Below are 112,875 nucleotides of genomic sequence, written 5' to 3'. Positions count from 1 at the left end.
TTTCAACTACTCCGCTTTCAATAAGCTCCTAACAAACATCACCAATCCAAATGGCTTTACCTGTAGGTCAACGCCGTCATACCTCATCGTGCAACCAACTGGTCGCACAAACTTCAATAAAATCATACACCACTTACACGCAACTAATGCTAGTTTTTATTCATACACCCCCTGCTACCTTCGCACATACAGGGTTGTTATGAGAAACCTGCACTTTTCCACCCTAAGTAATGACATTGTTAGTGCCTTGGCTGAGTTAGGACACTCAGTCAAACACATATACAACGCCAAAAATAAAAACAAATGTCCCTACCTTTATTCTTTGTGGATATCTTAACACAAGACAATAATAAAGACATCCTAGATATCAAGTCTCTACTCAATACTAAAGTATTGATTGAGAAACCACACTAAAAGAGACGTGGCCCACCATAATGTCATAATTGTCAATCCTACGGACACACGCGAAATAACTGCTGTCACGAACCTAAATGCGTTAAATGTGGTGAAAACCATCTTACAAAAGAGTGTTCTAAAGATTGACATAGTTCCGCCAAATGTGCACTTTGCACTAAGGAACATACTGCTAACTTCAAAGGATGCCCAGTCTATAAAACTGCCTACAAAAAAACCGTCCATCCAGCCAAAGGATCTGATTCCAACACCTATCAAAAAACCAAATCTTACGCTGAAGCCACCAAAAATCATCAAAATTTACACGCGGAACTCAAAATCACCGACACTCTCTCAAGTTTTATTTCAAATTTAAACTCACTAATTACTCCCTTTATCTCCCTTCTTTCATCAGTCTTAAAAGCACTCACAACTAATAGCATTCTATAATCTTATCAATCAGACAATTCATATTAAAATTAAATTTAATAATTTAAAATTATATTTATATTTATATAATATCTTATCTCCCATTATTCTTCATTCCACAACAACATCACTATTATTTTCTGTTAACCGTATCATTATTATATAAATAATACCTTGTTATAACATGTAATATGTTGACACATTGTAAGTTTAAGTAAATAAAAAAAAAAATAAAAAATAATTTTCAATTTTATATTTTAGCATAGGTTTTTTTAAATTATATCTATAATATATAAATCTAAAATAGTACTATAAATACTTAAAATATTATTTATGATACATATATTTAAATTTAAGAATTTACAGTTTCAAATGCATATTACATATTTTTCCAGGTTAATTTAATTTACCAAATAACTTATGGGTACATTACATTTTTTATTCAAACATCAAAATTTCAAGTTAAATTTAATACATAAGGTTATACAATATTTTTGTAAAAACATTTTTCAAATGTTTTAAAATTTCATATTATCGTGCTACATTTTAAATTAAACAAATAATAAAATAATTAGGACACACAGGATCTCAATAAAATATTTATTTTTACTAGGTAACATAATAAATTTGAATTTTTGCACACTATTGACGAATAACTACTGTCCTCGAAGAACATAATCGATCAAAATCTGACAGAATTAACATTCATACCGATTTTCAAGTATCTATGCCATCATCTGCCCCATCCGTTTTTATTGATCATCGATAATAATGACAATAATTGGTAAATTATAATTTTATATAATAAACGATGTCGAAGTACAGATAAACTCATTAATAAACGTTATTAATATTATAATATTACGATATTCATCAAGTGATTTTATTGTGGTAAATGGTTAATCGCGACAAAGAGTATAATAAATCATCACATGTATAATATATAACTACAAGTTGAAGTGTACCTATCTAATTTTTTTTTTTCAATTGAACTTAAGGCTAGGATCACACTATGCGTTTTGTCGGCAACCGAAAAATACTATCACGATTAACCGCAATCGGGACGATCAATCATACTGTGCGTTTTATCGGTAACCGAATACATACAAATGAGATTAAAAAGCCCGAAAATCGTTTTTAATTTAAATTTAAATTTTAAACTGATTTTTTATTTAAACAAAATGTATCTAATATTATAAGTAAAAAAATAATAAAAAAGTTTGTGTAATTAGAATTATTTGTTTTTATTTAAAACGTGTATCAACTAATTATGCTAATAAATAATTATATACAGTAGAACCTCGATTATCCGGGGTAATGATGGGGAGAGGGTCACACGGATAAATGAAAATCACGGTTAATCGAGACTTTTTATAATAATGAAATTTTAAAAATTTTGATTCAATTGTAATTAGAAATATACATAAGAAGACGTATACATACAATAATGTTATACATACGTCCTACATCCATAATATTGTATACCTACAACAAGTTATTAGGGCTTAAAATATGAAGTTATCGTCAAAAATGTCATTAATACGATTGTCGATATCGAGTATTATGTTTAAAAATGTTCGGAAGAATGGGCACGGTTAATCGCAAACACGGATAATCGAGTCACGGATAATCGAGGTTCTACTGTACATCTATAATATAAATAAAATATAATAATATATATATATATATATTACAAATATATTTTAAGTTTTTTAATTATTTAAATTTAAAAATTATTATTAATTATTCATAAAATTTTCAATTTCAGTTACCGATAATCCGCGCAAATGTGATCGGACAAACTGCATTGCATGTGTTGTGCTTTACATCCCGAAACGCAACCGGACGGTTGGGCCGCCACACGTTGCGGTCGCTTCCAGACGGTTTTTAGTCGGTTCCGCAAATCGGTCTAGTTTGGTCCTGATAACGCGTTTTATATTTAAACCTATTTTATTTTAAAGTGTTGCGGTTCGGTTCCGGTTGATCGGGAACCATTAGCTGTTATAGGGGTTATGGACTGTGGGTAGATGGAAGGTTGGTACAGGTAGGTTGTTTTTACGATTGTTATGATTGTTACGGTTGATAGCAAACACGTATATGTGTGGCAAGGTTTTTAACCACTACGAGCCCGGGTGGTCACCCATCCGGGAACTAGTAGCTGTGGCCGTTGCTTACTCCCAGTCGCATTCCGTGACTGGCAGCAGCCAACGCGTCACACCAAGCCACCTATCTACTTTTATCTATCACACAAACGACACATACTAATTTGATGATACTATAAATGAAGGGAGATGATCATAAAATGCAACCTGTGCAGTTTACTCGTATGTCTATCTTGCATAATCATTGTGCTAATATGAAACATAATGCTGTTTCAATATAAGATTATATAATTGCTCAAGGCCAAAGCACAAGTAGCCCTTAGAACGCTCTCGTCTCATTCAACTCTCAAGTCGGAGAATAAATCGCTGTTTACGATTAAAATTAATTTTATTGTTGGTGTGTAATTTGATATCGTCACCTGCAAGACAATAGTCGTTTTTGTTACACTATGTACAAAAAAAAAAAAAAAATGTACAATAAACATATTATGATAGTAATGAATAAAGACCAGATTTTGCATATTATGTATGTTCATATTTTTATAAGCAATTACATGCAATAAATGGGTTTTCATCAATCATACTTAAATAAATAATATTACAAATTTTTATTTTGCATATTTTTGCATATTTTGGGTTCAAGTGCATATTTTATATAAAAATGCATGTTTTTGCATAATACGTATACACTAAGTATAAATTTAATTTAATTTTATAATTGTATGAACAATTATTATATATAAATTTTTCCACAATACAAAAATTAAAAATATTTTGTTTCCGTATTAGTTGGTAGGTAGGGAGGTTGTCGAGTTTTAAATATGCGCCCATAACAAGCGTTGATGTGGAACGAAGTTTTTCTGCATATAAACATATTCTCACAAATCGCTGTCATAATTTAACCGAGATCAATATGGAATATATTATTGTTACTTATTGTTTTTTTAATATCGAATAAATTAAAATTTTTTTCATTTTTATCATCATTATATAATATAATAATATTGTAGTTTATTTATATTTTCATAATTTATATTTTGATTTTATAACTTTACAATGAATAAATAGCTGTATAATCAAAAATTATTTTGCATATTTTGCGTTTTTTCTTGCATATTTTGACTTTTTGTAGTGCATGTTTGCATGCATATTTTACAATTTAAAATGCATATAAATCCGGTCTCTACTAATGAATCACATCCTCAGTCCAATTGTATTGGCAATATTATTTAACTGGATATAGAATGAATAATATGGAACATAGTTTTACACATGACAAAAATCGTTAAAACCGCGCTTGCCAACAAAAAATGAAAATTATCAATAGTGTGTACGAGTAATTTATTTTTCTACAGTGCGTACGATGTCAGTGGCAAACTTAGGGAGAGAGGAAGAGAAGGACAGAGAGAGAAAAACTAAATGAGCCATTAGCATCTTTCTCTCACATAGAAAATGTGAAAAATGTATAAGTTATTCAACATTAAAAACTTATTATAAGTATAAAAATTTCAATAACTAGCACACTTTTTTTAATTGACAACTATAGAGTATAGACTACATATATTATCTCTAGTTAGAATAACATAATATCATTATCACACATTCACATGATTACGTTATGTTATAATAGCTTATCATTTGTTAAATTATTTTAATTATCGTTGGAAGAATTAAAACAATATGTTCGGGCCGTTCGGGGACAACAATTTAAAAAAAAAATAGCATAAACTTTTATCATATGTATAGAATATAGATATTAACTATTTACGTATTTTTGTAAATTTTAGCACTTGACAAACTTTGCAATGTGAAGGGCGTGTAAACTTTATAAACTATCTCGGTTTTCAAACTTTTTACTGATCAATGGTTGGTAATATTTCTATTTTTAACGTTGACACACATTTTTGCAGTTTTTAATTTAAACGTATTGTTCTTATAAATAAAAATTTTTTTAATGAGAAATTCATTATTTCAATAAATATTTTTAAAAATGATCATTACTTTATGATATTATATAAATCACCATTTTTGAAAAACATTGTATTTTTACGAGGATATTGAATTGAGTCCATGCTACTTTAATGTGTTTGAATTAAGTCCAGCTTATTATCTTAATATCTTTGAATTGAGTCCGTAAAGATGAAATGTCATAACTACCTATACATAGCCGGTGACGAATTTTAAATATTTTTTTATATTCCCAAAAATAATAAGATAAGTATGTATTTGAAATTTGTTTTCAATATCTATATTATGAAATATTTAAAGGTACGACAAATTTTCAATTTTTTTTTTAGTATTTTTCTATAACTGTCAATAAAAAATATTCTCTAGGTAAAAAGTACCTTTATTTATTATTATTTTTAATATTTTTTAATTAATTGACTCTTTATACTTATTATTAAAATTAAAAATGGGACTCAACTCGAATAACCTATGAATATTGGTCGAACTCAACTCCGATAACCCAAAAGTATATGCAGGACTCAATTCAATGTTATCCGTATTTTTTTATCATAATTGGAGTCATAGATTTTAAGTTTTTCCTTTTTACGACAACATACATTTTTTATTCAAAAGTAAATTAATTTTAAGAATAGGTATTTTGTAATTTGAATGATTAATTATAATTTGTATTTTTATAAATAGGTATTTAAAAATTAAACCACCAAAAATACAAAGTTGATAGTACCCAAAAAAATCTTAATCCAATTTTGATAATCTAAAATTAAGTACTTATAAAGCTGTAACTTTTAACTAATTACCAATTATCGTGTATGTTTTAAATTAAATTAAAATATTATATACAATTAATAAATGCATATAACATCATGTTATTCATTTTTTAAGGTATATATTAAAACATCTGGCTTTAATTTTTTTTTGTCGATTTTCACAAAACAAAACATTTTGTTTACTTTTTTTAGGAAATTAAACAATATAAATGTTTATAATTGATTCTCATATTTGACGAGTTATTCGTAAAATATAACTTTGATTAATTGTATTTAATTCAAGTATATACTTCTAAAAAACCTTTAAAAGTCTGTCATATTTATTAGCCCTATTCTTTAGTAAGTAATATTAGATAATTATGTATTTAACTTGTGTAAGAATATTTTTAATGCTTTTTAATAATTTTAAAAGCGAGTTTTTTAATAATTAAATTCACCTAGAGTAATGATGTAGCAGTTAAATTATTTATACAGAAATAATTATTTTAATTTATTATTTAGTCTTATAATCTTATGAATTAAATCAAACGTAGGAAATATTTTTTAAGAATTTTTTTAAAAATATAATTAACTAATTTAATGTTTTTGTTTTAAAGTACTATTTTAATCAGACTTGATTTAACCAAGATGACTTCCAGGGGCTTAAATCTAAGATCAACGCGATTTTCGTCATCATTCCAAACGTTTACAAGATGGTTCCTCGGATTCATTTCTTTATTCAGTACAAACATCAAAGAACCATTTGAGCTAGCTTTAATATCTGATAATAAAAATACATCCACTAGGTAAGGCAATAATAATAATAAATAACGCATTCAAAATTCACAAAAACCAAATATGTATTTTTTAATAATTATTGTTCTTTATACATTATTAAACAAAATAAAATATTATCCTAAAATAATTAACCTGGATATGTTTATTACTTAAATTTGCGAAGACATTTTTAAAGTTGATTTAAATCAAGAAATAATTGTTTTTTTTTTTATTATTATTGAATTTTATCGTGTTTTGAATATATGGTAACTAAATCGCTTCTAAAAATTTAATACATATGCACAAAAAACCCCAAGATCATTGTTTAGTTGATGCAAGGCAATGGAAACTGGTATTACTTAACCTATACAATATCTTTAGAAAATTAAACTTAATTCAAAAATTATAGTCACCCGAGTTTTAAAATTATTTTTTTCTTGGACGAGAAAATAGCAGCATCAATACACACTTAGAAAACTAAAAAGGCTTCAGGTGGTAAGTTCAACTTATTATAATTGCGTACAGTTGCGGGCGCTGCTTTTTTCGCTCTTCCATGTGTTTTATACCTATATTCGTATACAAGACACTTTTTCCGTGTAATAGTATGTAATTATATATTTATATCTGAATCACTAAACCAACCGGCAACCATGGGGATCTGTCTGTTTTTAGTGGTACACCACCGGTCGTCAGTCAAGAAGGCAAGAAATTCAGACAATATGCTGCTGCACTATCTGGTGAGTACTACATAGTACATACACTCATATTATTAAAATTATATTAAATTATAATTATAATTGTTGTTATATAAACAAATAATAGATATATAAATATTAGTTTAAAAAATTATTATTATTTGACGTGATATAACATACTTGTGTTTAATGTTATGCTATCGATGTATCATCCAGTCGTGTCTTCGTAAATTAATATCGGTTATATTGTCAAAACATATAATGCGTTAAATGCTGATAATTAATTGATAATAAATTATTATACTTATCTTGTGAGCAGCTGCGCTTAATAGAACATCGATCGCAGCATTGCGCTTGCCTTAACAAATACGCTCTTTAAATGAACTACAATTTTAGCGTCAACAGATATTTTAGGAAAAAAAAATATGGCTGACATATTGGTTATCCAGAACGCGACTATTTTCCGTAGAATACAGTTATTGAGAATTATATTATTATATATACAGCATTTTGGTGATAAATGTTACAATCCCGTCTGTAAATTCCAGGGTTTAACTCTTTATAGTATTAAAAATTGATATTTTTTCTACATCCATCGTAATGACATAACATTTTATACTAATATTATTTTTGGACAAGACTCGTAAAAAATCTTACAAACTTCCGTACTTACATTAGTATATATTGTCACACCCTGAAGTCTGACAATGAGAGTTCAACGATCTCTTCAAAACATCACACAGTTGAGCAGTAAGCACACATACAAGTATACAACACGTTTAAGTTATTTTAATATTATATAATATGATATGATTTTTCTTAGTGATATCGACAGTGATATCCAGCGCATTTCATAGATTTTTATATATTCAAAATACTTACCCAATGGCAAATCCTTCAACAACTTGACGAAAAAGAATATTTATTTTTTGCACTAAATTAATTTGTCTTAATACCTAAATTATCGTAATACTTAAATGTAAAATAATAACATAATATAAATTTGGGTGAGATGATGTTCCGGATGTGTCAGAATATATTATAAATTCGTAGGTTGATGTTAAATCGCAACGATTTAAAATTGATTAATCGCAGACTTCTAATATATCACTTTCTAATATATCACTATTATTGCTATAATATCCTGCAACTCTGTGTACAAAATTATGACTGGCCAGGTTGTTTCATTGTATATGTCGTTACAGCAACGCTCGGACCATTCGCTGTGGGCACAGTGTTGGCGTGGATGTCACCCGCGATGCCAATGCTTCTGTCCGAGAGCTCGAAGATCAAAGTAACACCAGATCAAGGATCGTGGGTAGGTTCTCTGATCGCCATAGGGGCAATTTTCGGGTCTATACCGGCCGGAAAATGCGCCGATTTATTCGGTCGGAAACCTGTCATCGCCTGCCTCACCATTCCGTTTATCACCAGTTGGACAATAATATACTTTGCGACTGACGTCTGGCAGCTATATGTGGCACGTCTGATCGCCGGCTTCTGTCTCGGCGGAATCACTGCCACCGTCCCGATGTACATCGGGGAGATAGCTGAAAGATCTATCAGAGGTAAACGATTATGTGAAAAACTTTTTTTTTTTATTTATTATTATTGTTGTTATAAGCAATATAATATAATAATATAATAATGTGACTATGTGACATCGAGATAATTTTCATAATTTTCAAATCATTCTACTGTTAACTGGCTACAAAGCTCAAATTGTAAGCCAAGTTAATTGTGCAACAATATTATAATATACATACTATCGTAATGTTTTTTTAATATAACAATAATCGTGTTTTATTTTTAACTTTAGATTCGGTATGGGCGCGTGCATAGCCATTTATAACGCATGTATCACTCTCTGTGTTTAAAAATTCATACTATTAAATATTAATACAATATTATTATAATTGATACTATATCCTATTAGTTCGATATCGTTAATCAGTATTCGTTATAACTTGTAATAATTTTTTAAATAAATTATTATGAAAAATAGTTAAATTAAAAAAAATATATATATATATATATATATATAGTATATTATTTATTCCTGAAAACATGACAAAATTTCTGGCATTTTTCATTGTTTTACATAATTTCCAAAATGTTTGATTATCATCGTTGGTATTTTTATTAAATATGTATCATATAAAATATAAAATACACAATATAATATAAGTATTGTAATGCTTTACCTTTTGTTTACTTTCATTAATCATTATATTCTGTCGTCTGTCACTAAATTTAAAAATGGTTACTCGATTATTTTCTAACCACTTATGATTTTTCCACGAATTCTAATTTCTATTTATCTCACGCTTATTATTATTATTATTATTATTGATTTACATGTTTTTGTACTTTATACATAGTTTAATTATTATATACGAACGCAATATTATTTTATAATTATTCATTGATTACACATAAAACTCTGTATTCTCTTAAAATTAATACACGTATTGTAGTTTATGAACGAATAATATGTATTAAAGCAACATACTATTATAATGCCTACCCACCCATATTTTATATTATTATTGTTTATTGGAAATGAAAAAATATAACTACCTAATTGCACATCAAAAATGTTTCTTTTTACATCCTATGCACGAAAAATATTTACCCTGCAGATTTCACTTACGCAAAACGTCACTTTACATTATACCAACCTTTAATTTTTGTTAGTTAAGTACTTAAAATTATAAATAACAGCTTTTTAAAAACCATAGTTTACCACCAAAAATCATTTTTATTTTCCATTTATGACAATATAATATTATATCAATTATAGTAAAGTTATAGGAATATCATAACTATACTAAGATATACGTACATATAAATTACATGAAACAAACTTTTGTTGCAGGTGAACTTTGCTCGTACGTCCAGGTGAACGTAACATTGGGTATATTATACGTTTACGCGATCGGGCCGTTCGTGAATTATTATTGGTTGGCCATCATGTGTGGTATACTACCGTTGATCTGGTTCATCCTAGTCCTATTTGTGATGCCGGAATCGCCTATGTACCTTTTGAAATCTGGCAGGAAAGAGGATGCGGAAAAATCGTTGATGGTGTTGCGCGGGAAAGATTACGACATTGCTAGCGAGCTGGACACGCTACAAGAACACATCAATGAAGCGAAGAAACACACTGGAAATTTCAAGGATATGATATCATCCAGGGCCACGATCCGTGCAGCAATCACTGTCTTAGGACTACTTAACTTCCTGTCGTGTTCGGGCATAAATGTGCTTATATTCTATGCACAGTCTATATTTGAGACCAGCAACTGCAGCGTATCCCCGAAAGTTTGCTCCATTATCATCGGAATTCTTCAAGTGAGTATCCAACAGAATACTATCTATACTGTATACGGAATGAAGACAAAATTTAAACTTATTAATTTTTTATTGTAATTGATCGAAAATATTTTCCACACACCTATCAAGAATATTTTATTATTAAGTTTGCCTCGTAGATATCAGCATAAGTATATTTTTTTTTTTTTTATTTGCACCATCGATCTTTACTTATAGTAAAGTCTACATCTGTGGCGAATTTGACTTCATATTCTAATAGTCTTGATAAATTTGTTATTCTATTTGAAATTTTTCAGTCATATAAATTCATTTTTTAGAAAAACAACGATTGAGATAAATACGTACATTTTTTTATTCGATAAAAATCGTCTTAATCAGACATACACGAAACTGATTATCGCGTATATTTTCAAAAGTTTTTATATAATAACGGTGATATCCGATATTTAATTTGTAAAAGTAAAAAACAGTATATTGCATTATTATTATATATTTTACGGACGATAGCTACGAACTGCCATAGGATTAATTATGTATTTACTTATTACTATTTATTTTATGTTGAGAATTGAGATATTGTATAATCATACGAATAAATAAAAAGATCACTGTAAATTAGAAACCCTACATATTACGGATGGTCTACCCTGAAAATTATATACAATGACAACGTGGTATTAACTAACATATATCATAGGTCATATTCACTTTCGCGTCCTCACAACTGGTGGACAGGGCCGGTCGGCGAGTTCTATTGCTGATATCCGACTCTGTTATGGCCGTATGTCTCGGCATCCTCGCCTACTACTTTTGGCTGAAGGAGCATGGCACTGATGTGTCATCATTCAATCTAATACCTCTGATCAGTTTGGGTGTGTACATTAGTACGTTCGCACTGGGTTTCGGGCCCATACCGGGTGTAATGCTCGGTGAATTGTTCAGCCCGGAATTTAAGGGGTTGGCGATCGGCATCGTGTGTGTGCTCGCGTCGTTGATCGAGTTTTGCGTCGTCAAGACTTATCAGACATTGTTGAACTACTGTGATCATGGCATCACATTCGCCTTATTCTCCGGGTTTTGTATTCTAGGAACCCTGTTTGTGTGGTTCCTGGTGCCGGAGACCAAGAACAAGTCTCTTCAGGAAATCCAAGAGGAGCTTGCCGGCAAGAAAAAGCCGGACGAGTCGCAAAACGCTTCAGGATCGTAGGCCGTCGGCGTGTAAGCCATAATATAGTAACCACTTGAATGCAAATTATGTAAAATTATGACGTACACGCATGTTATAACTGCACGTAATATACATATATATTATTTTTATTCCCCAGTTAAATAAATAACACTTGCTATAAATAATTATGATATTGTGTTTTCTTAACTCAATTATTTTTAAGAAAACGTGTTAAATAAAACAATGACCCCAGATAATAACTAGTAATGTTTTAGTTGAATGTAAAGTTAAAATTCAAAGCTGTGTTTAGGTTTCTAGTGATTAAATCCATAGTTATTTTGGTTATTTGTTGTTTTTTAAATTTTATATGTAAATGAGTAAGTGTATCAAAACGACATTTTCACCCTATACGCTCACTTTTATGTTATGCTATGTTTTGAATAGCATTTTATGTATTCGTCATGTTTCAAGTCACACTTTGTGGTTTCTTATCTTAATGTCAATTTTTCCTTTTAAAAAAATTTAAAATTTAAAAAACATGCAGTAGTGTATGTTATTATTAATTATTATTATAATGTTTCTAACGCGTGCTCATGTCACGAGAAAGATAAACAAATACAAATGTATTATTACAAATTAGTGCGGAGTCCTAGTTATAACCATCATCTCAGTGACAATTAAATATACATTGAATCTCATTAACATCAATTTTTTAAGATTTCTGATAATAGTTTAAAAAAAATGAAATTTTTATTTAAATATAAGAATATTTATAAATTGTTCTTGATTTTTGAAACACAGGCAACATTATTAGCCATTATTTTGTTTAAAAATAAGGATAAATTAAGAAAAATAAAAGTCATAATAGTAAATTTACTTTTAAATACAAAACAATTTTCTTTAAAGACCAGGAGTCAATAAAGCGATTAATAATATGAATATTATTTCAAATAATTAGGTAATTGATGAAAACATTTTTATTACTGAGTGATTACATAAAAGTCATTTACAGCCAAATAGCCACTTATAAGTTACATACTACAATAAATCAATTGAAAAACACTTTAGAATCAAAAGAACTAATTATTTGGAATAATAAAAAAGATCACGGTAAAAATATATATCCTCTATCGATTCTTTAAGAGAATCAACCTACCTACTGATAACCATTACTATTAAACGTAGATATACTCTATACATAATATGTATAGTGTTTGTAATAATACTATTACTTACTACAACTATACATGCACTGAAAACACTTATATTTTTTGAAACGTTATAAATCATAAGCATTCTATCTTTCTAACTTCTAATGAATCAACGTAACAACACGTATATGCATAATATTCGTCATTTATATTTGTCATTTGAGCAGATGTTGAATATTATTATAGAGTGCGGACTTTCCGTGATCCAAATACAATGTGTACTATTAGTTTATTAACTTAAGAAAAATTCCATTGGACAAAATAAAATAGTTGTTTATAATAAAATCACTAATTAAAATAGTAAAAGTGCAACACTTGTATGGTAGTGTAATATGGACTCAATGACTAAATGTTGTGCCATGGATTTCCTTATTTATTGTGTTCCGGTTTTCCTTCTGCTAGACCAAAAGTCCTACAGTTTGGTTAACGCCCTTGTTGTTATTTTTAAAAAATGAGAATAGTTAAATTATAGTTTAGACTGAGAAAATTTTAATTGTACTTACTAATACTATTTGATACATATTGAATAAATAGAAACTAGATTGTCTAAATTCATGTATTTTTAGTAAGTAATTATAGTAATTGATTCAGGTTTTTACACTAAAAAATATATTAAGTATAGTTTTTGCAGAACCTAAGAATTTAATAATTATTGGGAAACAAATATATGTTTTTTTTAATTTTCAAACAATTTGGGACCAACAGGATTATATTGTTATTGGTTAATTTGGACGATTTGAAAGTAAGTACATAGTATTATAATTGTATTTATGAAATAAATCCTGGATATTGGGTTAAAAATAAAATGTTGGGGCTTGTCAAAAAAAAAAAAAAAATGCATTACGGTTCTTATAAAAACGAATTTATTATTAATTAAAATGTATATAAAATGTAAAATAAACCTTTTTCCAAATAATCTGAACATAATTAAGAATAGGAGTATTATGACTCTCTGGTTATCAGTGCAGCGCAGTTACATTTTACGTTGTACGTTAACATATTATTAAAATTGTATGAGATGTAACATGTATGAAAGTTACTGCAATAGTCAAAAATGTAAATTTTTATATTTTAAATATTAATTGTAGTATCAGAATAAAAAATTTATTAAGGATTTTTATTAAAGTTCTCCGAATTCTCTAATAAAATAAATTATTAACGCCTTCCTCAGTCTTAATAAACTTAAAATATGAATAAAATTGTTATAACCTTTTTTTAAAATCGTTAACCTGTTATCAAATGTAATCTTATTTATAATCTCTTTTATACTAACATTATAGTAGTTATTTTTCTGAAAAAATGTAGCTCTCCCATCACATATCAGATTTATAAATCCATGCCCAACTAGGTAAGTACTAATACGAAGTATTATTATAAGTCGCTATTAACGAGGCAAAACCTATAGATTCCATATATAATATACTAAGGAGTGAAAATATGAAATTGTTATAAAATTTTAATTTACATAAATTAATAATTTTAAGCTCACTAATATGGTGCACTGTACAAATAGGTATAATATAATTATAATACCGTTTTACTATTATTGCTGTAATGTTCGGCAGAAACGTATTTTAGTTATATATTCGAAGTTGAAACAAATCACGAAGCATCTTTTGTATAATATTTTCTTCTTCAGTTAGAAAAATATTAATTAAAACCAATCCTTTTTATATTAACTATATCACATAATAGTTGAGTTTCCTTTAAAATCAAATGATCCCATTTTGATATCCATATAAGTAGATAAATACACTTTATATAGGCACCTTATTACCTTAACGATCTGCCTTTTTATACACTGTACATGGTTTGTTGTTCTAACCGGAAAATGTAGTTATTTTGACTAACATTGTAAATTACGTTTAATAACAATACATTTACACGTTGAAATGTATAATGTATAATTATTTGTAAATTGTTATGTAGTTGCATAAATATCTGAAATATTCTGAAATATCAGAATGGTATCCAAATAAAATTGAAGGAATACAATTTTTTTAATACAAAAGATTATCGGGGCAATTAAGAGTTTGACAAACGTGATGACGATATTTAGAATATTTTCTTAGCCAGTTTTATTTTTCGATAGATTTATATTAAATATTGATAATCATACTTTTAGAACAAAGTAGTTTTCAATCGTAATAAAATATAATAATTAACAATCAATAATTAAATTATTATTTTTAATTCTATAGTTTTATACACTTTATCCAATTTTTTCTAATTAAAATTCAGAATTTTTATTCTTTTTTTCTATACAACTTTGAACACACTTTTATAATGGATTTGACAATGACATGCGTGTAATCCATGCAATGTTATAAGTTATAACTTATAATAGTCGTTTAAAATAGGCAATATATTCTCGTAATATTCTTTCATTATTATTAAAAATAAAATAAAAATATATTAAATTAGAATTTATTATTTATTAACTTATATTATTAATTTGGTTTTAATTTTAATTAATTTTCCAATAAAAATTAAGAAATTTAATATATTGTTCCATGTGTTCCAATGTCATTTTAGTACGGTGATTTGTAAGAATATTTTTCTATATACTGAAAACTGTTCAATATCAACCATTGTCACTGGAGAATACCTATATCTTGTGATTAATTCTTACTAGAAACCAGAAATCATATAGTGAATATTGTATTTATCAAAATGCTGATAAACATGAAATACGTTCATCATACCGATATAACAAAAATAAAAATAATGTCAAATATTCTCTAGCCTTTAAAATATGCTTTTTTATGCAAATTAAGTTTTCTCCTATGAATTCTGTATTTTATGAATCATTATGATATCTCTTATTCCCATTTAACTGCATACAATAGAAACAAATATGTAAAACCATAAAAATCCGACCTCTAGTTATAACAATCGTTAGTCAGAAGAAGAATGAAACATATTTTAGGAATACAAGCCAATGAAAACATTGATTTTTTTTTTTATATATCAAAAAATATTTTAATGATATTATTAAAATAGAACTATATTATAATAATCTACATTGATGTCTTCTCTGGAATATGCTAATATTAATTATAATAATTGTATGTAAATAATTTGTTGTCTACTTAAAACTAATATGCTACGCGTTTCGTTATTATAATAATATACCTATATAATTCAAAGATATACCTAACTATAATAACTAATTATTTACAATTGATAAATACCTTAAAAACTAAAGACATGTTACAATACAATACATATTATTAAATACGCGTACAACTTAAAATAGGTAAATTATGATAATCAACCAATTGTCATATAATAATTATTATAATAATTACTAACAATAACAATAATAATAAATGGCCTGTTGCACGTCGGCCGCGCGTAACCGTTAAACCACGGCATAGGTGCGCGCGACTTAGCAACGCGTTGAAAACATAATTTTCTACATCGCCATCGTTTAAATGTTAAATCTTTTTGAAAAAAAAAAACGATTAACATAAACTAATATAACCGCGATATGCAATGTGAAATATGATGCGTAAATATAATGTAATTTGAAACGTACACTATAAAATACAACGATGTAATATTATTATACATTAATTAAAATCGATAATTTGAACGTAGCGCATGTCACTAAAATGGTAAGGTACTATAATAATTAAAAAATATAATATAATAATTCACAATAATCTTAGGAAGACCTCGTGAATGAACGGCGGAGTCGTCGGGGTCGTACAGTTAAGATGTATGATAAAAATGATCCTAATCTAGACGAAATTAGTAATAATAATTCATAATGAACGAGTGAATTTTAATTTTTAAATGTAGGTATATGTGATAAGGAATAAAAGTATATAAAATTGTAACGAATATTTATAATATGTGCTTTGAATTGACATTGTAATATGACATACACCTAATTACCTAATACAAAATAAAACAATTATATGTATAAAAAATAAATATTTAATATTTCAATATTTGTGTTTGAGCAAATTCTATATAACTGCATTTAAATGGTTTTTTTTAAACACTATAAAAACTACCTGCAATTAGCTGGTTTCAATATATATGTATAAATTACAAATCTGCTAAAGGTTTAACACATATATACGATATATTCTTTTAACAAAATAATGTAGCACAATGTTTGAAGGTATTCGTACTCTGAGACGTAAGAGGACGGTATATTATGCGGAATAGTTTGAAAAATAGGGCTTATATAAAACTTAATACATTAAACTCATCTATTTTATTGTCTGTGTTGAGTAAAAATTGATTTTAAATTGTTTATCAAAAAAAGAAAACCCAAGAAATCCTCTGAAATATACTTTCCATTTCAATCGTTTTTATTTTCACATGCGTGTCGAGTGAGATTCTGTACTACAACACTGAACAACTAATCTGATACAAACACTTGAGCGGAATCATTTTTACATAAATATAAATATATATAGAACTGGAAACGTATTGTGTTGTTTGGAGTAACGAGTGTTTTACACGTGCTACCTAGTATATACGATGGTCTATTTTAACGTCTGTAACTATTATAAACTACGTGGCTTAAGGCCAAGCACCGTCAACAAATCACGTTCGGTTCGGAAGAAAACAATTGGAATCAATAACGTTTGATAATAAAATGATTTTCGTGTAATGAAACATGTCAGAAATTAAACTCCCGAATATCCCCGATTGAATGAATATTATATGTTATAAATGTTATAATATATAAATATTTTATAATGTGGTATTTATGGGTCCTTTTGGAGAGAGTTGACAATAAAATGGAATGCAATATATTATATCAATATAAACGGTGTAAGTGTTACGATGAAAAAAAAATAAAATACATAACTAAGTATGTATATAATATAAATTAATATCCGAAAACATATATAATAGTAGGTATATAATATGTTCAACGTGTGAAGAACATGTCGGCAAAACGAGTTACTTGATTCAAAAACAGACAAAAAAAAAAAAAAATTTAATAAAACAAAAATGCATTTAAAAAAAAATAAAACGTTTTTTTTCAGTGTATTTGATATTAAAACAGTTTTTTTGATAAAATAAAAAAATTATTTGGGGCTAAAAAATTGTAAAAAATATTGTTTTCTTCAAAACCCCGGCCGCCCCAGCTCGTCAAACTCGATCGCACACCCGCACATGCACACACACACACACACACCCACATGCCCTTTACGACATTGTACATTTACGTTATAATATATACATATATATATAAATATATACATATAGGTGTCATTTATATTAATCGTGTGTGATAAAGTTATACTGCGTGTGCGCGTGCGCGACGATATTGTGCATTATATTTGATTTGTGTTCAGACGATCGCGGCATGGTCGCCAGTCAGCGAGTCCATCATTTGATGTTTCTTGTTGCCCTTGGGGTTGTCCTTCCGATTGTTTGCCTTCTTCTTGCCATTGAGCTCGTTCTGGATCTCCTGCAGCGTCTTGTTCTTGGTCTCCGGCACCAGGAACCACACGAACACGGTACCTAGCACGCAGAACCCGGCGAATATCCAGAACGTGATGCCGTGATCGAACCAGTCCAACAGGTTCTGGTACATCTTGACGACGACGAACTCGAGCAGGGACGCGATCACGCACACGATGCCCAGCGCCAGGCCCTTGACGTCCGGGCTGAACAGCTCGCCCATCATGACACCCGGTATGGGCCCGAAACCCAGCGAGAACGTACTGATGTACACGCCCAAACTGATCAGCGGTATCAGGCTGAACGCCGACACGTCGACGGAGTGCTCTTGGAGCCAGAAGAAGTAGCCCAGGCAACCCAAGCACACGGCCATCACAGAGTCGGAGATCAGCAACAGCACGCGCCGGCCGGCCTTGTCCACCAGCAGCGCAGACGCGAACGTGAACTTGACCTGCGGACATAACGTAACGCGGGCACGACGTTAATATTATCATTACAGCTGTTGCACGTGCGGCCCGTAGCCGCCGTATAAATATTATGACAATGTGGTTGGTATTTCGTGTAACCGACGATCGGTGTAGAAATCGACAATGCAAGTGATCCTGTACCTAGCTGATGTATTGATTTACGGGACGACCAATAAAAAAAAACTCATGCGGATTAGTGCAAACGCGTTTGTATAATGTTATTTGCTAGTCGCGAAACGTGTTAACTTTAACCTTAGAAATGGTACATCGATATCTTATTATAATACGCGGACGATATTATAATATTATTATGATGGTTGCCAAATGCTCGACGTGTACTTACACGAAACGATTTGTGTTAGAGAATTAACCGCATTGTGTTTCGTGCTTTTAGTTATTTATTATTGATATTCCCTGAATATTATTTATTTGGAAACTCGAAGGTTATCTTTAATTGGGTTTTATACAACCGATTCGATACCACTATGACAGGTGTTGTATACGTTTTTGATTTTAAAGCCTCCCTCCCCCTTCGAAACTACACGTTTCTCGGAGAATTTTAATGAACAAGCATGGAATAATACGTTAAAACTAAATTGATCTATAGAGTTTGAGGCTTAGGACAAGTGGAATGTAATACTAAAAAGGTTGTATATTGGAGACATCCCGATTATCGTAACTTTAAATGCTTGTAAACATGTATAGAATAATTCTCTTTGGCTAATGATGACACTTCAACCACGAATGTTTAGTTTATTTTTACTTTTTAGTAGTATTTTAATTTAACATTTCTCATGATGTTCTAGTGTGTTTGCACCGCCGAATACGCGAGTATAATTGTGTCTGTAAATTTTATTAAGCACGTGATAGACATAAATTATTTGAAATAATTCAGTTTATAACTGTTAAATAAGCACATTTTTTTTTGGGGGGGGGGGGTTAAAATTTCTCAACCATGCATATTCGTGTTAAATCACCACATAATAAAATTTTGGGCTAACTGCGAAGTTTTTTTTAAAACGTAACATAACTAAATATACGAGAATTTTGTTTTGTATATATTTGCATATTTTAAGAGTTATTATTATTTTTTACACCGAGCAATGCATATTTAATAATTTTTGCATATTCGTAAAGAATAAAATAGATTCAAGCGATTACAATTAAAGAGTTCATATAAAATTTAACGCAAAAAAACATTAAAATAGCAAACTTAAAGTGTTTGTTTTAAATAAAGTTATCGATATAATAAAGTAATAAACAAAATCATGCTCCATCCAATTCCTAACAACTGACGGATATCGTCCGTAGAATACAATAATAGGTAATATTATCATAACCTGTGTACTATAATTCTGGTTATAATCAATAATCTAGTATTTAATGAAAATTAGCTGTAAAAAAATTATGTGATAGTCAATTCAGGGTTTTTTTGCGATACGAATTATGGAGCATATTTTCAATACTGCAGCAGGTTAAACATTAAAAATTAAAGTTTTACTTCACCTTCACACCGTTTACAGTGTACAGATTTAGTTACTCACTTGGAGGACCCCAATGATAATTGAGCTGACTTGCGGAGATATGCTGCTGCTGCTGCTTTTGAATATAGATTCGGCGTAAAATATAAGCACGTTGATGCCCGAAAACGATAAGAAGCTAAGCAGTCCCATAACGGCGATTGACGCGCGGACCGTGGCTCTAGACGATATTAAATCCTTGAACTTGCTGCTTCGTTTCTGCTCTTCCTCGAGCTGCTGCTGCAACTCCTCTAGCTCACCAGCGATGTCGTACTCGTGTCCTCGCAACAGCTCCAGCGAACGTTCCGCTTCTTTTCTTCTGCCTGATCGTAACAGGTACGTGGGTGTCTCGGGTGCCACCAATAGGACCAGGACGAACATGATAACCGGTATGATTCCACATAGGATAGCTAGTCCTTCGTAAGATACAAATGGCCCGATGGCATACACGTACAATATACCTAGCGTCACCTTCACTTGGATGTAAGAGCCAAGTTCACCTGAAAAATAAATTTTGTATTATATACTATATAGTACTAAAATGCATTAAAATCTATAAAAAAAAAAAATTGTATATTACCCATAAATCGTATAAATAAATTATTAATTGTTTAATATATCTATACTGTTTACAAAACTAATACACACAACTTAATAATAGAATAATAAATTATCACACACGCAAATATGATGTTTTCTCTGTTTTACTAATAAATAACATCATATTTGTGTTTAGCAGTTCCAATTTCGTATTTTTAGATTTAATATGAAAGTATATTCTCTTTTAAGTTTTTACTAATATTTATTTTTACGCAAGTTTGGAAACTTTTAACTATTAACATTTCAAACACTTATAACTAGCTTAAAAATTAAGGTGGATGGTAAAATGAGTGGAAACGATCTAATATTATTAAATACTTTTATAATAGGAAATTAATAGATTTTTTTGGTTAAATTTGATCGGTATTTTTCTAATAATACGATTTAAATTATGTTCATTTAAAAAAAAAAGTGATTAAATCAAAAAATTCTAAAAATTCTACTTTTTATAATTGTTATTAAAGCAATGAGTTATGGAAAATATGAACTAGATAATATAATTTTACACTCTTAAATAAAAAATTATTAGATAGTAAAATACAAAAAAAAAAAAAATGTTGCACATGACATTATGTATATTTGTGCGGCGTTTAGAAGTCATAATAGGTGTATCGCGCACGCTTATGACTTTATGAGTTATGAATTTATGATCATTAACTTACACTACACACAGAATTATTTATCATAATATTAGTAAAAATTTTTACTAATTCAAATTCTGAGTTTTGGAATGTTTAAGTAGAACTAATGACCATATTTACAGATCATTGGATTTTATTATACCATGTAAGAAGCTATGAGCTATGTCAATTTAAAAATTATGAATAGTTATTAAAATGTGATAGTAAATGTTTCAGTATAAAAAGTAAGTATTAGACTTAATATTTTATACATTTTATTAAAACTATAATAAAAGATTATAATCAATAATACACAAGGTTTAATAAAGGTTTAATAACTAGGAAACAATTCGTCTAAATTTTTATTTATAGATACATCAAATTTTTCAAAAAAAATTGTACTTTTAATAATATACAGGTTTTGATTTGAAAATATTAGTTTGTATAGCTATAAATATGACACTTATTATTTAATAATATACAAGTCTAAGTGGTATATGAAAATTTACTCTAAATATATACTTAAAAAATGTCAAAAAAGAATTTTTATCATTGTATCATTTAAGGATAAAAAAAGGGTGAGCATACGCCACACGGCGAGTAACTGTGTATATTGAGTTTTGACTAAAGTAATGTGAAAGTGTACAGAAAATAATAAGAATTATTAAATAATATCGATTACAAAATAAAATTGCATTGGTAAATAATTTTATACCACGTGTACAAACAATACTACGATGTGTGCATTATTAATAATAGACGTGAGATAAATAAAATTCGTGGGAAAATCGTACGCCATTCAAAAACAGTCGAGTTTCAATTATTTATAAACTAGGAGACAGACGACGTAATACTTAATAACTGTGTGTGAATGAGGTAAAACATTATAATATTATGTATATTATTTTATGTACGGTATATGTTTATCGAGAATACCGGCGCCAATGAATCCTTAAAAATTTGAACGAGTTCTGAGAATTTTACTCGATAGCAATTTGTCAGTGTCAAGACGGAGAAAAAACGTCATAGATTTGTTCAAGGTTGCATTCAAAAGGGTTGTGATTAATTCCAAGAAAAATTCGAAAGATTTTTTTTAAATTTCCATCTCTACTATTCTACGCCATTTGTTCATAATATTATTTTATAAGTTACATTTATAATTATTCCCTCTCTCACCCATTATATATTATATATAAAACAGTCTAATTAACACAACAGGGCATATAATTTAGAGATACGTTGATGTGCATACAAATCTACGATATCTGACTAACAGGATATAACATTAATTAATATTGTTTTAATAATTTATACGCCCGGTGGAGGGGGAGATATATAGACATTATAAACAGTTCTGTAAAGCGTCTGTTCGACAAAAACTTTAAAAAAAAGTATACATACACAATAATTATAATTAAAAAACCGTTACAATATTATTAAATACAGTCAGCCAATTTTCTAGGTGTACGTCATACATACATTCAGCGTCGTACTATAGGTAACTACAGTATAGGAGTTGTTTAACATACACATAAGACGACCTCGACAGCATCGTCTAATCATCGTTATATCATTTGTATAAAATAACTTTGTATCATAGGAGGTTGTCGGTACACTACTAATAAAAAAAAAGTTGTGTACATTACTTACCTCTGATGGAGCTCTCGGCTATCTCGCCAATGTACATTGGAACGGTGGCGGTGACGCCGCCGATAACCGCGCCGGCAATCAGACGTGCCACGTACAACTCCCAGACAGAAGTCGCGAAGTATATCATTGCCCAGCTGATGATGAAAGGTACTGCCAAGGCAGCAATGGTGGGCTTTCGGCCGAATATGTCTGCACCTTTGCCGGCTGGTATGGATCCGATGATGGCGCCGATGGCGATCAAAGAACCGACCCACGACCCCTCGTCGGCCGATATCGGGATCCTCGAGTTCTCGGCCTGCAACATGGGCAGCACTGGCGACGTCCATGCCAGCACAGTACCTACGGCGAACGGACCGATTGTAGCTGTAATGAGAAGAAGAAGGATATGATGAACAAGTCTGGTCGGTAATATTTTAATATTTATAATATAACAATGTATAATTTTGTATACAACACAGCATTATTACTGCAAGATATAACAACAATGATCGTGATAGCCGATAGATATATAATATATATTTATAATAGAGGACTGCAAAAATCGCGCGTTAATTCATATGAACTATTTATATTGAACGTTTTATATAATATATGTATAACCAGTAGATGGACGTATTTTGTTAATATATCCATAACATCGTTTCACCAAAAAATATACTATGCAATCACGTATATTACAGACATGTATATTTGTTGCAAAAAAAAAAAAAGAATAAAAATACTTGTTGGCATCAAGTTGTTGAGATGAGCGGGGAAACTGACAGGTATTATAATAATATACAGGGAGTAATAGCGTCATCGCAATAGAAACGTTGTTAACTCGCTGTAGCGAGTTTATAAGTCAAAAATTATATTATATATTATATTAACGCAGTTCAACATTTTTTTTTAACTGTGCTCCTATATCTAAATACCAGATTAACAATATACATATATGTTATACACACTTAGTTCCTATATAATATGTTAAATAGGTTTCAGACGAGTATTTGCGTGTAATTTTTTTTCCAGACTCCGTATTTCTATAGGCACAATATAAACACATTACGATCACCGGGCAGTGGGAATAATATCTAATAATATAAAAGACACCTCGGGTGCCTAGCTCGTATCCAAGAGATCGTCGGTCGAGGTCTCTCGCCTCGGGGTTTCGGGGTGTGACGAGCCATCATAACAATATACGCTCATGGATCTAGAGTAGACGTTCGAGTACTCGTTGAATGAGTATGTAGTGGAGAGTTCTTAAATTGGAGTCTGATTGTTCCGCCCATTCAACAGAGTACCATTATATATAATATTAATAATATGATGCTGATAATATAATATTATGAGATAGAACAAAGTATCTTACTATTATTGGCGTCTATAGGTTTAAACATGTAATGAGTATATGTATATAGATACTCACAACACTTGTGAAGGGAATAGGGCCCTGGAGGAAATTAATTCCCATCCGAATGCGCGCAGGTACTTGTACTGCAGCCATAAGAGTGATGGCCACGTACCTATCTGTACCTATATTAATGTGACATGGAATGCAAGACGGTGCGTGGTGTGTGTGCTAATATGCACGTAAATATGGTAAAAAAAAAATGTTTGCAATGTAAAAAATATATAGATAAAGTAAAGTGTTTATTAAGTTAATCGATGAAATGTTTTTTTTTTTTTTTAATAGCTACCGTGAACGACGTCATAAAGTCTATAATATCAATAATAATGAATTCGCGAGAATGTTGATATTATTTTAGGTATTTGGTTTTTATGTTAAACTATACGAATGAAACACCAAATCATTTTGTAACAAAACAACCGGATATCCTGACTGAACCCGGCGAAACCTTTGCCTCGTTGAGTAAATATAACAAAATATTATATGTCTGACAATAACATTAACGCCGTGTAATCAGTCATAAAATGTATTTTATACTGTAAACCTACAGCATAAAATATAATATTGTGTAACAATAATGTTTAGCCAATGATTTTCAAGTAAATATCTTAACTATCATCATAATCAGTAGCGAAAGAGTGCAGAAATATAAAAAAGCACACGTACTGTACATTTAAGTTATTTTAAATAACTATTCGATAACGAAAAACAACTATTTAAATTGATAATGTATGTATGTCATTTATTTTGTAGTTTTTTAAGTACGTCCTTGTGAAACTGTTTGATAATGAAATTCGTTATCTCATTTAAAACAGGCGTGGTACTATAATATTTATTTAGTGTTTCACTTAATTTTTATTATTTTACTGTCTGTGGTTGAATATTGATTAAGTTTTATTTTCCTCTGAATGCTTATTGTATTGTCACATTAAAAATAATCAACAAAACAATACGTTCAACAAAGTATGCTAATATTTTCCAAAAATAACTAGTGATCAATACTATGCACAATTGTTTAGTTTAAAAACATTACAAAAGCTATTTTGTGACTATAATCGATCATACCATAATATAAAATTTGACACGAAATTATATGTAGAGGTAGTCTACATCTATTGGCACTTGTAAGTTGGAATGTTGTTTAACCCCTAAATGGATTGATTTTAAAACGTTAGACAGATTGTTTATTGGATTGTAAGTGTTAGACTTGTTAATAGCAATTTCTTGTAAGTAATAAATTATATGATCTGTTACTTCAAAAGTTCACAATAATACTGCGAGTGTGTGTGACGAACACAATGCATAATTTGACGAGAAAGCACGACATGCGAAGTTGCGTGGATTGAATATAACTATAAAATAGGAGAGGTTGTATGTATACCTCTGGTGACTGCTACAACGGTCAACGATACTTGTATAATAAATTTATAGAATAAATAATAAAACAAACATAGAATGTATAAATAAAAAGGAACACATTTTTTTGAACTTTTGATCCCAAAACAAAAATATATACAGTTGTAGAATGATGATTAATTTGTTTAATAATATATTTAATATATTTTCCTAACAAAAATCACGAAAACTTGTAAATTGGTACTTCACTATACGCGTAAAGAAAACCCTAAAGTCTTCATCAAATTGTTATCGTAGGACAAAAAAAAATTATATCGTGAACCAATGTAATCTCACGTATGCATAAAATAAATACATATTCTAAAATTAAACGTAATAAATATAAGAGAGAATACTAGTGATTTTTATTTTTTTTTGTAAATAATAACAATGAAAATAATTCGTAATACTCTAGGACGTGTTATAAACGTCAAGTCTCAAAACGCATAACTATCTTTTGCATGATGTATAATACACTTGATATTGTCCATAAACTGTTATAATGTTTTTCAATGATTAATTATCATCGTAAATGTCAAATATGAATTGAGGGAAAAATATTATCGTCCTTCGGACTTAACATGGAAAAACACGCATGCATTATTTGTCAAAATTAATCCATATACATAGTATAATAATATACAACGAATAAAGTTGCAAAAATATTCGACTATACCTACATTACATTATTATGTATACGTTGTGAACACGGATAGTTGCGTGAAAAACTGACATTTTAATTTCATCAGATGAACAAACATACAACGAAGTGATAATGAAGTATAGTGGCGGGAAGTTATTTTTGTGCGATGTCGATCATTTCACTAGGAAAAATTAAATTGAACCGATAACTAATCAACATAAGCCCGTACGGAAAGGTGGAATATTATATCATAAAACAGTATACGAGACAGTTGACCGTTATAAATAATAAACATTATACGCACAATATTATGTAGAACATAACGCGCGACGGAGTGTAACTTCCCCATCTATCGCGTTGGGTTAACAATTAGTACAAAATGTTTCTACTGTACTAATCAATTCGGTGCGCAACAAAAAGCCAGGACCACGTGGCGTTTGCCGACTACACTCTGATGCCGTCAAATAGTTTTACGCCAAAACCGTATGCTTGCGACCCACACACACACACACACACACACACAAGTCTGACATTTTCAAGTATATAATTATTAAAGTGCGCACAACAATGGTGTAATTATTACAAAACTCGCGTAATGTCTAATAAGAGTGCGGGCGAATCGTCGCGGGACCTGCTGCAGCAGCGACATGGAAAAACGCCACAACACGTAATGTATTATTACACGGTTGGTATACAATAATGTAAGAGTGACGTACACTACGTTATAAGTGGGTGGTAACTGAGGTCCAAAGTGTAAGTCGTACACATCAATTAAAAATACGATAATTTTCAACGGTTCCAGAAACGAATAATAATTACCAGCCGGGCGGCTAAAACAGAATACGGCATTACACGGCAATACACACATTCACACGCGCGGTAAACAGAACCTTGACCTCGGGGCACCGAACGGAGGTAGTGGTCATAATCGTAAGCTGTATTCTCTAACACTATGCAAGTATACACGTACACCACACATCGTTATACCGCTCAGTGTAAGTATACATTTATGTATAATATATATATATATATATATATATATTTTGAGTGTATCGGAGTCATCACCAGTCAGTGTGCCCTTCCCCCTCTGTACTCAAACATCACTTCGGTTATCATCGCGTACTGTGATGTTTGGCGAGAAAATGTTTTAAAAAATTGAAACGATTTGATTTTCATCAGTGCAATGAGTTCACTACCAAGTAGTATACGTCATAACGTTTGTATACGTTTTCAAGGGATACTGTTATCCTAGACCTGTTCCGCTGAATTGCTGAACTGTCCACCACTACACACCCTAACGACGCCCCGACGAAATGGAACGTAATGTGTAAACGAACAAAAAAAAAATTTCAAACGTCGAATAACAGCAATAGGATAATATCGGTTTCGTTTGTGTTGATCAGCTCTGTCTTTTCTGTATTCTGAATAAAAAATGCCATGTTCCGATTTTGTTTGTGATAGAATTAATTCCGTGATAATATAATGCCGAATTATTAAGAATTATTATGACCTTCATTATGGCTTAAAGGTAAAACTCAACCGTGCCTATACGCATAAGAAAAACGTAAAATGTTCTGAACACACTTTTTGTTGATGTTTCATCGTTTTAAAAATAAATCCAGGTGCAACAACTATTTTTCTTTTATTTACGAAGTTTGTATTTGTACACAACTAGCAGTAAATAGTGACAATGACGTTTTTTTAATACGCGGTACTATTATATATTCATTTACATTATAGCCACACAGAAACCTTACAGTTTGTTCCGGCTAACGACATAATATTACACTGCCCAGGTTCAATAACATTGTCAACCGGTGTGAAATCTCATTATTATAATTTTTCTTTCCTATCGCAATCCATGCAACGAGTGATTTTGCAGTCACCACGATCTTTTTCTCTCCCTAGAAACGATTTTTCCACCAACCCACTGAGACGAGTAGACTAGGTCGGCGTCACATGATCGAGTAGTGTCACCGGAGGTCGGCGCTAGTCAAATTCGGTGGCGATCGAACGAACAGCAATTATTATGTAACTATTATTGGCGCTAAACAATTGGACTTCGATCTACATAAAACGAAGGCGGCAGTGACCAAGGACACGAGATCTCTATCTTACTTTATACTCACGCACACACATCCGCCAAGGTGTATATTATCGTCACGCGTGCTCCGTTTATTTATTGAATCCCAACAACAACCGGAGTGAAGTATAATAATAATAAATGTATATAAACTAAACGAATACGCTCTGCTATATTACTGTCTACTACTAATAACGAGTATACTCGGGGTGGAGATGACAAGACTAGTGCATTGTAAAGGAAACTTGTTAAAATGAAAAACGTGCGAAACCCTCTCAACATGGACTTAAATCTCCTTTTCCCATAAGACAAAATTCCGTTAAACAAAATCCACCACAGATGTCATTTACTTTCACTATATAAGTATCTGCTAAGCTGTATCGGTGACATTTATGCACACACGAAAATATATACTTCTAGTTCACCAGTATCGCATTGTATTGTAATCTTTGGTTAACCGTGGACCGCAAAATTACATGAAAAATAAACGTCGATAACATTATTGTTATTATTATTATTAAAATATTATAGTCAACGTTTTATAATTTAGTTTATGTAAGACCTCCGAAACGAAGAAACATACATTTCGCCTACGTGTTAGTACAATATTTGGTCATGTTATGGTGTTATATTATGTTGACTATGGCTTATAATGTTATTAAAAGTATGAGATTTGGGAACTACGTAGGTTTTAATATTGTACATAGATTACAATATTTTATTAGCAAGTTTTCCAACGATGTTATTTTAATATATTACTACAAATTATAATTCTATATACATGGTGACTAGTTTAGATTTTTTAAGTAAGACACGAACTCTTGCTACAGACCAACGTGCATCCAATCGTTTAAAAAAAAAACCAAACGGTTGGTTCTACATTACATTATTATGCTAGTTGTTAAATATCGTTCGAACGTTTTGATACACAAGACTAGATTAAGTCCGAATGGAGCCTAAATTAAGACATATATTAAAGCCTGTATATTATAGTAGTATTATAACTTTTTTTTTTATTTAGTTTGATTTTAAATGTAAACTTTTAACGCAGTAAAAATTACAAATGTGAAAAGACCACTCAGTAATTTTTTTAATTTTAAAATAACTACATTGTGGATCTATTACATAAATGATTCTCGTGGATGTTCCTTCCTCCTTTTTTCAATGGTATATTAATACGGATAAATAGAACAAGGGCCAACACTGTATTTCTTGGTTTCCTTAACGTTTTTACCCACAGTTGTCTGAACTACCTTTAGTGTGACTGTTGCCTTAATGAAACAGATTTATACACGGCGTCCATGTTAAAGTGTTATTCCAGATGTTTAAAATCTAATGGTCGATCGACCACTTGAATCTGCAGACTCAACGTTTTATTTCCGAACGACGTGTAAAATATACATTTATAATTTTTACATAATACATTATATGGGCGTATATTGACGTACAACACGTACAACGAGTTATCACCTGTAAACGATTATTTTCCAACCAACGCGGCTTGAAAATGATTAAGTCAAAATTTAGCCTCCTAATCTTATAAATGTAATGTTTAAACAGGAAAATCATTTTTATAGTTATTATAATAAAATATGTCTATTAATTTTTTTTTAAAGTTTTTACTAAAGTTGTATTATTATTTTGAGTTTAATGAAAGGGAAGCTGCCTTCGACAGTACAAAATTAAACCTAAAGCTCTAAGTTGATTTAATTTACTGTTTACAACACATATTCGTCTACTAACTATTGTTATCTCATTTCAGAATTTTCAGTCTGTCTTAGCGGCCATACTACAATAACAACAACAACAACAATAATAATAATAATTGATCGACGAATGACAGACACAATTTTTCATTGTGGTATAAAATTATATTATTATTATTATGGACATCAATTATATTGTGCGTGTTATGATTTTTTTTTTTTGTCTTTGGCTTGTGGCCCGAGGAGCTATGCACACAAATACAAAATATAGGGGAAATCATTATTTAGTACGATGTTCCGAACAACGCGGGTCCATTGTTTGAATGCTATGTATTATTATCGCTATCAACAACGAGGGTGGATGGAGAAGATGAATATGATCATAAGACATATTATATGAAACAATGTCATTTTAGCAATCGATAAGTGTACAAATAGAACAATAATAACTTGTTGAAAAATCTAATACGATTGTGTCATCGTAAGAACGAACCATTAAGAACACACTACACTACATTATACTGTACGATTATGATGATGGCGACTTTAATTAATTATCACGAGGGAAAAAATGACATTAATATTTGTACTGTTTTAAATGTACGTCTTAAACATTAAATACATACTTTTTAAGAGATTAATAATTACCATTATATTATTATTTTTATTATACTCACCATCACTTTTTTATTTTTATTTTTTAGATTGTGGTATGATCAGTGTTGCCAGTTTACATAAATAATAGGTATTGTATAATCCAACTGAGTAATCATAAAAATTATCAATTTTTTTTTTTTAATCTGTTTGATACCTTACTTATACATATAATGCGTATATAAATGTCTATACAACTGTACTTTTCTTTAAAAAACATAAAAATTAAATTCTCATCGTTATTTTCGTACTGGAAATAATAATAATATTAATAATAAAAAACATAATCGCTTTTATTGTTGTAATTCATAATAATAATTAATAATTGTGTACACATAACGATAACGATATGACGCGTTAAATTATCAGAAAAATGGACAACGTCAATTGTCAAACACTGAAACATTATTTAGTACAGTACATGATATTGTAATAATATTATACAAACTTAATGTATTTCAAACGGGTTTTATTATTTATTAAGGTCGGGTTATCATAATCAACACTAACTATGAGATTCACGTCAAATATCTAGATAACAATTAATAGTATGTTAACTTACTTTTTGTGCAGAATTGTCCAATATACGAAAATTATATTTTACGCGTTTCGTCGATACGATTAACAGATTATAATATAATTTTATTTTGTATCGTATACTATGCATCTTAGTATCTTTCTTACTACAATGTCTATACGTGATAAAGTTACTGAGTGGACGGATAAGAGTAAGGAATAACCTAACCAACAGTAAATTTACATAAAGTAAAATACATAATATACTATTTACGGCGATGTAGATAATTTAAAAACTGTCAAAATTGAGACAAAAGACGTCGCGGCAAACAAATCAAAAATTTCTGTTAAAATTCGTAATTTATTTATACTATCTTGACGTTTTATCACGACTTACATAATAGAAATATGTTCTGACTGCTGATAATTAAATAATAAACTCTTTTTTAAATTATTAACCATCGTATATCGGCTCGTAAATTTAAATTGGAAAATTTGTTTTTATAAATCGAATATACTACAGTTATACAATTTAAAATGTTTTTTCTTATTATTTTAATCGTGACTTGGCGCCGTTCTTCAACTACAATTTCGGAGATCGATTTCACAAAAGTTTTAATCTCAATCCCGCAGTTAACACAGTCAACAATAATCATCAATGTAATGTTATAGAATATGTATTACGCACCGAGGAACGAATAATATTATAATGTAGTACTTAAATTCAAAGTTGGTGTACGACTAATAGTAGACAGCGATTTGTTTTATTGTTTTACGACATCTTATCTAATTATATGTATGTCGACTTTATTTTGATCATAAAACTATTTTAAGCTATACAAACAAACTAAAACTGATCGTGTGTCAAGTGTGATGATTGCGAAAATCATCGTATACCATTACACACGCTTCGACGTATGTTTGGGAATAATGCATTACTATTATGTGGGTATATACTAAGCTTTTTAGTTTTGATAGCAACCGACAACCGTTACAGGGTTGGACAAGATAGGGCCTGGGCCTAGAGGTCAAATTTAAACGGAGGCACGAACAATTTAGAAATTATCTATTAGGAATACACACTTCCCTATAGGATTAATGATTATACCGTAATTCTTGCAGAAGTTCGCATCTTTTCTTTTGCTTTATTAATAATCAACTTTAGTAGGTTTTATAACTAAAGTTTAGCGCTTGAAAATGCATAAAACTTAATAAAAATATAAAAGAATTAATGAATATTAGATTTAAAATTTAAAAGTATTTAAGGTCTTACATTCAAATTTGATAATAAGTAAATCAATGTACTGCATTTTAGGGTGAACAATTATTCACCTTTAAATTTTAATTTAAATATAAAATGGATTCTGCAGAACACAAATTTGATATAATACATCGTATATGAGTAAAACCGACACAACACGCGTACGTAATGTTCCTATTAAGTATTCGACATAACTTCTGATAACTTTAACTTAGGTCTTTTAAGCACTACCTCTGCAGTCCGTCAATATAATATAAAATACTATAGTTATAATATAATATAAAATACTATAGTTATAATATAATATAAAATACTATAGTTATAATATAATATAAAATACTATAGTTATAATATAAATTATATACTATAACTATGACGGCAGTATTGTAAATACATTCCGAACTATGGGCATGTTCTAAATTTACCTCCGCGGAAGGAAGACGTTGTTTTTTCTGTTCCACCATCGGATTTATGAGGGATTTAAAACAATTTACGACGGTAATAAGCTACAGTGTATATTATATCGGTGTAATATATCACGCCGAGTTGCAGGAGCTTATCCGATGACCGCTGATGGCTGCGAACTGCGTGTCAAATTTCGAATTCTAAACGCAACACGTTTATCCATCTTCCTCTACCTCACTTTCATCGATCGAAAACGTCCTCGTCGACACACACGTGTATTGAATATAACACGAGATAACGTCATTGTCAGATCGTAATAATAATATCATCGCGCATTAGTAGACTCGTGAAATCATAACCCTATCGAAATCGTGCAATTATATTAAATACGCATGTTAATGTTATTATTATATAATAAAAATAATGTGCATAGTCTGTACCAACAACGGCAACAACCTCTTATAGAGGTATATATATGGTTCGTGGGCGGAATCTCTAATACTAGGCATAAGGAATGTGTATTGTGCTGCGACCTAGGTCGGGGACGTCAGTCGCGGCGTGATAATAATAAATTAATTTCGTTTTATTTGGGACGGATACCGACAGAGTCAGAGGAATTGACACGGAAAGAGCGGACGACGTACGGGTATTATAATAATAATATTGTATTGGCACGTCGCCCAAAAGACGCACCCGGCTGAATTATTTATATGGTTACACGACGGCGGCAGCATTTTATGCCACAAGTGTTTTAAAAGTGGTCGACACCGAATGGTAGGTATGTTTAAAAACAAATACGGAATTATAAAAGACTAATACCCTCCGCAATAAACTCCGAAATAGCAAAAATTAGACGAAGGCGAACGACAGCAGAATATACACTATGATTGTCAATGGAATGAATTATTAACGAAATTTGCTAGTCATAAACAACGGTATACGACGGCTAATGTTGTTAAGGTTGAATTCGCCAGTGGACAATTTTTCAAACAATTATTAACGTAATTGTAAATATCATCATAATAAACAGTATAATATAATATTATAGTCTTTCGTTTAGTTTATAAATATGTGCACATGAATTTCCGACGAAATCGTTTATTTTGAATACGCACGTGTTACTGGCGGCGATGTGTTTATAATAGGTACCTAATGTACCGCGTTATACATGTTTATTTCCGTATACGGTTTCAGACAATGTGAATGTAAGTATGTGTAACCATCGTTCTATGTAGGTATATATATTACATAATTATTATGAGTAGCGTGTAAAAATTATGATTTGTCTAACACCACAAATTTCGTCTTGGACTTTAATTTTTAGTTCATAGCATAATAAATAGTACTTAGGTATACAGCACGTGTACTAGACACTTGTGTTGTAAACTTTTTGTTTCGAATGAAACCCCATAAGGCCATAAAATAAATAGGCCGTTTAGAGGACGTTACGAGGGTTGTTATCTCAGGCTCTCACACGTGGACACGTGAAATTGCAAAAAAACAAGTTCACGATCATAAACTTGTAATTTTCAATTGTATAGAGTAATAGATCTAAGATAAATATAATAAAAAACAATAAAAAACATCTAAAAAATGTGTCACTTAATAGAAATGTCACAACGATTACAATTTATGTGATAAAAGGTGAATAAGCTCTAAAATCCAAAAACCCAATAATATTAATTATGTAGATTGTTGACTTGTTTTGGCTAATATGGCTGTATCCTAGTTTTTCTCGGTAATCTTTTTAAATATACTAATTCCGTCCCAAGAATGAAATAGGTATATTATATTATTATGTACATACTACCATAGATTAAATATACTAAACAATAAACTAATAACTAATATACTATATATTTTAATCTATGATACTACATGTATATATATATATATATATTACATAAATACATAATCAAAAAAATTGGAATTTATACAATATTCAATCGACGATCATAAAATATATCTAAAAATAATATAAAATCTTGATTACACTTATAAATCTATAATCTACCTTTAAAATATACAAATGTAAAAATATACCATCATAAACAAAATAAATCAATAATTCTTCGTTAAGCAGTTAAACTGCCAGAAATGTATAAACGCGATTGAAAAATATAGATCATTTTAAAATTAATATTAACAGTTTAAATTGTTAGTACACATAACTATTATTATACATAACATATAAGTCAATAGTGTCAATACAATGTATTATTATTATTTATTAGGTGTTATAAATAATAATTGTAAGTTTGGAACGGAAATCTGATATTCCTTTAAATTGCCTGAGATATAACTAGTATATCATTTAACAACATTTTTATGCTTGGGGCGGGCGGTACTAGTATACTGCTGGCAATATTAAATTTCAAGAGCAACAAACGGTAGGGATAATAAACCTTTGTGTGCTGTTCTTTTATACATCTAGCAATCTAAAGGACCTACAATTCTAAAAGAAATATGCACTACTGCAGACGGATAGCGGTGAATTTCTAATCACATCTTAAAATACGTATGCTCATCGCGACAACAATAAAAGCGTTCTACAAAATTATCTTAAACGAAAAATGAGATATGCACACCAGAACACCAAATCCTCAGTAAAAATGCATACATAAATTATGGAAAGAACTGCATAGGTATAGCTTAAAATATCGAATATGTGTAATAATATTAATAAGTACAACTCTAACACTGTTACGTTTACATAGATGCAAGATTATATACGTACTTGCAGGAATAATAAAAAAAAGCTAAATTAATCTAAAAGTCGATCTATGGTGAAAAATAAATAGAAATAATATTCGATTGAAAGGTTTGCCCGGCCAGCACGACATCAAGGCTACAACTGTAGAAGAGACACATCACACTATCACAGTCATCACACTGTATTTAGGTAGGCACCTATGTCATTAATACGAGCATTATAACAATATTTTAAGGTTAACGCATAATAGAAATTCATTAATATATCTTAAATTTTCTTTTCGGGCCTCCGCTATTGTTAAATCATATCATTATAATTATTATCGCGTAGGGCCGCACTCCGGGCGTCCACGCGGCGTCTGTACAGGCTAACGAGCACGAGCCGAAGAGGTGTAGCGTGTTACGCGCATACCATTTTTCGTTTATTCGTTACCAGTCACTACGATTATCACGTCATGACGTGTCAACGAGCGTATATTATAAAGACAACAAATAAATTTCTTGCCACCCGAGACATTTTTTTTTCAACTAAAGAATGTCAATTGAAAAAAATGAAAAAATATTTTTACATACGTTATTGATTAACAAAATGATCGGCCTATCTCGTAAAATTCTCTAGCTTTTACTTGATAAGGCGTACTTTATACACACCGTAGGGCTTAATATATACATGACGTGTGAAATGAACCAGTATATAGAGTGTACACAATTTCCATCCGGCAGAAATGATGCGTTGACCCGTGAGAGTTTAAGAACAATAATCGCCTATTACAATATGTCACCGCATAGTATTATGTATATTTTGTGTAAAAATCGTATTGTAGAGGTATAGGATAAAAAAATGGTAGCATGAGAGGCGAGATCGGTGTATATGTATATATATATATATATTTAACGGTGTTTATTACATATATATTTTAGACAGAAGTTCAAAATACTAAACGCGCGTTTTGCCTATACGCTCATATCGAGTAATTATATATGTTTATGATATACCTATATATATATGTAATAATTGTAATATATTAAACAAATCGATCTAAAATTATTGATTATTATTACTATTATTTTAATTTCAAGATATTTCTCCTTTCCGTTCCAATACATACTTATAGATCAATAAAATAAAATTTAGATAATATTATTGTTGTGGTAACCTGATTTTTTATCATTTCAGCACCTATACAGCATTAATAATTAAATTTCCCCATTAAGTTAATACCTTTAATATTCCTCTATATTACAAGACAAATATATACGAACAAAAAATATTATCAAAAAAGATTAATATATTTTATTATAAATTGCATCAAAATAAAATTATGAACTTTATTATTAGTCATATTTTACACAAAAATTAAACAATAAACACAGTTCATGTTTTTATACGTACACATACATTTTAAAACCACGTGTTACTTATGTCATAATTTAATGCATAAAGTTATTGCGTGTGAATACTAAACATAATATGAATTTATAAAATAACAACAGTATAATAATTTAAAACAATTCCAATAATAAATAGTTCATTATCTAAATATATTACAATAATGTAATTTAAATATCTATACAAACCGAATCTAATACATAATTATTATAATATTCATACAATAGAATAAAATTATCCAAATTAGGAAGTACTCATAAATTGAGTATTTAAATATGAATTAGTAAAAATAAAACACAATAAATATACGGTAAATATATTACGATTTTTTAAAACGTCATGCTATATTTATACTTTAAAATAATGCATTAAGTATTTAGTATTTACGAACAAATTAAATCATTAAAAAACATGGTTTGTTATACGTAGTAAATAATACTAATATCTTCCATTCACAAGCAAAACAAATAATAATGTTTAAAAAATTACATATACCACCACGTCTCTGTATGGATGTACGATGTATCCCTATCATTTACTAGAACGGAATGCAAATTATTTGATATAATATACAAACTGTAAACCAGTTTTGACGAAATAAATATTCTGCAGTAATGATTGACAAGAGTGATCGATACTAAGCAAGGTCAATGTACGTACGTATTAAACCATTAGTTATAATATCTTAAAATATTATATCGCCTGGTCGGTTTAGAAAGAAAAAAAGCATGACGTACAATAAAACATAATATTTTGATCGGATGCGGGATCAACTATAATAATATGTGATCCAGTAAATGTCGTTCTAAACATTAATGTTGACTAGTACACGTGACTTGAAATATTAAACAAGAGAAAATACTATAAACGAACGTCATTGGAAACGTTTGGGGTCCGAACACCAGGACAGACGTCGTAGACACAATATAATAATAAATAATAATATATCGTCACAATTCGAAGACAATTTTTAAGGTCAACGTGCAAGTGACTAATGCGTGTTTAATATTATAATACATAACATAATACAATTCTATAATATTATATAGTCACCAACTGTATACGTAAAATACTGTTGATTTGTTGACAGTTAAACACTTAAGGTGAATAATAATGTGTGATGCGTAAGTAAAATATTGCGGTCTCGTTATCTGGAAATATTATTTAGTAACGAATAATAATTGCTAGTGAATTTAATCATCACGAAAAATGAATTCGATATAATAATATTAAATTAATAACACCGCGAGTATAATATATCATAATGTTGCTTCGATTTATACATTTAGTATTGCGTAAAGGAAAACAAATCAAGGTTTTCGTCAGTAGTAATAATTATTATGGTTTGTTTAATATAATATTATATTATTATTTTATTATATAGTATATCTTTAAGACACACGATTATGTCCATATTCGTCGAAATGACCACCCAATAACCTTGTTAAATAATAATGTTTATGACAATAAAAAGTAGGTATAATTTTAAGCTACCATCGGAAACTGATAAGTGTTTTAACCTAGAACTATGATTTTTTTTTTTGTGCTCTTACTTAAAAATAAAATATTTTTCAAATAAATTTATATGTTAACAAAGCATAACGTATAACTTGGGTTTTACAATATGAGCTAAACGAAATTAGTATAAATAAAAATATATATTAATATAAATTAGTAAACTACAGGTTATTAATTAAAAAAATAAATATTTATTCATGAGCCTTTTATTCAATTTTTTTAGTTTTCCTATTTAAATTAATATCATCAACTTTTGAAATAATTTAACGGTTTTATTAATTATACTACATAATATCTTATATTGTTATTTAATACACATAATCTGCATATAATTAAATTTATTAATATATAAATTACGCGTATATAACGAGAAGTGTTCGAGACTTAAGTTGTAATAATAGCAAAGATTATTTAAAAATTATTAAAGGAACCGGTTTTAATATAAACACATACCTTCAAACTAAATTGCTTGGAGTAAACGATAACTTATATTTTAAACGGTTCTAGAATTTTGAAATTAGTGAACAGTTAATGTTTAAAAGATTTATCAAAATTTAACCATATCCCCAGTTACTATGTCTAATTTTTGTCCAACTTTAACATGCATGATACACCAATAGGCTATGGACAATGGTATAATACTTTGTATCGATGAAAAAAAAATGTAAATAACTAAGTAAAATTTAATTTTAAAGTATTCGTATGATACATAAACGGCATACTCACGCAGTGTGTGAAAGGGTTTATATAAAACATTTTTTTGATTTACTGATTATAAAACACATATAACAACACAACAATGAATGGACTATTATAATGTTTTTAAAAATAAAACCACATAGTTGAAAATTTATAATTGAACTAAGTAATATTGATAACTAGTAAGGGAGATAATAAATAATAATATTTATACTGATTATATATATGTATATTATATATCTATTAAAATTATGCATTTTCATTTAAATATTGTTTAACGTCACCATCCGTTTTTCATGTAAATACTAAAAAAATGGTATATATATATATATATATATATATATATATATACCTATAGACTATAACCTATAATATATTATATTGATATGAAGTGGAACAGAAATCTTGTACTTGACACAGTTTAATTCAAATTATCATCTTGTAAGCTAATGCATTGTATTTACTTAGTTTTATACCTATGAAATTATAGTTAATCGTTAGGTATCGAACAGAATATACGAAATACAGGGAAAAAAGTGGATCGATGTATTATGATTTATGAATATAGCGTAAGTTATTTGCTGTGTTCTTGAGCTGACAAAACGTATATAATCTAGTTGAAAAAATATTAAATTACTCAAATTAATTTCTGAAAAATGGATCGGATATAATGTAGAAACATTTATAATACCGAAATCTGATGATTATTTTGTGGTTTACGGTGTGCTTTAACATCATTGGATTTTATTAAAAAAAAAATGAAGTCGCAGTAATTTTTTTTCAAATACTAATAATATTTTTTCCATAAAAATAAATATTTGTTATTTACTATTCAGTCTGAATAAGAATAAATTAAGAAAAACATTATTATCGGACCAATATTCTTTCTAAATGTACAATATACATTTATAAAGTTATAATGAAACTATGTATTTACTCAAAAATGTATATAGTAATTAAAAATAAATACAATACTATATAAAACTTTAGACGTACATAAACATTTTAAATATCATTGCTATAAACGTAAGTTAATTTTTAGATAGGTACCTAAAGATGATAAGCTTTAAGGTGACCTAAAATAAAGTGTTGTATAAATGGTGATGACGAGCTAGTAAGTTATTACTATTAGTAATATTACTATCATATTTAAATTGTTACCAATTGTGTATTTTTACGATACCTTCGATTAGCTAATCAATATTTTTGCTATACCCGATTTACTGTAATGTGTGTATGTGTATCTTATTACGGTTGTAAATTAAAAAAATATTATAGGAGAGAGAATATATATTATTATTATTGTATAAGCATAATATATTATGCGCAGTAATCCGAGTGACGTGTTGCACTGTCGCGTGACATACATATTACTCATGACATTTTATTCGTCGGTCTTGTAAAAAGTACCTACTCTTTGTTTAATAATTAAACGATAGTTCCTTCATAATGATTTATAGATTTCGCACCCCATAACTTTACTCCAATAGAAGACAACGCCCACTCCGATCTATGGAATCAATAATGATATTAACTTTGCCCTTGTACAGTAAACAATATAATCACAGCGGTCATTCGGCCTACCTACATTAATATTAAATGTTACGTGTATAGAAATCGTATACGTACGTAAAACTCTATCTGCCTACCTACTGATATTATTGTACGCGTACAAGTCCACTAACATAATAGACACATTCATTCTCTGTTACAAGACTCAGGTCTTTAGTTTTATATTTATGTGTAATTACGTTTATACGGAAAAATAGCTAATACAATGATCACCATCAACGTGGTAACAGTAATATGTGTAAGTAAACTAATATAGTCAATAATTTAAACTCGTCTCTAATCGGAATGGTGGTAGATGATATCTCATCGTTGTGTACCTATAGTCTACACAGAAAATACTTGAATAGTGTTTACTGTTTACTTTCACTATCTCTAAAAACGTCTTAGAGCACCTAGTCTAACATATAATATAGCTATAAAATAGTGTAATAACTAATAAGCTACATTGTTATGGAGGACGTTATTCATTTCGCTTAAGCCATTCAAATAAAATACATTATGCATAAACATATAGTAACTGCAAATGCTATCCACCTATTGAAACACGATCGTAATTATTAATTGACAACTATTCGAACCCATAAAATATTTTGGTACCAATATAGGTATATCAAATAATACGAGTTATGACGTAATATTATATTCATAAATACTACAAATGACCATCGGAACTGTTTAAATCAAACTGTCTTCTGACCAATGGCATCCAGGGGCTTCAGACTATCAACATTTTCCTTTGATGCTAACAAAAATAATCTTTAAAAGATAGATAGTTGTATTTTCTTGAACAGGCAAGCCATTTCCCCTCATAAAAAAAAAAAATCCACCCTCGATCCCCAGCTACAGACACTGATATAGTGTAAATAATATAAATGGTTTCAATTATCATTATCACGATGCAATATAGAACATAGAAATATAATTAGCCAAAAATATGTATACCATTATCAGTTCTTATTTGGTCATTTATAGGTTGCTTTGATCTAGGAAGGATGAAGGACTAAAAGGCTTTTACAATTTTATACACAACAATTTAAGGGAAAGGGTAATGGCACGGAGTTTAAGATAAAAGGATTTCGCTCATTGTACACTGCAACGACTTCGGTCAACTGCTGAGTAAGCAGTTAAGTCGTTACGCCAACAGTGTTTGAATTGAATAAAAATAAAAGGGTACAAGCAAACGTCGATAAGCTAACAATTTTGTGTCGAAGCCAATCTCCTACACTACCCTTCCCTCCTACAATAGGAATTAAATGAAAATATGTTTTCTTAAACTTTAACAAATGTGGAAAAACTAAGTATCTTGTATCACTAATTTTTATACTAATTGTTATCTATTTTTCAAATGATAAAAAAATATGTATTAATTAATAACAAGTTAAAATGACATACGTCAATTAAATTTTATTTAATAAAAATTAAAAAAATTAAAAAACTATCATAATACAATTGTCACTTATTTGATTTATTATGATAGGTACTTGTACAAAAATAATAAAAATATACAATAATAAAAAAAAAGTAAAATAATTAAGAATATGTTTTAAGAACATAATGAACAGCAGTAATATCAAAGTTAGGTATGGCAGAGTTAAACTTTTGGCTAGAAAGCAATGAAAAACAATTTTGTAAGTTATATTCAATATCAAAAACCGAGTCAAAAACTGAATATTTATTTATTATTTTTTTTCACGTAGGTACTTATAAAAAAACGGCTTGGACACATTTCAAAAACTCTAACATTAATGATTGGATGAAAACATAATTATAATAACAATAACGGCAATGATAGTATAGGCGGAAATAACTCAACTGCAATAATATTTACTATGCTATACGTTGGTATTATAATATATTAATATATAAGTGTTTTGCCTACATCTCACGTTAAATACGCGTAGATTATCAGACAGCGATTGAATTTTGCTTCTCTATAACTTTAAGCCATAAAATCCTCACATTGCAGCGGTAAGCCAACACAAAACAATAAAATATGAAAAATAACAAAATGCCACGGCGATCAATGACGTCTAAATCATGTCGTCGCTCAATGTCGAAAAATATCACCACAAAAACGTATACAATATCATAATAATAATATTATATTCGACTATATTACGTACGAAATAGGTACGTGTCTCCTTGTAAAAGTGGTGGTCGTCGTCTCATCCTCAATATAATGAGAAATGATAAATTATTATTAATATATAATAATATATTAATTCCCAACCCGTGACTTTATATCATATTTATATGCAAATAATATGGTACACGGTGTCTAGTATGTCCTGGTCGCGTCTAGTTAGAAACATGTTGCACGTCAACCCTCTTACTACCAACGATAAAGGATAATCAACAAGTCAGCCATTTGTTTCTTAAAACGACTGTTGACTCACTGTTTTTGATTTCTTCCAAGATTGTTTTAATCCAGGGAGTAACGCGACGAACATTTTTTTTTTTTTTTTGATAAAGGTTCATCTGCCGTTTATACTTGTAATATAATTTTTTGCTTTATTTATTTATAAATAATTATTTTAAATGTTGCATGACAGTTGGATAATTAATAATATTGAATTTTCTGAAATAAATGCTCATTGTTGTAATTATTCGTTCTATTATCGCCAACTATAGTTCCACCAAACCAAACTCTTGTTTTCCCGGCGAAACCGACCGTTTCTCATGCCGACCACGACTAGTTCACTCGCAAACGCGAAATCCGGCAACCGTATCCTAACACAATCGTACAGTTTTATAGCTACTATGACACAGGTGAGGATAAAAATAGGAAAAACTGTCGTGGCCCGATACAGCCTCAGACGAACAGAAAATCTATTGTCCTGTCGAGCGCAGCTGGTTTCACATGCACACGCACTGTGTAGGTAGGTATAATGATATTATACAACAATAATAATAATAGTAATCTACCTACCCACCGACAGACCGGTTTTTGCCGGACCAGATCGCACCATCATTATTATACACATACAGTCATATTACCGTGGTGGTCGTCTGCGCGTCGTGGTTACAACAAAGGTTGGTACGCATATTATAATTCAAACAGGTTGCGGGGGGGTTTCGTGGGGCGATCTCTGTGCGTAGATATACCTAGTCTGCTGACCCGTCACTCCCCGCCGTTCAACAACCCACCCACTTGGACGTGTTTGCAACGGGAGGGCTACAGTAGCTAATAGATCTGTATAGGGTTAGGAAGAGGGGGTGCCACCTAACATTAAGACATGATATTGACAATAATAATAATAATAATAATACTAATGATAAAATAATGTATATTATTAAAGGTGTATGTGATAGGTACTCACTGGACAGCGCGGCGGCGTATTGTCTGAACTTCTTGCCCTCTCGTCTGGTGCCCTTCGGCCCATTGACCGACAGCATGCTACTGAAAACCGACAAATCCATGGTTGGTCCGGCGTTTCAGATATTACAATATTATATATGTTGCGAGGCCAAAAAAAGGGATTCCTATGAGCAAGTAACGACACGACGAAAAAACCAGCGCTCGCGATCAAGTGTCGGGCGCGGGCACACGAAAAATTATTAATATTATGTCGGCCGGCGGCGGCGACTCCGCGGGTATAGCGGCGGCGACGACGACGTCGATGGCGATATTAACGTCGTTATACTTTTTGCGCATAAACGTGCGTGTGAAGGCGGCGGCGGGAGCGTGTGCAATGAACGCGTTGCGGGCTCGCGGCTGTTTGGCACCGACTCGTTTGCGGCTCGACGAAGGCGGCGCGGTGACGGTTACCGTGGTTGTGCGCGCGCGCGCGCGTGCGGCGTTGACGGCGGGTCGTGCGGCGGCGGCGTTGACGGGCGAACACGCGCGAGCGTAGCGCTATCCACCGGAGCGACGGCGGACCCTCGTGCGTGGTGCGTGATCGCAAAGCGGGGCTGGTGCCTGGCGCTGCGAGTGCCGAATTGTATTTATCTCGAAACGCGCCCGCAGAAGAACGGCGACTTTCCACCTGCGGGCCACTGCGACCGACACCCAAGATTCGAGAGCCGAGGTGTTTAGCATGGCGGCTCGGTTAAAAGAAATCGGGGCCAAGTGCACTTGACGGGTCTATAGGCTATGCACCCAAATAATTATTAACCCATAATGATAAAACGTTTCGCACGCCGTTCAGTTTGTTTGAAAACGATGACATCGTTGCGAGCATGATTCATCTTTTTCAAAGATTGTACAAAAACGACCGATAATTTTGATCATTAATCTCTCTTTTAAAGTACTAAACGTCGATACTACTGATTGGCAAAAAAATATTAATATTTCCATAATTTAAATATTTTCAATAATTGCAATCTATCGTGTAGTACGTTTTTTGATAAGGGAATATGTGAAATATTTCAACTCTCTAAATTGTTGGAGCCAAGTGCACGTGCTCCCATTCAACTCGCGTTAATTTTGAAAAGACAACATGATGACTTTTCATGGTTACGAGTGCGAAAATCACGATTAATTGAAGCGATTCGAGTGGTGCGATCGGAAAAACAATATTAATCGCGATAAACGAATCGTCGGCCGATTCCCGAGTACATTATATATTACACGAGTAACGTATAACGACAAATAAATAATAACTTATAGTTTTCGTCCTCCTCAGAAACGGCAGTCGTATTTTTAAAAACGATATTTTTAGCGACGGTACGGAAACGACGACACGCGGCGCAACAACGTGAGCACGTTTTGCACTTGCACACACCATCAACGGCGACAATGACGCGTCGTATGACCTTCACGGTTTATTTGTTGAAAATTTACTTTACTATCACGTCCATTGATATATATATATTTCAGTTTGTTTTTCACATCTCTCCGACACCAGCTGTCAGTTAATCATATTTATACGTATTTCAATCGTGAAAAACTATCATCATCATCATCATCATCATAATATAATTATACGTTAGCATAAAATTTATATAGCTATTTTGTTTGTTAGGGATAATAATAATTAACATTTTATTCGTCAATAAGACGTGTGTAAACATTCTTAGTATTGGCAATTATTGATCTTTCTCAAGTCGATTTCATCAATTCTCATGCTCTGTCCAGCGTACACATGATAACTACCTGTCCACATCAATAACTACGTTAACAATTCTAAAATCATATCGTAAATTAAATTTGTAACTTAAAAATTTAAGTATAATATATATTTATTAATAAATATAATAATAATTAAATAAAATTATATTAATTTAATATTTACTTAATGTTGTTACTAATTAGTAAATAGTATTTAATAAGAGTAAAACATTAAAAAATTATATTTTTTGAAAATATTAAAATTTATATTTGACTATCTGTAAAATGTTAAATTAAGCAAAAAAAAGCAAGTACAAAAGTACAGTAGGTAACCGAAAATATATAAATTGGTTCCCAATGTTCCCATCATTCGCAACACAATGGTCATATTTAAATGTTATGAGTGGATACATCACTGGCCACTGTAACCATTTATGGAATAATAATATTATGCAAACGTGTATAAGTAGATATAAATGATTTTTGTGAAATACGTCTTGAATAATATACATGGTTTATTGGTTTGGATTAAAATGTATATTAACTTATATGCAATCCTCATGATTAGCGAAAGAATAAAATCTTGGAAGTATTTTTTCTTGTCACATTCTTGGAAAATTTCTCGGTTACAAATACAATATATTATATTGTATTATGTGAATGCAAAACGTTCGTTGGAAATCGATAAATATAAAAACACGACGGTACATTAAAATTAATTATTCTCCCGGAAAAGTAATTCGATTTCACTATTGATGTCTGAAATTTATTATTTATTACAGTGATATTTATATTTAGCGCACACAATAGCATGAAATCGATTTGTTAATTTATACACGTATATTAATTAATATTTTTAAATCATCTATATTACAGAGCGTAACTCTTTGATGTTTTTATGTATCTACTACGTATTATACTAATCTATAGTACCAACCAGATAAAATGATAAGTGATAACATATTTGTATGTATATTTTATTTAGTCGATACATCATTAAACATAATAATTTACTGAAAGCATTAAATAATTTTATTTCCTAAGTATTTTGACAACCTCATATAGAACTTTTTTTTCATTTCCCACGAGAATATTAAAGCGATAATAGCCTAAGAATTTTCCATTTAACTGTAAATCATAAACTAATGTAATTCAAATAACTTAACATAACGACCTTTTAGTAGTTTTTTCTATTACTAGTATTATTATTATCATTACTTTAATTTTTAGCTTTCTTGTTGTATTGTTTATTTTTGAGTTTTTTTTTATACATAAGGCCTTTTACATGTTTTTAATGGTTCTCCATCTATCACGATTCCTTTATTATTTTTATTGTTCACTTCGTCTTATGCCGTTTACTACTTTGTCCAACTTTGGTTAACAAAGTCTCCTTTTCCGTTGCTTATTTATGGGTTCTTAATCTGTGTATTTAGATTATCGATTTATTAAAAGAAAAAGATAAAACAGTATTTCGACAGTGTCATAGAAAAGCTTTTTTTAATCTTTTCCGCATATATTATTAAATTAGATGGATAATATTTTTTAAATGTATTAAATGAGTTTTGATAGTTATTGATTTAATTAAATATTAAAAATTTGATGATAGTAGGTATGTTAAAAGACATAAGTAATAACTAATTTGTAATTTCATGTTGTCACAAGTGCCCGAACTATACATATTCGCGATGTGGTACAAAGCTTGGGCTTTGAAGTCAAATATATGTTAATTTTCGAATAAATATGATAAAATTTACTTAGAAAATCAATAAAACCAATAATATATCTTGCAATATTTTCATATAGATATGAAATTAATTTTTAACATTTACAGGAATAATGTTGGGTTAAGATTTCAAAATGTCTCAATAAATTGTATGATGTATACTATTATTATTAGTGAACTAGTTTGGTTTAACGTTTCTAATGAATAATTATATGTGGTTCATATAACTTTGTGGTTGACACAATTTTCAGAGTATATTCAAGATTTTATAAGATTATAAGCTTAAGTTATTATGACGTTTTGAATCTATCATACTAGTACTTTTATAGATTATAATTAAATTTATTAAATAGAGAGCGATAGAGAACAGTAATCAATTAAAAATAATATTTGGACTACATTGTGACAACTTATGATTTAATAAGAGTTCCACATATATGAAGGAAAATAATATAATAGTCTGAATTACATATTTATAATGATAATTACAAATACGGGTATATAATGATTGTAACAATAATGAATAATGATCACTTTCAAGTAGAAAGTAATCATTATTGTTTACATTAAAAAAAATTTTAACACGCCAATGTATGTATAATTTAAGGCGATTATTTAAATATGTAGTCTGAATTAACCAGTAGTGAAAAATCAGTTTTACTCGCAAAAATTAAATACTTAATATTTTGTTCAATAGTATAATACTTAATTAAATAAGATTTAAATAATTAAAACAGTCTTATCTATTTAAGAATATTTTTTTATGTAATATTATACATTTTGCTTGCACTATATAGGCATCGACATAATTAATTTAGGTTCTATATAATTAGCAAAGATTACATACATTACATGTATTATTATTTTGTTTATAATTTTTCCTCAACTAAAATGTTAAACACGTGATCTAATATATTTATAAAAAAATATTTTTAATTATTTCATTTTAAAAACGTGTAATACAAAAAGTAAAATCATTCTCAAATAAGTAAAATATGTATACTGATATTAGTATATTTATATTTTAAATTACACAAATAATCTAAAAAAATTATATTCGTGTTTTTTTTTTCATGTTTTACAATTCATGTTATACATATATGAACATAGAAAGTTGTTTATAGCAGAATGAATCAATTAGTATTTGGGGGACAGAAACAAAGAAATTCTATCAAAATAGTGTAAATTAACAAAAAATAGTAGAAAACCGAGGATATTTAATATTGAAAATATGTAATCATAGTTTTTTTTTTTTTTTATATTGAAGTTCAAATTTTGAAGTATAGAATATATTTTAACGAAAAATAATGAGTTTTCCTTAAACGATTTAAATTATTTTAATGTTACGAGTAAAAAAAATATCAGAAGGATTGAAATTTTCAAAACTATGTATATTATTATTTAATTATTATATTCTACACTCAATTAAATTTTCGGAACATTTAGACTAATTTTAAGTTATTTATACCATGGACCTATTCACACCATACTATGAAGTATGAACTACAGTACGTTTGTATCCACTATTAGATGGTATAAGTTATTATATGTAACTTATTGAATTAATAAAATAACTAAACAACAATTAACAAATAATTAAACAACAATAACGAGTTACAAAGTTTTAAAAAAAAGTATAATTAAGTATACAACTACGAACATTAATTTATTAAAATAAACATAATTTAAATGTTAAAGTTAAATTAGAAAATTGGTAATAGCGAGTAGGTATTAAATTATAATATAAGTAATGTACTATTACATCGAATAAATATATAATAAAATATTATGATAAAAATAAAATATAATGAAAATGCTTATATTTACTTAATGTGAAATGTGTATTGTGTAATTTTCCTTTATATCAACAATGAGTTATATATACTATTCATGATCTATCCTTTTATGGTTCATGAGCGTCAAAGCTGACGTACTTATTTTCCTTATAAAATTTCAATAGAATATTATTACTTAAAGAAACAATTTTTAAAAAGAATTATGCATACTCACTAAAGAGTTCCCCATACAAGAAGACAGAAAACTTACTATAGATATTTTTCAATTTAATACCTCTACTATGCCTACGACTTTCCAAACTGACACATTCACATCAACAATAGCTAATAGGATTTTGGTATTTATTACATTTTTTTATTTAAGCATAGTATATACCAATGTCAAGATAAATAAAATTGTTTATTTTTTGGATTTTAAGTTTAAAAAAATAAATTCTATGAGTAATTATATTTTAGTCACAAGTATGCTAATTTAGGGAATTGAACAAACTTCTTATTAAATATGTTTGTTAGTCATTACTCATTAATTGCTTAATAATTAGAATCTTTTTGATTAAATCTTTATATTTATTTTAAAGGCAATAATTCGCTTTTGTACGTAAAATATCTTTTGTAGTTTTGTCAAGTTAAAATTATACTATTTAATAAATAACTATTGGCAGAATTTAAAATCAACTAGAAACCATTAAAAACCAATACTAGACAATGGGAAAAACAATTTTAGTTGAGTCACGTACGATTAAAAAGTAAAAACTCTGTGCGGTCACTTTGCTATATAAAATAGCACTAATTATTCATACATCCATGACCAGAGATAGTGTCCTCGTCTTCCTTATCATTCTCATCACGAATGGATAAAAAATAATTTATGATTGTCATAACATCGTTTTATTATTATTTCATAATAAAAAAAAAAAATTGTTTGATTATTAAAAAAAACTAAAACTGTCTATTTATCAATATTTTTAAGCCAAACATGCAATAACATACATTTTGTAAATTTGTCAAAATAATAATAACTTCTTATAAGCAAGATTTTATCATTTTATTCGTCTGTAGAATTCAACATGACGGTGTTTAATTTGTTTTAATTGAATATCGATCTCATTAGAGGTCAACCTACTTTGAATTTTGCACCTACGGCCATTTTATACATCAACTATGTACACAGTGTACTGTACAACATATATTTAATGTGCTATAGGTGTTTTTCTCAAGGTGTACAGAGTGTTAATTTTTACGAGCATAACTAATGTTTGTTAGTTTTTTGTTCTATTTTAATAATTAACTACTAATGATTTAAACAATTTTTATGATTATTAGTTATTACTATGTTTGTTTTTTCGAAATTTCCAAAATAATAAATACGTGCATGTTAAAACAATTTGAATCGTAAGAATATTATTGTTTTTGTCGTATTTTAATCAATGATTACAGAAAAAATCCAAATAAATTGTTGTCCAGATTTCAAAATAACGTTCGAATATCATCCATCATCTGAATTAAATTTTAATCGATAAATGGTGTAACTGTAAGAGATGGTAACTTGTATGTATATATTAACTAATATAAACAAGTTAGCACTACCACGAACATTTTCCCGGAAAAACTCGTTAAAGTAACAATAGATTTTCTGCTGACATTGTCGTTTTAATATCAAAAAGATATAAGTGTGTAGGTAGTAATTATACCATAAAGAAAAACATATTCGAATAATGACATATTTATTTGTGCAAGTACGAATGTCAAAAAATGAATAGAGTAATCAATAATGGGAGTTTTAACATGAACAAGACGTGTATTACATCACAGCATCTTAATCACTCTGTACAGTTAGAAAAAATTACCGAGAAGGGTCAAATATTATACTGAGAAACGCGTTTATCGAACGATCAACAACATGTGCTTTTTGAATGTTACCGTAGGTATTTGATTAATTGTTGTGTAACAGCTGCATTATAAATTGTAGTAGCCTCTGTTTAATATTATTGTGCATATATATCATTATTATAATACAATATTATTATATTAATATGATATTGATGGATTTATCATTAAAACTTAGCCGGTATATATTATACCGTACACGTATGACTATCGAGACTAGAAAACGATTTTCACGTGATTTTTCGATAAAATACCACCGTTATCGTTTTATTGCAACAGCGACACGGGCTATTGACACTATACTGAACTATATTATATTGCTGATATACCTAATGTAGCCTGTAGGTATGTAGAGTAGTATTCATATAGCACCTAATTATATTTCAACAAGGACGTAAAAATTTAATATCATAGGTGACTGTTGCCACAACGACGAATTTAAATTATTAATTACAATTTGGTAAGACGATAGTATAAAATTAAAATGTGCATACTAATATACATACGATCAGCGAATAACACGTCATTTAATATTTCACTAAAATAATTCAAACTGTCGCGGTTCACCAAGTGCAAGTCTATCGACAATAATTTGAATCATGTTATTATGATAAAATACCATCAGTTACATTTATTCATTTCAATAATCATACGATATTCGCATAATATTAAATTTTGAATAAGTAATAACTAATGTTATCGATATCATCAGGGAGCGCCCTTCGAAACCCTTAAGTCATAACTGTTTTGATCATATAACAAAACACGTTGCGCGACACGATTTCTATATCTATAGGCACATATTATTTTTATAATATCATCACATTACATCATAATATCATCATATTAGTATGCATTGTATATGCATACTAATATTATTTTTTAAATATCACACCATTTTCAGAAATGGCCAGTTAAATTAACTCGATTATTAACGTAGACGCATCCACGTGTACGAATCCATAAATAAGTTGTTAAAATACGTGTAGTATAGGCATGATAATTATTCGACTTTATAAATTATAACATAATTACACGGTACCATATTACAACAGCAATGGTTGTACGAAATAATGTACCTATTTAATATTATATTTACCAATAAGTCAAACGGAATTGTGAAGCGGTGACACCGAACGTTCAGTTATTACAAGTTCCTATAGTATACTACGCCAATGTTGCTGTGATTTCTTTATTTTTAAGCGTTTTGTGGTTTGTTTTCAATATAATATATTATTATAAAACATTTCAAAGGATTATTATAAATTATAATTTAATGACTCAGCAACTATAAACATGCACCTACTGATATTTTTCACTCTGAACGATCTTTTAAGGTATCAATGTTTTTCTGTGATTTTTGAAAGAATTTGCGTGTCCGAACTCTAAATATTTACTACTACATCTATATGACGTGTGTCGACATAGTGACACATTATTATATGAAAATTGGCAAATCTTTATTAATTAGTTAGTGTAACAGTAGTTATGTTAATATACGCTGATCATACATACAAAATAAAAAGTTGAACATAGAATTAATAATAATTCGATAAACAAAAAATTGGAATTAAAATTAATCATGTGTGTAATCATAAATAACACAATACATAAAGCTGGCTATGAATTCTGTATATTAGAATGTGTGCAGAAATTAACCTGTCTTATTTAAAAAACAAAGTTTTTAAATAAATACAAATGTAATAACAATTTAATAAAAACATCATTATAATTTATGGTAATTGATAAATTAAAATTATATAAATTTAAATGATTATAATTCACAGTAATAATAGTATTTTACCTTGACTGATAGCACTGCAGTATTACTATTTATTAGTATACAGTATAATATCTCAATAAACATAATTTCATCGATAGAATAGAAACTGTTGACACTTTGGAATAAAACAATATTATTTTTTGAGAATATTAAGTCAAATTTTTGTTTAATTATTTTACATGTTTATGTAATATGTATATTTAACTTTAATTATTCGATATGTTAAAGCAAGTCAAAACTTATATATATAATTAACGTGACTGGATTAAAAATAATTATTATTATGAAAGTATAATAATTATGAGTGAATATAAAAACACATAATCGTTAACGTATCATCACTAATATGTATATCATTATTAAAACATAATTTTTTTTATTTTAAAAGCTGGTATCTACAGCGATTAAGTTTGATTATTTAAAAAAAAATTATTTTCACAACTTAATGAACTTTTAGTTTTTGTTTTGAATTCAATAACAAAAAAAAATAAGTACCTACATGTTTATGTGTATTTTTGAAATCTTAAAAATATAAATAAGTGACAGTCTCAAAATTCTCTAATGAAAAGGCTTACATTAAAAATAATCTGTTTTATAATGCTATTTTTAAATACAAGATTAAAGGAAAATGACCAAGAATAAAATTAAATATATAATACATCTTAGGTTTTACGTAAGAGTGTTATGATATTATTATTTTAAAGCATGATAAGATCATTTTATAATTTACAAATAACTTATAGTTACTAACATTCGAGTCTTAACTTAAAAAAAAGTAATGGATGATTTATAAACAATATAAAACGATACTTTAAATATACTATCAACTATTATTAAGATATTTTGGAGTTTAAAAATAGTAAAAAAAACCAATGGAATAAGGGTAAAACACTAAACTACCCTTCTCATGTGTACATATAATGGTATTAACTATCTAGGATAGTGGTACTATTAGAAATGATATAACCTATTTGTAGAAATAAGTAGGTTAGTACTAGAAAATTAAATTCATAGGATGTTATTGTTTTAAATCATAACATTTTTTTTTTTTTTTTTATGGATTTTAAGCTCATTGATACTTATGATTCTATCAAATATTTTACTATAATTATTAAATGCAAGGTAATGTATGGCCCAGTTATGCTTTAAAGCACTTTGACAGAATTAATAAATCTTATAAAAGTATATACAATAATATAAATCATATTTTTTTTTGTAAAATTCTTATTAATCCTTTAAGTACGTTTAACATAATATTAAGCTCTTTAAGACAATATGACAGACATTATTAATAAATACATTTTATCAAATATATTTATTAATCATTAAATAATGTTTTTAAATAAAATATCAGTGTTTTTGGTATATTAGTGTAACTTAACTATTGAAGGATAGATTAAATCATGAAGTAATAACAAACACTAGTTGTATAACTTACATATTTTATAAAGTTAGTTTATCTTTTACGATTCTAAGTATCTATTTAACCTACATTATATTATGTGTTAGGTATTACGTAAACGTATTATTTTCATAACTTTAAATAATATATGGGCATACTTTAAGAATATACATGTATATATAAACACGTTTATTGTTTCAAATATAAAGATAATGATTTTTTATGATGTTTTAATTTTTTAAATTAACTCATGTATGTAAAATTAATAAAAAAATAACACGTATTATATTAGTTAATCATCATATTCTTGCTTAAAGTTTAAACATGTTCATATCTAACATGTATACTGTATAGTCTTTTATTATTTAAGTACTATATTAATATAATAATTACTTTTGAAAATCTATATTTTTATCTAACATTTTTTAATAATTAATTATTAAATGTACATTAAATTAAAACAAGTTAATACAATTAAAATTGATTATTTATGATATTAAAATTATATTTAGGTTAAAAGTAAAAACTTTAAAAATTATAATTTACGAATTTCATATGAAACAACTATTTATTTCATAGTTGTCGAAATATTGTTATATATATATAGAGAGAGAGAGAGTATTTTTAAAAATAGTTTTTTTTAAACAATTGTTATAGATTAAAAAACTATCAGTTGTTAATCTCTAAAATATTGTATAATAATTTGTTGTAAGGTTCCGTTATTGTTTTTATATTTTTTTCCTTTTCACGAGGAACACATGCAATTATTATTTTCGTGATTATTGATATTTATGGCGAAAGCTATATATTAATATAAGTATTAAGTACTAATCAAAAGATCAAACATTTTTACGTATTACTCAATTTTTCATTACAACAGATGGCACTCGAATTACTCTTCTATAATTTAGGTAAAAGTATTGTTTTTAAGTTAAATACTACCTCATGTTTCATAATCTAATAGTGATTAAAATTAATGCTTAAATTATATGTAATAACTTGACCAATAAAATTCATAAAAGTCCATTGCAGTCAGTCATATTCCATGTTTTAGATTTGTTTTTTGAAAATTAATAACTTATGTATAACATGAAAATATTTGTAACTATTAAAATGGATTGAAAAAGCATGGGAAATTTAGCTAATAAGAAATCAATTAGGTTAACCCACTGTGTTGCAGAAGAAATAACATAATTTACTTAAATTGATCAAAAAATATTGTTTTTTAAAATCATGATGGTTGCCTGAACACAGACGATATTTCAAATAAATTATTAAATTTTAAAATAACATAATATTATGTATTCCAACTACTAAACTACAAAGTGATTATTTTGTAATAAACGATGTATTTAATAAAAAAAGTTAACATTTATGAATATATTTCTTTTACATAATTTACAATCGAAATAAAACAATATTAAAAAAAAATTTAATATTTTTTTTAAATTTTTACTTTTATAAATGATAACATACATTTTGAATTTCATATTATGAAGCAAAATATTTTTCGGAATATTTCGATACATGAAAATCAAAATTAGGATGAGTTATAACTGTTATAAGAGTTGTTATAAGTAAGTATTTAAAGTTTAGTTAAGCGAAAGAGTAGGCCAAAATTTTGTGGGGTATCTTCGTATCAAGTCATTATGCTCACTTTAACTTTAAATACTTAAAACTTATAAACTGCTTGTCCAAATTTCCATTCTGCTTTAGAATATGAAATCAAAAACATATGTTGTCATTCAAAAAAAAAAAAATAAATAAATAAAAATCTAAAAACAAAAAAACAAAAAATAATATTTAAGAAAATGTTGTTTTATTTTGACTGTAAATGACATAAAAGAAATATTTTAGAAAATTTTAATAGTTTTTGAAATAATCAGTGGTTCGCGATAAAAAAAAAAAACCAACCTGTATTCAAACTACTCATAGTGATAAATTATTAGAGCATGGACATTTGTGATAAAAATCGAATCTCTTTTAAAATTTATTATTATTTACAATAATACATTTATCAGTGCGTAAAATTTATTTTTTGAAAAACAAAATGTTTAAATATTATTCATTAAAATAACGTATTTATAATTTTTGAAAAAAATTGTACCATCAATTGTGAGCCGGCTGAACTGTGATATGCTTTCATACGTGTCACGCACGTAAATTACATTGCATACCCAACCCAACAATCGGCGTAAAATTTGAAAGATATTTACAAGAAGTTAAATTATTATAATATTAAATTGTCGTGTTTTACGTGTAGATAATTTTATTAAAATAATACTACGATAGTAATGAATAATGATGATGGTGATGATGATAATGTTGACACGATAATCAACTGACAGTTGACATATATTACAATGTAAAGTTCATGTATAACTATTAAGTATAATATCATTAGCAGAAATCGGAGGAGTTTAGGCTAACTCTTCTTCCCACCACAATAATCATCACAACATTTTTCTTTTATTATTCTCTTTGAAAATTCTTTGTATACGCTTGATCAAAAATTAAACAAAAAAAAAACACCCACAATTTGATAAGAAAAAAAATGTAAAAACGCGCCATTCCACATTCTAAAACAAATATATTCCTCAATCTGCTTAAAATCTTGAATACATATTCATTCATTTTGCATTATTATCTGTTATAAAATTGATAAAATATCTTACAAAAGAAACAATAAAACATATTTTTTCAAATTCAGATTGAAATATTTAGGGGGGAGGGGAAGCTAATATTTCCTTAATTAATTTTACCCAATTTCTACCATTGAATTATATAGTACTAATGTCTACATTTTATAACGCTATAATATTGTGTGCTATTGTGAAAAGTTATTTAAGAACAATTTAGTTAAAAGTATTCAAAGCATATAGTTAATCAACAAAAAAAATTTTTTTAAGATAAAAGTTAATATTAAAAATTCACTCACAAATACGAACGTAATATGGTGAATAAGTAAATTTTCTCAAGACAGTAATTTTTTTTTTTTTTAATTTTATAAGTAATTTTTGAAGGAAATACGTTCATCTATTTGATTTAGTCGAATTTTTAATGCATTTTTTACTCCAATTTTTACTATTCAATTTTCTATATTATTTATTTTCTTACTTCTTGGTTGCATTTTTATTAGATGACGTTAACGCTAGCCTCAGTGGTCTTAAGAGGTTTGTACTGAATAAGGAAACGAATCCGACGAACCATCCCATAAACTCTTCGGGTGATGACAGAAACGTTGCTACTGCTAGATATGAATCCCAGGAGGTCATCTTGGCTGAATCTGGCCCGATGGCACCTTACAATAAATACAATAGGTAAATTAGTTAATTGTGTTGTAAAAAAATATTTAATAATTTAATATTTTTACGATTATTCAAATAATAAGACCAATAAATAAAATTAAATCCGTATATGGATAGTATTGAAAACAAATTTGGCTTCTTTTTTTAAATAATTACAAGGGTTTCTGTGGTTTTAAATAATATTATTCAAACTATGAAAGAAATATATTTATTGTACTTTTTAATAATTTACTTATAATATTTATTAACACATAATAATATGATCTTTATACAAGACTCAAATTTTAAGGAGTTTAATGTAGGCAATTCAGTTAACATTCAAGTCAAATGTGTACTGAAGAAATAAGTGAAGGTATACATTTATAATTTATATGCTATTTTACTATGGTATCGTGTTAAATTTCATTCATTGTAAATTGTCAATATTAAACGCAAAGCATGACATTTTTTTTACAGAAAGTAATAAAAAAATGTATTAAACGCGCAATGTGCATCTTGGTTTAAAATTTTGTAATGAATATATTTAATTAATTATTTCTAATTTTCACTTTTAATAAAGAAAAATGATTTGTCAAATCATTTTTTCATTATGCTTTAGCTCGTTCATAAAAAAATATATACACACACTTGACGACTTTCAAAGGAGACATTCTAGAGATAATAGATAAAAAAAGGAATGTAGATATACATTAAAGTCATCAATCGGGTAAGAAAAATGCACACAGAAAATGAGTTGTTTATTGATAACTAGATGAGATGGAAAAAATCTATATTTATGGACTACATTAAACCTCCGGCATTTAGCACAGCACTTCGATATAAGCTGATGAACTGAGTTAGTGAACGCGACATAACAATATAATATATATTAACATTTTATAACATTATAAACGTTGAAAATGAACAATAACTAATATTTAGTTTACTGCGAACCACTATTGTCATATAATTATAATAACAAAATTTATTATAATTCACTTACCACAATGGTAATTGTAAATTTCTAAAAAATAAAAATGTTAAATATTGTAGAAAAAAATAGGACTTTGATGAAGTTTATAAAGTTTATTTACTAAACCTAAGTTTATATAAACATTTTTTATTAGAATAATTTACTATTTTTCTGTTATATGATAACTGTGAATTTTAAATTTATATATTTTGGATGAGTACACATGGTTTTTGATTATTAAAATTTTAATTTTAAATACAACAAATTTGTAATATTTTATTTTTCAATTTTATCACAGTAAAAAATGTGTGATTATTTATACAGAAATATCTACTGTATGATAAATTAAATATGTCCAATCGTGTATGTACATAAAAAACTATAGTTATGGATCCTTTACTGTTTACTTCCATTAATATTTTATTGATTAGCAATCAAACTATAGAACTAATAATTATGGTGTACATTATAAATACACGTCTTCATTATTTGATCATCATATTTATTAAATTATTATTAGGTTCAAGATTAAAACTCGTGTTTAAAGAAAAATATTTGTGTACCGTTAAATGACTACCTGTACTTTCTTTAAAAAAAAAAATAAATGCAGTACATTAGTATAGGTATGTACTGCAAAAATTCCCAAGTATGATTCATGTACTAATATGATTAAACAAGCTGTAGAATTTTATAGAAAAATTTAATTATAATAAATTTTATGGTTTTAGTAAAAGCATTTGGTGATAATTTTTAATGTTACATAACACACCAGTTCATGAAAAATTTTATTATCATCATATACTGCAAAAATATGATAACAATGCTTTAGGATTTTATTCACTTAAAATAGAAATTGAGTTCAAGAAACAACTAGGGTTCGGGATTATAGCAACATTTGTCTTCCATAAATGATAATAATATAATATAACAACTGAATTAACAATTGTATTTGTTAACTGTAATTTATTACGAGTAGATTAACGTTAATAATTATAAGTACTACGCGATTGTTAAATACAATATTTTTATCAAGGCTTTCTTGCCTTTAAAAATTAACAATTAAATAATAATTAATATTTTAGCACTGCGCTATTGCAACTGCTTGTTCGAGATATTAACACATTTCAAACTAACAGCAGCTGTAATGTCATAGCGCTATGGCATCAGTCAGTATGGACATCAATTTGCTTAAAGAGAATACATTATTATGTTATAGTATATGTAAAATCACCACGCCTTCGCCATTACATACAGTTAAATACGAATCGTTAACAAAAAGTATCAAATATTCTCCCGACAAAACTAATCATAGGTAGACTAAATAAGAAGTAAACTATAGTAAAAAATAGAAGATACAGTAAGTAAAAAATCAAAAATAAACAAATTATTTTTAAATTAAACTAATAATTTTAATGTTTAACAAGTAATAACGAATTATAAATAATTATTTTTAATTATAATATATTATGTAAATTATATATTGTTCATTGTGACGAGCATTTAGCATTATGAAATAAATATTATTGAAAAAAATATACGTATCACTTGAAAACATGATGAAATTTGACAATATACAAAATGTATTAATTTAATTATTATATTATTAACATTTACGTTATGCAAAGTATTGGATATGAGTATATGACTGTTAAAGTATGATATAACTTCTGTCTTCTGTAATAATTTACCAACGATAATGACTTCTGAACGATGCGATAATGCGATTTTGTGACTTATCTACAGATGTTAACGTATAAAGTATTTCAATAACATCGAAATTATAACTAGGTCTATTAAAAACATAATTTTAGTCGATCGTATGATAGACCGTAATAGTTATACTACTTTGCCAACATTTCACTAATCACATTATATGGCTATCACCATAATATTATAATATAATGGTTGATTAGGTACGTGGTAGCACATTTAAGTTTAGTTTTTAAAAATTTAAGATTTGGTTAAAACAAATCGACGAAGTTAATTAATAAGTAGTATTTATATTACAATTAATATAAATAAATGATAAAAATGGCATCTTGATGCGAGCAGTCAAGAATAAAGTAATGTATAAATAGCGTTATACCTACTAATAATTTATTCGACGATTTTACTTTTATAAAATAATAAATATTCGAAGAAAATAATTTTATATACATATTTACTTATTAAAAAAAAAATTGATTTCAGTTAACAATAACCAATACCTTTCAAAATGTTTTGCTTTTGTTATAAAATATATATTATTTATTATTGTTTTCTTGTAGTTGGACAATTAAGTGAACATTTTTTTTTTAAAATACATAACATTATTTCATTTTAAGTAAAAGTTGTATAAGTCCCTATAATTTGTGATATGTACCTATTTACACAATATTTTGTTAAAATTTGATAAACAATTTAAAACTATTTTTTTGTGTATAACAATGTTAATAATACAACATTATTAAAAATTTATATCTGATCACTTTTGTTGATTAAAACTATTTATCTTTTAATTTAAAACAAAAATCATATAAACGTTAAAAATTATTTATTTAGTTGTACCTATCATATTATATTTTTATACATTAAACATGCTTAAATTCTGGGTTAGAACTGAAACAAATCATTGACCTTTAACCTTAACCTAATAGCGGCTTAAGAGTTATAAATATAAATATAACATAAAATATTGTTACTTATTAAGTATAAATTACACAAAGTGATTATTAAATGTGTACCATGGATTTTCTCGACACCGCAATATTGTATGCGTATTAATATGTTGTAATGAGTTGTGGGTGTTCGGGCACCAAATTTTATGATATATTTCCATACTATTTTTTTGAAATCGAAATCTTATTGTATTACTGTATAAAATACGATATCCCAAATTGTCTTTGGTGTGGCACGATTGCTGTACGTCTGCATCAACCACATCGGTTCTCCGTACATAATGTGAGCCAGCACATGAAATCAAAATCAAAGCTGTGGCTCACGTCTGTTGCAGTGTAATTAACATTTAATTATTGAGGGACAGCTATTAGTAAAATTCTTATTAACGTCTGCTATGCGAGTATAGGAAATAATCGTAGCGCACAAAACGAAAATAACATTAGAGAGTGCAAGCGAATTTGGGAGGGAGGGTTTCTGACGTTACCTCTATTTGAAAACGAAGAAGACGACCAGCGGAGCGCACCTCCTGAAGCAGCGGCAAAACGAATGAATGTACGTACGAAACAACAGCGATGTATTAATTGGAAACGGGAACAGATGATGTCGAGTGAGTGTCACTATATAGCTGGAGCACGCGATGCACAAGTGGTCGGCCGCCGTCCGCCTAAGTTCTTTTTCGCACGGTATTCGGTTGAGCCTCGAGAGCGTTTATATATTATTATTATAACAATAATATACTATTATACTATCGTTACTATAATAATATAAACGATCTCTCGGGCGCGGACGGCGGCGAAACGGCGATGGTCTATGATTTAGTTTTGAATCGAATGTAGTTTCGAACACGCGCGTCTACAATATATATACGTAGTGTGATTTACGACCGGCAGAGGACTTGACGCCTGCTGCAGTGCCAAACGGATTTCTCTGCCCTGCCGACCGATTGTACAATGATACGCGAGTCTGTCGCACAGAGCGACAGCAATGTAAACGGTTTGCGATAAAAACAGAAGAATTAAAAAAAAAAAAATTACTGCCAGTTACACGCACGCACTCTCACACACATAAAGCGATTAAAATTATTATTAACAATTACAACAATAATAATAATGATAACGCCGCGTTAAAGTATGATGATAATAAGAATAATAATCGTTGATATGTGGCTACATTATATTATTGTAATATAGACGTCGTAGCCGCTTAAACGCACACACGCGATAAGACTGTCAACAGCGTGAGTGCCGCGTGTGTGTATGTGTGATAATACACTAAATTTTTTATAAAATTTTTTGTTGTTTTTTAATACCGTTTACAGTTAAATGGGATAAAATTGTATTTAATCTGAACGCACGTCCCCATGGTATCAGATACGTCTTTGTGAGTTGTGGTGAGACTTTACAGGGAGGTTCTCATCCATGGTATAAAAAAAATTATTTTTGTTATTTTTGATAAAATAAAAGAATGTTTTAAATAAATTAGCTTAGTAACATTAAATTTATAAAACCTCCCCTCCTATTTTTCCAGCCATCCATAATATTAAACTAACGACGGACTGGCATGGTATACATTTGTAATGTAAAATATGTTAGGTAAGTATGGTCGCAACGAAAAGGCCAGAAAACGCGTTATGTGTATATTGGATAATAAATGAGTAAATAATACACAAATAAGTAAACATGGACGGTAGATTTACATTTAGGTTTATGAATAAAACTTTGAACTTTTTTGCCACATTTTATTAACATTTTTGAAAATCGCGTTAAATATTGCGTTGGATTTCTTGTAAAATTTAGTAAAATATATTTGGTAGTAGTATCTGTTACAAAAAAAACTTGTGATCACGGCGTATATCATATATTATAGCGATAAATTCATACATATATTTTATACTGTCGCTGTAATTATAGTACATATTAAGGGTTTTAACGACTGAAAAAAAAAATGCTTATAGCGTCTTCGTTGTCTTTGAACGCTGTATACACAATGATATTATTTTAATTTGATCAATAATCATAGCTGGACATAATAGTTTACAATGTGATACTATTTGATTGTGACACAAATTGATACCTAAATAATAATTATTATTATTTAACTAAACCTAAAAAATATGTGGGCTTAATCACAAGTAGTATACATTAGATTGTTTAAAATCTTATTTTGGCTTTGACAATTTTTAATATGTATAAGCGAAGAATAAAAATAGCATATTGTAAAGTACAATAATATAATTTTACTGACAAAATCAACACGGTAAACGATTGAATGACAATAATGTCAAAATCAATAAATAATAATATAATTGTTAACAATACGTAAGTACCTTAATAATTAAAATCAATCACCCTGGGTGAACAACACATTTGCCCTTTAAGAGACACATTTTAACAAATGAATATTCGTATATAGTACAATAAACTTTAAAGTTTCTAATATGTTTATCGTTCATAATCTAAGAATAAGAACAAGAAATAATAAACAATTCTGATGACTTCAAAAATCATGTTTGTAGTTTTTTTTAATTAGATAAAGAGTAATTATTGTTAATAAGTAACAACCTAACCTTACAATTTCCTTAAATAAAAAAAAAATGAAATTTTTTTCAAAATGTCTTAAAAAAATATCCAATTCTTGCTTATGTTTTATCCGTGAATGGTGAATATTCAATATAATATTATATATATATGTTAGGTAACGATAACGATTAATATTATTTCATACATATTATAATATAGAGTCAATCAAATACACGTGAAATGTAGTAATGTAGTAAGTTGATACTATGTAAGAATAGTGTTTATGAAAAATACTTCATATTATTTGCATATATATATATGTGTGTGTAATGTCTATTGTTTTAACTCGGCTTGTTAACACGGAGGTCAAATAAAATAATCATAAATTCGAGATTGTCAATAATATGTATGTTTGAAAATGTTGATTCATAAACGGTTTTTGATTTAAAAAATTTAAATTCAACATTTTTTTATAGGTAATTAAAACCTTTATACTGTAACGTTTTTCGAACATGTTAATCTAGAGATATGTCAATAATTTTTATACTTCCAAATATATACGTTTCCTAATTAATTTCAAATTTGGAATAATATAAATTCATTTTGCATGATTGTAAATTTCATAAAATGAAATATAATTTTGTATTTAGTTCTTGCACGGCATCAATATGAATGAGATTAAAAGTAAAAAATTACTATAGATATAGTTAAATAATAATAATTAAATAATAGAATATTATTGATACAATAAGTGGTATAAAATAATAATCGATGACCTATTGTTTGGTTTATATTATACTTTCTTAAATAATAAGTTGTTGACTTATAAGCAAAATCCCTCCTCGAAAATATTCATTTATCTTTCATAAGTTTTGAAAATATAAAAAAAAAAATTAATATAATATTTCATGACATAAATCATGATGATACCAAACTATATATTACAGTGGTATATATACTTACATATTGCACAAAGAATATAACTAATATTTTAAAATAATTGCTTAAATTTATTTACCGGAAAAATAAATACTATAAGATTAATTTTCATTCGGTCTATTGAATATAAATATACGTGTACAACTGTGTGTGTATGTGTGTGTGTTTTTATATGTATTGAAGGGCAGTGCTTTGAAGGCTATGATAAAAATTATGTTAAAATTGCGTGTTTTTGTATTAATGTTGTATAATTTCTTAGATCATTTAAATTTTGTATTGATTATAAACGCACACGATTAAAAAAAAAAAAAAAAAAAAAATGTTTACATTATAAAGTGTTACGTTCATAATTTGGATAAACTGTTTATTAGATTTAATAGTTCAGCAATTTAACAATTAATATCAGCAGTGCGTGAGGGAAGTACTAATACACGCCATGATAAGTGATAGTTGATAAGAATTACGTGTAACTCGTAGGCTACTCATTGTACGCTAGTGTTTCTATTAAAAAATGTTTAAATTCCATAGTTATACTTTTTTTAAATTAATAATAAAATGTATAAGTACCTACTCTAATAATTTTAGATTTTCCAAGGAGAACTATGAAGCTATTGGTTTTACAGCTAACCATAATATATTTAAATTTATTAGGAAAACTTATTTTTAGCTTAGTTAAAATTCTGTGAACATTTTAAAAGTATCCTTTATAGACTAAAAAGTAGACACTTTTAATGCATTCTAGATTATTTTTGTAAATTTAATAGACTTTAAGAGTATCAATGAAAAATAAATACACAATACAGTATCTATAATATTACCTATTTTAATAGATTAATAAAAAGTAACTTAACCTAACAGAGATGAGATATTGCGTGATCAAAAGCATAATTATTATGTTAATAATTATATTATAAGCACTGTGTCTCTGTATTATACAATATAGATACAATTATTTACGACGTGACTGTTAAAATAATAATAAATAATTACAATGAAATAAGTGAATTATTATAATATTATATTTATGAGTAGGGTTATATTAAAAAATAATTTCAAATGTTTATAATAATTATTTATCCCATTATATGATAATTAATCCATTCTATTATAGTTGGTATTTTAAGTTATCATTTTAAAATTTACATATTTTTGAAAATAATTAGTAAGGAATTTCATCAAAAAAATTAATAAATAAAAAAACACAAACGAATTTTAATAGCATAAACATTAACTTACCTTTTATTCAATAATAGTAGACAAAAACGTACGAGAACAGCTACCAACTAGTATCCATATTACACTAGGTATACCCACTTGGGTCGCGTGTTGAATTAAGTTTAAGATAATCACACTTGACTCTCGACACTACTTTTTTTTTTAAATTTATATATAAACCAAGATTAGGTTCATTTCGAGTAGATTTTAGCACTAATATAAATACTGGTTTATTTTTAATAACCACTGACGGATAGTTCATATCTTCATATTCACAATACCTACAATAAATAACTATTATTGCATTGTAAACGTAAAATATAATTGCGGCATTAAAAATATTGTTTTTTTGTCAAAACTGTTCTTAAAATACAATTAAAGTGTACGTTATTGTGTAATCTATGACATATGTGTAAATGTAACGGTAACTGTTGTATATATGATTATTGATATTGAAAATCAATTGGAATTTGTCTGTGTAACTGATTTACGTTCCTATACTATTTTATCTGGGTGAGTTTAATTATTTAAAAAAAACACTCTTAAAACAATTAAAAAGCACTAAAAATTAACTTATAAGTTAAACAATTTTCCGATATCACTTATTATACAGGTTGCTAACTTTGACGACCTTTTCAAGGTTCTCGAAAATAATTATTAAAAAAATTCAGTGAAGTTATCAACTTAAATATGAGAATTAACAGAACACTATATACATACATAAATTGTTTGTAAAAACAATTTCACGTAAAAAAGAACCAGTCAAACTACTTTCATAGTTAAGAAACAAAGTTTATACGTTATACAGAAGACAGTATTTTTGCTGAGTTGTACCTAGTGTTTTAATATTATTAATATCATAATTAATACAAAAAATTATAATTGTATTAAATTCATTATTTTCATATTTTTTCAACTTAAATAATATTTGTTTTATTTATGATTTCAAAAAATAAATGAAAACGCTACGACACATAAGACATTATCTTTTGTATCATTTATAAATTTAATTTCTTAACTATATGAGTGTCGTATCCTAAATGGTTTTTTTTTTTTTTTTACAAAAAACCGTTTTTTGTTTATATTTTGGAACCAGAAAGCAATAATAGAACCGAGAAGGAACCACTTGTAAATTACCTACTTTAAATTAATATTTAAATATATTTCAGATTTAAAATTTTAATTTTTCTCAATATTTATTAAAGATTACCTATCAATCTCATTAGTCATTAAAAAATGGATGTGTAGGGGTAGGTATTCCAAAGTGTATTCGTTTTTTACAAAAAATGTATCATCTTGTGAAAATCAACAAAACAATTTAATTTTAAAGATAGAAGTTTTTATTAACAATAAATACGTGAATCACAATTATTACTTAACTAAAGCATACATTTAGTATAATTTTTGGAATAGAGTAACGTGTTACTACACTCGTAAATGAAGTATAATACATTAAAAGGATTTTTATTTTTAAGCTAACGGCCGTGTATAGATTCGAACGTTCACGTTTGCAAAATGAAACAAACTTGTCGCCGGAAGAAGTGGATTTAAAGGAATCCTTAACCTAGTTTTTGTTTCAATAAAATTAATTTAAGTCGGAAGGCTATTCTTACAAATGAAGAGTATTTTTTTATTTGTTACATAATTCTGCAATTAGCTATTTTGTATATGCTTCCGTGATAATGTGATATTATAATTTACAATAAAATGTAATCATATTATTGTCGTAAATATATCATTATTATAGGCTGTAGTTATTATGCTGATACAGCTCGAGCTTATTTCATACAAAGAATTATCATAAAAATTAATTGGAAACTATTCTATTATGAGATCGATGCTTTAAGTTCCGGTTACAAAAAGGAAAATGTGTGTGTGATATATACCACGACTAATATGGCCTATAATAAATATTTATATTATGTTTCCGTATATGTTTTATATTATTTGAGTTAAAAATATATAATATAATAGAACTAAGCTTTAAAGTATTTAAACTATACGAAGTATAATTTGCAAAATAAATTAATGTGCTAATTTTACACTGAAGTGTGATTTATTTTTATTTTGTGCCTAAAAATACTTTTTACAATAAAAAATAGATAACTCCTCTATACCTTTCAACAGTAGAAATTACTAGTGTACTTAACAATTTAATCAGAAAAAAAATAAAATACAAAAAATGGAAATAGAAATGCAGAACATTTTTGACAAAATCGATATTGTAATATTAATATTGTTATTCGTAAATGAATAATCTTACAAACTTGACATTTCTTACGAAATATTTATCTAAGCATATTCAAAAACACATGATAAAATTCGAAAAATATTTCAACTATTTTTGATTATTTATAAACATTTGAAATTTTTAGTTTTTATTCGATAAAATTGTTGTAAGCGAGTAAAAAAACTTGAAAATATCATGAAAGATTTCTCACAAGTTTTCTTACATTTTTAAATTCATTGTGGAAGTATTATTTCTCGCCAGCGTAACTGTGTTACTAGTACTCAGCGGTTGTTCCATTTAGCATAAACCTCGACCATTTCAACGCAATAGCTGCTGGTAACGTATAATAATAATAATAATAATATGGTTATAATAGGTAATAATCGATTGAACCTGTGACGTCTCCGGCGGATCGACGACAATAATACCCATCACAAGTAATAACACAATAATATTTTCGCAACTGTGTTATCTGAAATTAGATCGCGCGCAACCGCCGATGATAACGTTTTTGCCTGTGCGAGAGCGTACCCGTACACTGTACATAATATCCACATAATAAAAATAGAAATAATAATAATTATAATAGTAATAATGATAATGATAATGTTTATCCAACTATCTCATACGATCTCACTGATCTCGGTGTACAATAATATACGATATGATCACCGTGGTGAAGTAAGTCGGCCGTCGTGGACGTCATTCGTTCGCGAAATGACAGACGTTTCGTGTCGCCCCACGCGCATGCACAGCAGCAGCCGCTCGCCCGGGGATCAGCGGACCCTTTCTACGGCATATTTCTATGTTACACGACAGTGTTTCAATAATAAATTATAATGGGCACATGTGATTAATAATTGTATACGGACGCGTATGTATATTGTATATACATCGTGACAAGCTCGGCGTATATTATGTTATTATATTTCACAAACGACGTATAAAAGTTAATACAGTTAAATCTCTATTAGCGGACGCCTGTTATTAGAGATTTAAGGTAGGTCATTAATATCGCCATCATTAACCATCTCACTCGTTATTATGAATACCGTTCAAAAAACATCCTTAAAGTAGTTGTACATCTATTTAATATTATTTTTTTTTTTCAATTTTCTCTTAAGCGGAGGGGTGTAGATATATTACATTACAGACTACAGTTAACAGTTCATTGTCATTATAATAATATGATATAGGTACATGAGCAAATGCGAGAAGACATCACGCACAATAGTAGTACGTCTATACCAGCGCGCACGTGACAAACCTGCGTGGTAGTCGACGAACGTTTGATAAGCCAGAATTTGTACCGTGCGATATTATAATTTTAATATTATATTATTTTATATTATGCACAGCAGATATGCGGTTTCTATTTCATAATATCAAAGTCGATATTGAAAGTAAAAAATATCGTATAATAATAAATTATATATCTAAAACACTGATCGAATAAACTGGCAACGCGATACCTTGGAAACGTCCTCTGCCGCAGTCGATCACTCGAAAATGTTTTCGAGTGTTTTATGATTAGGCCAGGCAAGAGGTTTTGGTGTCTAAATAAACAATACAACAATATATACTGTATGTGTTTGTATAGGTTCTACAACACAAATACATTGTTTGATATTTAATCTGATTTGAAACGCGTCTCAAGCACCCTAAAAACTGAATCATTTAACGTGATATTTTTTGAAATTTCCAACGTCCGTTATTTCAAAAATGCTCTAATGTACATAATAATTCATCAAACGTATACACCCCACTATTATTCTTTAATGATTCGTTTATTCAAATTATTATAGTTTTGGTATTTTTAGTTAAGATTTATATATTTTAAAATTATATTTAAAAGAGTATCTTTTAATATCTATATATATTTATTATTAAATATAAAACTGTAAATTTTTGATTACAATTTTTTGAAAATGTTGATGCGTATAAACTTTATGTATTAAGGATAATATAGCCTTTAATAAAGATACTATATAAAAGTTAAAAAGATATATTAATATCCTTTTTTATTATACTTATAATATGTAAGTATCCAATAATTATTAGAGCCTAGTATTTATAATATTTAGAATTCGGACAAATATTATAAATTTTAAAATTGTATTAAATTTAATATAAATTAGCATTAATTTTAATTCATTTTAGCTCTCATATCTTCTAAATTTATTATCAAACATTATTAATATTAGTAATATACTTGAACAACTCAAATAATATACTCGTTCGAATTTCAGTTTGTACATATTACAATAAAATTATTTAAAAAAATCATCATCTAAACAATTTAAAGTGCAAAATTGTGGTTTTAATTTAAAAAAAAAAAAAAGTTTGTATTAACGCTCCTTAAATTTCGTTAACGATCTAAGATTTAAGTATTTTAAAATATCAATTATTAGTCCTTTAAAATGTTTAAAAATTCCGAAAATCAGAAAATTAGAATAAATATGTGAATTCGTTATTAAATGAAAAATGGAGATAACTATGCTTAGTGAATCGTCCTGTATATTATAAACTGTGAATGAAACTTGCGAAACTCGAATGTATAGGTATGTCAAGCGCAGCGATCCAACGGCGCCACGATGGAGTACAGAGAACAAATGAACGATCAAGAACTCGACGACAATTACTTACGTTACCTAAACAATAATTGTTATCAATTATAGAATGATAATTACATATCAACGTGGACTTAAAAATACTTAACTACATATTTTATATTGTTTTCAATCGAATTTATGCTTAAAATATATTGTTATGGAGTTGCAGCTATTCCACAAGAATAAACGGTAAATACTAAATACTATTTGAATAAAATGTCTATATTTAATCAAGTCAATGTTTAAAAAATAAACTATTTGCTTTAAATAAAAATATATATATAAAAAAAAAAAATACAAATTATTAGAAATAAGACCCCCAACGTTTTATTAAATAGGATAAAAATAGATTATTGACTTGAGAAGTTACTTAAAAGTTTAAACCTTTTGAAAATCCTTTAAAAACTGTTATTATGTTTTAATGATTGAACTAAACTAGTATGTTTAATCAATAATAATTAATAAATAATAAAATGATTAAAATAATTCTTTATATTGACGCATAAGTTAATAGTTATTAAATCAATAACATTAATACATCGTTAATAGCAGAAATTACTAGTATTATATGTAATCATCGATATTCAACATACCTAGTGTTCTTCATCTCACTGTTATATAAATAACTAATAATCATTAAAGTAGAAAAGTTAACTCTTTACTGATATACAATCAGTCATCGATAATTTTAAAATAAAAGTAAAGACAACAATAAATCTACCTACTAATTTGTACTAAAATAAACGAAATGTCAAAGTAAACATTTAAAATATAATGTAATAAATAATAATGAATAGATTTTAAAAAGATATATTTCTAAAACATTATGTTATCGACGACACTAACAAAAACATAACTATTTATTAACAATATATATTATATAATGCTCACAATAAGAATAATGGATTATACTCCGTAAAATTGCGTATCCACTAATTGTCTAGAAAACAATCAGCTATAAAATACACTCTTAAATTAGGTATAGTTAAACGAGGGTTATTTTATGAATATTGGTCACCTTTTAGAAGCTGTAACCTGTAACCATTAATTTAATCGAAAATAAAATAAATTGTCAAATTACCCGTTATTAAAATTAACAGTGACCAGTGATTTTATATGATTCGGATGGTCAACTTAAACAAATATGTAGTTATCATAATACAAATTATTTAATGATAGCGACTCAATTTTCAATAGAAAACTCTAGAATATTTTATCAATTAAAAGTTATCAGTATTTGTTTTTAACATACATTTGTATTGGATGTTTTTTAAAAAAATTTCTCGAAATGATTCGTTGAAAAGTCATCGTCGTTTTACGCCCGGTTTTTCGATTATAATAAGTTCAAAATATCTAATAACTAAGACTGTGAATTTAATGCACTTCAATTGTATTGAATTTTTCTTGTTTTACGTGGATTTAAAACTTAAAAAAAAAATCAATATAAAACCGTTTCAAAATTTGAAATAAGAACATAAGTTATAGGTAAATCATACTAAATAAGTAAATCATACTATTAATTCTACTTTAGATTTAAAATGTCTTTTTACAGTGTTTGTTTAAGTTTTATTAAAATCGACTGTCAGTACATTTTGTTCATCGGAATATATTAATAAAATTATGATTAGGGTGAACACTGCACTATGTATATAGGTAAACATATTAATATAAACGGTAGGCAACAGTCGACAATTAAAATAAACATAAAATGTTAGATACTCCGCCATTATGGTACAGCAATAAACGACAATATTTAAATTTAAAATACCTTTTGTCTTACATTTTCAAACTAGTATCATCTCTGCTAATTGTTTGACACTTATCCTAGTTATTTCGCAAAATAAAGTATTTTCTGAATTGTTTTGTAACGCCAATACACCATACACATTTTGTCATATATTCACAGTCTATAACCATCGTTTTCTAAAGTAAATTTAACTACCGTATGATAATAATAAAATTTATAATGCGTGATATTATTCACTTATAAAATAAAACGTTAAGCATGTACCAGGTACACTTTACTTACCAACATTTTATTATATAAAATCATGGATTTGTATCAGTAATTGGATCAATCTAGTTTAAGTGTCTAAAATGTTGGACTTAAACATGGTTTAAATAAAAATGAATCATTGATAACATTTCTTACCTGGGATCACGAATACAATATACTAAAACGAATGTTCACTATAAGCCACCGTAAATACAACTAAAGTGCGCATTATTACATTGAAAATCGATTACGGAAATCACATAAAACATCCATTAACCCATTAGAATATATAATACGTAAATTATGAATACAATAAATGATTTACTAGGTACAATAATAATAATTATTGTTATTTAATTTACAATTTGTAAAAAGTGGTTATTTAAACAGGATACGAGATGGATAAATATATTTTAAATTATTATTTTATTCATGAATGGTAAAACTTCGTTAGGTTTATTTATTTAAAAGTTTTTAACAACAACTAAATAGAAAAATTTCATGTCAATAGTAGTTTTGATGTTAAACGTTGAAAAATTTTAGTCAATTGAATTTCTAGCCAATATGTATACGCTAATAGGAATGTAAAATACGTTTTTATCTTTTTTTGACGACACTAATGATTTAGGTATTTCGATTCTTAATTGGTTTTAGTAATGATAATGTAGATGAGTTTACCAAAAGTATGCAATTTACCCGGCAGAAAAATCAAGTGAATAAGCACGTAATTAAATAAATTATTATTAAACACTCTAATTTTCATAGAGTTTATTTATAAATTTCAATTTAACCAAGTGGAAATCTGTATAAGAAACGATTATAATTTTTTTAAATTTGAGTCTGCAATTTACGTCATAGCTATAGAAGAATAACTTTCACTTTTATAAGAGGACGCAACGCCCGCACTCACTAGCTTTGTTTTACACGCGTGAAACATGTCAAATATGTCAATTGTTTAACTACTGTCTATTAATATTTATTAGACGTAAAAATTTTTATATTCAATATTAGAGTAAATATTGATCTATAAAATCTAATTTATAAATAAAAATATTGACTGTGCTGAGGTATATAAGTTAAGTGTTTTTTTTTCAACTTATGATTTTTATGACGAGTTATTATACTCGTACATACCTATAGTAGTAATTATTAAACGCTCTTCTATTTTTCTGATGTTTTCCTTATTTTAAAATAATAAACACACGTGGAAAATATATTAATATGATATTTTAATGTACCTACATTTTTTTAAAACTGTAAATAACTAGAGAAAAACATCTTGTTTTTGTTATTAATTGCTTAGACATACGAGTATATGATGAAAGATATTATATAAGTTACTATGGTGGTCTTGACGCGAAATTATCCATATTTATGAAAACTTTATCACGACTCACGAGTATGCAAAATAGCGTACAATTTTGTTTAATCGGATAAAAATAACATCGCGAATCGTCTTGTTTTCTCGTTCAAGTTGAATAATTGTTTTAACGTAAGTAACTTTACTTTGAGAAGAACTCAGATGAGACGATACACTTATTATATCGTTTGACAGATATCAGGCAAAATTCACAAGAAAACATTTCATAACGATCGTTGTTTTTCGTATACGACACATATAAATAGTATAACATTGAATCATATAAAATGCATACTTTAAATAATATATAAGTACTTGCTATAATAGGTATATAGACACATTTAAATCATTTAATAGATATAGTTATAATTGTATGCTTTGGAAAATATTTTTGTGTTTTATATGTTTACCCGTTACAATAAATACATAACTTTAATCGTCACACAAGGTATTGAGCCGTGTCTCGGCGACATGCCGTTTTTGCCGTTGCTATTGTCATCGACTAGCTGGGGAGCTCTATACTCAATGCATGGTGATAATATTGCTCAACCCGATGGTCCGATATCAGATGTTTATTATTTACGACGAATACTGATTCGAAACTTTTCCCAATCGTTTTTGTCGTAGTCCGCGTAATACGTATTAAGTACCTATGTAATATATCGTGTACGATCATGACGCACGCGTAGCAGTAACTACGTATTTGTTTTATATTTTTTACTCTCATCCGGTATATTCTATATGGTAATAATAATAATAATATTAAAAGAAATAAATCTAATTCAAACTCTATTCCAAGTTGAAATCATAATTATTTTATATATATATTTATATTTAATTGATTGTTTTTATTTTGTATTAATGACAGTTGCGTATATTAACATTACAAAATCGTGTTATGGTAATTTTTCCAACCGCGACGGACGATGATATTTAAAAACAATAACATTTGTTTTATTTACTTGTCTACACGGTTCGTACGTCAGTACATATTATATTATGTACTGCCTATACCTAATAAATAAAATACAATCCACTAAACTAACACTAAACAAGGATCGCCATACCTCATAAATATTTATCCTCGACTACACATAACTATAATATTATATATACTTATATGTTAATTATACCTATAAATTTTAATTTGATTAAACAATGTTTTTACAATTATTTTCAAGCTGATCAAAATTTTTACATATTTTATTTAGGTATAGGGTCAATGTTATAATATATTATTATGGTTTTAGAATTCGATTATCGTATTATATGTTACGAATTATGATACATATAAATATAATATTTTATAGATCAACTTGCCGCTTTAGTCTAATGTATCTATCGTATAACAACCCAACGGAAGGACTATCTGTTTCCAGTAGTGGTTTTTACATTGTATATTTTCCGTAACGTTGGGTTGCGATCGTTTTCCTGTTTGTCTGATGGAACCACGTTTGGGTGTATCGAGGTGCAGATTATATAGATTTCCAGCCGATTAAATTAAGAAAAAAATTACAGGAATAAAAATATTGTTATTATTATTATCATCGTTTTTATTGTTATTAATTGAACGCGTGCGCGCAACGGTGAACCTACCTTTGTAATAATCCTTCGACTTTAGTGTGGACTAATAACATTATTAAGAAGGTTATTATTGGATTTGTTTTATCTCTCTTGTTTTACCTTTATATAGATACAGGTACCTATCGCTCCGACTTACATGCTTATGTATAAGACTGCGTTTTTCGGTTAATGACCTTCTGACGTTTTCAAAGTGTCCTCAACACCGCCAGATCTGGCCATTCTCCAAGCAAACAACAATTACAACCTCAACACGCATTTGGTTCCTGTTTTATTGGTTTTAGCGACTTGGAAGAAGTGTTGGTTGTGAATCTGACCTTCTTCTATACCATCACCCCAAGGAGATTACATATAGATCAATAAAAATGTAAATTATTTTTAACGACTTATTCAACTGTCTCATCTATTCCCGATTACACTAATAGCAACAAATATTTGTGTGCACGCATATACAGATAAATATCATTATATAATTTTATTGTTAGTTGTATAATATTATAAAAGTAGATATTTTATTGCAAAAATTGAAATGTTTGATATTTTTTTTTTTTTTTTTTGTTTTAAAATAATATTGATTCTCAATTGTATGTTAAAAAAGTTTTGTTAACATTTTTCAAATTAATAGGTACAATAAAATACGATACTTATTAAACGCTGCACTTTATATCTCTAGCTGATCTACTTGAAAAGTTGTATGTATAGTTTTTTGTTAATGTATCTGCAGTTATAATTAATATCTACCCTTCTTAAACCTTATTATTAGTACCTATAGATAAGTTAAACAATTAATTCAAACATGGTTAACTAAATAATTTAATAAAATAATATTATAGAACTTGAACTTCATAAAATTACCTTATCTAATACTTGGTAATAGTTTGTTCAGATAACAAGAAATAATCTTAAATACATTTAATATTACTTTAAGATAATGTTAAAAGAGGAAATAACTAAAATCGAATCGAGTAAAAAAAACTTTCTTGCGTAGCTATTTTTAACTAATAAAACGAGTTTATTTAGAAAATTGTTTCACACCTATGATATGATTGTTTCACATTGAACGCAAGTCACATTAATCCAATATTTTTCTATAAACACTGTATGTAAGCTTATGGTGTATAATAAATATATATAGAAAGTATTTTAATTGTATTACTTTTTAGATTACTATCAGACTTTAAAATTCTTTAAAAAATGTATTAGAAATAAACTATTTGATAGAAGTATAAAAATTTAAAATATTATTAAACCAGGCAACTTCATTTTTTTTTCTAAAATAACATAGGTTTTAATAAAAGTTATTGTCTAAAAATATTTAAATAATAGACTTTAATTAATATAATTAATCATAAATTCTTTAACTATTTTTTTTTTTTAAATTTTTTTTTAGTTAATATAATTTATTTTTTATATTTTTCTAAAAGTTTAATACTTAATGTACGATAAATCAATTTAAATAATAAACACATATAATTTAAAATTTAATATTTTATTTGTCTAAATAAATACCTATACTTTGTTTGCAAAAAGTAATATGTTAAATAAAATGCGTATATTCAAATATTCCTTTTTTGCATACTTGTCTTATGCTCAATATTAGTTTACTTAGTCCATTGAAAAATAAAAAATAAATATCCCCGATTAAACGATTTATTTCCAACACACCTATTGTAATCAGGTTTAGTCACCATTAATAGTATATGATAATTCATATAATAGTGTATAAATAATGAATTTAATTACAAATTATCACGGTGACAATCGTCTAAAAGTTATTCTATATATTATGGCTCAAGGTTTTGGCAATATATTTATACATAAATGTTAAAACGTCACATAAACTAATTTGGCATAAGTGCTGAGGTTATGGACTGAAAAATATGATACGGAGGTCAACTATTTCGAAACTGGGATTTTTCTTAATTTTGAGAAAGTAAAATAAAAAAAATTAACTTTAGTTACCTTTAATCATCAATATTAATATTGCGTATTTAAATGAGTTTGGTTCAGAAATACAAATTTCTATCTGTTAATAATTGGCATCAATTCGTGTTGGAAACTTTCACTGAATGTCAATAAAATATATCATACGTAGACAGTACATTTTTCTTGATACGTATACCTAACCTAACTTAACATGTGCTCAATTTATTATCATTACCTATCCGGCTAAACTACTAGCTACAATTTTTTAATCAAAGAAATATTTCGTCAACAACAATCTTTTACAATCTAAAATGTTAGATTTTGAATTAGGAAATTTCATAGTAATTGTATAAATAAATAATTTTTATTTTAGTTACCAAAGATGTAGATAGGCTAAGTATACATAAATAAAAATTTTTACCAATTAATGGTAAAAATTAAAATATGTTTCAAATGCAAATGCAAATAATTATAATTTCTTCAATTAATTAATAATGTATTATATTAATACGCGCTTAAAACCAAGTTATCGATTAAGCGAACACAGACACTGATTATTTAATTTGATTCGAAGTACCTAATATATAATAATCTATTAACATAGAATTGTCATTTTCTTGAATGTTTTGTAAACTTTAATAGCCATGTTTACATCATATAGTCCCCATATTAATAGAGACAAACATAATCAAATTACATCAGAACAAATTATTGTATTATCATTTATCATTTTATGTGTATATAATAATATATATTATATAGTGTCTTGTACACTTGTGGTATTTTATGGCTGATCAAATTACTGTTATAGAACAAAAAAATAACGTATACATAATAATTGCATAATAGCTAGTTAAATACTTTAAGCAAATTTATAGGTTTTGACTGTTTTGAGTATAAGCGAAAAATATATATTACTTTTATGATGATATTTTAGTAATTTACATATTCCTAAACATAAACTCTGGTACGTATATAATAAATCCACGCCAATAGTGTTTTAAATTATCTGTCGTGACAATTACATATTATAATATATATATTTGTGTAATCGTATCGTCGTTACTTGTGACCTATTGGACTTCAGTGTCGATATAGATGAATTAATTAAATAAAAATTAACAATAGTAATTTAATATTACCAAGTATTGATAAATTTAAATAAAATATTTCAATACTTGACTACATAATATAATAAACGAGAACGGAGATCCGATCACTTTACTGTTAGCAAGTATAAAATCTCTGGTACCCGTATTCTACGACTCGCGTCGTGTACCAAATGGCAAACACTAATTGTTTATAATAGATCCATAACTAACTACCAAGTAGAGCTAGGATTTAAATGACCTAAAAAATACACAAAAATGCACTAAAACAATGCAAAAATGACTTTAAAAATTCAATAAAATGCATTTAACATAGAAAATGTAAAAAAAAATGCAAAATAAAAATTACACGTTTTAAATTATTATATAAAGAAACAATTTAGCTTTTGGTTATAACTGTATAGTACTTAAAGAAAAAAATGCAAAAGATCAAAATCCTAGCTCTACTCTTAAGTATAACGGTTAATCAGTATACACTGTCACTATAATATTATCGTACGCTAATGATGCATATCGTAGGGAATGGACAACTCCGAAACTGCCCTCCCCCCTCCCTTTGAAAGTATACAATTATTGAAAAATTTTATTTGTTTTACTTATTTTTTTATAATTTTGTGATACTTTTTTGATTCTAGATCCTGTCATAATTTTTTGCCTTATTATATAGAATTTTATTTTTGTATCACACTAATATTATATATGTGTTTAATATGTTTTTGATATCTATTAATGAAGAGTAATATGTATTAGTAATACCTCTTTCCCTTAAAAGATTTTTGTTCCAAATTATTGTTTATATATAATTCTAACTGGTCGATCATTTAATACGAACATATCGTATCGTATGGCACGATAAAAAAATGCATGCCACGATATAATATATTTACATTTATTTAAATATGTTTAGTATCTATGTGATATTATAACATTACGCGTAACATATCAGATTCGCGACATGTGCGATTAAGTGATTCGAAAAATTCGTGTTTGTACGAGGAATTACAGGTGCGTAAACTTAAGCAAGAAAAAACTTTTGATAGAATTCCACGAAACGTCTGTTTCAAAAATATAATTATTCGTAAAATATGATATTATGGACATAATTTTGGCGTGCGATTCACTTGTTGAGATGCATCGCACTGATTTAAAAATACTTATGTTTACTTTTGAAATGATCATTACTGTTATATATACGACAGTACACCTTTACTAATGAAAATATATATTGATTGTTATCCAATTATTTGGCATTAAAAATGTATCAAATTTTACGTCCAGCTGATTCATAAATAAAACGGCATTACATTCGCGGTGTATGCACTTATTAATTTATTAAATATACATAATACATTACTCTATTATTCATCCAAATATTACGGATAATAAGATATTTTGGTAATTATCGGTTATCAAAATACCTTTCTTTACGTAGCTTAATTTTAAAAAATGAATTAAAAATTACTATAAAAACTAAGGATAAAAATCAAAATTCGAAATTAATAATTAACTCGAGGAGTTGACTGAAAATGTTCAGTCATACAATTTAAAATACCTATAAAAGTGGATTGTCGTGTTTTTGACGTCATATGAATTCAACCCAGTAACTGTCTAGACGTTTATGAACTATATTTCTATATTTCTTGTTGCGCCATTTAGAGGATTCTCACAATCTTTCGACATTTTGTGGGTGAGCACCAGTTTGAAGATCGACAAAATTATAAGTAACTAAATAGTTAAAACTAGCATTTTGTAGTTCATCTGTTTTAAAACCATACCAACAATCAGAATAAATAGTTGTACCTTGGTTTATTCTGTCTTTTATTTCTCGTACAAGTGAATTTTATTCTTAGTTTTTATAATAATTTTAATTCATTATTTTTAAATTACGCCACCTAAAGAAAGGTAATTGCGATAACCGAGAAATACCGATATTTTTATGAAATTATATTCCAACCGTATACGCCAATAAAAAATATTGTTTGTAGTGGCATAGCCAAGTAAGTTGGCAGAAGTTAAATGATTTTTCTTGTATTGTTTTAGATTAGGTTTCACACTAGATATACCATGTCTTATCGTTATTTTAATTTAATCACGTTGAAACATTAGGTTAGGTGACTCTTAAACGTAGCTTTCTGCCGTATATTATATTTTTTATAAATTTTACCGTCGCCTGTTTGTTCACAGCAAATTCGTTTAAACACCGTCCTTGACAAATCCCGGATACGACGCCGATGCTATGGTGCGCGCGATGAACACGAGTAAATTTCAATTTCTTTCTAAAGCGATCAGAGCGAAATAAACGAAATCGTTTTATTCGACGGTAACAGTACAATTTATGGCCGGTGATAGTCACGAATACTTATGTCGTCCGTATACACACAATACAGGACGATTATCGCTCGGTATATACTTATTTTATGGTTATATACCGCGACAGACTACCGCGGTATACGCCTATTATTGCAGTTACCTATATTATATTTTTACACCGTATCGTTCGTATAGTTCGTACGTGACCGGCACAGAAGTCTTCATTTATCAACGAGCATGTTATTTATCTATATATATACATAATATACGTGATATATTATAGTATAGTATCATGTAAAAATGGATAGATAGTCGCCGCCTTACGCACAATCGGTCGTGCCACAATAACCGGTGGCGCGTTTCATATTAATATATATTATTATTACATCAATATAATATAGACAACAGGTATATTATTATACATTTATACGCCTATTACAGTACCTACGGCGATAAGTATGTATCATATTATTATTATTATTATTACGGTCTGGTCGTAAAATACATAATATATTATACTATTTCTTCAAATCGCTAATATACAAACACACAATATATAAATGCGTGATATACAGAGTGATCCGCTATATTTCCCGATGTTTTTTCCGTTCAGCTGACACGGGCAGACGACTGTGACCGAACTCATTTTCAATATACTTCATACGTGGTAATTTTTCACGTGTCTAACCCTTATTTTTTATTTAATATTTATAATATTCAAGTCCTGATTTTTGGAAATTTTAAATATACTTAAAAATCATGTTTTAAAAATGTTGAGAAGTTTTGTAGGTACTATTTAAAGAATGTCTAATGGGTGGTTATGTGAAATTTGTGCTTAACTTGTCATAATACAACATTATTTTCTTATGCATGATATTTAAATGCTCTTTTTTTAACGGAGTCAAATTGTCTGCGAAATCCTATATTGCCTCAATCCGTTAATGCGATAAAATACAAAATAAAACAAATGTGATATACGAGGATAAAAAAAAAAAATGTAAATTTATCGAATATTTATAGTGTTTATACTGATCCGTTTCAAAAAATTCTTAAAGTCAGTCAAGAAAAGACTGTAGTTTTTTTTAAAAACTCGACATACCTGCAGTTGCTGCAGTCGCATCAGTGGCGGCAACTTTTGCGGTGTTAAATATATAAATGTTAAATTTGCGTGTAAAATGTGCGAAACTATACGTAATAGATGAGATTGCCAGCCGACTCAGCTACACCATGTACAAACAGATCTTTAGTAAGTGATGGAGTTCTGCAGCGGACAATGAAATCGCACTTAATATTATATATATATACATTTAACACACGCGGCGCCACAACAATATAATTATGTATAACGCACGAATATAGGGTTCCGATTTACGAGTGTATGAGTATTAATCAGCTGTTACAGGGTCACACAAATTCATAATTCGACAATACGACGACGACCACGGGTGTAGATACCGCACATAAGGTACATAACAATAGTAGTGACCGGACGACTCGTCTATCTCCACCAGTCTCATCCTTTCCCTCCCACCCCTTCCACCACAGTAGTGATTCAAAGGCCAATGGAAAAATAATTGTGCGGCGGTGACTCATATTACGTTCGCTCGCGGTTATTACTCTAATTGCTCCGACGGATGCGCCGCGTTATTTTGTCGACACGACCATATGCATATTGTATTTAATGACAACAATAATCACAATAATATTCTTCTGGGCGGCCCGAAAACATTCGACTACAGTGATTAAGTAATACGTTTTGATATACCATAAAACCGTGAACAGTATAATCTTGACAATCCGATACATACGATTGAATGGGAGAATGGGATTAAAGTATATAGTAATATTGCCAAATTATCAAAAAAACACTAACCGTGTGTCGAATTGAAAACCCAAATTACTCAAATCGTTAAGTACGTAATAATGTGTACAACATACATCGTACTGACTATACTGATTAAACTATAAAGACAGCAATAACCGAAAATTCTGTGTTATTGCTAGAGGGGTTGTGAGCTAATTGAGATTATTTGTCTGTACTATATTAGAATACATTTACATGTATTTTATGCTTGAACATAAACATGGCATAAATATGATCAAAATTTAGTTTATCAATGCACTACTGCTAACAGAGTATATAATATTACAATTTAAGGTAAATAATAACCTCTATGCACACAGACATTTTTAGACTCCATAAGTAAACATTTATAATATACCTTAATATCTACGTATATTTATGATGGGGTATTTTTAGGGAAGAGAAAATCTTCGATAAATATTAAGAAAGGGCTTTTTGTCTGTACTGTGTTCATTGTAGAAACAACGTATTACGCGCTGCAACATAAAACGTAAATTACATAGGTACGAAAATTCTAATAGATCGTAAACATTTAAAAGTTGAGTTGCGAAGAGTGCTGCAGTCATAATTACATAATATAATTAAAATAATATAGTTAAAAAGGTTAAAAAAATCTAAGCATATTCAAAATATGATGCTTAAGTAGTTTACGTGAAAACTCCATAATCGGTATTTGAATAAATTTAATATTAAATTATAAATAATAACACAGTGAAAATTTGATATAATATCCTATTTTATAATAATATATATACAGGCGATATATTTCCGGCGAGTTTGATATTTCTGTAATTATATAGATCTGCGGAAGTCGCTCTTCTGCAACAGAACAAATATGTTACACGGGTCCCTATCATTTGCTAAACACACAATTCAGGGAAATTCACACCCGCGCAAACGATAAAACGACCTACCGCCGATCAGTATCTCGTGGCTCATCCTAATTATTATTATAAAACTAGCTCCAAGAACGAATTACGATTTAGGAACAGATAAAAAAATTATAATATAATAATTTACATTATAAATTTACGCGCATTTTAACCATCATCGTAATGATAATATAACATTATATTAAAATTATATTATATTATATTATATATTGTATTAGAATACGCAAATCGATAACCGTACCTATACAGATTTGGACTCGGATCAAGTTTGAATGTGTCCGTATGTTTAAGTGTTGACGCATTAATTTTAACAATCTCGGGGGAAATCGATTTTAAATGTTTACGTAAAATTTACCTTGGGATTGATGTACATGGTGATATTATACATAATATAATATACCGCCGTCTCAATATACGCGCGCGTAGATAATAATATTATAAGTAATAATAATACTCTACCTGTATGTAGCCACGTTATAAATTATAATAATATTATTATGATATATGTGCACATTCGCGCGGTCGTATATTCCTGTTTGGCGACGCCATTATATTATTATACAGTAGAGTGTCAAGGACACATGTGAAAAAGTACGCGGCCGCCGTTGCCGGTGCGATTTATCATTTTGAACGTATCACACAACAATAATATTAAACACAATAATAAGCACAAGTGAGTCGTTGTCGAGGCGGTTGTGATGATACTTCCGCGACGACTTTTTAATCGCCTCCGAAAAACGGATCACGTCACCTGCAGTATATGTATGCTAGTACGTATTATTTCAGGAGTAGGTCTACGAACAGTTATTATTCGTTTTCAACGGAAAGACGATAAAAAATATTAATTATCTATATATCAATGAAAGGCGATGTTTGTGTGTGTGTGTGATCCACGATAAAGTTTATCACGATCGTAATTCTGAAATTTGGTACATATCTACGCAATCTTATACCCAAAAATGTGAACTTTGAAACTAATTTTTTTTTAAATTAAGTCTACACAAGGATTTGTTAGCACGCGAAAAACGAAAATTTTTTTATTTGTTTAGGGTTTAAAATATTTATTATAATTGTACATGGTTTTAGACTTATAATTTAAACTTGATTAATATTACCATAATCACTGCGCTAAAATATGTGTCGTTTGCTTTTGATGAAGTTTAAGACTAGGTAAATCTACAGCGGCATTATTTGTCACGGACAACGTCGTGCGGGTTCAACTATAGTAACATTATGTTATGTGTGACACTGCTGCGGCGACGCATTTTGCATAAATTATAAATTATTGTGACGCGGGACATCACAATATATATATCTGCATGTTAATGGGCATTATCTCGTATCTAACTAAATAATGGCATGGTGCTCGATAAAATAATATCAGATATTATTTTAAAAATCTTTCTTATTAGGTCAGTGTGATACAATAATACGTCGTTTTTTTCGATGTGGGGGTTTAAGGTTTAGGTATATACATAAAGTTAGGGGTGGTCAACTTGTGGCTCGCGAGCCACATGTACTTTTGTCATTGTCAGATGCGATTCGCATCTTATTTATAAATCAAAATTTTCTCATTATTTTTATTAAGAATTTAAATTTTTTAGGTATACTTACATTTATAAAAAATCATCAAATCATATAAAGTGTATCCTTAAATATTTTGGCTGTTGGCGTTATTGCACATAACCATGTGGCCTGCGAATCTGTTCATATTGGCCACTCCTGCTATAGGTTATTTTTAATTTTGTTGTACTTTATTTTAAACATTTAAAGTGAAAGTATTTGAACTTGATTACATTAACTATAATCTTCTTGTTTTGATCGTTAATTTACTGAATAATTAAAAATATTAAAATAATTAAATAAAAATAAATGGGGGAGAGGGGATACAATACCTAAAAACCACCTGGCTATGCCACTGCCTATATGATTATACCAGTGATGGTGAAATATTATTTGTATAACATATCTTGTTTGCGGTGTGTTTGGTGTACAAGAGATCTAAACGTAAATTATATGACGGAAATTATTATTATATTAAAATACGATGTTTCAATAAAAAGTAATAACGGTATATTATAAATAAGTATTATTATATAGATCTATATACGATATTCGTCAATTGTTTCTGTTTATTAAATAAATATAATACAATGATTAATATCTGAAGAAAAAAATGTATTAAAATTTATAATATTTACACTAACCATCAGCCATGGTCAAAATCATTTATTTATTTAGTTTATATGCGTGTGTTTACTGTGGCTCGTTCGCGAATGTTTTAATATTGCAATGTGTGTTTTATCGTTGCGATTTGGGCTCGATTGATAAAATAATCTATTTACACGTCAAATAAACTAAATTTATTTTTATCAATTACGATACAGCTATAAAACAATATTACTTTATTGTGCATGTTAAATCTCTAACCACTAAAGGAAATTATTTTCTTTGCGGATATTTTACGAATGTAACACATTTGTCATTTTATACTTTTAAATATTAGCAACATTGCGTTTATCTTAGAAGATAAATCGCGTATAAAGGGCATGAATCACTATAGTTATTTCAAAATAGGCCTCTGGGCATCATTACAGCTTGTCGTTTACATTATTAGAAGAAGAAATAACCTGAAGATGGTAGTAAAACATAATAATATAGGTTTGTCTATTATTCTAATATTATTGTGTACGCCAGCACGTCACAATAATGTATTAATGTCCCTATATCTATATAATTACGACAACGGTTTTAAAATTGAAAATCTGCATTGTGTTGTTCGCTTTGATTCGATATGTGCGTATGTACGTAATATAATAATTATTATTATTACAGTTTACAATAACTTTGTAATGAAGAAAGTTATTTTACTTAAAACTATTAATGCAGAATATATAACGGTTATTGATTTTAATATAACTTGTATTGCAACATTACGAGGTTTACCTATGTGCTGTTTTTACATGTAGGTATAAGTATGGTTTTTACTTGTTATCGGATAAGTATTATATACATACACGACAAAAAAAACTAATTTTGTATTTTTGTTAGAAACATAAAAATATCAGAATATTAATCATGACGTGCCTAAATATTATATGCCTACACAGAACATATAATATAATTTAAACAAATGCTTGTACATCACTACAGATTATGATTTTTTAAATTAAAATACACATTAAACAAAAAAACTTGAATGTCATAGGAAGTTTAAATATGAAATTGTTTTATTGATCCTAGTAATTTTATAATGATAATTTAAATATAAATATATAACATATATTTAAGTTTCTTGTATATACTGCACCGGCATTATTAATTTTTTAGATATTATGTATAATTTTCAATTATTTATCTACATTAATTTTTTTTTTTAATTTCATTTTTACGTCACATATTTATTTTATAACTCTATGAAGACAATGATTAGAGTATATGACTCAACTAAAAATTATCATAACAGGTCGGGTGCTCGAAAAATGAATTGGATCCAAACGGACAACGGTTTACCAACTATAATACATTTTACTACGGAACACGCAAAAAGACGAGTTACCAAGTGTATGACTTAGAGAGTAAAATATAAAAGCTACTATTTTAGTAAGACAATATGAATATTAGACGAATTTTGTTATTAGCTTCGATAAGATAAATTTTATATTTCGAGGCTGTTTAGTTAAACATTTTACAGTTACATTAACGTTTAATACACCCAATTAATTATACCCGAAGAGAATTATGTTAATTTATCATGTGTCGTATTTTATTTATTATAATTTGTTGAAATGTACATATTTTTCCTGCACGGATTGACCATACTTAAAATACTTTAATGTACTTGAAATTTGTAAAAATATCCATTTGACCTTATATCAGGTTTATGCGTGATTCAAATATATTTTTTTGATAAATATATGCGAACACATATGCGAAAATCTCCTGTTTAAACGATCAACTGGTTATTAGTCCCGCCCAACTAGTTTTTTACACGACAATTTATATGGGGTATTCTATTATAGTCTCTACTCGTTTATCAATGATAATAATATTATATATAATCGGAAAGTCGAAACCGTTGTTAACGATGCACGAGGTATATTATTACTATAGTCCCGCGAAGTGTTTTAGAGAAATTTTTTGATACGGTTACATACTTAGAACTGGTTACACATAATGTAATTAATTCTATTACAATATTGCAAAGTAAAACCGTTTGTTAATACAGTGCCTACATAATGCTATCATCACGTGTGTTTGAATTTATCGATTATTATGCATCGGAGAAACAAATAATTATTCTAAGAATTCAACGGGCGTTTGACTCGTATAAAAGTAGCAAATCGCACACGCGTTAGATTTTATTATACACGGGCTTGAAGTCTTGAACACAGGTTACGAAACAATAAATCCATGTATCGGAACACGCGGTTTTAATACCCAACTAAAATAATAATGATATCACAAATTTGGCCTATAAAATATGACCCTACCTAACCGGTAACCGAAAGTACGGATATTTGCTCGTTGCCATAATACGATTTTATTTCGAGCGTGCCACGCAGGTCGTCAAAGTCTCTCGGCCGCACGTTACTCGGATACAATAATAATATATATACATATACATAAATATAAATATAACCTACACGTTGTACCATGCGGTTTTTCAAATATAATTTTTACACGCGTCAGGCACATCGTATTATTACGACGACGGTCTGCGTTCCAGTGCGACATAAAAACACAATTCGCTTTATTTTTTTTACGATTCAATATTATTGTGTTCGTTATGATTTCGATATAATAATATTATATTACTATATTATAATAGGTGTATTGTCCGGTTCTAACCTGGTTCGGTGCCGGGGGCGGCGGCGGTGGCGGCGGCGGCATCGGGAGATCGTTTTGGCGGGAAACACGAGTCGTCCAATTGCTTGAATACGCCCTGGTCCATTGCTAGCCGGTTTTTGCGGCCACGACTGTCGGCGAGCGCGCGATGTGTCGGTGAAGTTTGGTCGTCGTCGTCGTCGTCGTCGTCGCACTATAGCGTACAACGCGATAAACGAGCTGTGTACCGCGACAGTCGGTCAGGTCATCGCGCGCGGTTATGCGATACGATAGCGCCCCGGCCGGTAACTGATGTTCACTAACTCGTGTCCGCGGCCGCCGTCGACGTCGATGGCGGTGGTGGCAGCGGCGGCGGCCGCGCCAGTCGCCCTTTTTACGGCACGCGCGCGCGCGCTCTTCACCGTCGGCGAACCGGGTGGTGGGAACGGCCACACGCCACAATAATAATAATAATAATAATAATAATCGAATATTAATACGATGTTGTATATTTTTTTTATTATTAATTTATTAATATTATCGAGATGCGTGCCCTGACCCACTCGTTCGCCCCACAATACGTCTACCGCACCACGCGCGCACGTCGCCGTGTCTTTCGGTCTCGGCGATCCGCCGATGGGCCGAACCAGCGACCGGCCGCGTTTGGGTCAAAGTCGCGTGGCGTTCGTTTCAATGTCACCGCCGCCGCCGCCGCCGCCGCGCGTCGTCGGTTACTCGCCGCGCACAGCCGTCAGCCGCGCGCCGGTAACTCGGCCGGTATTTACTCGCGCGGCCATCGGTACCTACTCATTATGTTACCACCGGCCGTGTTTCTAAAACGCCGACCGACGGCGAGTGATTATATAGCGACATTAATGTCGTGACGTTATATCGATGTGGTCGTGGTTATGTAACACGATTATTTTTCGGTGTTTCTTTCGCACCTGCACGTGTTTAGCGTATCTCGTTCGTTAGGTCTGTCACGTAACTGCGAGAGCGATCATCACCTTCGACGGGTTTACGGGGCCGTGTTTAGGAATTTGCCGATCAGGGGCAACAAGCGAACGAAAAAAGAAAAGTGTTAGTTTTAAAAAAACAATGTTTATAGCGAAATTGACTTGGTCGTGTCAAAAAAAAAAATTAAAAAAAAATAACGTTTGAAAAACGGGTATTTTCCTAGATTGTGATTAACAAAATTCTTTAATCCTTTAACATCACACCTGTTGGTCGAGATTGAACACACTCGATGTTTAATACGTCTTAGGTATTTATGCTGATAAGATTTATGGGATAATATTACAATTTATGAATTGAGGCGTTAGATTACAAAATATAATATGACGGAAAGAAAAAAAAATCGACAAACTACCTAAACGATAAGATACAATCGGTAAAACTTAAAAAAGAATTAACCACCCTTCAAAATCGGCCCTCTGTTTACTCCTCTGAAAACTTCTGCGATTTAATGTAGGAGAAAGCGAGGCAAAACCGTACTACTAACTTCTAAGCGTTATAGTTAGAACTAACAGCATTTTAAGAATTTGAAATTTGATTTCGTAATTATATGATATAAATATTCTTAAATAATATTTAAACATTTTTTAAATTTTTTAACTTTAATTTAAAAATAAATTCAAATTTTGAAAGAACTTGAAAATACGACTTTATCCCATAAGTGGCGTAAAATCGTATTAGTCTTGGGATAAGATTTAATGATTTAAAATAGTAGAAATATAATTGCTGATACACAATACCGTCAACAAAAATATTTTAATAACAAATTACTATTAATAAATTTATCTTTTATAAAATAATTATGTTGGTGTTCTCGTGTAGCAGGGTGAGGGATACGGAGTAGAGATTTATTTTAAGTACTGTTAAAGTGATTGTTAAAGTGTTATGCTTAACTGATATTTAGTATTGATAAATATTTATTTTTAACTTATTATCATTGTAGACAGCTTGCATAATGTTTGGTATCACTTTCTTACAAACTATAAGCTTACATAATATTATGGAATACGCTTTTAATGGTTTTAAATTAACAGTGATTACTAATTAAGTAAAAATTATAAGCAATATTTCTTAAAACGATATCATTAAATAATCTGTACTTACTTACTTCTTCGTAATTGGACATAGTGTTCTTTTACATCATTATTGATTATAATTAGATCTAGGATTTTAATAACCTAAAAAATACACAAAAATGCAAAAATTACTTAAAAACTCTAAATAATGAACTTAAAAATTACCAAAAAAATGCTCTTAAATGAACAAAAAAAAGAAATTAAATTCAAAATAATTATTATTTATTCATTTTATATCACATAAAATAGATAAAAAAAAATTTAAGAAGTAAATTAAACAAATATATTTAGATTTGAGTTGAAAATTAATTATATTACTTTTTCAATATCAATGGACTAGAGTGAATAGTTAAGATTACCTATATGACATATGTTAAAAACAGCTTAAAATAATCAAAAATGAGTTTGAATACACAAAATTAATGTAACATTTTTGTAAAAATGACTTTAAAAATGCAATAAAATGCATTTAACACAAAAAATGCACAATGAAAATAAAAATTATACATTCTAAATTGTTATATAACGAAACAAATTTAGTTTTTAGTTAGAACTGTATAGTACTTAAGAAAAAAAAAAAATGCAAAAATCATCAAAATCCTAGCTCTAATTATAATGAAAAAGAAAATAGTGATTATACGTCATATTTTATGATAATGATTAATGGAATTTTTGAGCGGGAATTTATTATAAATGAGGTTAATAGTTGTCGATAACAATTTATAAACATACGGTCATGGATAAATAATATAAATCATTTTTTTTTATCTTGACTTTAGGCATGTTAAAGAAACTTTATCATACGGTTTTGCCTCTCGTACGGATTACCCTGGTTTCCCCTACAAATTTTGCACACGCACGAAATGCATGTAGTAGATGTACCTACAGTGTTTTAAAAGGACGTTGTCCGGGACAAATGAAACCATGTATTGCCAATAGTCTGCACTGCTATAAATATGTCAATCGCTTACATTCTAAATGTTTTTCTAACAAAAAATTCACAGAAAAACTTATTTTATCTAAAAATAACTATTACGCTTAGGTGTAAATAATATTCTCCAAGAATGTTTTTCCAAAAGAATTTGGCAATTTACTAGTAACAGCTATAGTATATTCAATCATCCCATCTTGATTCATACTACAAATTACAAGTGATTAGCATCTTCTTAAGCTTGTCAAAAATTATAATTGAAAAGATCTCAATTTGTAAACAAAGTATTTCAAATGTATAGGTGTTAGTGGTGCTTCCAAAATAGTACCAATATAATATATAATCGTATTTAAGATAAACTCTGATCACGAATGGCGTAACGTACTCAACCAAGGTTCTAACAATTATATATTTTTTACAGAAGTCCATAAAGGGCGATTTATTTAACACGGTCATCTCTTCTTATGCTTAAATATTGTTGAATACTATTTTTTTTAAATTTTTTTTTTTTTTTTTATCAATAATCAATAGAAATTGACGAATGCCACATTACTACTATTTCATTGTGAAGGTTCAATTTAAATATATTTTTTCATATCGTGCAGAGATATAAATGATATAATAACACTTTATAAATTAATATGTATAAATACAATAACCGAGACGAATATAATCCACGTAATAATACTACTTAGATAATATAAAATTAAATAGGTACTTAATATTTTTTTCTTAAAAACACTATATCAATGTTTAACTCGGATATTAAAAATGTATCTATAAATAACAATAATATCATAATAAAATTCAAATAAAATAAATAATGAGATGTTTATATACAATACTCGTCCCTCTTAAACTATGTCACATTGTATACCACTAATATTAATACACACATTTGTAAATGATTACACAAAAACGACATAAATGAAAACGGTTAACGACTACGTTTTCAAATATTTTCACAATATTTTAAAAATATTAAAATTAAATTATATTTAAACTAAGTAGTTAATATTCATGAAAAAAATAAATAATTTAACCAAACATATCCTATGATATTATGATAATATGACTTATTTTCCAAAACATTTCTATTATACGATGATTTCAAGTTTTAAATTTAAGTTAATTGAGTTCATTTTTTGAAAAAAAAATAAGTACCTAATTTAATTATTTCACTAAACTGAAAAGAGAAGTATAATAATTATATATATATATATATTAATATATTATCAAATTTTTAATATAATATCACATGGTATATCATAAAACATGAATCGATTCTTAGAATTTTAGTGCATAAATTAAATTATGTACGACTATACGAAACTATTTTTTATTTTGTAACAATAAAGTATTTTCTTTATGTATATGTTTGTTACCTATCGTAATCGTTGTAGTATCAGGATTTAAATATAACTTAAATCTAAATTATTTCTATAGTATATAAAAATAAAAACTACCTTCCTTATCACTTAAGTTAACATTCTCAACATTTCTTATTGCAATATCGTATATTTCACCATCTGTCGTTCTATGGTCCAGCTGAAATATCAGAGGCAAGCATATGTGGTGCTATTTGAATTTAAAGTGGTTGGAAATTGAATATTTACTCGCGCAAAAAATAAATTAAATAATATACTAGAATAATATGAAATAATAATTTAATATTAATAATATAATTTATTGTTTAAATACTTACAATGGGTATTTATCAAATACTTCAAACAAGTATGCTTTATTAAAATTATCATACTGGATGCAGACGCCTTCTTGTTTTTTATTTGTCTTTAAGGTCTAACCAAACTGCGTTTTGTGGTGATAGGTAACGTCGTATACTTTTCAAATCTTTAGATTATTTACAATAAAACCGGATATAAGAGAGAAGTACAAGTAGATATAGATTTATATGCATATATTGAGGGTGGTCAACTTGCGGCTCGCGAGTCACATATGGTTCTCGTCATAGTCAGATGCGGTTCGCGGCTAATTTATAAAATCAAAATTTTCTCATTATTATTGTTATGAATTTAAATTTTTTAGGTATACTTACATTTATAAAAAATCATCAAATCATATAAAATGTATCCTTAAATATTTTGGCTGTTGGCGTCATTGCATATATCCATATGTTTCGCGAAGTGTTCATGTTGGCCACCCCTGATATATATTATATATTTATATTTAATGAAATAAACAAATAATTAGAATAATTTTGAACGATTTAAATAGTGATGGTGCAGTGAATGTGGAATTTGTGTACATTAGTATACGGCTATATACACTAAATGATCATCGAATTCTATTATTCCAGGAGTCTCCTGATTAGGAACATTTCATAATTAATAGGGTTAAGTACATGTTCCAAGTGATAGAAATAATAAATGATTTTTAATTTCACTGGTTAAATAGGTTACTCGTGATTATTTAGTCATCAAAATAAATTTTTGATCAAAAACACACTCAATAAATAAACCGTTGATAATTAGAATTTTATGTTTTCATTTATTTTCGAACATTAAAGAATTTTTGTTAATAGCTATTATAGATTTCATTATAATAATTTTTAATCGGCCCAAGCAGTGGCGTAGCCAGGGGGGGGTTTTGGGTGTTTAAACCCCCCCCATTGCCTTTCCACATCTAATAAATGTATTATTTATATTATTGGATATTTCATTAATCTAGTACCTATCTATAAAAATATGTATAATTTAAAAGCAAAACATTTCTGAATATTTTAAGAACTCGTCCAGAAACCGATTTGATAATAATAATAATAATAATAATATTATCTTTTAAATAATACTATCACGGGTTTTCAACAACACTGTGGTTCTGACTACGGCTTAAGATACCAGTGCAGGTCGCCGGCCGGTGCAATTAATTATTGTAGATGAAACTAGCGTTCAATGTATAATCACGATATTTGATAAAACTGTTTGCTTATAATTTATATCACGATTTTCAAAAATGAGACTGTTGTTATCTGTTATTTTTGGTTGTGTGATACTGTGATAAATTTAAATTTTGTCAATTCATTTGTCAATTAATTTGTCTTTTGTCTATTCTCATACTACTTTTCGTCATGGATAAATTTTTAATAAAAAAACCAAGTGCAGCAGTATCTCAATCATCATTAAAAATTGATGTGGTGAGTTAATTAATACTTAATTCTATTATTTGTACTACAAATAATATAGTCCATATAGGAAAGTAACATGAAATTGTAAATATGTTGGTTATTATATTTTAGACTAACACTGATAAAAACAAAATTAAACCACAGAATTCTGTGATTAAACGTTCTGTGGAAGACGATGAAGATGTAATCACTAAAATTGCTAAAACTGTAAGTAATTATTATATTATATTAGTTGAATTAATGATTATATTAGTGTAATTAAAAATATATATTTTTTTAACAGAGTAAGAATGCCCTAAATTTAAAAAGTTCTGATAACAGCGGTCATACTGATACTACTGATTCCATGGATATTGGATTACTCATCCAGCAGTTAGAAAAGGTTTGCATGAAAAATTATTTAAATATGTTTTTATGTGGTTATAGATTATTTGATGTTTATAACACAGAATAAATAAAAAATAATAAATAATAATAAAAAAAATTATTATTATTTTAATTATTTTTTTATTTTTTATTATTATTTTATTATTTTTTTTTTTTATTATAATATTATATTATATTATTATTATATTATAATAATAATAATATTAAATAATAATAAATATTCTGTGTTTATAATTTATACATGTATAATATATGTATTTATGTTTAGATTTTAGATTCTGTGTGGAACAAGAAACCTGTTAATTTTTACATTATGTTATTATGATTGTTTTTACTATATCTATAGACTATAATTATTATCTATTTGTATCATTTGTGTCTGTGACCTGTGTTAATATTGTTTGTGTGTACTAATGTCCAATAGGTATTAATAATTATAATAATAATAATAATATAGAATATATACAATTAATAAAATATAAATTTACATCAATAGACAATAGTAAGTACTGGGTAAATATAATTTTATAATTAAACTTATATTATGCATGAAATTAATTTGTTAGAAAAGGTTTATACAATTAGTTGTAGACTGCTTTTGGTATAAATAAATAATAACATTTACAATGCAGCTAGATAATTGCATTTAAGCTTTGGATTTGATTTAATTTTAGTTATATTTTGTTTATTTGGTTTTGCATTATTTTTACAACTTTTGTTTTAAGTAGTTAGTTGAGTTAAAATTAATATTTCAATTATAGATTGACTCAAATAAACGAGCTGAACTTCTTTTAAAAATTTGGGAACCAGATCATACTTTTAAATTTCCCATAACTGGGAATCGAAAATTGAAATTTCAACTTAACTGGTTAAGAAAATGGTCTTGGTTAACATATTCAAAATTGCTTGATGGTGCATTTTGCAAGTTTTGTGTTCTTTTTAAAAGAAACGAAGGTGGTCGTGGTAATCAAAAGTTAGGCAAACTCGTTTTAGAAAAATTTTCTAATTGGAAAAAAGCAATTGAGGAATTTAACAAACATGAAGGTACAAAATATCATAATAATTCAATGTTAGATGCTGATAATTTATTATCCGTGTACAATAAAAGTAAGGAATCTATTGATGTCCAGTTAAATAATAAGTTAAAAATTGAAATACAAGAAAACCGTAAAAAAATAATTCCAATTATTGAAACAATTATTTTTTGTGGACGTCAAGGCCTGGCTTTGAGAGGCCATAATGATTCAGGACCCATAAGTTTACAAAATTCTCAAATTTATAATGAAGGTAATTTTAGAGAATTGTTAAGATTTAAAGTTGAAGCTGGTGATAAAAATTTAGCCAATCATTTAGAGACAGCTCCACGTAATGCGACATACCTTAGTCCAGAAATTCAAAATGAAATAATTAATACATGTTCTAGTATGATCATCGAACAACTCGTTTCTAGAATTAATAGTGCAAAATGTTTCACAGTATTGGCTGATGAAACAACAGATATTTCTGGAATTGAACAGTTCTCGTTATGTGTTCGATATTTAGACATGTTGAAAAAAGAGATGAGAGAAGATTTTTTAAAATTCGTTCCTGTTCATGATGTTACCGGAATAGGATTAGCAACTTCTCTTTTGGATAACTTAAAAGAATTAGGGCTTGAGTTGAAGTATCTACGTGGTCAGGGATATGATGGTGCTGCCGCTATGAGTGGGCACTTTAATGGTGTCCAAGCTCATGTAACCAAAAATTACCCTCTTGCTCATTATATTCATTGTAGCTCCCATAGTTTAAATTTGGCGATTTCGGATGCTTGTAATGTTCAGTCCATTAGGAACTGCACAGGAACTATTCAGAAAATTTGTGTCTTCTTTAAATATCCCAAAAGAAATAATGTCTTAACAGAATCAATATCTTCTATATGTCCTTCTTCAAATGCTAAACGTTTAAAATTACTTTGTCCTACTAGATGGGTGGACCGTCATGATTCTATAATTATTTTTCTTGATTTATTTGATGCTATTATTGACGGCCTAACAAAAGTATGTTCTTGGTTTGATAAGGATTCATCATCAGGAGCATATCAGTTATTATGCTCTATTAAACAGCCAGAATTTATACTAGCAACATTTGTATTAGCAAAAATATTTGGTATAAGCTTGCCACTAAGTAAACATCTCCAAACTAAAAATATAGATCTGATTGATGCTATTGAGAATGCGGATAGTGTTAAATGTATTATTGAAAATATAAGAAAAAATGCAGAAAGTGAATTTAAAAGTATATTTGATGAAGTTAAAACTAAATGTGATGCATTAAATATTGAAATTTCTTTGCCCCGTAGAACAAATGTTCAAAAAAATCGTTGCAATGTACAAGAAAATTCTCCTGAAGATTACTTTAGGATTTCTATATTTATTCCATTTATTGATAGTTTTATAAATGAACTAAATGAGCGATTTTTATCTCATAAAACTATGCTTAAAAATTTTACTTGTCTTCTACCTTCCTTAAATGGAAAATTTGAAGAAGAAAATATAAAACAACTAATTGAAATGTACCAAGATGATTTGAACTGCAATAAATTAGCTGCAGTCGGAGAAATAAGAACTTGGCAACAAAAATTTGTCCAGACACAAGTTTTTCCAAAAAATGCACTTGACGCTCTTCAAGAATGTAATGAAACAATTTTCCCATCAACTTTTAAATTACTTCAAATCTTAGCTACCCTTCCAGTCACTACTGCCAGTAGTGAAAGGTCTTTTTCTACATTGAAACGATTAAAGACTTATTTGCGGAACACAACTTGCGAAAATAGATTAAACGGTTTAGCACTTTTAAATATTTATAGAGAAATAGTATTACAGCCGGAAGACATTTTGAATATATTAGCCTCAAAAACGAGAAAAATACGTTTATTGTAAATAAATAATAAATATGATAGTTTTAATTAATTAATTATATGTATAAATAAAAAATAATTCATTTTCATATTGAGGTATTATTATTATAATTTATAATATTGTATAATCACTAGTTCACAACTGAATTTTGTTCTTGAATAGTTCAAATTTCAATTGTGAAACAAACCTAACGAAAACTGTTTAATTTACGCTTAAACCCCCCCCTTGCAAAATCCTGGCTACGCCACTGGGCCCAAGTGACTATAAATAACTACCATTAATTACTGAGAGAATCATTAAAGACGTGTAAATGTATAATATATTTTAACCTAAAATATTTTTTTAATTTTTAATGTTTATTAAGTCGTTTGATAATTTTGATATTCGTATTAGCTACAATATCACTTATTTTGTTTCTCTAATAAAGAATTAAATAAAAAAAAAAAAAAGTAATTTAGACTAGAACATACTATATATTTATAAGTTTTAAATAATTCATCAAGCTATTGATGAAGGAATTTCCAAACTCTCTTGTCAATTAACCATTGTTATAATAATAAACCCATTAGCCACCAATAAAAATTCTTTAGTGTTAGAAAATAAACGGAAACGTATTATTCTAAATTAATAATTATCAAAAGTTATTTTGATTAACATTTGACTAATTGCTAGCAATCTATTTTTCTCATGAAATTATAAATCGTGTATTACCTCCATCACTTAGAATATGGATTTAATCCCAACAAATAAAAAATTGTCTCAAATCAGTAAACTCTTAGCTTAGGACTAAATGACCATTTAGTGCCTTTAGTCTTATACTACTATACACACATTTCGAAATCGCTCCACCATCACTATTTGATTCTTTCAAAATCATTTCAATTATTAGATTTCTGTTTAATTTTTTCATATTAGAAGTAAAATGAATGGTGTACTAGTATTGTAGTCTGTAAGGATATTACATATAAATATCATCATTTGAAATTTAGCGAGCAAAACATTAAATGATTAAAACCGATTATAAGAATTTAATAAGTGATAATTGATAACAGTTTAACGATAATACTAGCATAATAATTTGTGATGGTAGTGGTGCCACAGAGACCACAGTATTGTTATTGTACGTTCACAGTAGACAGTGGTGTTGTGTTCTAGTTTTACAACTACTTTATTACTGAACTTATAATTTATAATTATATTATATTATTATTTAGAATATTTAAACATTATGTGCTATATTATATTTATTTTTGTTAAAAATAGCCTATATTTTGAAGTGATTATACGAGTATTGTCTGAATGCATAACTAATAATAAAAAATTATTTATTAATTATCAAACAGCAAAAATTTAGAATTCTGTTTTTTTTCTTCTATAAATTATTAATTTTGTATAACTAAGGTTTCAATAAAAAAAAAAAAAAAAAAAAAATTATTAATTTATAATACTATAGTTGGTAGTTATATTGTTATAATAAAAAAATTAGTGTGATGTAATAAAAAAGACCATGAGAGGATACGTATCCATAATTTCTCTTGTAATTACGCAACTGGTATTAGTATTGAATTTCCCGATAAAAATGCGACTATTTTTCTCAGTGAATTAATTTTACTATTAAATAGTAATAATTTTTTAAATGATGATAAGAAAGGGGATGACGAGTATTCTACTTTTGTAACATGGAATATTATTTGAGTTGTCATTTAAATCTTAAAGTTAATTTTATATGTCTCAAAAATTACCAATATATCTGTGTGCTGTAAAATAATTCATAAGTAAATATCACTTTAAAATTATCAACTGTAAAAATGGTACCTATGAATGGGTGTTCTGCAAACAACAATATCTTAATATTTTACATTTGATTCAATAACCGTTATTAAATTTAAAGATGATTGTTGACACTGAATTATAATTTTATCATCATTATTATGAAACACTTTGAAATCGGAGCTCATTCTTTCGTATATTTTACCTTATATAATTTATAAACATGAGAATACATTGTTAACATTCAATTGTACAATAAATAATAATATAATAATTATGAATATGGTTAGTAATATATACGATAATAGATATTGTTAAATGTCCAATGTCATAAAAAGTTATTTATATACATCGTAAGAATCAATATTGTATTTTTAGTCATTATACATAATATACTTATATATTATTATTGTACATTATTTGCCTGCGTGAATTTCGTTTGTTTCAATACTTTTTCAAGTACTCATGATAATGTTACATTCTTATGATTTTTGTGTCTTATTTAAAAAATAATTAACACGTGCAAATCATCTAAATGTTCATGATAAACTTAATTATAACTAAATTGCAAGTTTCAACAGAATGTGCAAACATAAAAAATATTCCTATTTATTTCCACTTATAAATTGATTGCATTGTAAGCGTTGTATTTTAATTAAACAGTATGTATACATTATACCAACGTTTTATAATTGTTAAATCTTTTTTAATTTTTAAATATTTTGCGTTATTTTTTCGGGATTTCCAGTAAAGTATAAAATTACAACCAAGATAACGTTTACTTATAATTTGATATGATAAGTAATAGCATAATATTTTTCGTGTATATTATATTATTTTTGTCTAATTATTGTATAGATAACAGTTATCAACGTCTAGAATATCATAATTACATTTTATTCATTGTTTGTACTGAAATTCGTCGGTTTATCAACCGTATAAAATAAAAATGTTTAGTGATTAATTAGCATAATTTCATATCAAAGATAAATTAATATTAAAGAACGACTTGAAACAAAAAGTTGTGTAGTCTAACTGACAACAGCGATACAATATTAATATTTCATTTGACTAAGTTGAATAAATAGTTTAATATTTAAATAATATTATTATCTGCTTGATTCTGTAAAGTACGGTAAAAAAGTCAAAAATATTTATGATATTAATTTATGCTGATTGGATTTAAAAAAAAATTGTCTGCCTGTTCAATTTAATTTTAATTCTCTGATGTTACTACATAATCACATCAAAATTAAGCTCATAAGATGTTATAAGTTCTATAACTTACAATTAATTTTACTTTTTATATTCTGAACAATATAAGAAAGTTTTTTTATATTTCCTAACTTCCTAAGCTATTAAATAGTTTCAAATATCTTTTAAATCGATATAAAATCAATATAGTTGTGTCGAAAGTATTTGTAATAAGCAGTGATTTATGTATTTAAAAGTGCACGACAGCAATAAGTAATAATTTGTATTTATCATTTCGTTGCACCTTGCACTACATCAATTAAATGATAAACTATGATTTCTTAAGTAAAAAAAAAAAAACTAGCAGAATATACTATTATGCTCAACTGTTATTTGTTTATCATATAAAGTAAAACTTCTATTATTCGCCACTCCCTCATCTATAAGACTATAAACTTCTGTTATGCACTACCTATCATCATAATAATATCACGATTTATAAATAGAATATTCCAAATTTGCAAAATCATATTATAGACAAACATGTATTTATAACTAACTGATATAGTAATATGTAATATAATAAAATTAATATAGGTGTTCACGAAGCAATGAATAGTGTCTTTACTCAAGCCCCCTGTCTGAATTGATGTAAATAATTATGTTTAACTAAACTTATTGTTTATTACATTATCCATATTATTTTGTTTCTTTCATGCTAATTATTTGATAGTTTGTACTTATTTTAAATTATTACTTTACAGATCAACAATTTTCTAGCTTAAAAATATATATATATATATATATATATATATTATATATAATAGATACCTATTATAATTATAAATTTAAAAATGCATTTTTTTAGTCCTATTTAAGATGGTTAATCGAGGTTTAACTGCACTTAAATAATATTATGTAGACAATATTATTACATTTTACATATTTTTATAATTTTAAAATGCCTTAACTGAATTTTATAATTTATTTACAATTGTTACTTATCGAAAAGAAATTTTCTTTGGAGGCCATCAACGTCGAACTGTTCGTCATCATTACAGAACAATAGACCGTTATCGCGAAACTTCTCGACAGCTAATCGGCTGCGGAGTTCAGTGACATGTTTTATTTATTGGACAAGACCGCGTTGATATCGCATAAAGACAAAAAATATTTTAAATCACCGTTTATTTTTGTCGTCGTTAATTAGTCGTTATTCGTTATAGGCTATAGCTATAATTATAATTTTGTTTTTATTTATACGATCGAGTCTCGGAACGGACTACGACACGAAGTATCACCCGCAAGTCATGTATTTCTCCCAGTAGCGTACGCAATGGGGAGGCTAACGGGCTATAGCCCCCTCTCTTGACCATAATAGTACTATTTTTTTTATTTTTTAAATTTTTATCGAGTTTCATCTATCGTCAACTAGTAAGAAAGACATAAATTCATATACGTCTTACTGGAATAAATTCATTTTTGCAAAAACATTTTATTAACAAACTATAATTTTGCCAAAATGATTACTAATTATTTGGTAAAAGTATGAACTGCTTGTATAAATGACCTTATAGTAAATTTCCAAGCTTTAGCAATACAAATTTATTATTTTATACATTTTGGACTACAAATTAATTGAGGTTTTGTCAAAATGTGAACTTTAAATGTTTTAAATTAAAAAAATAATCGCACCTATATTATATCATCAATATTTTAAAATAGATATAATAAAACTTACGATGAATCTTGTATTATATTTTTATGTTTTTTTAATCAAACAAATATTTTTTTATTGACATTTTCAGAAAATTAATAAAATACAATCTAAGCGATGATACGGTTTAACCTACGTTACAAACAATTTTTATATTTTTTTATTTAGTTAGTTATGTGTTTCGGATTTTCCAATTATTTTAAAAAGTACTGAGAATTTTCAATTTCGATCTCCCGAAAGTACTAACTAAATTCAATTTGCTTCAAACATTTTTTTTTTACCAGAAAATTTGAATAGTTGAAGTTGTACAAACGTTTCAAATACCTCACCTAAATGCGTGTGAAATTATTTGATTGTACAAAATAAAAATAAAATTGTAATTAATTTCTAAACCCCTTCCACTGAAAAATATTGAGTAGGAACACCACTAATTTTTCCCATATTATAACGATGGATAAATTTTATAAAAACATTACATAAAATCACGATTTCGTTGATATATTTCGATGTATTAATTTTTTTTTTTTTAAATACTTTGTACTAATGGTATTTATGTTGAAGAATATTGTGCCTGCAAATCGAAGTGAATGTACTACTTGAGCGAATTGCAGGGAACATCAATGCTGGACAAAGGCGCGTTCGTTATTCATGGAAAATCATATTTTATGACTTACTAAATAACCAGTTTTCGAGTGTCGAAATTGTTAATATCGAAATCGATTCGCAGCGTTCGGTGTTCATCGCTGTCCTTCTAAATGACAAATATTTTATTATTATTATTATTATTATTATTACTTTTATATGTATATACTACATACGTTTATCCTTGCGTAATTCCGTAACTCCAATACACAGTATTTTATACACAATTTGCGAATACGTATTCATTGATTGTCATAATATACACGTAGGTACCATCGTATACGCATAGGTTAGATGTATATAAACTTTAAAAAATTTGAATATATTTTTTTTTCAACTATTACGAGATCTGGTTAGCTGACTATTATTCGTTTTATCGATCATATACAGGAACATAAGAGAGTAATATTATTTTCGTCAATAAATCGAAACCAATCAAACGTATTTTATTTTTAATGTATTTTCTTACAGCAATGTAATAAGGGTAGGGAGATAATGGAGTTTTGATTATGATTATTGTTAATACAGTAGTTTTAAAAACAAACGTATGATACATTTTTACTTAAATTATAAACTTTGAAATGAGGATTAGATTAGTTAGGTATAAATGTTAATAAATAATGTTCATTTTTCAGTGGACACTTTCTGCGACAAGTAAAAAATTCTAAAAATGTTCAATTGATTAGTAAATTCAGTAATATAATATTTTTAGTATTTTGAAAAAGTAATATTTTTATTTTTTCTGCACAGACGAATGTTTAATTATCCGTAATGTGTGAAAAAAAATTGATATCAATGGAAGACTAGCAATAACGCGATGATTTATTATAATGATTTCTGATTTAAATAATTATGTATAATATAATATAACATAAAAATACATCATCGTGGCAGTATCTGGTGAAATCAGGCAGTAGTACCCAACTACACCAGATTTCTGCTTCCCAACTGACTTCTTTTTACCGTTTACAAGGTCTTAGCCCCACCCCATGTAAAATTCCTGACTACACTATTGTTAGTCTATAAAAATAATAACTTATATATTGCCTACCGAGTTTTCTATTAATTTAACTCGAAACCTCTTTTAGATTCCGGATCACCTGCTCGGATATCGTTTAAATAAATAATAATAAACTGCCATTTTAAACGATCTAATCAATATTAATAGGTGGGATAGTTTATTTAATGAAACATTTTGCACGTTTGACAGTTGTAAATAATTACCGTCGTTTTGTTGTATAATATAATTTGTTCACGTATCGAAGAAATCGGAAAAAAAAATATATATATATATATTTATCATGATATGTTTTCGATAATATTCTCACTTACGTGTCTTAAATAAATCCGAAACTCCTGGTTAAATACTTATTTCAATTTTATTACTATAATATGTATACGTTTTCATGCAGAAATAAATTTATGGTTTACTATAATATTTTATTTTTAAATCGCCAGACTGTATATTGTAATATGTTTAATATACATTATTGTTGATTATTAATACTAGTATTTTTTTTTTTTATAATCGATGGTTATATTAATATGCATAGGAACACACAATGTATGTATATATAGTGTATGGCGTATATTATATATAATAATGGTATGAATGTCAATCCGACGTGACGTGAAACGCTCTGTATGCATCAGATGCACGTTACACGCAACATAATTATTGACAAATGTCCCAATAACGTTAATGTATGTTTGTGTGTGTTTATATATAGGTACCTTGTTCACAACTTGTCGGCGTGAAATGACAACACAATCCTCCTTGAAAGTCTCAAACCCGATTCATCAAATAATCAATAACAATATCATCGCTATTGATATTATCACGTCAGACAATAAATATGCGTAAACCATTACGACTAACCATAGAACACCTACGAAGGCTTCCACTCACCCCCATAATTAAAAGCTATTTAAAAAAATTAAAAATCAATAAAAATATATACAAACTTAAGTTGTTAAAACAATTATATTAGAATATTAGGTGACCGGTGTACCTACATTTTATATAGAAATGAATGTGTTTATAATTTTCTTTGTCAATGATTTTACATACCATATAATATAGATATTAGACACTAATCACAGTAACTTTGAGATTTGTGTCATATACGATATATCTTAGATAGATTATTTATCAACATAACTACAGTTTAGCCTAAATTTTTAAGTATTAATATCATTAAATATTTATGTATTATGCGTAAAAGCAACTTAATTAAGCCTAACAGTCATAATCAAAATTGGCTACTATTTTATTTGTACAAAACTGATAGTGTACACTATAAATTTTATTATTTAAATTTTTTCTAATACAATATACCCATACTCGTAAAATATAGTTTTTTTAATACGAGTGGACCAAGAGTATTATTTTTATAATTTCTCATAAATTTTTTGATTTTGAATTTGTAGTTTGAACTTAAGACTGTCCTCACCATTTGCATATATATATGCGGTCGACTGTAGACAGTAAGGCAACCATAGTAATATGAAAAAATCTCACAAAGGACAAAAAAGTTGCACATAATATTAAAAATAACAATCGAATAGTGTAATGTGATAATGATAAAAATTTAATTGATTCGAATGAGGAAAATCTGAATTCGCACGTAACAGTTGCAGTCGTTTTCCTTGAACCTAAAACGATTGCTAGTGCTATTTTCGCATTTACGAAACGTAAAACATCGGCATGCACACGCGCCTACATTTTATCCTATAAAGGCACCTCTTTTAAAGTTATTTTATTATTATAAATAGAAACACCAAGCTAATAATACTTACGCATATTAATAAAAAAACAATTAGTCGGAATTTTGTTTGTACCATTAAAAACCGGCCAATAGATTGGAAAACTAAGTCATTTTACGTGTACAATACGACATGCATAGAAATATACAGATACTGATTCACCAAGCATTTTCGCCACATTTTTCTTAAATTATTCAGCAGATAATCTTTTTGAAAATGTCAATGTATCTGAATCAAAATTCGAACGATTATTTCCCGATTTGTAACACTTTATGTACTAAAAGCTGAATATATAAATTTATGATACTAGCCAAAATGCCCGATTATAACAATCATGTATACAAAATTAAAATATATGTAGTTTTTAAATGTAATATATTATGTTTAAACTTTAAATACGTTATAATTAGCTATTGTTCAAGCAATTATTACAAATTGAAAAATGCTAATAAGTAATCATTTAATGTAGTTTCTAACTATGCATTTGAAATCAATTAAAAACCAAACAATACTGCAAGTCCTATGTGTTTTATCAAAACTCTTAACTAGCTTTTTTCTGAAATTTAAACAAATAAATATTATAACAATACATTTTATGCTATGCGTATGGATGTATTATCTATATTACTTTAAGTACATATTTAACAACTTGGAAACTATTTGTTTGAATTTTTATTTAGAAGCATAAAATTTAAAAAAGAATAATATGGTGCTCATTTATATTATCTCCATAGCACACTCGACAAACGGCAGGTACAAAAGATCTTAAGTATTTAAACATATTATGATCTTTAATTACATTTTGTACAAAACGTTATTTTAAAAATCAAAAACTCGTCGTTATTAAAAAAAATAAAGGGGACGAGCGTAATTGTATTGGTTTGAAGAACCACCCTGTACATTTAATTATATTTATATATTACGTATACGTAGATGTTATACGCGTATATACATATGATGTGATAATAATATATTATGACGGCGGCGGACGATGGACGGGCGATTTACACGCGCGCGTAACCTTTAAAGCGCGACGACCATGTACTTTTCCCGACGAGTTTGTGTCGTTCGCGCAAGGTCGCGGGCGATTTCATTGAAAAACATCACCGTTTGTTCTCGGACGAGACGGGTTATGTGTATCGTTCGCCCGTCGACCGGCCGCAGAGTCGCGGTCCGATCCGAAACGTTACTGCGGATTTTTTTTTTTTTTTTTTTTGTTTTAATCATCATTCCCCGCGAGTCCTTGCATTCAGGCTCCTCGGAACTTCCGTCGCAGCATCCGGTCGTCGACCGCCCGAAAACCGTTTTTGTCTCGGCTACGCGTGTAAAAAACTATAACGTGTATGTAATATACGACGGCTTATTGTTCAAACGATATTTGTATTGTAATACGATTTAGATTCGTCGTCTCTGTCGTGCCACATAATGTGGTCAGGGACTGTCCGCGAATCCCGGCGGCCGACGCGACTACTCTGTTCGATACCTATATAGGCTATACCAATCGTTTTATAAATAATGTTTATATATATATTACGCATAAACGTTATAAATATATGACATATACCTAACAATATATTTTATGATAATCGTCTACTGTTGCAGGTGTGGTGATCGTGTGAAACGGGTTTGCATTTATATTGGACTTAATCGTATAATTTACGTCATTAACTCATATAGAGACCATCCATGACAACGATAGCCTATGAGCGATTAAATTGGATTTTCGCTCGGAAATTAAATCAAACGATTTATATCCGTTTATTTGGCTCTGTACTACTACTGTTTTTCTACAACATATAGCTCTACAATCAATGCAATTATTATACGTCTGTTAGTATAGCATCTTGCCGTTTGATATTATCTCATACAATATTCAATACTGAATATCTTAAGATGTAAAGTTGAACACCCAGGGATTTCTAAGATATCCGATTTGTATATAAGATTTATGTCGATACAATGATTTACTGTTAATAATATAATACCTTGAGACATTGAAACGTTGAAACATTGGCATTTACAACCAACAGCTGGTGCAAATTACGTATTGATATACCATTTTATAAGTTTATATAATATCACAGTCTATCATATAATTTAATGATATCTGTATAAGATCAAATAAAAATGTTTAGAATAAAAATTAACCGAATATTTAAATTATTGCTGTTACCTGCAATTATTAACAATTGGTCAGTAAATAAAAAATAGCGTTATAAAATATTGTAAAATGTGTCATGTTGCATGCATGGCAGTTGGCACTAAACAGGTTAATAATATTAATCGTTTATAGATTTAAGAATAATCATATTAATCAAGTATGTATATCAAATATTCATTACGATAATATAATAAAAACTATACAGAAAGCATTTTGAAGTTTCGCCAGGAACGTGTTCAAATAATTTTATTTAAGTCAACTGTATATATCTATTGCTGCATAATATAATGATGCTTTGTATTTACATCATGTCGTGTAATAAGCGTACACTAGTAAGTCTCATCGTCGATTTTATACATTTAAAATTTGTACTAAAATAATTGATTTATGTGTGTTCAAACTGTAGGCCAACAATGGATGTACCTGATTTGTACTATTTCTTTTTATTTTATAGTGAATACATAATTGTGATCTATATAAAAATTTATTAGGTTTAAAAAAAAATAATAAAATCATGTCTATAACTAGTAGAATCAAAGAAATTATTAAATTATGGTTCTTTATCATTAAATTCATTACAAATTAAAGAATGAGGATCTAGATAGTTTTTTACAAAGTTATGAAACAATAATATTTAAACTTTAATAAATCGTATTTGAATTTTGATTATAATATAATATGAATAGATAGCACTGACTTAATTTAATAGTAAATGTACTAATATAAATGAAAAAAACACAACATGATTTAATGTATACCTATTGGGATTTAAAACAAATTGATTCGAATTTTATTGTTGGTGTACACTCAGTCGCATATATATTTACATTATAGACTAATATGTGTTAAAGCTTTAAACATGACATTTTTAATTTTAATTTATGTGACTTTATTGTATATACACACTATATATAGATTTATTAAATAATCAATTTTGTTTTCTATAGTAATTAAAAATATGAATAAGTAATCCTTGTAAACCGACATAACACGTAAGTGGTGTTTAGTAGTGTTTAATTTAAATATTAAAATTAATATTGGTAGGTCAAAAAATAATATATAAATAATATTTCATAAATCGACACAAAGAGCCACGATTTAGCAATAATTGTATCTAACACAATTATAATTTTGTTTTTTAGCCTTCAATTTAAACAACTGAGTCCTTCACGGTAGTGAATATTCTTTATAGATAAGAGCATTTAGTGTAAAATACTAAATTATGACAAATTTAATATTAAAAAAGAAATATTAAAGTTTAATAATAAGAAGGATGTATTTCTATGAATATTATGCCACATGCAGTATGCCATAATTCTTTGAGCGTAAATCGGACAAAGTCTGTGAAAAGCTAAACATTTAAATTTAAAGAAATTAAAAGCTACTAATTAAATATACAAAATTAATTATGAAAATATTGTAACAATGATATTTTACTTAGAGTTGATATTGTATGAAACAGCGTATTATAGAAAAAATGTATGTTTAAAACGTTCGAAAATCGGGAGAATGTGGAAAATTTTGGAGCTTGCTGCTAGCCATTACAAGATTTCATAATAAATTATTTTAAAAATAAAAATAAATCAAAATGAATATGGGCGGTGCCTATACCATATATTTAGACACAACTACATTATAATATTATATATGGTTTATGAACCGTTTAATGATATACCTAACGCAAAAAAACGACCCCACGTGTCGATTTAAATTTCCAAAAGAGAAATAAAACGCTATATATAACCATCAACCTACCAATATAATATAAATATATAAATTATTTACTTGCAGCATCCGCAGTCTAAAAATAATCGGCCGGTTTTACATATATGAACACGAATATGCGTATATATTCTATACTATAACATATATACCTAGTGTAAAATAAATCTTACAACTTTCATCGGCAAATAGTTACATAAAAACAGCTATTTTTAATGTTGTATAATTATATAGACATGTAGTGTTGTATTTTTTTTTTCTCTTGGGCCCATTTTTTTAATGTCATATTGCAACTAGCGTTTTAATAATGCAGATTTTACAAAACGCACATAATATTATTATAAACCACATAGTAAGTTAGGTTTATTAACATTAATGTTATTTAAGATACTTGCCAGACTGGACTAAGACGTTCTACGCATGTTATATGGGTATATACGATTACATACTTATAGATACGTATAATATTACATATTATGCTATCAATCAATCATATGTTTACTCATTCCAATCTTATATCGACGAAGAGAAGGTCAAGTCGTGACAGTACTTATATTATAGTCGATTCGCTTAGGTCAGAAACAAATTTGATGTCTTTTTTCAATACAATTATTGTTTAATAACTATAGATAATTTATACATCAAATTATATTAATTTTTCGAAAAACTATATATTATATAATACTTATACGTTTATGCGGATTAAACTACAAGCTATTTGAAAATTATTGTTAAAAGTAAAAAAAATAAAAATTTGTGTTCTCAAATTTGATAGTTATTTATGCATGTAGTCGTTTACTATGTAAATATGTATAACTACATTATTGTTTAAATAAATATACTTTCAAACAGAAATATACTTATACTCGACTGCTACGTTGTTATAATTTGTGTTATTGACTAGATTACTTTAATTGTTTAACGTTACTGTTTACTGATACATAGTGTACTTATATAATACATAGGTACATCTCAAAAATACTTATATATATATACATATAGTTTTAAAAGCATATTAAGTATATAAAGTTTTTTTTTTTACATTAGTTATAGAAAACCAAAGATAACATAACTATAACAAATAACAAATAAGATACAAACTTTAAAATTTAAATTGTAAGACCAATGATATTATACTACTACATTTTAATATAGATACATTAGAATCGATAGTTGTATTTTTTTTTTAACTTTATTCTCATGCATATCAATAAGCATATTCCTTTTATATTATACTTAATTACGTAAAATTATCGTATTCAATACTGAATCGAGTTTTAAGCGAGTATAAGCGTTGAATATTTCTTTATAAACGATTTTTTTGCAAACCATAATAATACACTCGTAGACCGGATTAACCGTAATGTTTAATTATTTATAGCATATAATATTATTCTAACAGCTGAACCCTTGAGTTGTACAAAGTCTCTTTAATTGCATTATTTAACGTATCTACGTGTTCTCGCATGTAGTCACTTTATAGTTTAATTGAATTGAATCAATTGTATTACTTCAAGGTCTTTTTCTTCAGCATTTTTTTTTTTTTAGTCATACTTGAATCTATGAAAAATATTTAATATTATTTGTATATAACAGTCGACTATAGTTTCACTTTTTTAGGTTTTGAAGTATGATTTTCGTCACATTGAAAAATTATATGATGTTTTATTCACAAAATCATGCAAAAACATTAAACTCAGATCATGTCAATATTGGGTTATGTAACTATATAATTACATACCTATTATTTTACTCGTGAAAATCAGCTCTTTAACGTACTATTCGCTAATCGTCAATAAAATGCTGTGTACAAACAGGTCGGTTAAATGTTGTTAAGTTCAGCCTTCCTTCGATTTTAATGGTATTTTATGCCCCCGTCGTGTATCATGTTATTGTGAAATTTTCGAAATATTGTTTAAGTTGCGTAGGTTGCGGTTGGTAACCTATACAAAGCGCTGGGCGGAAAGGTTCATTCGATTATCAGTCTTATCATTTTATGTATAATATTTTATTCTGCTGTATTCGTAGTTTACCTATATAATATAAATATTCCCGAGGCATCTGCGATTGTCTGTCTTATACATTCTGTACCACAACCAAAACATTCAGAGTTGCAAATCACAATAATTTAATAACAATACATATCCAATTTCTGTTTCACGTTTAACACCTACGCCTCATTATTCAGTCAAACTTACCGGTAAACGTAATTATTCGTAGTTAATCTAACGTCGATCAGTATCGCTCCCATACAATAATGTATAGTGTATAAACATTATATATGTTATTCATAATTACATGCGGACAGAATAATATGTAAATTATATTAGTTGTACATGACGATATTTCAATTATTTTGTATTATTATTAGTAAAGTCCATATCAATGTCTGTGTCAATATTTTACCAACGCTTAACACTAAAAAATTTCTAGTCCATGTAATATTGTATT

General features: G+C 28.0%; 4 protein-coding genes across 8 annotated transcripts; 3 read left to right on the top strand and 1 right to left on the bottom strand.

Annotated features, from left to right (window-relative positions):
* Positions 1–6,286: 6,286 nt before the first annotated feature.
* Positions 6,287–11,653, top strand: LOC112601625 (facilitated trehalose transporter Tret1-2 homolog). The gene is made up of 5 exons (XM_025349332.1): positions 6,287–6,444; positions 7,088–7,152; positions 8,316–8,678; positions 9,989–10,464; positions 11,144–11,653. The coding sequence occupies exons 1-5, from the start codon at positions 6,287–6,289 to the stop codon at positions 11,651–11,653; spliced, it is 1,572 nt and encodes a 523-aa protein (XP_025205117.1).
* A 6,192-nt stretch (positions 11,654–17,845) lies between these two features.
* LOC112601913 (facilitated trehalose transporter Tret1-2 homolog) lies at positions 17,846–89,317 on the bottom strand. Of its 5 annotated transcripts, none has more exons than XM_025349793.1 (6): positions 89,027–89,317; positions 57,821–58,004; positions 44,383–44,462; positions 23,119–23,481; positions 20,273–20,748; positions 17,846–18,712 (listed from the first exon to the last, which is right to left on the bottom strand). In XM_025349793.1, exons 1-6 carry the CDS (start codon positions 89,127–89,129, stop codon positions 18,149–18,151), a joined length of 1,770 nt encoding a protein of 589 aa, XP_025205578.1. In that variant the 5' UTR covers positions 89,130–89,317; the 3' UTR covers positions 17,846–18,148. The 5 variants fall into 5 exon arrangements, with proteins under 5 accessions (XP_025205578.1, XP_025205581.1, XP_025205580.1 ...); XM_025349796.1 differs by lacking the exon at positions 89,027–89,317 and adding an exon at positions 82,518–82,711; XM_025349795.1 differs by lacking the exon at positions 89,027–89,317 and adding an exon at positions 66,316–66,398.
* A 5,760-nt stretch (positions 89,318–95,077) lies between these two features.
* Positions 95,078–95,955, top strand: LOC112601870. Its single transcript, XM_025349724.1, has 4 exons — positions 95,078–95,177; positions 95,280–95,375; positions 95,452–95,550; positions 95,824–95,955. The coding sequence occupies exons 1-4, from the start codon at positions 95,112–95,114 to the stop codon at positions 95,878–95,880; spliced, it is 318 nt and encodes a 105-aa protein (XP_025205509.1). The 5' UTR covers positions 95,078–95,111; the 3' UTR covers positions 95,881–95,955.
* Positions 95,956–96,099: 144 nt separating this feature from the next.
* On the top strand, positions 96,100–98,473 carry LOC112601624 (zinc finger MYM-type protein 1-like). The gene is made up of 4 exons (XM_025349331.1): positions 96,100–96,126; positions 96,317–96,599; positions 96,774–97,635; positions 97,894–98,473. The coding sequence occupies exons 1-4, from the start codon at positions 96,100–96,102 to the stop codon at positions 98,471–98,473; spliced, it is 1,752 nt and encodes a 583-aa protein (XP_025205116.1).
* Positions 98,474–112,875: the final 14,402 nt, after the last annotated feature.

Source organism: Melanaphis sacchari, unplaced genomic scaffold (genome assembly GCF_002803265.2).
Source record: "Melanaphis sacchari strain LSU unplaced genomic scaffold, SCAv2.0 Contig7_pilon_pilon, whole genome shotgun sequence".
Taxonomy (NCBI): domain Eukaryota; kingdom Metazoa; phylum Arthropoda; class Insecta; order Hemiptera; family Aphididae; genus Melanaphis; species Melanaphis sacchari.
Note: the sequence above shows the minus strand (reverse complement) of the source record. Positions and strands in the feature narration are given on the sequence as shown.

Excerpts from the sequence above, each read along its gene's own strand:
- LOC112601625 (XM_025349332.1), top strand. The coding sequence starts at position 6,287 with ATGACTTCCAGGGGCTTAAATCTAAGATCAACGCGATTTTCGTCATCA. Across the intron at positions 6,445-7,087 it reads AATAAAAATACATCCACTAG|TGGTACACCACCGGTCGTCA; the intron begins GTAAGGCAATAA and ends GTCTGTTTTTAG. Across the intron at positions 8,679-9,988 it reads AGCTGAAAGATCTATCAGAG|GTGAACTTTGCTCGTACGTC; the intron begins GTAAACGATTAT and ends CTTTTGTTGCAG.
- LOC112601913 (XM_025349793.1), bottom strand. The coding sequence starts at position 89,129 with ATGGACCAGGGCGTATTCAAGCAATTGGACGACTCGTGTTTCCCGCCA. Across the intron at positions 23,482-44,382 it reads ATACGCCGCCGCGCTGTCCA|CTACAATCGGTCCGTTCGCC; the intron begins GTGAGTACCTAT and ends TTCTCATTACAG. Across the intron at positions 20,749-23,118 it reads AGCCGAGAGCTCCATCAGAG|GTGAACTTGGCTCTTACATC; the intron begins GTAAGTAATGTA and ends TTTATTTTTCAG.
- LOC112601870 (XM_025349724.1), top strand. The coding sequence starts at position 95,112 with ATGGATAAATTTTTAATAAAAAAACCAAGTGCAGCAGTATCTCAATCA. Across the intron at positions 95,178-95,279 it reads CATCATTAAAAATTGATGTG|ACTAACACTGATAAAAACAA; the intron begins GTGAGTTAATTA and ends ATTATATTTTAG. Across the intron at positions 95,551-95,823 it reads TCATCCAGCAGTTAGAAAAG|ATTTTAGATTCTGTGTGGAA; the intron begins GTTTGCATGAAA and ends ATTTATGTTTAG.
- LOC112601624 (XM_025349331.1), top strand. The coding sequence starts at position 96,100 with ATGCATGAAATTAATTTGTTAGAAAAG. Across the intron at positions 96,127-96,316 it reads AAATTAATTTGTTAGAAAAG|ATTGACTCAAATAAACGAGC; the intron begins GTTTATACAATT and ends TTTCAATTATAG. Across the intron at positions 96,600-96,773 it reads GGAATTTAACAAACATGAAG|GCCTGGCTTTGAGAGGCCAT; the intron begins GTACAAAATATC and ends GTGGACGTCAAG.